This window comes from Magnolia sinica, chromosome 16, assembly GCF_029962835.1.
Source record: "Magnolia sinica isolate HGM2019 chromosome 16, MsV1, whole genome shotgun sequence".
Taxonomy (NCBI): domain Eukaryota; kingdom Viridiplantae; phylum Streptophyta; class Magnoliopsida; order Magnoliales; family Magnoliaceae; genus Magnolia; species Magnolia sinica.
The window spans coordinates 56,567,687-56,711,865 of NC_080588.1; the positions used below are offsets into that span (position 1 = coordinate 56,567,687).

The 144,179-nt window shown below is 39.2% G+C and overlaps 4 protein-coding genes and 2 non-coding genes across 8 annotated transcripts in view; 2 read left to right on the plus strand and 4 right to left on the minus strand.

Moving 5' to 3' along the window:
• Nucleotides 1-5,389: 5,389 nt before the first annotated feature.
• LOC131228571 (aspartic proteinase 36-like) lies at nt 5,390-24,761 on the plus strand. Its single transcript, XM_058224325.1, has 12 exons — nt 5,390-5,767; nt 5,856-5,976; nt 11,117-11,544; nt 11,649-11,805; nt 12,575-12,654; nt 12,766-12,862; nt 13,078-13,150; nt 15,706-15,912; nt 19,136-19,260; nt 19,446-19,547; nt 19,639-19,736; nt 24,081-24,761. The coding sequence occupies exons 1-12, from the start codon at nt 5,466-5,468 to the stop codon at nt 24,250-24,252; spliced, it is 1,962 nt and encodes a 653-aa protein (XP_058080308.1). The 5' UTR covers nt 5,390-5,465; the 3' UTR covers nt 24,253-24,761.
• A 14,777-nt stretch (nt 24,762-39,538) lies between these two features.
• Nucleotides 39,539-40,638, minus strand: LOC131228763 (peamaclein-like). The gene is made up of 2 exons (XM_058224629.1): nt 40,483-40,638; nt 39,539-39,946 (listed from the first exon to the last, which is right to left on the minus strand). Exons 1-2 carry the CDS (start codon nt 40,562-40,564, stop codon nt 39,762-39,764), a joined length of 267 nt encoding a protein of 88 aa, XP_058080612.1. The 5' UTR covers nt 40,565-40,638; the 3' UTR covers nt 39,539-39,761.
• A 15,553-nt stretch (nt 40,639-56,191) lies between these two features.
• LOC131228607 (protein DWD HYPERSENSITIVE TO UV-B 1) lies at nt 56,192-93,360 on the minus strand. 3 transcript variants are annotated; one of them, XM_058224380.1, is made up of 9 exons: nt 93,206-93,360; nt 90,166-90,232; nt 88,325-88,584; nt 82,587-83,991; nt 80,205-80,651; nt 79,633-79,827; nt 65,898-65,954; nt 56,932-56,994; nt 56,192-56,505 (listed from the first exon to the last, which is right to left on the minus strand). In XM_058224380.1, the coding sequence occupies exons 1-9, from the start codon at nt 93,235-93,237 to the stop codon at nt 56,422-56,424; spliced, it is 2,610 nt and encodes an 869-aa protein (XP_058080363.1). In that variant the 5' UTR covers nt 93,238-93,360; the 3' UTR covers nt 56,192-56,421. The 3 variants fall into 3 exon arrangements, with proteins under 3 accessions (XP_058080363.1, XP_058080365.1, XP_058080364.1); XM_058224382.1 differs by having other exon boundaries at nt 88,325-88,385; nt 93,206-93,274; XM_058224381.1 differs by lacking the exon at nt 90,166-90,232 and having other exon boundaries at nt 93,206-93,353.
• Nucleotides 93,361-114,993: 21,633 nt separating this feature from the next.
• Nucleotides 114,994-115,100, minus strand: LOC131229976 (small nucleolar RNA R71). The gene has a single exon (XR_009163708.1). It is a non-coding gene; the product is annotated as a small nucleolar RNA R71 (small nucleolar RNA).
• Nucleotides 115,101-134,514: 19,414 nt separating this feature from the next.
• LOC131228868 (uncharacterized) overlaps nt 134,515-144,179 on the minus strand; it is a 10,314-nt gene continuing 649 nt past the window's right edge. The window contains exon 2 of the mRNA XM_058224717.1: nt 134,515-134,847. Coding sequence (XP_058080700.1) covers nt 134,515-134,847 — 333 coding nt within the window. The remainder of the gene's footprint in view (nt 134,848-144,179) is intronic.
• LOC131230144 (small nucleolar RNA R71) lies at nt 142,252-142,358 on the plus strand. The gene has a single exon (XR_009163867.1). It is a non-coding gene; the product is annotated as a small nucleolar RNA R71 (small nucleolar RNA).

A 144,179-nucleotide genomic window follows, 5' to 3' on the forward strand; every position in this document is an offset into this window, starting at 1 on the left:
CTCTCTCTCTCTCTCTCTCTCTCTCTCTCTAACATGCAGTGGTTACCAAAGTTTAAAAACCTGAAAACTACTCCACTCCAGTCAGACTGTTTAGTAGACTCCTAAAAATGAGTTCATATCATTTATGCATTAGAGATCTTGCTATAATACAAAATTACAGTGATCAAGATATCTAATACACAATTACCATTAACTAAAATCATATACACATTTTTTAGGTGTCTACCAAACAAGGCCTAAGTATTAAAAAAACAGAAACAGAAATTAAACAATTTCATTGTAACTTGCTGGTTGGGACAGTGAAATAAGCAAAGGTTGTGATCTTGATTCCTACTCTTCCCTTTTTAGATTTAGTTAAAAATCCACTTAACAGGGTGAGTGGCTCAACCCAGTAACTGTGAGTAGCCTTGGATTGCATAAAGCTCTAGAGGCACAGCTCTAATTCTACCACCTAGATTGAATTCTATGGGCAACATCCTTTCCAAGAACCAAGTACTCTAGTTAGGAGTGATTAGAAATACTTGGTTATTACTATTGAGTATATTGGGAGAAGATATCCCTTCTCAACCACACATGGCAATATCGAAGTCAAAAGACATTTATACAGTTTCCTTTTGGTTTCAGTATATTCATGGATTCACACTGATCCATTGTTCAAAGGGTTCAAAGGCAAAAAACGAAGAAGCAGATCTCAATACAAACTCTCTCTGGACCGCAAAAGTGCTAGCTGGATAAACATTACATCTTTGATGATGATCAGGCTCCACAAAGCCTAAGAGAGCACTGATCCATCTATAGGGCCTATCAAATGGACAGCTGTGATTGATCGATTGACAGCCACTTTTAGGATTGATGGTGATTGATACCTTTACCAAACAGTACTTTACATGTACTGGATTCTCTATTTTCCTTCTTTTTTATAAACATAGCCCACATGAAATAACATACTTGTACCATTCATCAGGTGGGGCCATCCTGTTCTTGCCATTGCTCAAAAGTCAGGTTGGTCAATAAAATCAATTGACCCACATGTGTATAATGTATACAGATCATATAAGGGGCACGTTAATCAGGCCCACCTGATGAATGGACCAGATTTCTCACACCTGTGCATTCAATCCTCTACAAAATATTTCCATGCAGCTAGCCTGGCATTTCTCAGAAATAGGAAGCATCTCTGCATTTGTCATATGCGTTTCTATGCATCCATACGCGCGGTTACCTGAGCCATGGGGTGGGCCCATTATTGGATTGACGATGCCTTAATGTCCATCTCCCCTTCAGATGGGAGACATCTTTTGAGGGGCACCCCCCTCTGGACGGTTAGGATTTAGGCGTGTCCTGGCTCCTATCAATTTAATTGATAGTCATCGAATGTATGCTTAGAAAGCAAACCCTACCAATTTCATTCTTTGTTACTTTTTCTTTTTTTTTTTTTTCTATTCCCTATCCACAGTGGGGTCCACCATCTGGACGGCTAAGTATGTCTACCACCCATGCATGTTGATGTTTGTGCATGAATAATCGATGGTAGTGCAGAGTACTGTATAATATAGTCTCGAGCATTTTCTCTATTTGGCACAACAAATTCTAAATCTGGGGCCCGAGTTGTGATCTACATTTCATAGGGTCATCCTTCCTATAAGATGATCTTGATAGACTTATTTCGCCCTTGTAAAATGTGGACCATTCGTCCTAGTTGTCTATTTTTATTGGATGGTTTCGATGGTACTGATATGAGAGTCTTTGGGGCCCACCTCAACTGTGCATCAGTTATACCCGTCCATTGTATTCTGTCCCTCATACTCACCATAGAAACCAAATATAACGCCTCTCAAAAAAATATAGATGGCCCCAAAGTAAGAAGCCTAATTTTTATATTATCCTTTTCCTTTTTAAAAAAAAAAAAAAAATTTAATTTTAAAATTTATTATTATTATTATTACACACGCACACCCCACACACTCGCGCTAGTGGAATTTCACCACGTGGGTATTTGAACCCTTGACCGGGTGTTGAAACTCCTGAGAGTCTACCACCCGAGCAAGAGTAAAGGACCCTATTATCCTTTTATCATCTTAAAGTGCATTTGATACATATACATGGTGGGCCCACAAATGGTGGGGATGGTTTCATTAGTTGGATATCCCCTCCCAATGGTTCCTTATGTTGGAGCCAACTTAAATTCCATTGGGTTGCTTTTTTGCCCCATGAACTAACATGGAAGGCACTTCTAATGGACAGGGTAGATTTAATGCAATATCTTTTGGAAGAAATATACCACAATTTCATATAATTTATTTCACTCTTATTATAAATGAGTTTCCATTAAGAGGGTTGATTCAATTTAATTTTAATATCAGATTAATTTAACTGTTTTAAATAAATTAATACATAAAATTAAACATCTAACCATCAAATAACTTTATCACTAAAATAATAATCGTAAGCTTATCATCATCATCCACTAGAACACTCTGAATGTAAGTCTTAATCAATTTAGATCATGAATCTCAGGGTGTTTGGTTGCTGGTATTTTTATATATCTCAACTTAATATTTTTTTGATTTTTCTAAAATAAAAAATTAGTCTATATCTTTTAGTTGATCTTACATTTTTAGGAAATCAATTTCCTAAAGAATTTTACATCACTGAATGAAAAAATAAATAAATTTAAATAGAGTTTTAAGCTTTTCACATGTTTCCTATCCAACCTCTCAACTAAATAAAATTTAATCATTCTAAAAAGGATCCGGACTCGATTTAACATTGCCCAAGCAACATAAAACCTAGAATGAACCCCAACACAACTAAATAAGTTGTTATTTTATCATATGATAAACAAAATCAATTATAAACCTTGATTGGACACAATTTAAAGTATGGTATACATAATTTCAATCATAATTTTTATTTTCCATCTAAATTATGATTTTTGTACTGAAATGTTGTACATGGGCAGTCCAAGTCTTTGACCCAAGCATAAACTCACTCTAAGTTAGGTCAAGGCCATTTAGCTCGTGCCCTAACTAATCGAACAAGACCTAGAGTTTGGGTTAGGCTAGTCATGTAAGGATTGAGCCCAATCCAAGTTACATCCTGCCTGGCCAGCCTAGTGGATGTTCCATGCCCGAAAGATTAGCGGATCAAATGACCCTAACTAGAACAAGGCCCAAAAATGACGGTTGTCATTCTTCTTCTTCTTCTTCTAGATTAAACATGGTGGTCGTTCTTACCCGGATAGAGTGGTTAGGATTGTCCCATCGGTGGTTTTGATCATTGACTGTTCTCGGTGGGTCCCACAGCACAAGTGTGTGGATCTTGCAGGATAAGCCGTAGGCCATTAGCCTTCCTGTGGAAAAAAACAAGAGTCGAATAAACTGATTAAAAAAAACAATCAATGGATGTGAACTTTAACATGCAATCCCATCTTTTCCACCAAATTGTCGTGTCCCTAGAACATCTGGCCGCTGGAAAATATGGATGAAATCTCAAGATTACTAACCATGAAAAAAATACTGATCTACCTTTTAGGTGGTCCAAAAACCCTAATTTTTATCCAAACCATTGGTTGTATTTTTATTTTTCATAACATAGCTCAAAATTATCATAATGGCTTTATTTTCTTCTAAATTTATATTTGTAGTGTTTAGAAACTATTGAACGGTTCAGATACTTACATAAATGATCTATTGATGGAAAAAATGGGGGCTGTACATAAATATTAATATACAGAGTACGTGTAGAGGAAAAAAAATCCCTCTCAAAGACTAGCTATTAACATTGGCCGGCAACTACCGAGAGTAGAATCGCAATTCCAATTCTTTCCGCACGCGCTAACGTTCACTCATGGGAGGTCCCATCCACCAGATGGGCCCAGTAGAAATTTCAGATAGATCAAAAACATTCTGGCCGTCCGAAGGCCACATGTGCATTCAGAATGCAAAACGGATGGATAATTTGATTTTACCATCCATTTCTTAATTCATGGCCTAAATGATGAGAAGAATGATCTAAGTTTCTTGGATAATGTATATTCACTGGTGGTCCACCTTATTGACGGACTAGATTACGTAAAAATATCCACATCTACATATAAACAGAGAATATTTCTCAAATCCTTACTCTCGCGAGTGGCCATCGCATTGTTACAACCAACCAATGCGATTGCGTTAGTTGGGAGGCATAACGTGAAACCGAGGATGCTTTCCCTTCTGCGCGCTGGACGAGACAGGGGCATTCATCTCCCAGTAACAAACACGTTTGGATCCAGACCGTCCATCTAGTAGGTCCAATCAATGGATGGCAGAGAAGTTACAAGGCCCTGATGCATCATCCAATCTTGAAGCTCCAGTTCATGCAAGTGGGGCCCATGTTTAGATGATCAAAACCTTAACATGATTGATCTGACGGTAGATGTACAATCTATAAAAAATATCCCAAGTGAGACGATAATAACCCTTTGATCAGTGGCTTATAGGTTAACGGTTGCCTACTGGAGTATGAAAATCTTTTTAAATCTATGAATATTTCAAGACTATCCACCATCCGTGGTAGGGACCCGCTGTTTGACGGCTCGGATCATCTAACAGAGGCCCCAAATTTACCAACTGAACACTTGATGATGCTTCCAGAAGGAATGGACAGGGGCTCTGAAGGGCCACTGTGATGTATAGGTTTATCCACACCGTCCATCCATTTTTTCATATCATTTTAGGCTGCAAGGCAAAAAATAAAGAAGATCGAATACTCAGGTGGACCACACCACAGGAAGCGGAGGTGATAATAACACCCACAATTGAAACCTTCCTAGGGCCCATCATGATGTTTAATTGCCATCTAACCAACTCATAACGTCACATAGATATGGATGAAGTGGAAAACACAAATATCAGCTTGATCTAATACTTTTGTGGCCCCAAAAAATTTTAAACAGTAAGTTCTTAATCCTCATTGTGTGGTCCACTTGAGTCTTGGAACTGTCTCAATTTTAGGATTGTACCCTAAAATGATATCGAAAAATGGATGGACGGTGTGGATAAAACCCATATCTCACAGTGGCCCTTAAGAGCCCCTGTTCGTTACTAGTTGGGCACAGGCAGGGTAGTACCCAATCCGCGCCCTTCAGGATCATATGGTTTCTTTTCATACGAACGATATCCTCAAATTTACTGTGATGGCTCAGGACCGTCAATTCCTTAAAATGTGTTCATACAGGACAGACGGTATGAACTGCCACGATCCACCCCCTCTTTCCAACAAATACCGGGTAATGGACGACGAGCTCGTTTTTGGATCCAACGCGACGGATCAGAGTAACAGACCGGTCGAAAGTTGAGAGACGTCTGAGAGGGAAGGGCAGCGACTCATAAAAGTCTTTCTCTCGCTCTCTCCCTCTCTCTCTCTCTCTCTCTCTTTCTGTGCATTTTCCAGTCTACCAAAAACACCTCCTTCCAAAGCCTCCGATGCCCGATCCGTCGACCTCCGCACCATCATGGGTTCGTCGCCTCCCTTCCGGCCTTCTCCTCCTCTTTCTGTCTGTCCTCACCCACCATCCTTCTGGTATCTCCTCCTCACACCTACCCTCAGATCCCATCAATTTCGTCCGTCCATTGAGACCCTCCTCATCCATGATCCTACCCCTCACCCTCTCTTTCCCCAATTCATCCCAGCCGTCCATCGAAGGCAATTTTCGCCGCCAGCTGCAGAAAGAGCATCAAACTCCAGATGCCCGCATGCGACTCCACGATGATCTACTTACCAATGGGTATTCACGCTCTTCACTGATCCCTCTTTCTTGAAAATTTCTCCTGCTTTTTAAAAAAATTGAATTTTCCGTCTTTGATTCATTGCAGTTACTATACGACCCGGCTTTATATCGGGACCCCACCGCAGAAATTTGCTCTGATCGTCGATACAGGGAGTACGGTCACGTACGTTCCATGCTCCACCTGCGAGCAGTGTGGCAAGCATCAGGTATGTTACTGTTAAGATTTTTGATTGCTCTGATATTTTCTAAATGGTTAGGATTGTTTGATTATTGTGGTTTTTAATTATGACCTGTTTATGCTCGTCCTCGATGAATGAACGGTTCAGATCATCATATATGCCTGCTATGTCTACAGTATAAAACTTTGGACGTATTTGCTGTGGGGATTGCAATTGCGTAAATTTTTCAATGTTTTTCTTGTTTTGACAGTTGGGTTGATTGCTTTCATGGATTTTTTTTTTTTTTTAAAAAAAAAAAAAACCGGTTTTGCCGGAAGTAGACAAGGAAAAATTCAGGTATATTTGGAAGTAGCTCAGAAATTAGGGGTGGGCAGAATGCTTATATGCTGAATTGATATTTCATTTGTTTCGAGCAGTACCTGAAATGAACAGAGTAGTTTTCATGGTGAAAAGCGGAGGGCTGATAACTTGCTGATTTGGCTTTCTTGATCTGTTTGATCGAGTATAAGAACATAAAGGATGGGTTTGGTTTGTTGATGAAAATCAAATTGCCACCTTTGGCCTCTTTTCGCTTCTTAAAAATGGTGTAAGATTCGATTCATCTTGAGTTTTATTATTATTATTATTATTATTAATTTTGAGGTAGCAACTATAGATTCATTACCAGAACAGGAAGGTCAAATACAAAGCTAAACAAAGGAAAATGGAAAGCCTAAGATTCATCTTGAGTTCAACATGGTTAGCTTACAGAATTCCCTTAGGTAGTCAGCTTGGAGAAATTTTAAAGGAAAACCATTGTTTTGAGTGTGAAAAAGGCTATGAATATTTGTTTCTTTAGCAATTGAAGTGCATTGTGAGATTCTAGATCTTAGGAGAGTTGTTGTCATGCCGGCATCTTGAGGATATGCAAGATCATTTGCCAGGTGACTGGTGTCTTATGGATAGATGGGGGCAGAAATGGACTGAAAGCTTAAGCACGTATGTTAAGAAACCGAAATACCCTGCAGAAAGGTAGGTTTCATTTAGAAAGTGGGACTATTGTTTCCACCAGCAAGGCTATATCTGGTTGGCCATATGGAGGGAGGCTCTCTTTGGCAGACCTGATAAAAAATGAAAAGTAGAATGAAACCGTTGTTGGTAGCAACCCAATGTTGTTAAATGTGACCCGCATATTCGCACATGCGAATTACCATATGCATATCACATATGCCATTGCAGTGCATATGCGAATTCCCATATGCCATCATCGCATATGTGATTGTACTGCATATGCGATCACATATGCCAAATTTGCGAGGATATGCGATCGCATATGCGATGGCATACAACATATGCGATCGCATATCCGCCAACTGTTGGCACATTATTTTGTTTGTGTATTTTTGCAAAAAATCAAACTTTTGTAAGTAGTGTAACTTGTAACTATAAGTTTGTAAGTATATTGTTGAATGTAACTTAGTGTTAGTGTAACTAAGTTGTAAATTGTAACTTGTAAGTAGTGTTAGTGTTATAATGTATAAATAACAAACATTAAGATGTAACTTCAAAATTGTATTTGTACAATAAATAGCTTATTGATTGTTTTGTTACTTAACTATATTGTTGAATGTTGAATTTGATGTACTTCATTCATTTTTCTAATAAGTCACAAACTAATTTTATATATGTAAAATTACTATATTAGTTATCTATTGACTTAGGGAAGCTCCTCCTAAGTTCTTATATTTTTCTACATTTTTTTTTTTTCAATTTTTCTCCTTATATATTTTTTTTTCAAAATAAATAAATAAAAATTTGCGACTGCATATGCGATTGTGCGATCGCATATGCGCACAAGCATATATGATCGCATAGAACCACATATGCGGTTTGACAACATTGGGTAGCATGCTGGATGAACCAAGCACGCTAGTGACAGACTAAACAAGAATCACTAAGGAGATTCTTAGAACATGATCAAGTTCCTGGTCACAAAAGTGCAAAAGCTTGATGTCAATTGTTGATCACTAACTAAACGAACCCAATCAACATTAGAACATATTGAAGGAGATTCTTAGAACATGATCAAGTTCTTGGTGATGAAAGTGCAAAAGCTAGATGTCAATTATCAATCACTAACTAAATGATCCCAATCAACATTAGAGTATATGGGTGAATTAAGATAAAATTGCAGTGAATACCAAGGCCTAAGAAGCTTTTAAAATATCAAATAATCTAGCGAACAACTTTCATATGAGGGGCACGAGGAGCATGCATAAACTGGTTAACAACCCTACAACATAAGAAAATATTGGGACAAGTAATCATCCAGTAGTTTAGCTTACTTACCAACCTTTTGTCAGTGGCCAGGTCAGTAGGCTGTCACTAGGAGTTAACATATGATTAATTGCCATAAGGAAATAAAGTGGTTTAACATTTAAGAAACAGGTCTCACATAACAATTTAGGGTATACATACATCCCTCTCTTTGACCTTGCCACTTTAATACCCAAGAAATATCAGAGTGCAATCAAGTTCCTTTTAAAAAAAAAAAAATGGTTAATGAGAATATTTTATTAAGAGCAGAAATGAGAAAAGGAAAAAAAAAAAAAAAGGATTACGAGGGTTGAGGCCTTAGAAGGACCCCAAATGGGAAGAAAAGAGCCAAAAAAAAAAAAAAAAACCCTTAGGACCTCAACCAAAAAAAAAAAAAAAAAAACAAGAAAAACAATAAACAGGAAAACAATACTCAGCTTTGAACACTGTCTCTTTTGTTGATGAAGATTTTCACTAATATCCACAGAGCTCCAGTCTTCTCTAAACTATCTACCTTAGGATTTGCTTCCCTAGGGACTTGCTAAAAGAATAACCAACTGGTTTAAGTATAAGTTTGCCATTTACTCAATTAAGCATTCAAGATTCCGTGGATAGAATCTAGAGGTCATCCAAGCATTCACATTGGAGGAGCTGCCTTCAGAAATGGCCAGGAAAAGGCCGAGTTCTACCAAAATCTTGATAACTTGATGCAACTCTAAAGCCTCTCCATAATTGGATCAATTGACCCTGAGAATTCAAATAGAAGCAAACTGTTAGAACTGCACCAAGCCACCCACCCCAACATGGCCAAGATTCCTCAAAGAGCATCCTTCAAAATCGAAGCCTTCCAGTTACCAACACCTTTCTCCTTCTGCCATTTCGAATCACTTCATCTCAGTTGGAAGACGGTAACGACACAAAGAAAGCTTGGATTTTGATGTTGGATCCCACCTAGAACATTAACAAATTAAGATCAAGTTGGATGCCAAGCTCACCAGTTTGCTTCTGTTGCTGAAAATTCTATGATATCTCTCAGGCCAAATGGACCAGAGTATAGTTTGCACTACCATTCCCCACAGCAATCTTCCAATTGATCCCCAAGCATCGTCCATCCAACTATTTATCAGATCAAGCATAGTATTTGAAAGACCCACTGCATCTTAACCTTGGCTATGACGGCCTCCCAAACCTCCCTGGAATATACATAGTGAATTAGGAGATGGTTGATTGACTTCATCCGCACAACACATGCAACACATGTTACACATGTTAAGCAAATGCATTCATCTACTCCTCAGGTAATCCACTGTCTGCCTCTTATTAAGGCATTAATAAATAGACAAAGTGATGCAGGACATGGAAATTAAACATGATATGCCAAAAAAAAAAAAAATCAGGCTTAAGATCATACTAAATTAGAAACAATCACACAAAATTCCACATCCCACACAAAAATTCAAGCATTCAATCAAGGGGTATCTTATGCGGATCCAAGCCTACACATGCTAAGGCCGGATCAATCAAAATTATAGACCAAACAAGAATCAAAGAAGGGTAAATTCATCCACACATGCACAAAAATAATTCCCCAATCCAAGGGGTTCACAGATTTCAATTCGGGGAACCTTAAGGTTGAAGAAAGGGCATGAAATTGGAAATTTGAGTAATTTAGGGTTAGGGTTAGTGATTTTGGGTGAAAGAGGGGTGAAAAAGAGAAGAGAGACGAACTAGAGAAGTACTGCATGTGTGGACAGTAGCAATGGCCCAGACGCACATGCGTGTGATCCAGGTCACACGTGTGTGGGGCCCATTGTTCAGAAAAAGGCCACCTTGGCTCTGGTCGGCCAGGGGTGGACTCCAAAACCGCCAAATCTCAGCTCGATCCTATACACAGTTTGTGCGTGGTGCTCCGTCGAAGTTTCAGCCCTCCTGCAGGCTAGATTTTGGAAATCTGCTGTAATGGAAAAATGCCTACAAATATTGATGAATTTGCAGATGGAATGCTTGTAGGAGAAGAGAAATATGGATGGAAGAAGGTGGAAGCGAATCGGGATAGGTATGGCTTCGCACCACGGTAGTTAGCCCTTCGAGGAAGGGAGGGTTTCACACCCAATTGAATCTCTACAACTCAAAAATTTAGAGGAGCAGAAAAACGCATCAATTTTATTAATTTTCATTGAATTTAAAAAGACTACAAGGGGTGCCTATTTATAATAAAACCATATACTCCAAAACTCGCGCCATATTCGCAACCTATTACTTGGCGACGAAGTAATAAAAAATAGCAACAAATCAAAGCTATCTAAACTATCCATGATACTCCTAATAACAATAATAAGCAAAATCCAAAGTACTAAATTAATTCGAATAGTGGGCCATGATCATGAAAACCCATTGTGGGATTTACATGACTATCGAGTCCACTCCAACGAACCAAAACGCAGCCCTCCCTGGACGTCGTCATCGATCCAGATCGATGGTGGGGCCCTACTCCTTGCGTACGTGCGTAGTGGGGGTGTGCATGTGCGCGAGATGTCCCTATCGCGAAGCCGTAACATTCACTGGGATTACCAAGTTCCAAATTTTGTTGAAAGCTGAAGCCCTTGCTAAAACGTCACTCCATAACACTTGAATAGTTCTTAGTAGCATTCCACATGGTCACTTTAATCTGGTCGAAAGACGAGGGAACCTTGCATTGGTTACATTCTGTATCGAAGACATCTTGGTTTTCGACAAACTGAATCTCTCTTCTTCGTTTTTTTGTGTGTGTTCTAAAATTTATCAAATATGTTATTTTTGACTAAATGTTCTTGGTTTTAACCTACACTTTAACTTTCTCACTCACTGACTGCTCATTTATGTTGTTATCCAGGATCCAAGGTTTGATTTTGAAAAGTCGAGCACTTATCAACCAGTAAAATGCACGTTAGACTGCACTTGTGACAGGGATAATATGCAATGTACTTATGAGAGGCAGTACGCAGAAATGAGCTCTAGCAGTGGGGTGCTTGGTAATGATATTTTATCATTTGGCAAGGAAAGCGCATTGGAGCCCCAGCGAGCTGTTTTTGGTTGTGAAAATATCGAAACTGGCGATCTTTTCAGTCAACGTGCTGATGGCATAATGGGTCTTGGCCGTGGTCAGCTTAGCGTCATGGATCAACTTGTTGAGAAGGGTGTAATAAGTGACTCGTTTTCCTTATGTTATGGTGGAATGGGTGTTGGCGGGGGTGCGATGGTTCTTGGTGGAATTTCTCCTCCCCTTGATATGGTCTTTTCCCACTCTGACCCTGTCCGCAGGTACGATTTGATAATCATTTTTCCGAGATAGCATAGTTATGGATTCTGAAGCAATTACATTTGATACATCTGACACATTTACTCTAGTCTCGGGATGGCAACAGTCCATATTACAATATCGAGCTGAAGGAAATACATGTAGCTGGGAAGGCGTTGCCGTTGAACCCAAGTGTATTTGATAGCAGGCATGGAACTGTCCTGGATAGTGGTACAACGTACGCATACCTACCAGAACCGGCATTTGTAGCATTCAAGAATGCTGTAAGGCTTCTTTCCTTATACTTCCATTCTTTATTTCAACTATTGAGATCAAATCGACATGGCTGCTGTATTTATGTTTGCTTATTTCTTCACTTTAATCAAAGAAGAAAGGGCCATTCTTTAGTCTGAGATAATGGTGTGAAATAATCCTTATAAAAGCACACAGTAATTATATGATCCTCAAAATGAGAATATGTAGAATCAATGGGTTCTTAGTGTTGTACAAGCGGGGCTGCAGTTTGGCTTTCCAGACTGTTGATGTAATGGGCCCCACAATAGATGGATAATGGCTCAAAACTCTCCTTGATGGGAATATCCTAACCCTTTTGTTGATGGTCGCAAATAGATGTTGTTCCAGTTTCAGCTGAATTAAGGCCAAAGATGGGCCAAAGGACAATCAGGAAAAGATGGGGAATTTTTTGGGGGAATGGTTAATCCACCACACCAAAAATCTGTTCACTAATTGTTCATGTGATTTGAAATAGAAATGCCCATCTTTACTGCAATATAGTGAACTGCTTATGGTAGTCTCAACTAATCACAAACATATGAAACAGTTCATCAATGAAAGTTGTTAGCATAAAGAGGGAAAGTAGAAGGGTCGAGCCATTGTTCTTCTATTCTGCATGCTGCTTAATGATGCAGTTTCATTTATTATCTGTGAATTGTTCTGATGTTTCCTTGTTAGAATATCTATTCAGTTAGCTTCTGTTTTTAAAATGTACTGCCCAAGTAATCTTCTAGATGATGACTTTGCTTGCATGTACAGCTTGTGAAGAAACTTTCCCTCAAAAAGATCCGTGGTCCAGACCCAAATTACAATGATATCTGCTTTTCCGGTGCTGGAAGGTAATAATGATATTTAAAATAGGGGCTTAAACCTTGGCAACATTTATTACTAAATATTTCACTTCTTTGGAACTTTACTAATGGTTATATTTCTATCCAAAATGTATCCAGTGATGTCTCCCAACTGTCTAAGTCCTTTCCAGAGGTCAAATTGGTTTTTGGCAATGGGCAAAAGTTGTTGCTAGCTCCTGAAAACTACTTGTTTCGGGTAATGTGACTAAGACTGAAAGCTGACTAATTAAAACGAAAGAGAGCCATTGCTTGCTGTTAAAACTGGTTTTGGAAGGATTTGAGTTCTTTTTTTTTTTTTTTCTTTTTTTTTTCTTTTTTTGTAAATTACATTTCCTAGTTGCTTGTGTACTGGCACTTGACTTGCTATAGCTGATGTCTTTGTTTGTTTTGTCCCTTTGATTCTTTATGCAGCATTCAAAGGTTCATGGTGCTTACTGCCTTGGAATTTTTCAGAATGGAAAAGATCCAACAACTCTTTTGGGAGGTATATAGATGAATGCTGGATTCCTATTTATTTTAAACACAGATATTTCTGTCGATACCAGACATGAGTGTGTGGTGTTAGGTACAGTGAGTATAGCAAACTTCTCATGCTGAATCATCCATACAGTTATCGTCATCATCTAAGCCTTGTCCCAGCTAACTGTGGTTAGCTACATGAATCCTTCTTCGCCATTACACTCTATCAAGGGCCACATCCATACAGTTATATAATAAATAATATTGAATGATATAATTGCTCTATAGATACCATTTTCAAACAAGGCAAGGTATAAAAAGTTCTTTATAAATTAACATACACTAAAACTACATTTTGAAAATTGACAAATCTTCATTGGAAAACTCTTGCCTGACTACATGTAGCCTGTAGGTATGTGGGGTATATGACCATTAGCTCTCTAAGTGACATGTGTTGGGTGATGACGTCATAAGAGGACACAGAGGAACTCCTCCTGCCTATCCCCAGCTCGGCACAGGCTGGAGCTCTAAGGGGCCCACCGTGATGTATGGGTTTATCCACACCATCCATCCATTTTTCCATATCATATTAGGGTATTAGCCCAAAAATGAGACAGATCCAAGGCTCAAGTGGAAGACACAGTGGGGATTGAATGCCCACCATTAAAAACTTATTGTGAGCTGCAGAAGTTTTGGATCAAGCTGATTTTTTTGTTTTCCCTTCACCCAGGTCTATGTGACATATGAACAGGTTGGATGGCAAATAAACACCACAATGTGTCTTAGGAAGGTTTCAACAATGTGCATCATTATCACTGCTGCTTCTTGTGGTGTGGTCCCCTTGAGCCTTGGATTTGCCTCATTTTTGGGCTTATACACTAATACGATATTGCAAAATGGATGGATGGTGTGGATAAACCCATGCATCACAATGGGCCTCTTAGAGCCCCAGCCTGTGCCGAGCTCGGGACAGGCAGGGGCAGTACCCAATCCGCGTCTGTCATAAAGAACTAAAGGGGTAGGAAGATTCACTGACATGGATGCACGACTTGATATGAATGAAATCCACCTCATCATCAGGTGCGCTACCCCATGTTAGGCCTTGAACCTAGACATTACACTAATCCAAAACTCAAGTGAGCCTCAACATTGGAAACAATGTCATATCTGATAGAAAGTGCGGAAGTGTGAGCCCTCAAGATCTGACGGTCTACACGATATGGAACCTCCACAACGCTGAAGATGAACAGTCCAGATCCAGCGGCCCGCCTATTCACTACTGGAGCAGATGAGTCTAATCACTCCTCTAATTCTACGGTATAGATGGCCGGCTCACGATCTATGGTTTAGATTGTCCCAAGGACAAACTAAATGGACAAATTACTATGTACCACCATTCCTCCTTTTTACTCTCGTTATTTTCCATATCCTTAAACAAGAGAGCCTTATCCTATTTATAGGAAAGGATGAGAGTTTGGATGAGACCAGAAGTTATCTGGTCTTATCTCTATCTCCTCTTATTAAATCCAAATTCAAACTTGAATTTGAAATTCATTTGCTAACGGAAGAGGCCGGAAGAAGCCTAAACTCATGGGACCCACCCATTAGTGATTGCCCACTAGTGGGCCCCACTGGCCTATATCCAACAAAATCTGCCTAAAACCTTTAAATTCGTGCTATGTGGTCCACCTGATTTTCAGAATAGCTTGAATTTTGGCGAGTGCCTTCATCATGTTGAGAAGAGTCATGAGAATGGATTGGACGGATTATAAAACCATGGTGGGCCCATACACAACTAACGGTGGGCATCCCACCTTACTGTTCCTTATGGTGTGGCCTACCTGAGTTTTGGAACAACCCAGTTTCTGGGTTCTGAGGTGAACATGAGGCAGTGCACCTGATGGATGACATAGATCCCATGCACGCTCTACTCATGTGGTTCTCAGTTACTTGTAGGCACACCCCCGCATGACTATGCGTAGTCGGGCTAGTGGTTCATGTAGATCCCTTGACCTTGATGTTGAGGGACAACATCACTATCAATTAGAGAGGCTTGAGATTGACATAATTCATTAGAAGTGCATATATAAATATTACTTATGTGATACCAAGAAACAAATGATGTGTGTTTTTTTTCTTCCCCTTAATAGGTGTAAAGTTTGCTGACCAATGACACCCTCATGCTTCAAAACAAGTGAAACACCCATGGCACACATATACAATTTTCTGTTTAAAGGCCATACTCTTGTTGTATCCACGCTAAATCTGTGGCATATCCATGCCATCGTATCCAAGTGTCATAGGTGCCAGCACATATCCAGCATTTTAAAAGTAAATTGGCAGTCTCCTTGTTAAATAACTTGACTAAGTGTAGTATATCTCGTAAAATCCTTAGGCTAGGTATGTTGATATCTGGTCTAGTATTTGCTCCGGACTACGCTCTGCTGGCCCTGTAGCAACTAGCAAGTTCTCAATTTATAATAAATTAGTATCTTTTCCTGTCATGTTTAAATGCTCACTTCATGTGTAATTTATCGGCATCATTATGTTTTTATTAGTGATCATCTTCATCCTTAACAGGAATTGTTGTTCGCAATACTCTTGTAACTTATGATCGTGAGAATGAAAGGATTGGGTTCTGGAAAACCAACTGTTCTGAATTATGGGAGAGGCTGCATATCCCTGGAGCTCCTTCTCCGGCACCTTCAGTCTCCCATGTCAAGAATTCAACTATAACAGTGCCACCTGCATTGTCTCCGAGTGGACTGCCTGAAAATATAATTCCAGGTAATGCTGCAAGACTGCAAATGACCTTTATATTGTCTGACTAATTTGGAGCTTGTAACATGAATAAATCACATTAGAGGTCTCACTTGTTGAACTAGATACTTGTTGCCGTGGATGTACTTTGGTTGTCTAATTGCCAGATGACTTGCTCTACACACAATTATCAAGATATTTCTTTTCATGCTGTGGATGTTTCCAAACAGATTATTGTTTCATTCATTGACCAATCGAGACTATTTTGGTTCTTGATATGACTATGACTAGCATTGTTCAAGCATTCTAAAGCCTTTTTTTTTTTTTTGCATTGATATGTATTTAAAGCTATTTTAATTTGTAATTGTTAATAAGAATGTTTTATTGATTATGATGTGGCGTAGCATTTACTAGTCAATTTTATTGTGTAAATTCTCTTGTTAAAATTTTTTTGGTAGGTGTTCAGCTTTACAATATGATAGCATAATGCAAGTTTAGATTTCCTCACTTGAAAAGTTCTTGTTGCATTACTTGTGGGTTTGCTGATTTTAGAGAGTTTAAAATCAAAACCATAGAAATTTGAATGGAAAATATATGATTTTTTTTTTTATTTGAGCGGAAATTTTTTTTATTAGAAAAGCTGGAGGCAAAGAATACAAGAAAAGAAGAAAGAGAACACATGCTTTTAGGCCCCCATTAAATGGAAAATTATTATGTATGCGTTCTTTTTGTAATTTTTGGATACTTAAATTTGAAAATATGTGATGCAGGACAATTAACCACGTGCTCTAAAAGCTCGAACTGATAGAGCATGGCGAATCAATCCATTTATCTCATAGCTTGGGCCCCACATCACATGGGTTAGGACCTTAGCCGAACCCCTCTCACAGGCCCCACATCACATGGGTTAGGACCTTAGCCGAACCCCTCTCACAGGCCCCACTTCACATGGGTTCCCCCTCATACGAGCCACCCGCCTCACACTGCCCACCCCAAGTGTGCCCCTGCATCCTACAAGCAACCCCACTCGACTCGGTGTGAAAATGCCTTTGCATTAATGTGTATTTTAGTATCTCATGAAGTTTCATTGAAAAATTCCACTGTTTTTCCAATGTTTCCCCACATTTTTGGTTATCAACAATATTATCGGCGACATTGATATTGTTTCCTTATCCTCGGCTAGCGAAATTTATAGCGATACCAATACTTCGTGCACTAATCGACTATACCTCAAGTATGTCAATTCCCTTGGTGAAAATATTGGAAAAATCACCAAAAACTCCAAAAAATTCTGTTTTTATTTTTCCCTGAAATTTTTTTTCTTGCATTAATTTCTTGAGAAATTTTGACTACTCTTTTTCACTTGTTTACAGAGGAAATAGAATTTATGTGCAGAAATTGAGATTGAAACGTGCGGTACCGTAACCCAAATTGGTGATTTTTTATTTTTTAAATTTTTTTGAATTTGAACAATTTTTTTTTTTCTTGTTTAAATCCCTTGGAATTAGTGGGATGAAGTTCATAATCTATAAATTTGCATACTTTGCGTACTCCATCAAGAGTTTTGATCTTTGATTTTTGAATTTGGAGAAATTGGGGGAATTCGAAATTTTCTCCATTTAACTTGTAATTAGAGGTTGAAAAAAAAATATTGCATTAGAGTGCTTGGAGGCTTATATACAAATTAACGGAACATTTTAAAAATTAAAAAATATATTCTTAATTGAAAATGTTGAATTAATTAAGAATTTTTTTTTTTTTTGAAAACAATTTGGTTGGTGCGGTGCACACAACGTTTTAAATAGCGTGTAGTGCATAGCGTAGCATTTGGCCCTTTATTGCATGTAGCATAAGCTACATGATACTCAATATTTTTTAATTAAAATAATAGAAATCTGATCGACTCGAGAGTAGAGGTCTTCCTCTTCTTCTTCTTTTTCAAACACTGATTTATGTATGACATGTGTCCATAAATGGAAACGAAAGTAAAAGGTGCCTTAGATGCCCTACAGCTATTACATTAAAATCTGCAGTCCCAAAATCCCTCTAGCAGAGCTGTAATTGTGTTGTCTTTTATCGTTTTTATTTCCTTAATATAGCTAGTGCTTCCAGAGTAATACCAGACATGAGATGTGATTTTATTGTCTGAAGTTGTTCTATGAAATAGTTAATTACCTGTATTTTAAAATAAAATGTTAATTATTCTTTAGTTGTCCATGAAACCAATTTTGAATAGCTGGGAGAAGGCGATGACAACGATGATGAATTGTCTAATATTTATGTAACCACTTCTCTGATGCCAAAGTTTTGTGTGTCCAAATGCAATCTTTCGGTGTTTGCACCTGAATATGGCATAGTTTGTTTAAGCAATTACGCCTTGTTTGGGTTCAGGCCCATAGCTCCAAGGGAAGGTGCTGGTGTGCTTGGAGTTTTAGGGTATCAAGCTTGATCCCTCTTTAGCTTCCAAAAAAGAACTTGGATCTTGTCTCAGCCCAGCCATTTCGTACCGGAAAGAATTTGTTACAGGTTCCATAATAGACCATCCTTGTTCAGGTGTTTTCAAATCCATTTATACATTTTGGCCAAAATGTTTCCAACAGGAAGTACTGGGGATCTTTGTGGTTTTTGGTCATTTCTAGCAGTATCTTTCGACCCATTCAGTCTCATTCTAGGTAAATAAAAAAAATACGAAATACCCTCCGTAACTAAATGGAGATGCTAGCATTGTGTGGAACCCTGTTTTGAGAGAAAAGGGTGTCCTATGTTTATTTTCTTTCACATTTCTATTCAGATTTTCCATAATGGAACATGGAAACATTCCATCATAATGTGAAAATAATGAAATGCCTACCGAAACGAATTGACAAGTATAGATTAAGGATTTTTTAAATTTTTTTTTTTTTTGAGATGTCGATATTGAGAAATATGCACATAACCTGATTTAATTAGTCCCAGGACATTTGTTTATATATCCTGTGGATTCCATTATGCTTCCATTTTATACTTTTTTAAAAAAATAAGTCTCTCTCTCTCTCTCTCTCTCTCTCTCTCTCTCTCTCTCTCTCTCTCTCTCTAAATCTTCATAGTATCTTAAGCTGCTTTTTAGCCACACTCAGAAAACTTCTAAGAACTTCCTTGCACTTTGAAATCATTTTTCCATTTTTGTCTGCATAACATCAAGAGTTGTTATCTGAGGACATCTGTATGGATATGCATATGATGTTAATTCCACATTATCTTTGATTCACAGGCCAATTCAAAGTTGGGCTCATCACATTTGATATGTCCTTGAGTGTAAACTACTTAGACCTGGTGCCTCACATGACAAAACTCACAGATTACATTGCACGGGAATTAGAAGTTAATACATCTCAGGTGAGCCAAAACATATTCTGTTTTTGGGTGTCCCAGCTTCAGGTATCCATGTGTGGTAATTCTCTCTGGTTGATTTGGAACTGTTGTAGCAACATGTAGTTTAAAATGTCTACGTCTCATCTGACTCTTGCAAGAGAAAGTCCTTGCATACTTTATTCTGATGATAAGTTGATGAATGTTTCCAGGTCCATCTATTGAATGTTACTAGTGAAAGAAATGGCTCCCTCATTAGATGGGCTATATTTCCAGCGGAATCTTCTCATTACATTTCCAATACCACTGCAATGGTAACATTGTTTCCTAGCTTTTCCAATATACAGTGGGGCCTCTCTTATGTAAAGACTTCAAATTCTTTTAATGACTTTGTTATTTCTTCAGAGCATAATCTCCCGCTTAACTGAACACCGTGTGCACCTTCCTGATACCTTTGGGAGTTATCGGTTGGTCAAATGGAAACTTGAACCGCCAGTGAAAAGGTATAGTTTTCTTATCTTTTGGCTAAGTGGTTTCACTTTCTGTTCTCTTTGATACATTGACAATGAATTCACAATAGAATCTGGTTTGCTTTAGGGGTCTAACACCACAAATTCATCTTTGACTTCGGATTATTCTAGTTTACTTAGACAGTTAGACTATATGTTCCTTTAGCTTATTACTGGAAAAATGTTATTTCTTTTTAATCCTTTATGAGCAAACAAACTATTCTCTTTTAGTAAAAGCACTAAATGGGACACGGACATTTGATGTTGGTGTTAGTCCTGGTCGTAGAATGTCAGACACGTCTACATTTCAAATAACTTTTCTCTGGGGGCTGATTGAAGATCTAATGGAAGATCCTTGATCTTGACATGCATTCTGGACCAGATCAACAGTCACTTAGCTTTAGAGTTAAGAGTTCAACTAGTTTCCCTTTAGTATTTTAGTCACTTTTTTGGTGGGCAACTTTCAGACATCAAATGATGTCGAAATGACACAATCAGTCAGACTATCAGCTTACCCTTCTAACAAGCCCAAGATTATGCAATTCCACTGTCATTCAAGTTAGTTATGGTAGGGTTTTGAAAGGCATTTGAGGGGATTAAGGAATATTTTGGTCATTTTTACATTTTACTGAATTGTTTATATCGGAGGTATTGATGCCGCTTCGAATCCCCGCTTCAGACTCTCACTCCTGCTTCATATTTATTTACGCTTAATTACATTTTGAAAGAGATGCTTCCCTTCTGCACCCGAATTTGTTGCCACTTCGCTTCACACTTCGTGCAACTATAGGATCAACCCTTTCTTCATTGTTGAGATGCCTTTTGAGAGGAGGATATTCACTCTTCATAGGATTTTCCTTGCTGGACTCCCATCCCTGTTGTGATTGTCCTTAATCTTTGTATGATCCTAAATGGGTATCCTGATCACCACAACCGTCCTTCCCATCACCCCAAATCCTTACCCGTGTACTCGTGATTATTACAGAAGCCATATCTATCCCTCTTCTCACTATGAAAGACCAACAGAATATGTCCGTTACCCAGAAGAGACCTCTTGTAGTTAGAGACTATTCGGGAAATCAAACAAGTTCAGAATATGCAAGAGAAGATAAAGAAATTAAAGAAGAAATCAAAATATTTTGATTCCATCAAGGGAGATTACTGAAGCTTACTAGATCAACAGCATAAAAAGGCCACGATGAATCTCAATATGCTGTATCTGAAGATCCAAAAGAGTCTCCTAGTGACAATGTTACAATCTAAGATGATAATGCCAAGAATCCATCATGGGAGGAGTGCTTGATAAATCCATGGGAGATTCAATAAAGAAATTTGTTGATGGATCGACCAACATATTTAACAAAGGAATCCGAAGGTGACACAGTGGACAAGTCATACAACAGCGTGAAAGAGAAGTTGACTGAACGTGCAGTGCTCATATCAGTAAAACCGAAGGAGGTTGTTGAGGTTGAAATGGACTCGTTTGTATCATTCCAATGACGACCAGAGCAAGACGAACAACTTGTGGGAATAAGAGCAACGCAGTGAAGTCAGGAAGCCGACCAAGAGCAAGGAAAGATGCACAATTGAAGATCTAGCTTTTGTGGCCAAAACCTACTATTGCAGAAGAAGTGGAAGCTGGTGCCTTAGGATGTGGAGGATAGTGAAGAAGCAAAAGTGGAAGTGACATGATACATAATGCCATCCCATGCAAGCCATTTCCAGTTAGACACATTGGCCTCTATCATTAGCTTCTACTAAGGCCCACAAAGTACTGAGACAGGTGGATAGTGACAATGAGTTAGTTCTTGCTCTGAAATCAAGGACAAATTTTCTCAAAGTCGAGGGGAACTTGATGCATCCAGGTCACACAAGGCAATTGATTGAACATCAGGCCCGCGCGAAGGGTCCTGATCAAGAATCTAGACCATTCAACTGTCCAAATTGAAGATATGGACCGCTTTGAGGGTCTAGATTGATACAATGGAAGATCACTGAGCTTGATATGTGTTCTCGACCAGATCACCAGTTATATAGTTATTAGAGCTAAGAATTAGTTGAATAAGTTTCCTTTTAGTATTTTTGTTACTATTTTGGTGGGCCACTTTTCAGGTATCAAACGATGCTAGAATGACATAAACTTGGTCCATTTAAAAGACTATTGAGTTAGCTTTCAAACATTCCCGAGATTATACAATTTCGATATCATTTCATTAAATTATGACAAATTTTTGGAAGAGATGTATGATTGTGATAGGATTGAGGGATATTCTTGTCATTTTTAATTTGTTATTGAAATAGATGGTTAGGATTATATTAGTGTTTCTCTTACTTTGTACAAAAGGTGCGAATATGTAAATACATGATTTTTTTTTTTTCTTATAATGGTTATTCAAATAAGAAGTGTTATTTTCTTGGGTTATAGCTTGTCTTGCTTACAATAGAAGAGTGGAGGAATATCATGATACTAGGATACTGCTAATAGGCTGTTGGATATTAATCCATAGTCCTGAATCTTTATTTTCTGCTACATCCATGAGATTTTGTTGTTTGATCTTCAAGAAAAAGGTTATATATATGAGTTGAGATTCTCCCATTTCTATTCGTTTGCTTAGGGGCTTTTCCTATTGGTTACACTGCCATGTTTTGCCCATTGGTTTTTGGGTTGATATCATTGGTAAAGCCCCACTCCACTGGACAGAAACATTTTTTAACACACACCCACCCACACCCCACAGGCCCACACACTCATACACCCACCCACACTACATGGGCACTCAATCCCTGGTCTCAGTGTTGAAACAGAGTCTATCTACCACTGAGCCATGGAACCGGACCCACTACCAGACAGAAACATGTTCTGGTGGCTTTCAGGATTATTCTATTTGGTGAGAAAATTAACTTGCACACAAACACGTGTTATCTGTTAGTGTCAGACAAAAACATACTCAACACGATCCCTCTAGTTCAATACATTTGTAGGGGAGTTTTCAGATGAAAGAGATCATTAATTATCTTTAAAAAATAATACTGTACCAGTATAAGATAACTTCAATACTTTTGGTCATAGTCGATGAGGCCCTTGGTGTTTGAGGGGAGGTCATGGGTTCAAGCTACCATTAGGTAAGCATACTTTGGTGTTTGAGGGGACATCACTGATCAAGCTTCTGGTAGGTAAGCATGAACATCTATGGCTAAATATTTCATGTAAACATGTGTGGAGATGCTAACGATTGGGCAGATATCCTTGCGAAATCTTGTCTGTAGACCTATTGTTTGTATAGGGAACTTGCAATCTCGTCTTTGTAGGGGAGTTGCAGCACTCGTTCTGTGTGGGAGTCATTGTATTTTTCCAAATTTTCAATAATTTTTGATAGTCACCGAAGAAAAACAAAAAGGAACATGTAAGTCCTAACATAGCCCATAATTACTATAATGCCCCTGTAAATCTATTGACAAAAACTCCCTCTCAAGTTGGTGCCCGAGTATTTATCCTTTCCAGCTTGTTCAGGAGTCAGGACATCCAATAGTCAGCTTCTCTTGAGAGAGCCTTGGTAAAGAAGGTCGGCTATAGTTGGCCTTTAAATGCACAAAAGATCTGCCTATCTCATCCCAAATGCATGTGTCTCAAGAGAATTTTGGAATGATAAATTCAGAGCTACATTAGTTTGATTTTTTTGTTCTTCACAGGGCAGCCAAAGGTGCATGGAATTTTGTTTTTTTATGTTTATTTTTAATTTTCAATCTTATGTTTACCAAGTAGTTGGTAGCAATAAGAACATCCCATGGCTAACATTGTAGTATTGGTAGGGCAAAAGTGTATGGAATAGGACTGCGATGGATCTGACCCAAGTACTACCCAGAAACTTTCCAGGTTCAAATCGGGAAGATATGGTTGTCTGTGTTGAACTCGTTTGACCCAAAATCTTAACCGATGCCACCTGTGCTTTTTTCTTCTTTTCTTTTCTTATATATATATATATATATATATAAGAAAATATATAATTTTTTCTTTTCGGTACGAATACTTGGGGCACAGACTGTGTACCAGCATGCAAATATCTCCCACCATCTAAATATGATGGGCAGGAAGCAGAGCACATTTCAAATGGGATTTTTGAATATCCAATTTAGAAATATGTTTTGCACTCCAGGCCCTCATTTTCGGAGGGTATGAGTTTAAGTGTTCACCATATCTTGGTGCAAACAAAAACTTCCCCGTTTCATTATTAAAAAAACATTAAGATATTTTCACCAATATGTAAATGCAACAATCTAAGCACAAGTTCTTTCTTTTTTGTATACTTGGTTGTTCATGTAGTGGATATGGTATTGCAGGAGGTGGTGGCTGCAACGCTTTTTGGCAGTGGTGGTGGGAATTGCAGTAGTGGTGATACTCAGTTTTTCAACTTTTCTGGCATGGTACATTTGGAGACGCAGACAGCAAGAATTTGGGAGATACAAGCCCGTGGATGCTGTTGTGGGCGAGCAAGAGCTCCAGCAGCTCTAACACAGACCAAGTTTCTTCTATTGCATTATGGTGATTCGTTTTGCCATGATCATGCTGTGCAAAAGGCATCCAAATCAATGAAAATCTTCAGCAGAAGGGGTGGCCTGGTTGTGAAAGGAGATCTTTTCTGACGATCTCTACCGTACAAATTAACTCAGGGTGTGAGTTACAGGAGGTGCCACTTCTCCAGAGTGGCATATCAAGAAGCTTGCATTACAGTTTATAGCTCAGTGCAAAATGAGCCCTGCCCATCATGGCCAAATGAACGATTGTGGTCCTTCCTAATTTTCTTCAGATAGCATCGGGTTTTTTGGGTATCTGCTTGCTCGGACATGAAAATGTTGTATGGAAGGATTCACCTGACAGAATTGGAATTTTGTAGGCTGTGTTGTAGTATTATGGTGACAGACTGATCTGATGCATTCAATTATATGGGCCTTGATAATATGTATTGATACCCAGCTTGATTCTCTGATAATAAAGTAATGGCTTATAGTGATTGGGGTTAATCAGGTTAGTCAGCCTAACCACATATTTATAAAATTTAAAAAAAAAAAAAATGGGGTGTTGGATTGAATATGTGCAGGTTGAGTGGGAGAAGCCCCAGCAGCGAAGAAGAAAAGACATGCAAGTGCAGTCCATATGCTGGTGAAAAAAGCATCCGAAGGGCATGCTGAGTGGAGTCCTGTGGTCCATTTGGGTCAGCTGTTGGCTGGCTATGAACCCCGAAAAAAAAAAAAGCATGATCGGGTCATCCTGACTATATGATAAATGAACTTGTCTCAGAATGTAAGCCATAACTGATTTGTGGAGAGTACATTTCACGCCGAACGGTAAAGATTTAGGATTGTCCAAATATTGTGATTTTTCTAGAGGGCCCTCAAATCCTTGGAGATGGTTGGGCTCATCAACCATGCTGATAGAAATCGTAAACTAGATCAGGAATGAGAAAGAGCCATGTGATGATTAGTCAAATGCAGGTCTGAGGGGTTTCTTCAATCTTCATGTCAATCGTGTCAATGTGATGTATCTTTGCTGTTCTGGACCATTCATCGTGTTGGCCATTCATGAATATCCCCTGGCTGAAGAAGTTGGAGGCGGCTACTCAGTTAGCTATGCTGCAGCTTACCTCGAATATGGATTGTTGGTCATTCTTTTCCCAACGTCAAATTTTATCGGTGTGGCCCATCTAATCTGTGGACGAGCCTTATTATTTGGGTTGAGATGGAGTTTAGGTACTAATAAATTGAGCATGTATACCACAGTAACTTACACATAGGTGGACCAATGAGATGCCATCACGGGTCAGTAGTGTGCTCCTATTTATGGTAACAGAATTGTGTTCACACCTGAGGATATCTTCCCTTTAATGATATGCCTCCCATTATAAATGCAGTGTCACAGAATTGTACTCATGCCTTTAGAGGAAATGAAGCAAAGAATGACATGCAGTACTGATTCGTGTGGCATGTGACCAAAGAAGCATACGTAGTATGCCTATAAAAGACCCAAAGTGTGCCCATGTACTAATAAAAGATCCACCGATGTAAAGATCTTATCATAGATTTGGATATACTCAACAAGGCCAATTCTTCTAAAATGCGATATATTTTCAGAAATTTTCAAAATTCTTGCAGCAATTATGAAGATTCAAAGATTGGGTCAATATCTGTGCGGATGAGAACTAATAGATTACACCCCGATCCAAATCTAGCAAGATCGGTTCCACTAGTTCTATAAAATTTCACAGTCACAATATGGGATTTCTGAAAACGGCACATGATCCAATCAAATTCAATGAGACAAAGCCCTAAAAATGATTTCCGATATATGGAGATCATTGCAGCTACGCTAGCAATAAATCTAAAAACTGTTTCAGATTTACAGAGATCTATTGTAAGAAGAGCACATAAAAAGTTATGCTTACAAAGCATGCTGAACTAACAAGGAAACCCAATGAGGGTTTTGCCATATTCAAAAATTATAAAAGGAGAACGCGATGAAGAGTTCCAGGCCTACGTCAAATACAATTTATCCTCATAGTCTACATTTTTCTTTTCCTTTTATCTTAACTTAGTCTTAAATTAAATCGCTACTATCCAACGCCACTATTAAGTACGCTTAAGAATAAGATAAAATTTCACAACCTTTTGTTGTCAAATTCTGATCAACCAAATCCTTATTTGGAAGATCAAGCACCTTGATTACATCATGCTGATCATTTGCCTATATTGTCCATCTATACAAACAGTTCAAATATTTATCTTTTGTTTTATTCTCTAGTTTATTTGTTACTTTATCAATTGTAATGAGAATTAATATACAAATCAATAAAAATTGACATTATTTTTATCATCTTCTATTTTAATATGTTCATCTTCATTTCGTTAAGAAATATACTTTAGCTACAATTATTGTGAAGGAACAAGTCCCTAAGGCAAAAAAAATCCATCAGGAAAAATTAACTCCTACTCTTTTGCAAATCGCATGATTGCTAATACAATAGGTGGTTGAGAGGCAAACCCTTGAACAGTTTGTGGGACAAGATGATAGACAGATTTGAATCTTACCTGGCAAGATGGAAATGCAGATATCTATCATCAGATAGTCGTCTCACTCTCATTAAAGATGCTTTGTCAAATCTACCGCTATACTTCATGTCCCTCTTTAAGTGTCTAGCAGCAATCTTGGTTACTCTGGAAAGACTTAGACGAGACTTTCTATAGCACGGCAAGGAGGAAAAGAAGAAATTTCACCTGGTCGAGTGGAAAGTGGTTTGTCAAAACATCCAAGACGGAGGTGTTGGCATTAGAGACCTTCAAACAATGAACCGAGCCTTGCTAGGGAAGTGGATCTGGAGACTCGGATCGGAGAAGGGTCTCTATGGAATACATTAATCAAAGTTAATCAAATGTAAATACGATCGATCAACAGGTGGTTGGTGGACTAAGGACTCCACCTATTATAGGGCTTCTCCTCTATGGAGAGGAGTTCTCTCTCTTAAAAAGGAAGTTCTCAATGGTATTTCTTTCCGCAAAGGCAAAGGCGAGAACATCCATTTCTGGGAAGATCCTTGGGCTGGTGTAGTCCCTCTCAAAGAAGAATTCCCAAGTATCTATCGGCTTGCTCCGGATCAATCTATATCAGTTGCTGATTGCTACTCCTATCTTAGTAATGGTATTATCTGGAATCCTCCCTGCAGAAGGAATCTTCGGGATTGGGAAATAAAAGATTTCGCGGCTCTTATTGGTCGTATCAATACCTGTATCCTTACTCAAAGTTCGGTAGATAGCCTGTGCCAGAGACTGGACATAAAAGGATCTTTTTCGGTGAAGTCTTTATACAGTTTCATCGAAAAGAGAGCAGGAGATATTCATAAGCATTTGTTAGATAAAGTGTGGAAGTACAAAGTCCCTCCAAAGATAGCGTTCTTCGGCTGGTTGGTAGGGAAGGGTAAGTTCTTATAGTTGACAACTTGAGAAAAATGAGAATGATCCTTATGAATATTTGTCTCTCTTATATGACTGCTGAAGAATCGGTGGATCACCTCTTCATCCATTTCCCCTTTTTCTCCAAGGTCTGGTCAGCAGTCTTAAATTCCTCGGTGTTTCTTGGTCCTTTCCAAAGTCGACGGGCTGTCTATTAAAAGCTTGGCATGGTGTTGCTCATGGTATCCAAACAACTACAGTTTAGAGAATGACCATCCTAGCCTTGTAGTGGCCGGTATGGAAAGAACGAAATGGAAGGGTTTTTAATAATGTTTCTAATGTAGTGGGTTCGGTTATTAGTAGAGTTCATGGGTATATTATCGAATGGGCTTCCATTGTGGTGAATCTTAACCATTGTAATTTGCTTTTTTCTGAAGGAAAATTGGCCTCCTATCTCAGTGGCCTAATCTCCTCCTTTCTTTTTTAATGAATATGCCATTATCTCTCTCAAAAAAAAAAAGAAAAAAAAGAAGGTGGTTGAGAGGGTGGCTGAATCCTAAAGTTCAGTCTTAATCAATCCATCTAAGCATGGGGCATCAGCGTTCAATCAAATATTGAGTCGAGTACAGACTTTAGCACACCTACACTTTCTTAACCGTACACAAAATCTAAATATATACCATGCCAATACGTGTGACCTCATGTTTGATTGAATTGTGCAAACAGATGACTTGTAAACTGGCCGATTAGATTGGTGGACATAAATGAACGACTGAAATCAATAATATTCCCATCAATGATCCTATTCATCATTTTCCTTCATTTTAGTACGCCAGACATTTTGATCATTTATTAATTTCATTTTCTACTAGGAGTAAAAACGTACCAGGTGGCCCACCTGGCCCGGTGAGTCCGGCCCAGATGTGGATTGGTGTTAGATATCTTATCTCCTCCTACAGGTGGGCTTGGGCCTAAAATGGAAGGTGGGCTCACTTCATTTAAATTCGGGCCTACCCTAGTTAATGTGTATATATGTTCTATCCTACAAATATCGGTTCAAATCATTAGTTAGGGAACTCATGCATCTTTGTAGACTAATAATTTTCATTTTTCTAATGTCCATTTCTGTGCATGTGGACCATACTTAAAGGAAACAATACTGATTGAACGCCCACCGTTAAAACTTCTTGGGGACCACAAAAGTTTCGGATCAAGATGATATTTGTGTTTTCCCTTCATCTAGGTCTGTATAATTTTATTAACCGGTAGGATGGAAAATAAAACAACACGGTGGAAAAAAATATAAATACTTTACCATTTGGTAGAAAATGTAAAGATGAAATTGTTTTATTGTATACATATAAATTTGACAAAGAAATTAGTCATAGAGAGCTTGCTAAGATGATTATACTTTATGAATGTCATTTTTTTTTTCATGGTTGAACACAACACTTTTAAAAGTTTTGTTAGAAGTCTTTAACCTTGATTTAAGATGGTGACACGAAATACTATTAAGTCAGATGGCTTGAAAATATGTAAAATTGAAAAGCAAAAGCTCAATGAATTATTAAAAATAAATACCCATAGTATTAGTTTGACATGTGACATATTGACCTCAAATCAAACACTTAGTTACATGTATCTTGCGACCTATTTCATTGATACTGAGTGGCATTGATACAGATGGATACTTAATTTTTGTATGGTTCCAACACCACACACACCGAAAATAGTCTAATAGATTCCATAGTAATGTGTTTGTTGGATTGAAATGTAGAAAATACGTTGGCCACTATAACATTGGACAATTGGATCATAAATAATATCATGACTTTAAATGTTAGAGAGCATTATTCTATAAAATATATACTCCTTGGTGGTTGATTTTTTCACTTGTAACGTGGTGCTGGTAATCTTAACCTTATTGTACAAGATGATTTGAAAGAAATATAGGAAGTCATTTATAAAATGCATGAAAGTGTTAAGTTCCTTAAAACATCACAAGGAAGGTAGTAGAAGTATAATGAAGTTTTTCAACAAGGATTTCAATTTTATTTTTTTATTTTTAAAAAAAAAATGAGAGAAAAAGAAAGAGCCTATGCTTAGATGTACCAACAAGATGGAACTCTATGTATTATATGTTAGAGTTAGTTATAGAGTTCAAACAAGCATTTCTTCACCTCGAGTCTTGTGATTCAAATTATGAGGCGATATTGTATGGTGAGATACCATGGTTATGTGCGAAAGCTTATAGAAGCTATGGAATGAATGGATATGTCCTAAAGATGGGGTAATTGACACCAATTAAAATTTTACCAATTAAATCTAATTGTCTGCTTAAATAATTTACCAATTGAAAATAAGTGAAGCAAATAACACTAAGGCTTCCAAGCCAATAGTGGGTTGAATCACATAAACTATAATACAATTGCCAATGAAGCAATTAGTTTAGAAGAGATAATGAAGCTTGTGTGTGCTTCACAAGTTAGGTGCCTAGCATATAATATAATATAAGCATTCGATTGATTTAACTAATTAAACATATAAATAATAATAGAATGTACCCAATTCACAATCGCAAACACAAGTAATATAGTGATTGAGTTTCCCTATTCAACTATCAGCAGACGTACTCTCCTTGAGTGTACTGGTATTTACTATTGGAGGTTTTAAACTAAGTTCACCTCTAACCTTTATATCCTTACACAAGGACCTACCACGTACTCATTGATGCCGATGGCCTACGCAAGGGCTTACCACGTACACACCCATGTCGGTGGCCTATACAAGGACTTACCTAACGTACACACCTGTGTCTATGGCCTATGCAAGGACTTACCTTACGTACACTCTCATCAAAAGCTCTAACAAGAGATTTTAGTTGATTTTCTATTGGTTAACCAACAACCTTGGTCTTAGTCCAAGGAACTACGTTTACTCTTCCCGAAGGATCCCGCAAAAAGTAACATATGCACACCCATGTTTAGTGAATTCAGTCTTTTATAAGATTCTAAGTCCTACATAAGAACTGTTCACAACCCCAAGTTTAGGGTCGCGATGTAGTAATAACTCGGTGAAACCAAAGTCGAATCCACACGGAATGGGGAACACGATCTAGAACTAATCTAAGTCTAACTTTGTTGGTCTGAATTTTTAATCCAATGATTTAGAAAAATGTTTTGAAAATAAGAACGATAAAAAAACTAACGATTCAAGAATCCACATATAGCAATCTCAACATTTAATCTACTTAATTTAATGATAACTCAATTGGAATTGGAGTCATATCCTATCTGATCAGATGATAAATCAATTAAAACATAATATGAACTTTTCATTAATTTGATTCTCAAATATCCAATGTAGTGGTGGTAGGGGAATTCAATCATCCAACCATGTCTAGGAGACAATGGCGAACAACGACTTCTACACATCACATATGAAGGAGTATTATGGTGATTAGAAGAGATTCTATCATCCTACCATGCCTAGGAGACGATGGTGAACAACAAGATTTACCAATCCCACAATCTCAAAAGTCTATAAGATCGTATCAAAAGCCTTCACAGCATCTACTGTAATTTTAGTCACAATAAATTATACAAAACTGAAAATATATCTTAATTAAAACCAAAACTTCATAGAAGTTTAACATAAAATTGAATCAAAGTAAACTAAACATCAAAAGAACTATAGGTTTCATCCCTTAGCCTTAGCTAAGAGATTAGCCTAATAAGACTAACATCGTAGAAGAAAAACAAAAAGATATACTACAACCCGTGAAGAAATCGAATCGGAAGAATGTTGTCGGCACTCCACCTAGGCCTTCTCACCATTTTCAAACCCTATAAGATGCTTTGGAGCATTGTAGGAACTCCTATTTATAGTTGGGGAACTCAAACTTTCGCGCCGAGTTGGAAAAATTCAAAAACCGCCTCAAGTTTACGCACTCCACGCAGAATTCGCGTAATCTTAGGCTAGCCCTAAGCAGAGCTTCGGCTAGCCAACAGACACTCGGGCTAACCAAACCAACACTCGGGCTAGCCGAACTCCTGTAAATTTCAAAAGAACATATTGCTGGATTTTCAGCCGAACTTTCTTTGGCTGGTCGAATTCTTGGGCTAGCCAAACCAAAACTCGAGCTAGCCGACCAACACTTCAAATCTTGGATTCTCTTCATTCCTTACTTAGTTTCCTTGGATCTTTAGCATGTGACTTCTTCAATCTTAGTCTCTTATAATCCATTCATTGCCTTGATGATTCTTGAGCATCAAATCCATGCTTTTAGCATTCTTTTTAATCCAAGCTCTTAGATTCACCTTACAACACGGACATGTATAAAATATAACATTAAGCAATATCATGTTCATAAAATCAAGATATAAATAGGAAAAATATGCAATATTTGACACTCAACAAGAACTCATTAAGTTTTGTTTACTTACCATCAATCCTACACAATGAAAGAGAGTATGTACTCATACATGACAGTTACTTGTCTAATTGAGCCCCTTTGTCATGCCTTCTTGGGTTGCTTGATCAGTGCTCTCCCATGCTTCAATCAACTCCCTATTTTACTCCATCGGTCATTGATGCTGATGCTTGCCAATGTTTCAGCTCTAATATCAAATAACTTGCATGCAATGCTCCATTGAAGTGGCGAAGGTGATGAGAGTTGGGTTTAATCTCCTACAACTAAGGATTGAAGTTAATACCTAATAAGGATTCACTTAAATGGGTGTTCTACAGGATTTAGATAATGATATTTACTATTCGTTCAAGTCTACTATCTAGAATAAGGTGGAGATCAAGTTCATCTTCTTCATTTAGGTTGGAATCTTTTTCTAAGTGATATCATAGGAAAGATGACTTGGATTCGATAGATTTAGAAGAAATGAATGTGGGATATGAGTGTGAAATCTCCTAAGCTTCTATTGCACAAAAACTCTTCCTTTTTAGGGCCTGTTTGATTTTTCGGCTCAACTGTAATTACCATGTAAATGGGTAATAATTATTTACCTAGGCAATTACTGCATCTTTCCCAATGCAGATATGATAACTTACTTTTTGAACACTTAAATCGAAAAATTTACAAAATTAATGTGGGGCCCATCGTGATGTATGTGACTTATCCACACCGCGCATTTGTTATGCCAGCTAAATTTAGGGCATGACCAAAAAAATGAGGCAGATCCAAAGCTCAAGTGGACCACATCAAAGTAAACAATGAGAATTGAATGCCTACCGTTAAAAACTTCTTGGGGCCCTTAAAAGTTTAGAATCAAGTTAATATTTGTGTTTTCCCTTTATCCATGTCTGTGTGACCCTATGAATGGGTTAGATGATGAAAAAACCTTAACATGGGGCAGTGAAGGAAACAACTTTCAACGGTGAACGAATTAAGGCAATTGTTTCCTTTTGTATGGGCCATTTGAATATTGGATATACCTCATTTCTTGGGTCATACTTCAAAATGTTCTAATAAAATAGATGGATGGTGAGGATATATCATATACATTACGGTGGGGCCCATAAATTTAAGTCAAGGTAGAATTACTCTCACATTTTCAAACAAGATGAAAAAGTAATAATTACTTATTTACCATGATTTACCTGTATCATGAAAAATCAAACAGGCCCCTTACCCAAGAACCAAATGCCCTTTTATAAGAAACTGATGTACAGTGGATATAAAATATTTAGTTAGCGGCTCTATCAATTCGATCGATAGGCCCTTTGATGGAATCGAAGGTCATTCGATAGGATCGAATAGTCCGTTAATCCCATTGAGAAAATCTAAGAAATTATTTGTTGGGTTGTTGGACTGATTCTTTGATCGGATCGAGTGGTCCGTAGATTTCATAGAGTCACATTGATGGCATTAAGGATCACTCGTAAATTGTTATTTTGAGCATATGATTTTACAATACCTTTGCACATCCTCTAGCTTTACTTATTATATTCTAATTAAACTTTTATGGTTAAGGGATGATCGACAAGGTTTACTTATTACTGGTATGATCATCTAAAGGTTCAATTGTTGTTTTGGGTCAATGTTATAGTCATCAAAGCACCTCATATACATATTATTCACTCCCTTGATGCTTCAGTCTTCATGTGTCTTTGGTCTTCAGCTTCCAAGGACTCAATCGACTCCCTAATATATAGGCGCATGTGATTGACAAACAAGGTGCACAAATTAGTGCATTAATAATCTCTATCTTTATCAATTACGTAACAAAAACCTAACTTAGACAATATCATGGTTTATACTAATAACATACCAAAATAACTATAAATATTATATGTCAAATTACAAATAATTTACAACTCAATACAAATAAAACATGTAACCCTTGTATTACTTCCGTATAATTGCTCCCCCTATCGTCATCAATCTCTTAAATAAATAGATCTTGCAAAACAGAATTCACTTATTTTGGTGGGACTTGATCTTTCTTTCCTTTTTTGTTAGTATTTGATAAAGAATTAATTCCAAGAATATATTATTCCAAGAATATATTAAGAAACACGTAATATGAAACAATTCTATAAGTCATGCATATTACTATAAGCACATACTAAAAAAGGATTAAAATGTGCATATAAACATTAATTACATGAAGCATATTAATTAAGGTTATTTAAGAGATATACTAATCGAATTAGGAATGTCCCATGATAGTCTACTAATAAACATATGATATTAAAATCAAGCAACTTTAGAGCTAAGTTATCACTACGTAATGAGACTAAAAATTATCCAATATACCAATGAAGCACAAGATGAGGCTAAATCCTCTGATTTTACTATAAGCTCACATTAATGAGACTAGAATCCTCATATTTACTATTAAAGCCCATATAGACCTTCTAGGGTCACCTATCTAAGTTTCTATAGTTTTTCAATTCTCTAAGGAGAAAAATAATGGTGGAAGCCCTTAAAACACATAATTAAAGTCTTCATCACTAAATAAGTCTCTTGAATTAAATTTGGACTCCTTCATATCATCTCATGTTGCCACCATGGCCTTGCCTTGAATCGTACTTTAATAGCACAATCGGTGACAATATGTTCACAACCCTCATAATTGTAATATTGGATTTGCTTAGGTTGTTTAACAAATTTACCTCTACAATTCTCAATCGTCTTGTCCCTCTTGTCATAACTCTTTCATTTATTTAATTTGAGGAATTTCTTGAATTTTCTCTTAAAATCATCATTTTCATTCTTATCATCACTATTATTATCAGATTCAACAATCTTATGCCCATGTGAAAGCTTATGAGATATTTTAAGAACGGATAGTTTCTTTACTCTAGAAAGAGTCTTAAAGTGTAATTCTTAAGTTTGTAGAGAACCTAAGAGTACTTCTTCTACTTACATGTCATCTATATTCTCATACTTTTCAATAAAGGTGACCTTGGAGTTAAATCTTCAATAAGGGACGTAAGTCTTTTCTTACATATATGGTCATCCGAGATTTTCTCTGATAGGTCATGTATGGAGTTACAAATATCATTAATTTTAAAATAAAACTCCATAAAAGTTTTAAACTCTTATATTCTTATGTTTTTGAATTTGGTCATTAAGAGATAAAATTTCGATCTCTTTATTATGTTAGTTCCCTCGTGGGTGACTTCCAATATATCACACACTTCCTTACCCATTTCACATGCACAAATATGTTAAAATTCATTAGAAAAAACCACACAGTAAATAGCATTGAGAACTTTGACATCATAGGTGTATTGTGTCCTCTCATCAACACTCCAGTTGGATTTATCTTTAGGAGTGCTAATGGTTCTACCATCAACCACGACTTATTTACGTGCATATTTCATTCTTGTTTGACAATTGCTCAAACCATGTGGCCAATAAAAGTGGAGGTAGCTGAGTATATTCATCAGGATCCATTAATTCTTACATGAGGCCGTTAATAGATCCACTAGTTTCCTATGAACGTATTTATAACAGAGATCTAATAAATTAGAGACTCATATGGTAATTCTATCATGCCTGATACTTGAAAGGTTTTAAACAACTTTACAATGATTTTCAATTATTGAAGTTTTATTTTTAATTGTTAGAAAAAAAATGATTACACTTGATGATTATTTGATGGTCCACCACTTGACTGACATGGATGTGAAGACTTTGATAGATGGTTATGATAGTAAAAAAAATTATATCATATGTACATGCATGGATAAGACATGTTACAACTTTTATTTGGATATAAAGGATACATAAACATATAAAATGACATAGTACCATGATTGATAGACGACTTAATCCTTAAAATTTTCCTTATAATTAAGATCCTATTTACCACTGAAATTCTAAATCCTTCTTATAATTAAGATCTTATTCCAGCGGAAATAGAACTCTTCATTGAAAGCTTGGAAACACCCCTAGCATGACCTAGATAGAGAAAGTATGAGAGAATTTTATCTCTTCTCTTCTTCCCCATCCACCTTCCATGAGTGCATGTGGGGTCATGTCGCCTCAGCTCTGCCCTACTCTAAGGAGTGACGTGGGGCTTTCGCCATTTCTTCATATGAGATAGATAAGGGAGAGGCCTTTTATGATGGAAGACCCACAACAACATTATTCAAAAATCTCCATAATGTGAACAATCTAAATCATTTATGTATGGATTTAAATTTCACAAATTTAAGGTTATAAAAATTAAAAGATTCTAGAGTTTATATTAAAAGGCTGAATTTTTTTAAATAATACACTTGATTGAATGCACTTAGGGTTCCTGTTTTAGGTAAGCATGTATCATTTAATGAGCTGGAGAACAATCATTAGTAAGAATGCAACTACACAAGTTGAAAATACAAGGCATAGTCCAAATCGTTCAAATCATGGACCCAAGGTAAGATACGACATATACCTAATGTCAGCTTACTGTGACAACCAAAAACAGATTAGCTAAAAGGAGACAGTTGTTATAAGTTCGATGTCCAAAGAGAGGATTAGATCTTACACTGGAGTGGGTGTTTCTCTAACTGTGAGGCCCACCTCGAGGCATATCTACTTTCCCTATTATTTTTTCTGACTCATTTTAAGGCACAGTAGAAAAATAAATGAACCCAAATCTCAAATAGACTGTACTATTGGAGATGGTCATTGAATGCCCAACATTTAAAAAAGAAAAATATAGGACCCACCATAAAGTTTTTATTTTTTTTGCCATCTAACCTGTTGATAAGGTCATAGAGACTCGGATGAATCCCGAAAATACAAACATCAGCTTAATATTAAGCTTTCGTTGCCTCAAGAAATTTTTAACGGTGGACATTCAATCCCTACTTTGTGGTCCACTTGAGATTTAGATACGCTTCATTTCTTACCCATACCCTGCAGTGAACTAGAAAAATTGATGAAAGGCATGGATATGAGAGCCATGGTCAGGAAGCTGGACAACACCTGATCCACTCCTGATGTCCAAGAGATGACACGGTAGAACTCTCTGTCCACAGCACACGTGGCAGAGTGCATCAACCGTATCCGTCCATCTACAGTAATCTGTCATAGATGGGAGTGGATTAGGTGTTTCATTCATGTGCATAAATTGTTAGCGCAGGCCCATCAACTTTCACAGGTAGACTACATACTCGACCTAATCATCTCCTACTATGGATGGACCGTATGTTTCCAAAATTACAAATATTAGACAAAATCATATCCTTAGTCTTTCTTCTCTTTAACCCCAATAAATATTAACCATTGATCTTTGTTACTTCCATTGTTGTAGGCCACTCATCACATGATAGGATCATCATGTGGAGGTGTTTTTGTAACAATTTTCCATCCAAACCAAAGGAAACTAAAGAATTATCGTTTAAGCATAACCTTTTGCCCTATCACAAAAAAGGAGGCCCAGTTCTTAGACCGCTTGGATTGCCACATTGTTTGCAAAAGTGTTCAGTGACGACGTACATGAGTATGGATTTTCATAGTCCGCCAGAGTATCGCTGTTTTCCAATAATAATACTGGCACATTTCACGTGCACGAGCAGAGGAAGTGGGCGCGGATTAGATACTGACAAGGTTAGTAGCCAAATCGCGACCCAAGTGACATTACCAAGCTCTGTGTACCCCACCATGATGAATACATTGTATCCATGCCGTCCAACCATTTGTAGAGATTGTTTTATGGCATTACAAAGAGAATTAGATAGATCTAAATTTCAAGCGGACCCCACCATAGAAAATAGCTGGGACAGTGACATCCACCATTCAAAACTTCTTAGGGGCTACAGTAGTTTTTTTATTTTTTGGTTAGCTTGTTAGTACACACCCATGTCAGTTCACACACTCCATGTTAGCCACCCCCACTAAGGATCGATACCAAGACCTCAAGTGTTGAAACGAGGCATCTCCACTCAGTCTGCCAGTTGAGCTATGGATCTTGGTGCAAAATGACAACTGCTTTGGTATTCCATCGTTTCCTTTTAACTTGTCTTTTAACGATTTCATCGATCCTGGGCTTTAGTAGTTTCTAATCAAGCTAATATTTTTGTTTTCACTCTGTGACTGCTCCCACGGTTTTCTGTGGTGGGTCCCGTTGAAATTTAGACCTATCTCAATCTCTTTGTAATGTCATAGAACCATCTCTACAACTGATTGGATGGTATGAATACAACACATGCATTATGGTGGCTCCACAGAGCTTGGTGATGTCACTTCAGTAGCTATTTGGGTGCTAACCTTGACAGTATCCAATCCACGCCCAGAGGAAGTCGCCAACACCGGAAACGAATTAGCTGCACCCCCTGCCACCAGCCAATGGCTGGTGTTCGGTGCTATGTGGGCCCCATCATGATGTATGTTTTTCATCCATTCCGTCTATCTATTTTTATAGATATTTTATAGTATTACACAAAAAAATGAGATATATAAAAATCTCAAGTGGACCACATTACAGTAAACAGTGCGAATGAACTTCAACCATTAAAAACTTTTTCGGGGCCATAAAAGTATTGGATCAATCTGATCTTTGTTTTTTCCTTCATCTGGGTCTTTATGACCTAATCAACCGATTGGATGTCAGATAAACAGTACATTGAGCCTTAGGAGAATTTAAATTATGGATATCCAATCACTATTGTTTTTCTGTAGTGTGGTCCACCACAGATTTATATCCCTTTTATTTCTAGGATAAAGCCCTAAAATGATCTTTAAAAATGGATGAACAGAATGGATGAAATATATACACCATGGCGAGGCCCACAAAGAACCGACCAGCAGCCCCGGGCTCGTGTCAGGGGGAGTAGCCAATCCGTCCCCCTCAACACCACAACTGTACGACGTTTCGAACTCCTGCCAGTGTGGGACATTGAATGTGCATCCCACACCATTTATAATGACTCATCATTTTACGTGGTATACTTTAGAATAGATCGAGACCGTCCAATTCGTTGGCCCAAATTGTGGGTGAAACAGATCACATCTATCTTCTAATCATCCGACTGATGGCTATCAGATGGATCCTTGATAGAATATGGTTTGCAATTCAAATTCAACATCTAACATCAAAAGATCCAGCCGTCACACCCAGATCCACAGCTCGACTGGCAGACTGAGTGGAGATAACTTGGTATCGATCCCTAGTGGGGTGGCTAACACGGAGTGTGTATACGGACATGGGTGTGTACTACCAGGCTAACCACAAAAAAAAAAAAAGATCCAGACGTCCAATCAATGACCCAATTAATTAACAATCACGATCTGAACTAACACATGCATATGGCGGATCCCAGAGTCGTGTGGCTGATGAGTCACCACAGTTTAAGAAATTAAGTAAAACTCACAACTTAGATTATGAAATTTGAAGTAGGTATTTTATAATAATAATTAATAAAGAAAATTCCCATGCAAAAGCATGCACCCTTACAATGCTAAAAAACATACATAAACCAAACATAAAAACCCCTGAAATCTCTTATTTTCAGACCCCAATGCTTCATTTCTTCTATTGTAAACATTAGAACACCAACTTTTTGATAGACCCCACCATTAATATCAATAAATAGAGTAGCACAACCAACTAGGAAGTGGACCCCATCTCAAGGGCACTTGGGCTTGCCCTTGGAATTTAGCTTGTCCCTGTAACAAGGGCACTCGTCCTTGTTTCCATAAGTCCCTGAAGGAACGCATTTGCACTCCTCACAGCAAAGCCCACAATACTTCAAGCAACGGTCGTGTACTGAAGCTTTGGAGCACCTTGTGGCACATTTGGAGTCACAAAAAGCTGAAAAAGTGGGCCATCATATCAATAACTAGAACACAAATATTAATTGATTTAAAAAAAAAAAAAAAACCAAGATGAAAAATATGAAAAATTATGAAAAAAGAGAAAATGATTTCCATAAATATAGTGAAAATACACAAATAAAAAGGTTCTCAAGCCTAATCGCTTGGACCATGATAATTTCCAACCTATCATGTGTGTATTACATCCAACCTATCCAGTAGGTTGGCCCCATTATGAGGATCATCTTCTACGTAGTAAACCTGCATCTACTCATCAAGTGGACCACAATTGTATTTGTTATTTATTGGCGGCTATACATGATATTTTATGGTGTGGCTCACCTGATGAGTAAATGGGACTGATTTTTGTGTAAGGTGATCCTCATGGTGGGGATAATCTATTTCAGGGATCGGATGTAGCATGAACATGACAGGTTTGAAGTTATCAGCTAGGTGGAAATGAGACCTTCTCTAGTTAAAAAGAACACCCAAAAGAGAAGATGTAGAATGGGGTGTGTAGGGGAGCTCTTTTACCTGAGCCAGCCATGGTAGATTGAATGTAAGAGAAGCTGAGGAGGAGGAAAAGAAAGAGCAATGGAGTGGACAGCTTTGCCATCTTTTAAGTGTACCAAAAAAAACAACTGGAGAGAGAGAGAGAGAGAGAGAGAGAGAGAGAGAGAGAGAGAGAGAGAGAGAGAGAGAGAGAGAGGGATGTGGAATTTGGAGTGTTTGGAAGGTTATTTATATAGGGAGGTGAGTGAAAATGGACAGGAATCCTCTATGAAGGCAACTCGGATTGCATAGTGTAGAACACAGCACTGAGGTACCTACTGTATATATATGTGGAAAAGCTCTGTGACCACACGATGATGTATATGTTATATCCACGTCGTCCATTCATTTTTACAGATCATTTTACGGTATGAGTCCAAAAATGAGGCAGATACAAAGCTTAAGTGGACCACACCACAGGAAGCAGAGTGAATGATGTTGCCCACAATTGAAAATTTCATAGGGCCCGCCATGATGTTTATTTCCCATCCAACTTGTTGATAAGGTCACACAGAAATGGATGAAGGGAAAACAAAAATATCATTTTGATCCAAAACTTTCGTGGCCCACAAAAAGTTTTCAATCCTCACTATATCTTGTGGTGTGGTCCACTTGAGTTTTGGGTCTTACTCATTTTTGGGTTCATGCTCTAAAATGATCTTTAAAAATGGATGGACGGCGTGGATAAAATACATAAATCTTGTTAGGTCCCACATAGCTTTTCGACGTAGACACACTACCAAGATCGCTGCTGTCTTCTACACTACGCAATCTGAGTTCAAAACAGACATTGTCGGCGTCCGGTCCACCGATAGTGTGCGAATATGCGCTGGTACATGCAAGCGTGAGCGAGTGAACCAAGCGTGTGAATTAGAAACTAGTGCATGCCTAGCTTTTTGTGTGGCATCAGGTGCGTGTGTTTGGCATTCTCCTACTCCCTCGTATGAAATGGATGGTGGGCATGACGGCACACGTGCTAACTTGTGCCGACGTGTATGGAATCTGACCCATTCATTAGGCAGGGACACTATGACAACGTCCTGGTCCGAGAGTAGCATTTACATTTTGCCTACACGATAAGTAAGCTGGCCTTATCTTTACTTCTAAGGGATGGCCACTGTAAGAACTACTTTACGAATACACACGATCCTGCACACGTGTGTTCCGTTGACAAGTTTCCCAATAAGCCTCCCCTACGGGAGCGGATCAGGTGTTACTCAGGTAACACGTTAGTAGGCGTTGTCCTGTCTGTGGGGCCCACTTTGATGTATTTTTTGTATATCCACTCCGTCCATCTGATTTTTCAGATCATTTTAGAGAACAGTTCTAAAAATTAATCAAATCCAAATCTAAAGTGGACCACATGATAGGGATTAAATTTTCACCATTAAAACTTTCTCGGGGCCACATAAGTTTTCGATCAAGCTGATATTTGTATTTACCCTTCATCCATGTCTGAGTGACATTATAAACATGTTGGATGGAAAATAAAATTATGGTGGGCCCTAAAAAGGTTTCAATGGTAAGTGTCATTATCCCCACTATTTCCTATAGTGTGGTCCACTTGAGATTTGAATTTTCTTTATTTTTTAGAAAATAAACTAAAATGGGCTATAAAAACAGATGGACGGTGTGGATATACAATACATACATCAAAGTGGGCCCCACAGTCAGGTCAATACCCAATAAATTGCTACCCGGGTAACACCGATCCGCAGCCTCCTCTTACCCGGGACGCGGTTTCTCACGAAGTGGAGAAAGCAAGTGGATGTTTCGTACATTGCATTGTTAAAGGTTGTAGAGATTTCGAGGCGTTTTTTTGTGGTAATTTTCTTGAGAAACGCTTCCAGAGAAATCGAGGCTGGTACTGGTGTAGACGCTTTTTGATACTCCAGCTTGCAGATTCTGACCCAAGTTTGACAGCTACCCTACACGTGGCATATACGCCTCGAAATAAAGTGCCCAGATCTTGGGATAAAGTTAACTGGCCAGTTGTTGAAGTTCTAATGGACGGTTAATATGAAATAACGTCAATGGTCAGGATATAACAAATAATTACGGTACAATTTGGGGTTGTAACCCATCGAGAGTGAGACCCACCATTTGGACGGATTGGATTTAGGTAAGTAAGTGGAATTTATGGGAATGGCTGAGTGTGGTACTCTACAAACAAATATGTCAAATAATTTTTAATATTCTATCACACGGATATAAGTGTTAGTGGATGAATTTTATTAGCAATTTGCAGCTGTAGATGAAGGTGCATTGAACACAAGGGCCTAACTAATGACAGATTGGCATGAGTAAGCAGGGAAAACACTGTATCTTAGCTTTCATAAAATAAGGGTGGGCCTCTCATCAGGAGGGCCGCACATGTACCTTTAAGTAGGGACTTGGATTTGGTAGTGATTCCTCCGGTACTGATATCACAGTACTGGTCAGAGCTGAAAGTGATGTGGGCCCACCACTGTGTGTGTATTTTATCCACGTTGTTCATCCATTTTGGATCATTGTTGCCGTGCATGAGTCCAAAAATAAGATAGATCCACATTTTGGATCATTGTTGTAGAGCATGAGTCTAAAAATAAGATGGATCCAAATCTTAGGTGAACTACACCACGGGAGCACACCACAAGAGAAATAGTAATGATTGAGTACCCACCCTTAAAAAAAAAAATTTTGAGGCCTATTGTAATATTCATTTGCCATCTAACCTATTAATTAGGCTGAAATGATGAAGTTACACATCACACGTGTGAAATAATATAAAATGTTTTTTGAGAGTTTGAGCTAAAGCTAGGCATCAAGTCGGGTCGGACCGTGTTAGGGTTGACTCGACTTAATTCGGTTTTGAAATAGACTTGACCCGAACTCGATTCGACTCGATACTGAGTCCAGCATGCTTGACTCTACCCGAGTTCGGTCTAACCTAGACTAATCTGGACTGAGTCTGATCCGATCAGAAGTACTGAGTCAGGTTGAGTTGGCACCGAGTTGGATTGAGAGATAAGAGAGGGAGGGGGTGGAGAAGAGAGAGAGGAGGGTGATGGTGGTGGGTGGTTGCTAGGCCTAGAAGAGGAAGAGAATGAGGTGGTTGCTGGGCTTGGAAGAGGAAGAGGAAGAGGAAGAGGAGGGAGGGAGGGAGTGGAGTGGAGAGGAGAGAGAGGAGGAGGAGGAGGAGGAGGAGGAGGGTGATGGTGGTGGGTGGTGGCCGGCCTTGGAAGAGGAGGAAGAGAGAGGGAGGGAGGGAGAGAGAGAGGTTGGGATCGGGTCAGGTTGGGTTAGAGAGTCGGGTCGAGTCGGATTTCAGATCAAGTCAAGTCTAACAGATCGAGTTTCGGGTCAAGCCAAATCAAGTTAATGGGCAACTCGAACTCGACTCGATTTGAGTTCAGATTGGGCGAAGCTTACTCGGTTCGATTCGACTCACCCATTCGGCTCGAGTTGATTCAGATCAGACTAAGTCAGACAAGTCGAGTTAGCCGGATCGGGTCGTCCCATGCCTACCTCTAGCTTTTAAAGCAATTGATTATTTAAGATGATGGGCATTAGGGAAACTGATTAGGTACTTACATTAGCAAGTGGTCGGTGCTCTGTGGGCCCCACCATGATGTATGTGTTTCATCCATGTCGTCCACCCATTCTTCTAGATCGTTTTATTGTATGAGCCAATAAAAAATGAGGTTGATTCAAATCTCAAGTGGACCGCATAGTGTTGATTAAACACCCACCATTAAAAATTTCTCAGGGCCACAAAAGTTTTGGATCAAGCTGATATATATTTTTCCCTTAATCCAAGTCCGTATGACCTAATCAATAGGTTAGATGTCAAATAACCATTATAGTGGGCCCTAGGAGGTTTTTAATGGTGGACATTCAATCACTTCTAATTTCCCATGGTGTGGTCCACCTGAGATTTCGATATACCTCATTTTTTGGATAAAGCCCTAAAATTATCTTTTAAAATAGATGGACAGCATGAATGAAGCACATACATCATGGGGTTCCATATAGCACTGACCGGTAGTCACCTGGCTGGTGGCAGTGTCACTAGCCGAACCGCGTCCCATTTAGCGCAAGTGTCCAGATTAGCTACTCGTGGGAGTCTTTCACACCCGTACATTTCAAAAGTCATCCCCACCCAAGCTTAATAAGGTCCACGTAGTGTGGTAAATGTAAAATCACTATTAATTCACTAAATTCATGTGCTCGGAGCCAAGAAATTTACCACTGTAGATGCCACCTTTTATCCAGCAGTTATTTTGAAGCAAAACAAACTTAACTTACACTTAGACCTTTACGTACGGACACTCATTTTGAGGATAAAAATACTCATGCTTTTTAAGTAAGTTGGTGACAAGGAATTAGCGGCCCTCCATGGCTACGAATTATAACAATAGCCATAGGTACCATAGCCGATCTGACAGCCGACCTCGACAGTGTGACAGGACATTGAATCAGGGTCGGCCGGTTCAGTAGGATGTGGCCCACCTGCGATGATGGTGGGTGTGGATCAAACAGGCTATTCAGATTATTCAAACTCTGAGAGTTTCAACAACAGAATCAGTGGCCCCATATGTACGGAGGAAGTGATCATGGAAGAGAGATGATGAGCTTGCCTTTCATTGATTTCCTTGGAGCTGGGGCCACGTAGAGATAGGGAGGTGTTTTCCATTCAAGTTTTCCTTGAGTCCTCGCATGTACATGTATTCCAAAAAAAAAAAAAAATGAAATGAAAAAGTAGAAAAAGAAAGGACAAAATGGGGAAAAGGTTTTTGAAATTGCTAGAGCGTTCGTCCTCATGAGGTCCACATGATGAATGGTGGGATGATGTATAAAACTACAGTCCACCCCACACAGTATCTGGAAAGTTTCCGTAGTGTGTATCCCCATTCTCATTGTTCCCAATGACGTGGCCATGTGAATGGTAGATCTGGCTAAATTTAGGCCCCTAAGGTTAATACCTGAGGGACCATATGATGGACGGAGTGGATTTCACATACACAACACGGTGGGCCCCACAGAGATCGGGTATTGTAGCGGCTGGCTACGACACCTGTCGTGCAGGGTTGCAGTCCCTGCCTCAAAGGCTGAGAAGACTTGGAAGCGTTGTTGGCAGGAAGATTCTTACTCCTGTACGTTACGAAAGATGAACATCGATGCTCTGGCGGATTATAATAATTCATACACATGCACATGCGAATTCTACACGTGTAACTAAATTGTACCGTCCAACTCGCGATCTCTACGCTAGGTAGGTCATAAACGGATGGATACGTTGAACTTTATTAACTGGAGGATTCGGCAGTTCAAATTGAGAAACGATTATTCATTGAACGGATGGTAAGATCGTGAGTCCTATGGACGCGGTTTGGCTGCTGACCCAACACTAGCCAGCTAGTTGGTGTCAAGTTTCTGTGGGCCCCACCATGATGTATATATTTTATCCACGCCATCCATCCATTATTTCAGCACATTTTATGGCCAGGGCTAAAAAATTAGACAGATCCAAATCTCAAGTGTACTACACTACAGGAAAATAGTGTTGATTGAACTTTCACCGTTAAAAACTTCCCAAAGCCCACTCTAATATATATATATTTGCCATCCAACCTCTTGATAAGGTCACACAGACCAGGATGAAGGGAAAACACAAATATCAGCTTGATCCAAAATCTGTACGACCCTTGAGAAGTTTTCAACGGTAATCATTCAATCCCCATTGTTTCCTGTAGTGTGGTCCACTTGAGGTTTGGATCTATCTCAATTTTGGGTTCACCCCATAAAATGAACTGAGAAAATCGATGTACGGAATGGATAAAACACATACATCATAGTGGGGCCCATAGAGATTTGATACCAGCTAGATGGCTGATGTTGAGTGACCAGCCAAACCGCATCCCAGTCCTGTGGAGCTGATTCTAACTTCTAAATCGGTATATGATACGGTAGAATTATAAGAACCGTAATACAGTAGAGCCATCTCTTCACAAGACACGTGGCAGGGTGACGTGCCGATCAGGTCCACTCATACACTCGCAACAAGAGTGAATTTTATTCATTACTTTTTCCATGGTTTATTCCACTGCATGTTTCACCTCATTATTGTTTTTGTTTTACACCGTCTCTTTAATGGCTATGGCCACAGATCAAGTGGATGGAATTGTCTAATAGCAGTGATTGGACATAAACCATCCATATGAGTCTTCATAGGAGCAGACATGATTTTTACATCACCCAGCCACCTGTCCTATGACAGATGGTTCTATCATGTCACTGATTCAAAGGCCCCACTTTTGAAAGGAAACAGTGGACGACTCGGATTGCACAGTGCAGTACTTAGCACCGACGTTGTCCGTACCATGTGCTGTTGGAAAAACTTTGTGGCCCCACCCTGATGTATTTGTAATTTCATCCCTGCCGTTTACATATTTTTCCGGCTCATTTTATGGCTTGAGTTTGAAAATGAAGAAAAATTAAATTTTAGGAAGACCACACCATAGGAAATAATGGTGATTGAACACTCACCATTACAAAATTTCTAGGGCCCACCGGATCCAACCTGTTGATAAGGTCATACAAATCTGAAGCAAGGAAAAATACAAATATAAGCTTGATACGAAACTTTCGTGGCTTCCATCTTTGTAGAGTAGTTCAAACAAGCTAGGCCTATGTTTCATAAGCTAGACCATTGATCTAATGGTGTCCCACCATCAATGGAGCATGACTCAAAAGTCTTCACGATAATACAATCTTAACGATTGAGTAGATATGGTAGACTTGTCCAACTCTTTCAAACTCAGCTTAACCCAAATCAGGTGGGTGAATCAACATGTAGATATCACCCTATTTGAACTCCATCCGAGTTGAGTCTGACTCATTCGTTAGCTCGAGTTGACTTCACCTGAAATTCGAATCGATATGACTCTACTCAATCCGAAACTTGACACAACTCAAGTTTCGTTAGAGCCTATTTGGATATGCTTTTTAAGATATCTTGTATCGTGTTAGAAGTTATAATTTGATGTTTACTATATTTGGATTGGAGTGAATAGGAGTTGAATCCATGCTTGCAAATACAAACTCTAACCAAATGTTAGAACTAACGGTAAAGTATTATCAGTGAGTTCTATTACCGTCAATATTTCGTATTCATTATGCTGTGTTCGGCAGTGGATGAAAGTTTGAAATTTGTATGATTACAAGATATTTGGTATCTATGCAGTGTGAGATCGGGACTGTTCATTTAGTACATTTTAATGTGAAAATCATCTGGGTTAGAAATCAGAGAGTTTCATACGTCAAACAAGCCACCCAACCCAATTAAGATTGTATAATATGCAAACATAATACGTCTTATTCAAACATTGATCTGTATAACGTATTGTATATTATGCCAAACAATACCTCCTATCCAAACATTAATTAGTATCTGATTGATTTCAATGTATTCTGAAAACCGTCCAGTGTATACATAAACAGTACCCAAATACAATACAAGACAATACTACACGCGAATCCAAACGGGCCCTTAGTGTGTGTACACACACACACACACTCTCGAGTAAGGTACTTGATCCAACCTCTCTTCCTCCATCTACCTCTCTTGAGCTTGACAATCACCCACCGCCACCGCCGGGTCACCTTCCTCTCTACACTTTCTCGTCTCCCTCGTCTCTCACAAAAGAATTTTGAGAGAGAGAGAGAGAGAGAGAGTGAGAGAGATCAACTGGACCGATTCAACTCCTGTGACTGCGTTGAACTCGAACTGAATTAATTCAGACCAATCTCAAACTTAGATTAAGTCAGGCTTGCTTGAGTTGGTACTGAGCTTAGTCGAGCTCAGGTCAAGTTTATTTCAAAACTGAGTTATGTCGGGTCAGCCCTAACTTGCTTCAACTCGACTCAATCCCAGCTCTAGCAAACCAACCGTCAACTTCTTCTACAGTGCTGGCCAATAGATCAACCGTCTCGATTATCTACGTGTATAATTTGTTTTTGTTTTTTTTTTTCAAAGACCAAGCATCGTATTATTCTACATGTGTGCAACGTCTACAATGTCCTGATGGATGCGTATCAACCATAACACTCGACCAGGGTATAAATAGGTCCATACCATAATCTTGTGGCGTTTATATCAACATAGTGGACACTTGGCGTCGATTTTGGGGAAACTAAGGTGTTGTGGTACAGCCAAAAGGGACCGAAAGGCTCTTTGTGCCCCATATTTAGGGAGGATTTAGAAGTCCAGTTTGTCACTTCACCTACTGTTTGCTGACGCATTTCCCACATGTGAGACCGATGGTCACGTGATCCGCACCGTTGATCCGTCAGCTCTCATCCTCTAGAAACATCTCACCTTGAACAATCTCAGCCCTTCTATCGGTGACCAACAAACGGAGGGTAAAAAATAAGTGTGATTGAAAACTCTCAAGTACAGATTGGAACACCTACCATTGAAATCTTATTTGGCCCACCTTACTTTTGCATGGGGCAGATATTTGGTTATCCCTTCATTAAGATGAGATTCACATTGTAAATGGGTTGGATGGCGTATAAAAAAGACAGGTGGACCATAGTAAAGTTTCAGTGGTAAGCATCCGTATCCCCACTTTTCCATGTGGTGTGGCCCACTTGAGTTTTTAATCATCCTGATTATTGGGTTCAAGTCTCATGAGCTCTTGCCCGGGTGGTAGACTCTCAGGAGTGTGTGGGGTGTGTGTGCGTGTGTTTTTTTTTTTTTTTTTTTTTTTTTTTTAAAAGTCCCATGAGCTGGCTCAAATAATGGACGGAGTGGATGTCACACACACAAGGGCGGGCCCGGGGAATAGGGCGCATGGTTGGCTGATGTAGACCGTCTGATCCGATGGATCCCTGTGATGGGGAATGCCCAAAAAAAAAACCCATATTTTGGAAGATCGTAACCTTCGATCTATGTGGACCACTGCCTTATTATACTCTTAATTATTTATTATAGTCTGTGATCAAACGGTTAGGATCTTCCAAGTGGCAGATTTTGTAGGCATGCAGCAACCATGTGGGTCCCATCAGATATGCGGTCTGGATCACCGGACAATGTGACCTATGACGAATTATCCTGATTCGTCCATTCATTAAGAAAAAAGAAAAAAGGCATATTGGAAAGCAATACCTGAAACTGAAACTTTGGGCGGAGTCAAGCTCCTGGGCTGTCAAGCACCTACAAAGAGATTCGACCACCTGTACTTAGTGGGTGGGCCCCACACTAAAAAAGGTGCCAGAATGATCAGCTTTCCTATGAAAGGCAACTTAATAAATGTGGACAGTTGTCATGTGAGGCTAACAAATATACAAGACTGTGGGCGCATGCTTATTAGACAGTGGTGTGGTGATGTGTTGCGCGCTGTGGGGCCCACTTTGATGTAGATGTTTTATATCAACGCCGTCCATCTGTTTTGCCAGCTCAGCTTAACTTAGGGTATGAACCTTAAAAGTAAAGCAGATCCCAAGCTCAAGTGGGCCATACCGTAGGAAACAGTGGGGTAGTGACACCACCGTTTAAATTTTCCAAAGGCCCACCGTAATATTTATTTGCCATCCAACCTGTTGATAAGGTCACACAGACCTGGATCGATGGAAAAATACAAATATCAGCTTGATTCAAAACTTTTGAGCCCCCCATGAAGTTTTAATGGTTGAAATTCAATCGCCACTGTTTCCTGTGGTGTGGTCCACTTGAGCTTCTGATCTACCTCATTTTTTGTTTCATGGCTTACAATGAGATTGGGAAAACAGATGGACAGTGTGGATATAAAACACGTTCACCGTGGTGGGTCCCACAGCGCCCAACACATCACCACACCACCAGATCGGCGGCCTCACCAGCTCCAAAGTTGGGGGGTTCCACATTCAAAATAGAGTGATGATGTGGTAAAGCTCTGCTTACGGCAAGTTTACCACTCGTTAGCTCCCACTTGGGACCCGTGTCAGATCCAGAGAGCTCATGAAGTGGGCCACGCAGTGTAGATACCCTACAACTAATCTGAGGCTTGGTCATCTCATCTGGAAAACCATTCATGGGCATAAAGAAAATGGACGGTTAAGATTTGACCAATTGTCTGCATTCAACGTACATGTGGTCCTGGGGAACCGACAAGCTGGTGCCCACCCTCATGAACGGCTTGGAATTTACGGTTGATAACTTCACTACTCGGAAAGATCAACGGATCTCATTGGTTTCATCTTGGGGTGAGTAAAAGCGACATTTGTCCGGACTTTAAAAACAGAAATAAATACATGAAAGATAGGGAGGTTCCTCTAATTTCGCAGACAAGAGAACGGTTTTGCAAAGTCGGGTGGGGTGTTGATCAGACGGATACATGCTGATATTTTAATGATTGCATTGGTTTATTATATTTTCATATATATCTTTTTTTTATATCTATAATTTTATTAATTATATACATGTAATTATTTATCATAAAGAATTTTATTTATTCTAAACAAACAAGCTAAAATATAGGACTACTCATTTAAAAGTCATCTTTTATAGCACATAATTTATTTGAGAGAGAGAAATCCTGCATTTCTCGTTAGCTTGAGTCATCGGAAATGATGTAGACCAATGAGACCTGACAGCACCGAAATTTTTCATGTCATTAACACATACGATCCACACTAAATTATAATTTATAAGTAATGACCGACCCAAGTTTTATGGGACTGGTGTTTGTATAGCCCAAGCCCAAGATCAGACTCAATACATCCTGCCCATGCCCAACCCAATGCGGGGTCAGTCACAGGTCGGTCGGGTTCAACCCGCCCAACTTTCAACGCTACCTATTCCAAATTCACCTACTCCATGTTGACACGTGGGATTCAGATCACCATCTAGACAACCACCTGGTGAACGGTGGACCCCACTAAACATTACATGTGCCACTAAATCACTCTTGTGGATGGATTACGTCCAAACACGGTATGGCCCACCTTCAGCGACCAAACTTCCAAATGAGAAATACATGTTTTAAACTGTTTTGGGGGAACAGGAAATCTAAGCTGGAGGACCAGATGAAGGGTCTAGATCGGTGGTTGGATGATTTGAGTGTCTGCTAAGATTTCATTGGTAAAATATTTCTATCCTGGGAACTTCCTATCAGTCAAATAAGATTTTGGGGCCATATCAATTCCAAATGATCATCAAATGAATGGTCAGGATCACTGGAGTTGGAGTCCTTTGCATCTCATGTTTTATTTGAGTTCATTTTCTCACCACTTCAGATCATCACCATGTGTTGCCCCATCTAGCCCAGATGTAGAGATGCTATGATGATCGAACCGTCCATTTTATGTGTGCCATACCATACAGGCTGATGATGATTTAGGCCATCGATACGGTGGATTGAATGTGGATCGTTAAATAAAAATATTCAACGGTTCACATTCAACTCTACAAATCAATGGTCAGGTTCATCCTTTCCTCATGACTATTAGCTCATAGGCAATTTAAAATACTTCCTAGAGGATGGACAGTTCCGATCTTCCGACCATCTCTGCGTGTGGACCACATGCAACGCATGCTATTGATATAACTATGGTGTTCACCATAACCATATGATTTTGCTTATTGAAGTCGCTTCAGCCATCCATTCCATGGACAGTTATGATTGTTTAACCTATATGATTTCACCGCATGCTCCATTTACAATGAGCATCATGATTTCAAAGGTCTGGATCGCTGATGCCAAGTGTACGGTGGATGATTCACCACCATTCTAAATATTGTAACCAACTATCACTGTGGGCCAATCCAAAGGTGAATGAAGATCTATATCAAACGGTCCAAAATGAGAGGCCTGGTGTGAATTGGCTGTAACAGGAAAATCAAAACGAAAGGTTGATCGCAACCATCCAATTAGTTACCATCAAATTAACAGTTAGAAATTCAAATGTCAATGGTCTAAATTTAACTTACAAATTTCCATTCATTGGAAGTTTACATTATCCAATCAATTTGATTTTCTTGGTTGTATCCCATCTATGATGGGTCCCACAATTTGAAAGGTTTAGATTGATGTGAAGCGTTTAGTGGCTTTTAGTGGCATATTTGAATGGTTGAAATTAGCTTATTCTTGAATTTGAATTTCATTAATATGCATCTTTGTGAAATTAAAAGTTCATTAATTAGCAAATTTATTTTTTGGAGTTTTTCTTATCAAAATCATGATTTTTTAGATTTGTTATTTGATTGAGTCAATCAAATTTACATTTTAGGAAAGAGGTGCTGAGACCTTTGAAATCAATTAGGATTTAATTATTTAAACCATCCAATTAATGGTCAACAAAATCAACGATCGAAATCAAATGTAACATAAAATAGTCTAATAATGAATCTAAACATTGCTCATGCGCCCCAACTTTGATGCCATAATTCTAAATACCTAATCAATAATTAGGAAAATAGATGGTCCACATCGACTGTAATAAAGAAATGTTCGATCATTGTTCTTGACTATCCATCACATGAGGCCACCTCTGATTGTCCCTCTAAAACTACTCCAATATATTATCCTAGCCATCCAATCAATGTGTAGGAAAGTAATGATCCTTATTTGTTATGCTAGAAGAGGTCTTATCTCCTTTTTTTTTCTTTTTTTCTTTTTTTCTTTTTTTACACACGCACACACAACCCCACACACTCACCCGAGCAGGATCCCAAGAGAGAGAGAGAGAGAGAGAGAGAGAGAGAGAGGGAGAGAGAGGATCCCAGAAGAGGTCTTATCTGTGATTTGGACCGTCGGATAAGTGAGCCCACCTTGTTTTGTCCACCCCTCTTTTTTTTAAAAAATCACTTTGATTCGATAATTGGAACCATATGATCAATGGTCATGAAATTGACGATCGATGTGTATTATATCATGGAAACTGCTAACCACTGTTAATCTTGTGGGCCCACATTTGAATCCCCCATCACTCTTATACATGATTTTGACCATCTATCATGTGGGACCCATCATTGATTGATGCCACTTTGATCATATTATTCTAACAATCTGGCCATTGACTAAGAAAATGGAAGACCCATATTGATCATAGTTGGGCACTGGACATGTCGACCCGGCAAACTCGACTGGTCCAACCTGTTCAGACCCGACTCGATCCGACACGAGTGGGTGAGTCAATCCGAACCAAGTAGACTTTGTTCGATCTGAACTCAAACCAAGCCGGGTTCGGGTTACTCATTAACTCGACTCGACCGGAAATCCAACTTGGTACTGACTTATATATATATATATATATATATATATATATATATATATATATATATATATATATATATATATATATATATATATGAAATTAAAAAAACTCATGTTTAATGTTTCATGGAGAGTCCTCGAATTAGTCTAGGGCAGACCCGAACTGAGATCAGGTCAGGAATGTTGGACTCAGTACCAAGTCGGATCGAGTTCGGGTCACATCTATTTCAAAACCGAATCAAGTCAGGTCACCCTAACTCGGTCCAACTCGACTCGATGCCCAGCTCTAATTACAGTGGAGCGCTTTGATCATTGATGTAGACCACCATTCTGGTGAGACCACCTTTGTTGTTCCTGCCTCTTAAGAGTCACTTTAATTGAATTATCCCAACCATACAATCACTGGTTACGAAGATGGATAATCCATATAGATTACAATAGAGGTGGTGTTGTTGATCTGGACCATCCATGAATAAGGTCCACCATTGATTCCCATCTCTCTAGAGAATCACTTTAATAATGATCCTAACCATTGATAGGAAATGCATGGTCCATATTTATAATACTAGTAAACGTCCTAGGAAATGTACCATCCATGATCTGGACCCTCCATGTGCAAGCCACCTTTACTACGGTTAGATTTGTTTCAAGTCCAAGTTGAAAGTAATGTAGCTACAATCTGGACTATACTCCCTCAAATGACAAACATGAAAGCTAAACTGATTATTGCAATCCAATTCAATCATGCATCCAAACAAAGCCATATTCCATATGACAAGCACAGACGAAAAAGGACTTGGGACTTCCACCAACTATACATATAAAATCCAGGGTTAGATAGGACACCTACTACTTATTGGGGATACTTGGGACAGATTCTTCTCCCACCTACCAACCATGCATGGTAGAGAAGAAATGCAGAGCTTGGATTTTCAGGTGCATTTACTATGAGCTATTTCCATCATACACATCTCTGACCCTATGGTGATCAAAACTTTCCACCCTTAGAACACAATAAAGTATGGGCCAGGGCCCAAAATCAATCAGATATTATTCTAATTTCTGGGCCATCCATTCGCTGCGGGACCCATCATTGGGCAGCCCTCTGTGATCAGTCTGCGTAAAAATCAAGCAGTTTTTAAAATGTGCTGGGCCAACATGTGCCAAACCTGCGCACATATGGAAAACCGTAGCTGGGTATAAAAAGTGGGCCCTGCATATTGATCAGGCTGCTCTACTCATCAGGCAGGCCGAACATTTAGATGGCGTCTATTTCTTTTCCCAAACCATCCATTGCTTTTGCAGGGATGGACCATCAATGAAGAAAAGCTATACACAGTTTAGATGTCCCACACAGGCTGGCATGCTTGTTATGTGCAAAGGTGAATGTGATTGTGGGCCCAGCAGATCTTTACCACGACACCCAGGTACGAATCGATTCTGAAAATGTGATGAGCTGTCTTCAAGGATTTGAATCTGCTTTAATACGGCGGACCCCGCCCCACCGCAGTTGTTCGGTCATTTCAGTGATGAATATAACAATCTTGGGCAAATCCAACAAATCTGATAGTGATAGTTATGTAGTTCTACTAAGCTCTATAACAGGGTTTAAAACAGTAGATGTCGGCTACGAAACTGCAATTTCTTGATTTTTATTTTTTATTTTTATTCATGGAAGAAATATCACAAACCTCAGCAAGGATTTTCTTAAGATACACCAAAAACAAATAACAAATCTTCTTCTTTTTCCTACAGTTGAAGAAACACTTGATCCAAATAGAAAATTAACAAAATTAGAATTTTTCTAGTCCTAAAAGAGTTGTAAATTTCTTAATTTTGGAATGCTAAAACTAAGGGTGCGTTTGGTTGCACCAAATATCATGAAAGTTCATGATACTTGGTTCCAAATTATACTGAAATACCATGATATTTTGTCACAACCTGACATACCCCAAGTAAAATAGTGACTTCCTACTCAAGTCCCATATGCAACTCCTATAAATCGTACAGCCCAGATGTAGCCTATCTCAAATCAACCTCACTATTACCCGAATGGCCCCACAGACCAAGAAGCGTCGAAACAGTCAGCCAAATGAATAACCAGGCAGCTCTGCCTGGACCACAGGTCAGTATCAAGGTCCAGCCCATCAGGTTGGCATCTTGAAGGAATTCCCATGGGAGACCCCACACTCAACAAAATGCTCCATCAAAGGGATTCGACGTATCAGCATATAAATCCACCATCATTGATGGTTGTTGTTGTTCGTAAGGACCAGCTATCATTGGCTAATCACCAAGGCGGGGTTCACATGGGTCACGAACACGATCAAAGTCTAGTTAGAGCTCAATGCCAGTCAGATCAGTTGTATATAATAGACTGGCAACCGTTTATATTCCCTATGGGGTACAAATACAGAGGCAATATTGTGGCTATACGTAACAAGCATACCCCATGACATTAATTACAAACCAATATATTCAACGACAACAACGGATTGTGAGTCAGATTCGCCAGTCAGCAATTCAATACTACACAGCATGTATCACTACCGCAATATTAATCCGAAACTATTAATGATGATGGCGGAGACAATTTACTACCTGATACAAATATCTTTGATTTCCTTTGAAACAACATGAGAAATGTACAAAAACCATAAAAACATATAGAGATCAAAATCAGTCAACCTCCCTTGCCATAGGAAGGATGCCAATTGGGGCCATAAGAGTTGTATTCAGCATAATCACCAGATGCTAGCAAGTTGACCTGCCAAAGAGTATCAGAAACTAAGGGCGTGTTTGGATGCCCCTTAGAGCGGATGGATGCTTTTCAGCCCGGATCATGGGTCCTATGTTTCAGGTCTGACTTGAAACATCGTCTTCCATTTGGGGTGAGAAAAGCAGAAAACTGAAAGCCTTATGCAACAGGAAATGATGCAATAAGCCATGGTGTACTACAATGTGGTAAGCCACCAATCACATTATGCCATATGAGATCTTAAAAGCACTTCTAGGAAAACAGTCTGGGAGAAAAGGAATGACTTTATCTGCCACTTGCCGCTCACTGATTGGTGGCTTAACCACATTGTGGTGCAAACATTGGCAGGACATAATTTGAGGTATATCAAATGAGCTCTAATGGCTATGATGAAAACATTGAAAACAAGATGAAGAAATGATCGACAGGAGATACCTTTATGATCTCAGACTTTGAACTGGGGCGCAGATATGCTGCTAGAACACTCATATGGAAATCCTGAATCAAAATCGAAAACAGAAATCATTTCAAACCATGTCTACACAAAAATGATGTGAGCATACATACAATAATACTACATACTTCCTCAAGACTAAAAGGATTACCAAGGATGAAAGAGAAGATGGTGTGTTAGGATGCTCAACAACACTGAATTGCAAGAGTTCAATTAAATATTAATAGAAAAAATTTATTAAAATGAAGGTGGGTTCACAATGATGACCAACCCCACGTAGGGATTCCCATGTTTATTGAGTTTACAGTGATGACCAACACCGCCTAGGACATTCCCACTTTTATTGAATGGGTTATTGCAATCCACTTCAATTAAGCATCCAAATGCAGCTTTAACTAACTGCCATTATCATTCTATGTAGATCTTGGGTCTGATTGCAAAAGTTTGCTAAGCTCCACACATGTGGAGGTCTGCCATGCACAAGCATGCGTGCCAAGATGGCACACATGTGCAAGATCAGAGCGTTCCGTGACGTAATCCACACTAACTAGATCTCCTGGTTAAAAAATAGGACGCATTGCACCTTGGGTGGACCACAAGAAGGAAAACAGTTGGGAGGGGGGCACTCACCCTTGGCTGCACTAGGCTCACCTGTGTTGTAAAATGGCCCAGTAAAATGGCCTATTAACTTCATCCAGGCCAGATTTAGCAAATTAATAAATTGGCGTCATATACACAACACGGCAGATTATATGATTTTTGGGCCCCTGGCATGAAAAGACCAGGCACACCTGATGGTCAGGTTGGATTTCATACACGCATCATGGTGGGCCCCACACTACTTGACCCTATGTTAACGTATGCTCATGCACATGCACACATAGGTTCACTTGCATGCACACACATGATACCATTTAGTCCTAGCCGACCCAAAATAGCTCGGGCAAGGTGATGATTATGATGATGAAACACTAAGAAATGTATTCAGATTTCCGTTCTTTGAATGGTGGTGGATATATTCAGATTATGTGGCAATAAACAGAAATATGTTCAGATTTTGTGTTTCAATTAATCCATTCTCAGTCAAAATGACATAAGCGCAAAAGAAACATAGCCATTTAAGCATAGAGTTGTTGAGGTGTAAACCACCATGACATCTCATATTTTCATGTCAAACAAGAAGTATTCATGGTGGATTTAATGTGGAACCTTTTGCAGTAGCCAGCACCCAACAAGAAAATCAAACAAAATGACTTTTACAAACAACTCAGAGACAATCAAAAGGTAGAAAAATAGTTTGATGTAACTAGGACTACTTAACTGATGCAGGGAAGAGTCAGATCACTTAATTGATGCAGGGAAGACTACCTTAGTGGTACCTTCGGGGCTCCCCAAGCCAAACCGAAAAGAGAAAAAAAAAAAAAGTTCCTTACAATCTTTTGTCATGGTAAGTTTCCTTAAAAACATTGGTCCACACAAAGCAAAAAAAGGATAGTGTTGTAGCCTAATTGGACATCTTCACACAGAATGTCTAGTCAAAGATGAAAGCTGACATATGGAGATGTTGGAAATACCTGTTCTTCCAGGGATAACAACAGAGAGTGAGTTTTCCTCAAGGGACGGAGAGGTGAAGAGTGAGAAGTCAATAGGTACGATTTTCCAGGCAGCAGGCAGACAAAAAAAGATAGGATGTAAAGGACCATTTCGGTGTTGTGGCAAAGGTGACATTGGTCATAAAGAATGTGACTGGTCCACTTCATAGGACCCACAGTAAAAGCATGTATTCTCAAGTGGAACCCCTCATGGAGAGCTATCTTCACTTTGGTACTATGAAACCATTGGACATGGTACACAAGATTATCTAAGGTAAGATGTTCTGACTTATGGCCCAGTATGAATTATTTTCCTTTTTTCTTTTCCTGACTGGCTGATCCAGTACAAATGCTTCATATGTTATTATGGAGAATATTTAAATGTGGTGCATAAGTAGGTCACCTTTGATTATGTGGACCATTGATAGGTGTCCAGCGTGGATTGTACATAGCCCAATATCCCGATCAATGATCGGGCATTCAAATAACAGGCTGCAAATTAGACAGTAAGGCCATCTTTACCCTTACCATCCATTTTTCACACTCTTATACATATGGATGTCGCTGTTCAATCATTGTTAGTATTTTGGTCGCATGCAGTCTACAGAGTGCCCCACCTATCGGCGGTGTTTCTTGATCGCAGGTAGACCCGCTTCGGCCAGCTTAACACGAAATTTAGGAATAAATGTCTGACGATGTCTTTTCCCATTTTCTTAGTAGCTCCGCTTAGTGCTTAAGATTCCATGAACAACATGTAATGGGCTTAAGATGTTGGAAAGGCCTTAAGAGAGAATAGAATATGAAGAACAAGGACAAAATCTCAGCAGACAACCTTGTTTTTTTTTTCCTTGATGGATTACAAAACTGTTGCAAGACATGAAAATTAAATATGATATGCAAGATTTCAGGCTTTAGATCATACTAATTTAAAAACAATCACAAAAAATTCCACGTCCCACATAAAAGTCAAGTATTCAACAAGGGGAATCTATGCGGGTCAAAGCCTACACATGTTAGGGCCGAATCAATTAAAAATTATATACTAAACAATGCTCAACGGAGAGTAAATTCATGCACACATGCAAAGGATTACTTCCCAATCCAAGGGATTCACATGTTTTAAATTGGAAAAACCTAGGGTTTGCAAAAGTAGAATGAAACTTGGGATTTAGGATTATCTAGGGTTAGGGTTAGGAAAATAAGGCGAGAGAGGAGTGAAATAGAAGAGAGAAACGAACCCAAGATGATCCACACATGTGGACAGCGGCCTGGGCCTAACGCACGTGCGTGGGATCCTGCCCGCACGTGTGTGGGGCCCACGAATCTGAAATCAGCCAGCTAAGTGCTAGTCGGCCAGGGAAAGTCCACCTTCACGCTGATCGGATGTCTGGTTTGTGCACAGTGCTCCGCCGAAGTTTCGGCCCTCCTGCAAGGCCAGATTTTAAAAATCTGTTGTAGGGGAAAGATTGACTAACGTGGCTATAGGAGATGAGGAATATGGATGGTAGGAGATGGGGGCGATTTGGAATGGATGTGGCTTCGCACCACAGTAGTTAGCCATTCGAAGAAATGAGGGTTTCATACCCAATTAGGCTTCACAACTCGGAGAGGAGCAGGAAAACGCGAAAATTTTATTCAATCTTCAATGAGAAAAAAGACTACAGGGGGTGCCTATCTATAATAAAATCTTATACCGTAAAACTCGCGCCATGTGCGCACCTTATTAGTTAGAGACGAAGTAATCAAATTTAACAATTAATCAAAGCAATCTAAACCGTCCATGATATTCCTAATAATAATAATAAGCAAAACTCAAAGTACTAGATCATTTGGAATAGTAAGTCACAATCATGAGAACCTATGATGGGATTCACATGACGATCAGGTTCACTCCAAGGAACCAAAACGCGGTCTTCTAACTAGGAGGTCCTCTCTAGGCTTCGTCATCGATCCAGATCGATGGTGGGGCCCTCCTTGCGTACGTGTGTAGAGGGGGGGACGTGCATGTGCCCGAGATGTCCCCATCAATTCTCTCCAACTGCGAAGGTTTCGCCACTGGCGAAACAAAATTCCCGAACCGCTCCGAGATATCAGGATCAAGTCTCTGAAGCTCTTCCTCAGCGAGTCACGTACTGTCTGAAGCTGGGCGTGACTTCCACTTGACCAAGAACTTTTGAAATCCGTCATCCGACGTCGATACTATCTGATGGTCCAGAATATCCTCTATCTCCTCTCTGGATGTGGGAAGAGTAGGTATGGGAGGTAGAGGTTAGGAAGATGGGTCGGGAGGGAGTCATGGATCAAGGAAAAGGTTTGGGGAATCAGGATGGTTAGATGAAAGGCCGGACAATGTATCAATGGTCCCTGAAATGCAACTAGATCCTCCATATTGAATGTGAAACTAATTCCCATGGAATGTATATCTACCACATACGCATTGAGACCCTTTCGTTTTATAATTGTGAATGGTCAAGCGCTACCGCGTGTAATTTACAAACGACTCCCTGAGGTTACCGCTCTGTCCTGATGCGGACCATTATAGAGTCCCCTACATTGAATTCCTTGAATCGTTTATATTAGTCTGCAGAAATTTTGTAATGTTCATTACTAGTAGTAATCTTTTGCCTGATTTCTTGATGCAATAAGTGAATGTGATGCGCAAAAGACTTTGCTGACTCTAATGGCCTATGGGACGGTAACATAGGGACAAGATCAATAAGTTTCCTAGGTTTATAACCAGTAACGACTTCAAAAGGACATGGACCTATGGACCTATCGACAAAATATTAAACGCAAACTCGAGTATAGGTAGTACGGTGTCCCATGTCTTAGTGTGTTGTATATCCCTCATAGGGGGAAACTCATCTGGTAGATCATCACGAAAGACATCACGAAACTCATCCACTACCGGAATGGCGTCAATGGGTAACTTTACACTAGCCTCTAGTACACTCTCTAACCACAAGGCCGTACATGTTGTACCACTCAAAAAAGTGGTCCAAGTCTGCCAACGAATCTTGAAAAACTTTAGAGTCAAAGTGGCCATCAAACGTGGGGGCATCTACTCTAACTCCTTTGAGAAGTTGCGCGTCAAGGTCATAGCAGTCTTGATGTACCTCATGGGGTAGGTGCACGAGTGTGCGCCCATAACCGATTCTTTGGCCTACATTCCTTGGTCTATCCTCCTGACCACCTGCCTGTGATTGGGCATCTTCCCCAATGGTGGGGTTTGCCCTGGCAGAGGTCTCTAGTTGGGTAATGCGCACATCAAGCTGTTCAAAGCATTGGTCAATACATTGTTCCAGGTGCTTACCCAAAGAATCAAACTGCTGGGTCATTTTATTCATTGACTCTTGCAATTGCTCCATGTTAAGTGTAGAGTGCAAGCCAAAACCACGACTCGTACGTGTGGGCATACAACTACTAACTCAACTTAAAGACCCTCTACACAACTATATGCGTCTAAATGGGACTAAATGATCTTATAGGACTCTATATGAAGGAAACTACGCAACGCTCCTAAAATTCCAGCAACATAACTATTCAAACAGTTTGTTAACAGAAAATTCAGCAATGAAAACTGGAGAATTTCTGACAACAGAAAATTCAGCAGTCTATGTTATGAATGAAGGGTCCTAAACAACCCTATATGATGAAATTTAATGCAATGCATTCCCCTATCAGAACCCTAAGCTCTCTGATACCAAATTTGATGCAGGACATGAAAATTAAATATGATATGCAAGATTTCAGGCTTTAGATCACACTAATTTTAAAACAATCACAAAAGATTCCACATCCCACATAAAAGTCAAGTATTCAACAAGGGGAATCTATGCGGGTCCAAGCCTACACATGTTAGGGCAGGATCAATTAAAAATTATAGACCAAACAATGCTCAAAGGAGAGTAAATTCATCCACACATATAAGGATTACTTCTCAATCCAAGGGATTCACGTGTTTTAAATTGGGAAAACCTAGGGTTTGCAAAAGTGGAATAGGACTTGAGATTTAGGATTATCTAGGGTTAGGGTTAAGGAAATAAGGCGAGAGAGGAGTGAGATAAAAGAGAGAAACAAACCCAAGATGATCCACACATATGGGCAGCGGCCCAGGCCTAACGCACGTGCATGGGATCTTGCCCACACATGTGTGGGGCCCACGAATCTCAAATCAGCCAGCTAGATGTTGGTTGGCCAGGGGAGGTCCACCTTCACGTCAAGTTTCACACCGATCAAATGTCTGGTTTGTGCACGGTGCTCCGCCGAAGTTTCAGCCCTCCTGTGGGGCCAGATTCTGGAAATCTGCTTTGGGGGAAAGATTAGCTACAAACGTGGGTGAATTTGATGAGGGGATGGTTGTAGGAGATGAGGAATATAGATGGTAGGAGATGGAGGCGACTTGGGATGAATGTGGCTTTGTACCATGGTAGTTAGCCCTTCAAAGAAGGGAGGGTTTTGCACCCAATCAGACTTCACAACTCAGATATGAGCAGGAAAACGTAGAAATTTTATTCAATCTTCAATGAGGAAAAAAAAAAAAAAGACTACAAGGGGTGCCTATTTATAATAAAATCATATACCCCAAAACTCGTGCCATGTGCGCACTCTATTACTTGGAGACGAAGTAATCAAAAATAACAACTAATCAAAGCAATCTAAACTGTCCATGATATTCCTAATAACAATAATAAGCAAAACTCAAAGTACTAGATCATTTGAAATAGTGGGCCATGATCATGAGAACCCATGGTGGGATTCACATGACGATCAGGTTCACTCCAAGGAATCAAAACGCAATCCTCTAACTAGGGGGTCCTCCCTGGACGTCGCCATTGATCGATGGTGGGGCCTTCCTCCTCCTTGCGTACGTGGGGGGGGGTGCATGTGCGCAAGATGTCCCCATCAAAAATTTTCATTGTTGCACAAAGAAGGAAAACACAGACATTTGATCTTCTAAAAAATTTCCACCCCTAACATCTGTGTCAACCTCACATGTCAAGAAAGTTGACTTTGCTATTAGGAATGTTATAGTATATATGGGCCTTTTTAGCCAAAGATGTAGATGGAGGGCTCTTTTTCTGGGTGGCGTCCCTTTTCTTTTTCTTTTTTTATTTTACACATGCACACACACCCCACACACTCACGCTGGTGGAAATTCACCACCTATGGGTACTCAAACCCTTGACCGGGAGTTGAAACTCCTGAGAGTCTACCACCCGGGCAAGTGTAAGGACCCTTAATAAAGCATCATACTCACTTTTTGAAAGATGGACCACGTCCCCAGCTAGTTGAACCATAGGTGACTTCGCCAATGGAGGCATTTCGCCAATAGTACTTAAAAAGTTTTTACATCTATAGTAGCTGAATTAGTAGAATGGCCTTGAGATGGTCTACCATGAAGTACCCGGCAATAATCATTTGTATGGCCATATCAATCACAATGAGTACACAAACAGTCTGCACCACAAACACGACCAATACCATGCCCACACTCAAAACCTACATCTTGATCTCCTCATCTAGTAGCAACATTATCAAAATTTCTAAACCCAGTCGCAAGAGTAGATTTCTCAACCACAGCAGGTCCCAGAGCTGCACGACGCCTCTCATCTCTTCAAAGCAAATCATAAACACTATTTGGGGAAGTTGGAGTAAGTGAACCAATAATTTGAGCTCGGCAGGTTCAAAATAAGAACTAAGACCCACTAACAACTCAAACATCCTCTTTTTTCTCAATACCCCATCACTAACAACTCAAATACCCCTAGACTCCAATACCATGTAAAGTAGAAATGTTTTGAAAGAAAGGAAAGACCAATGGGGTTAGACATCCAACCCTATTATATTTATAAGGCAAAATATGTAAATTACATAAAATACCCCTATGTAAAAGGGAAATTTTGAAAACAGGAAGGAAAAAAAAAAAACTAAGAAACAACATAAAACTAATAGGCCGTCTGGTTTGAAACAAGAATATGAACCAGCGTCTGTGCAAATCCTGGGTGGTAAAGATGTTCCATCATTAAATGAAGTCTATGCTCATCGTCAGCATGTATTCCTTGGTTCTAATGTCAAGCCCAATAGAACCAATTACAGATATGAACTAGTGTTGTCTACTGAACGAGGAGGTCATGGTAGACAAGGTAATTAACGTGGTAAGGTGCTTGTATTTTGGCAGGGGTCAAGGTAGAGATCATGGGTCGCAGAAGTGTACTCATTGTGCTAACTAATCAAATGGTAGAGAAGTGTTAGGATATCCATGGGAAACTAGCCTGGGCTAATCAGGCCTCTTATTCGGAAGACAGCAGCAGATCTTGTCTGATTTGTTCACCACTCAATCATCACGGCTTCTAGAGATGTGATTATGCTTACTAAGGATGAGTAAGCCAGGTAATTGAAGACTCAACCTACTTCTAGTGCCTCTTCTTCCTTTATGGCTACATTTATAAACTCAGGTATAACTTGCTTAGCTTCTCAATCTTTGGTTCTGTGGTTCATTGATTCGAAAGCATCTAATCATCTGATAGGTGCGTCAAATGTCTTTTCTTTCATCTATTCACCTTTGTTGAGTTCATTTGTTACTTCGACAGATGGTACCCCATCCAAAGTATGCAGAGTGGCCCCAAATTAGTCCCTCACTTTCATTGTCTTCTATTCTTTGTCCCCTAAATTCTCCTTTAGCCTTATGTTAGCAAGTAAACTCACTAAATCTCTTAACTGTTCTTTAACCTTTTATCATTTCACTTTTTGTTTTTCAGGATCTAAAGACAGAAGAGGATTGGTGGAGGGCATGAACATGGTGGCCTTAACTATTTTGATTGTGAGCCAGTCAAAGCAGCAACCCAGGCAAGTATCTCTCCTCACCATTTGCACTATCGTCTTAGCCATCCATCTTTGAAAAGTCTCAAGAGTATCGTAGCGTCATTATCTAGTGTGTCAAAATTAGAAAGTGAGATGCGTGAGTTGAGTAAACACCATAGGTCTTTTTTCCCCACATTTAGAAAAGCATAGTAGAGTTCCATTTGCTTTAGTGCATCGGGATGTATGGGGTCTTGTCTGAATCTTTAGTATATTCGAGTATAATAATTTTGTTGCTTTCTTGATGATATCTCTCAAATGACTTGGCTTTATTGAATGAAAGATCAATCTGAGTTATTTTCTATTTTTAAGATGTTTCATATGGAAGTGTAGAATCAATTTAGTTTCAATTTAAATTGAAGCACGCACGCGCGCGTACACACATATGCACACACGGTTCAAGGTACATAGGAAAAACAATAATTCGGGGCAAAAAAATCAAGATAATTTATGCTTGGGATTAAAATACTCAAGATCAAAGTAAAATATCTCACCCTAAATGGATCACCCCTCAAAGATTGCACAAACAGAGAATTTTTTGAGCCCCGACCCTGCAAAGGAACCATCACTGATTCCATTAGTCATGGACAAGACTAGAAAGCACCATAGTTACTGAAAAATATCACGAAAATATTAACCTCCTTCAACAATACAAATTTACAGCACCTAATTAATATTATTTGCTTCAATTAAAATGAAACATTGTCTTATATGCATATCAAAACCTTAATGTGAATAATTTCAACAAAACATTGGACAATAATCTTGCGAACATGCCAATAGAAAAAGAAATTTGCAAAAGATCTCCAGGACGTTGACTTCAACTCTTAGGCATAACTTAAATATTCTCCTTAAAAACTCAACAGTAATAGATGTATAGAAATTCTGATCAATATAAGCTAGAGGAAAAGCATATTTGGCTCCATTTTAAAGGCCTCATAATTGCACTCACATCAAATTTCATGGACCACAGTTCTAAAACTCGGTGAATCTGAGCCAACTTGACTCTACGGGATTTTGAGCTGAGTCACTAAGAAATTCACTGACAGGGGAGACTCAGTTGTGACTTGCCAAGACTTGTGGAGTCGGCTCATCAAATTGGTTGACTTGACGCGACTTAAACCGAGCAAGTCATCAAGTAAAATAAATTTTTAACACCCCCTCCAAAAATAAAAATAAAAATAAAATGGGTGACAGGATTTGAATGACCAACCTCACAGTCAAGGCACGCACATGTTTACCAGCCTGCCATACACTGGTTTTGCGAAATCGAAGCCGTTATTTTACATTCATACTATTCTACACCTGTTACTAATCTAAACACTTCTCAGTTTAATTATTAAATATCAAGTCAATTCAAGCTGAATCTTCAGGTCAACCCAACCCAGCTGAACATCAAATCAAGTTTCAGGTTTCTGAACTATATCATCAACTCATGAACTTCGTTTTTTCAATGTTAAGAGGAGCATAACCTAGAAAGCCATGCTGAAATTGTCACCCTCTCAAATATAGGGGTTTTTGGGATTCACGGAGCAAGGTGAATCCAGTCAGCTAAAGATGATATTGAAACCTCTATCCACATAAACTAGAATTCTTCCAATTCCTCTTTCTTTTCTATCTCTGAAGTCTGAACCTATTCTCTCTCTGAGGTTAGTTTCTGTTGCAATCTTAAGAAAATTGGGTTTGGATGACTCCGAGGATTGAAAAGGAAGTCCTATACAAGCTGGATATTAAAAATAAATATTAAAAAAAAAAAAAAAACAACCCGAACTCCAACAAACTGATGTTGGCAAAAGAGTTTCCATATTGTCAAATCCTGTAGGGATCCGAGGCAATCACCTTCTGGGAGGCATAATTTTTTGCCCAATATCAGTTTTCTGCCTTCTTTAGCTGGTGTAGTTGTTCTTTCCAAAATCTAGAAGAGAATAGTTACATTTGTGAGATTTTGGTGTTTCAGGGCACAAACCAAGGATATAGGTTTTATGGTGAAAATTATGACTAACTTTTGAGTATTTTTTAGGTTTTTTAGGGTATTCAGTATTAACAATCGGTGTTGATAGAGTTAACAGTTGATATATTCTTCCTTTATTCATACCTATAAAAAGGTGGGAGAAGATAAACAAAGACAGCTTTAATATCGTCTTCTTATCAAAATTTGTTCTTCCCGACCTCTCCCCCTCCATTCATTGAAGTTGTGTTGTTACAATGTATTTGATTTTTGTGGTTGCCTTGGAGGAGGCTTTACCTGGGTTTCTCTAATAAAACCTAGGCACACAACAATTTCTTAAAATCATTGTTTCATTAACAACTGATATTGCTACATCTGGTAATTTTGCCTTCCATCGGTTTATTTCTTAAAATAGATTGTTTCATTAACAACTGATTTTGCTACATCCGGTAATTTTGCCTTTCATCTCGACTACGAGGTGTTTCTCAAGCTATTCTTTGATGCAGGACATGGAAAATTAAATATGATATGCGAGATTTCAGGCTTAGATCCTACCAATTCAGAAACAATCACACAAATTCCACGTCCCACATGAAAATCCAAACATTCAATTAAAGGGGAATCTATGCGGGTCCAAGCCGACACAGGCTAGGACTGGACCAATAAAATTATAAACCAAACAATGTCAAAGGGAAATAAAATCAACTCCTCATGCATAAAAATCAGTCCCTAATCCAAGGGATTCCCTAATTTCAATTCAAGGAACCCTAAGGTGATAAAAAGGGGGAAAATCAATTAGGGATCATGTAATATAGGGTTAGGATTCATGAAAAAATGACTATGAGAGGATAAAGAGGATAAAAACCTGAGCCAAAAGATGATCCCACGTGTGGACAACAACAATGGTCCAGATGGACGTGTGTGTGATCCCGGCCGCACGTGTGTGGGGCCCACTATTCAGAAAAAGGCCACCTTGGCCCTGGTCGGCCAGGGATGGACTCCAAAACCTCCAAATTTCAGCTCGATCCGATGTACGGTTTGTGCGTAGTGCTCCGCCGAAGTTTCAGCTCGCCTACGGGCCGAAATCTGATGCAACAAAAAGGACAAATTCGAAGTACGGATGGTGGGGGAAGATGGAAAAAAAGATGATGGAAGATGGGGGTGAATTGGGATCGATGTGGCTTCGCACCACGGTAGTTAGCCCTTCGAAAAGGGAGGGCTTCACACCCACTTTTGAATTCTTCCACAACTCACGAAGAGAGCAGAAAAATAAAGCAGGAATTTTTTTATTAACTTCAATGAATGAAAAGAACTACAAGGGGTGCCTATTTATAGGGAGAACCCTATACCCAAAACTCGCACCATGTGCGACACCTATTACTTGGCGATGAAGTAAACTAAAATAAAAACCAAATAAGGAAATCTAAAGCGTTCACAATGTTCTAAATAATAACAATAAGCAAAACCTAAAATATAAAACCAATCCGATCAGTGGGCCACGATCATGAGATCCCATGGTGGGCTTTTCTTGACTATCGGGCCACTTTTCTGAACCAAAACTTGTCTCCTAGCTAGGAGGCCCTCCCTGGACGTCGTCATCGAGCTAGATCGATGGTGGGGTCCTCCTTCTGCGTACGTACGTGCGTAGGGGGGGTAGCGTGAGTGCGCGTGATGTCCCCATCATTCTTCCAAAACGGTTAGCCTTAATGACAAACTCCAAAGTTGCTAACGAGCAAGGAACTGGATGAGGAAGCGTAGACAAAGATAAGCTCAGATTTACACATTGTGGACATTTAAATGACTACAATTGGGTTCTCCATCCTAACCTTTGCTCAAAAAAACCAAGGCTTCCACTAATTTGAGCACTACCTAAAGAATTCCCCATATCTAATGACCGAGACCCACAAGACCAAACCATCAGTGAACTATAAACAAATAGCTACTCTACAGGCCTCCATTTCAACTGCTAACTAGACAGGACAGTCTGGTACTTCTGCATCTGTGAATCACATTTCTCAGACATCCTGGATCATTGATTCAGGGGCATTTGGTCACATGAAAAGGTACGAACAATGAATATACTTCCTACACTACTATTTTTAGTAATATTAGATTGACCAATGGTTCTTTTTTCTAAAGCACTTGGGAAGGGAACCTTTCACCTCTGATTCCATGTCTATTTCATCTGTAATTCATGTTCCTTCATTTCCATCGAATCTTCTCTCTATAAGCTTTCTGACCAAGCAACTAAATTGTTGTGTCATCTTTTACCCATCATATTGTGTTATTCAAGATTTGGCAATGAAAAAGATGATTGGTGGTGGTCTTGAAGATAAAAAGGACTTTATCTTCTAAACCAAGAAGGTTCTAGGTCTACTCATGTTTATGATTCTAACATAGAGAATAAGGATCGGGTGACTCTTTGGCGTACTCGTCTGGGTCATTTATCTTTATAATTGTTGTGCAGGATGCCTTGATTCTGCCAAAGTTGTTGTACAGAGATGTTCAGGTTGCATTTTTGGTTCGACCGAAAATTGGAGAATTCTCAGGTTGCTCGTTGTGAAGTTTTGGTTGATTTCAGTTTGATCAAAATTCCAGTCGGTTTGATTCGATCCGACCAGATCTATTATGCAGAGTTGAACAAATCGGGTTATTTAAAGCCTAATCTGGGATTAGGGCTCGATATTATCATACTTGCGAGTTTTCTCTCTAAGGGTAAGGGTTTTTGCGAGGTGAGAGGGGTTTCCAATACTTGTAAGGGCTTGGGAAGGATTTCTCAAGGGGTTGTGCATCACAAGGGAAGATCAGGTACATCCGTAATCGAAGAAGGTGAGTCTGTAAACTCTAAGGTTTTGATTATAGTGAATCTCTGTTGCTTTGTGCCATAATTTTTTCCCGCAAGGGTTTTCCATGTAAATATCGTTGTGTTATGTGGTTGATTGCTTTATTGTTTGGTTATTGTGCTTTATTCAATTGTTCTATCTTCATTATACATTCTTCTGCAAAGCACGCAGATTGACGATGAAATTAGATTCGAATTTCTAATACCTAGGGTTGATTTGGGTTTGTTGGGGGTCTGAATATCAACAAAGTGATATCAAAGCATCAGGTTTAAGACATTTGGGAATTCAACGAAGATGTCGGGGTCAAAATTCGATATATAAAAATTCGATGGGAAGAACGATTTTAGTTCGTGGCAACGGAAGGTAAAGGATATTCTAGTCTCACAAGGGTTGAGCAAGGCATTATTGGAGACGAAACCAGAGAAGAAATCTGATGATGACTAGAGTGATCTCGGGGAGAAAGCTATGAGCATCATATGTTTATGTCTATCGGATGAAGTCATGTACAAAGTCCTGGATGAGGAATTTCCCCAAGAGATGTGGAAAAAGCTAAAGACCTATACATGTTGAAGTCCCTCACGAATAAGTTGTTTGTGAAGAAACAACAATTTGGGCTGCATATGAAGGAATGATCGGATCTCCTGGAACACATGAACTTGTTTACAAAGCTATGTAGTGAATTATTAAGGCTTAGAGAACCAGTCGATGAAGAAGACAAAACAGTGCTAATTCTAGCATCGCTTCCCACATTGTACGACCATCTCGCCACTACTTTGCTGTATGAGAAGAATATTGTGAAGCTAGAAAACATCATCGCGGCTCTTGTTTCTAACGAGGTGAGAAAGAAGCTGAGCAATGAGGACTCTCGGATAGAAGGGCTAGTCGCGAAAGGGGGTCAGAGACGTGGGCAATCCATGTAGCGATCTTGGTCAAACAGAAAGAAGGAGTCTAGATCAAAATCAAAGACAAAGGATGGATGCTTCTACTGTGGCATTAAGGGGCACTTCAAGAGAGACTGTCAGAAACAAAAGGATGACTTGGAAAGCTAAGGAAAATGGAACACAGGTGAATCAATGAGTGCAGCGGAAGAGAACTCAGAAGGAGACCTCTTGGTCTCTTCAGGCACGAGTCATCTCTCAAAACTTGGATACTTGATTCAGGATGTTCATATCACATGTGCCCGGATAGGACTTGGTTCGATTCCTACAAGTCCTATGATGGTGAAAGTGTTCCGAGGGGTATGACGTATCATGCAAGGCCATCGAAATAGGGACTATCAAGGTAAGGATGTTTGACGGAGTCGTACGGACTCTACGTGATGTCAGGCATGTCCTAGATCTGAAGAAAAAAATTAATATCCTTGGGAGTTTTAGATATGAACAATTGCACATTCACCGCAACAAACAATGTAATCAAAGTCACCAAAGGTGCAATGGTGTTGATGAAGGGGCATAAGGTTAGAAATATGTACACGTTGGATGGGAGCACGGTTATGGGTGAGGCTACTACCACCTCACATGCAAAATCGGGCACAGATGATACTAATATGTGGCATATGCAACCAGGGCATATAAGCAAGAGGGGCATGATGGAACTCCACAAACGGAAACTATTAAAGGGAGTTAAGGTGTGCAATGTGGATTTCTATGAGCATTGCGTATATAGGAAGCAGTGCAAGGTAAAGTTCAAGACTACTACACACCAACAGCGGAGTGCTCGACTATATTCATTTCGATGTTTGGGGGCTGGTGATAATACCATCTAAGGGACAGGCACGATACTTTATGACCTTCATAGACTATTACTTGAGAAATGTTTGGGTACTTCTTGAAACACAAGTCTAAGGTATTCGTCAGGTTCAAGCAATGGTAGGCGAAGGTAGAGAAGTATATCGGGAGACAAGTGTCTCAGGTCAAATAATGGTACGGAGTACAGAGAAGCAGGATTCATGGAATTTTGCAAGGAACAAGGCATCATAAGGCACTTTTCAACTCCAGAAACCCCACGACAAAACAGGGTGGCAGAGAGGATGAATAGAGCTCTATTGGAGAGGGCAAGAAGTATGTGGTTACATGCGGGGCTGCCTACGAGCTTCTGGACTGAAGCGATGAACATGGCATGCCACATTATAAATCGGTCACCATCTACAATGTTAGACTCCAAGGTTGCAAAGGAAGTATGGACGACAAGGACATCGATTACTCAGGATTGAGGATCTTCGGGTGTCCAACATACATCCACGTGCAGAGAGGACAAAGGTTGAAGTTGGATCCAAAGTCTATAAAGTGTATCTTTGTTGGCTATGAGAAAGGTGTCAAGTGCTACAAGCTTTGGGATCTAGTTTCACATAAGGTGATCATTAGCAGAGATGTTATCTTCGATGAGGCATTAATGGTGAAGGCCAACAAGGAAGCTACAGAGAAGTGAGAGAAACATGGTGTGACCGAGAAATTGTCAGTGCATGTGCAGCCAATATAGCCAGTTACTAAAAGAGAAATTCAGCAGGTGTAAGAAACTGAGCAAAATAATCAGCAAGATATACAAGAATGTATGGCAAAGAACACGGAGAAAAGAACCATTAGAGCTCCGGTTTGATACAGGTTCAAGAACATGGCCTCTTTTGTATTATTCACAGGGAGTGGACATTCATCCACTTTTCAAGAGCCAAAATCTGGAAAGAATGGCAACAAGTGGATGACTGAATGTCGGCTATGGTAGAGGAGATGGAATCTCTATATGGGAATTAGACATGTGAGTTGGTGGAACTTCCAAAAGGTCAGCGGGCTATAGAATGTAAATGTGTCTACAGGAAAAAGGAAGCATTCACAGAAAAAGAGGGCGAAGAGTACAACGCAAGGCTCATAGCAAAGGGGTTCTCACAGAGGGAATTAGTATATTATAATGAGGTTTTCTCCTGTCGTAAAACATACATCAATCAGGGTACTACTAGCGATGATAGCAGAATCCAATTTGGAATTAGAGCAGCTCGATGTGAATATGGCATTCCTTCATGGGAACTCGAAGTCATCTACATAAGGCAACCTAAAGAATTCGAGGAGCTTAGTAAGAGAGGCCACGTGTATGGGCTGAAGAAGTCCTTGTATGGGCATAAGCAGTCATCGAGACAGTGGTACAAGCGGTTCGATTCCTACGTGATGGAGATTGGGTATATCAAACGTGAGTACGATTATTGCTGTGATTACATGGTACTTGAGGATGGGTCCCATATTCTATCAATGTTTTACGTAAATGATATGTTGATTGCTTTAAAGGACAAGAAAGAGATACTCTTGCTTAAGTCTCTGTTAAGCAAAGAGTTTGACATAAAGAATCTAGGCACTGTGAAAAAGATCCTAGGCACGAAGATACACAGCGACAGAGTCTAGAAAGATGTGGCTTTTTCCGAAAGGTTATGTGTAGAAGGTACTAGAGAGGTTCCACGTGGAAGGTGCTAAGCCAGTTAGCACACCTCTAGCAGGTCATTTCAAGTTGTCAGCCAGATCGTGTCCAAGTATAGAAGAGGAGATTTCAGAAATGTCACGGGTGTTGTACACGAGTGCAGTGGGGAGTCTCATGTATGTAATGGTTTACACAGGGTCAAATATCTCACATGCAATCAATGTAGTTAGCAGGTATATGGCGAATCCATAGAAGGAGCGTTGGAATGTTGTTAAGTAGATTTTCAGGTATCTCAAGGGCATAGTTGATATTGGAATCATGTTCGGAGGACACGGAGCTTCAAGTAGAGTTGTAGGCCATGTGGATTTGGATTACGCATATGATCTGGACAACAGGAGGTCCACTACGGGATATGTTTTCACATTAACAGGCGGACCGGTATGTTAGAAATCTATGATAGCGTTGTTAAAAACAGAGTCGGAATACATGGTTGTGACGGAGGCGTCAAATGAGGCATTGTGATTGAAAGGTCTGATAAGAGAACTTGCGTTGAAGCAATAGGCGATTCAATTGCACTGCGATAATTAGAGTATTATCCATTCGGTGATGAATCGGGTGTATCACATGCAAACCATGCACATCGACGTGAGGTTCCACAAGATACGGGAGCTCATTACTTCAGGGGAGATTCATACAAATGAGAATGCCATGAACATGTTAACAAAGCCGGTGACCACAGACAAGTTCAAGCATTGCTTGGGCTTTATCAATCTCACTAGCCATTAATGAGATTGGGCACCCTTGCATAAGGGTGCGGATGGAGTTGCGTTCTAGATGGAGAATGTAGGAAGTGGTCTACGCTAAAGGTAGAGGTTACATGGGAGGTCTTCTAGGTGACTTGGCAGAATGCAAGTCAAGGTGGAGATTCTTGTGCAGGATGCTTTGATTTTGCCAAATCTGTTGTACAGAGAAGATCAGTTCCACCGAAGCCATTTTCAATTCGATCAAAAATTGGATAATTCTGAAGTTGCTCGTTGTAAAGTTTTGGTCGATTTCGGTGCGACCGAAAATTGGGGAATTCTCAAGCTGCTCATTGTGAAGTTTTGGTCGATTTCGGTTCGACTGAAATTCCGTCAGTCCGATTCGGTCCGACCGAAGGTTATGTTCGATCCGACCGGATCTATTACACAGAGTTGCGCAAATCGGGCTATTTAAAGCCTAATCCGGGATTTGGGCATGGTATTATCATACTTACAAGTTTCCTATCTAAGGGCAAGGGTCTTCGCGAGGTGCGAGAGGTTTCCAATATTTATAGGGGCTTGGGAAGGGTTTCTCAAGGTGTTGTGCATTGCAAGGGGAGGTCGGATACATTTGTAATCGAAGAAGGTGAGTCTGTAAACTCTAAGGTTTTTATTATAGTAGATCTCGATCACTTTGTGCTGTGATTTTTTCCCACAAGGGTTTTCCACGTAAATATCGTTGTGTTTTGTGGTTGATTGCTTTATTGTTTGATTATTATGTTTTATTCAATTGTTCTATCTTCGTTATATGTGCTTCAACAGAGTGCGCAGATTGAAGGTGGTATTAGATCCAAATTTCTAGTACTTAGGGTTTAACTGGGTTTATTGAGGGGTCTGAGTCTTAACAAAAATCATTGTCTTTTGTTTCCTAAAAAATTCAATAAAAGTAATACTTTTACAATGTGAAACTTGTCAGTTATCTAAGCATTATGGAACTACTTTTCATTTAAGTAATACAAAGACAACATCCATTTCACTTCATCCATTTGGCTGTATAAGATCCTGCTCCACTAGACTTTGTCTTTGAATTCAAATATTTCCTATCATTTATTGACTCACAATATACCTTGGTTTATCTTCTAAAAAGTTGTGAGAAAGTCTCATTGATTATCAAAATGTTTCATAAAAAATCCTTTAAAAAATGGATGTTTCATCAAATGGTTTCTAACCAATGCAACACCAAAATTTAAACATTTTAATATGACAATGCCCACGAATATTTACACCATGATTTACAAAAATATTTCGTAGATCATGGATTATAATCTCAATCCTCCCATCCTTATAACAAAACGGTGTGGTTAAACATAAAAACCTGCACTTACTAAAAGTCACCTAGTCTTTATTGCTAAGCATGTCCATACCAAAGGCATATTAGGGTGAAGCCATTCTTCTTGCTATATATATAATCAATTGGACTCCGTCCGACGTTCTTAAAAGTAACTACCCATTACAAGTCCTGTAACCTCATAGTCCCTATTTGTTATGCCACCAAAAGTGTTTAGATGCACTTGCTTTGCTCACATTCTTAGAACATCTTACAACAAGTTTTAGACCACAATCTATAAAACGTGTTCTTGGAGTACTCGGATTCTAAAAAGGGGTACAAATGTCACTGCCCTATTAATCAGAAAGGCTATATTTCTAGAGATATCACATTATATATATGTGTGTGTGCGCGCGCCCTTATTTCAATTCACAAGGCAGCATACATATTGCACCTCTTCCCCTCCCCATCATAAACGAGTCCCATGTTGAAAAAGTACCAAGTCCCACTCCAACCAATGATATCTAGGACTATTCTTTGAGAAAGAGAATTCTTCCCAAACATCACCACTCTTCAAAGTTGGTGCCAAAACCAGCAGGTGTCCTAATTGCTCTTCGCAAGGGAATTTGGTTGCCCACACATCACTCCATTGGTAACTATGTTTCATATAAATGCCCCTCTCCTTCATCAATCATACCTTGTATCTATTTATATCTTTTGTGTCTATCCCTACCAAGATTGCAGATGCCTTGAGTGACCCTAAATGGAAAGCATCCATGGTAGAGGAGATGTTTGCCCTTGGAAAAACAACATACTTGTGATTTGGTCACTCTGCCACTAGGCAAACACGTGGTCGGGTGCAAATGGGTGCTTACGGTTAAACACAAAGCCGATGGCACCATTGATAGATACAAAGCACAACTAGTTGTTAAGGGCTTCACGCAGAAGTACGGCGAGGATTATAATGAAACCTTTAGTTTGGTAGCCAAATTAAACTCAATTTGCATCCTCTTGTCCATTGGTGTAAACTATAAATTGGCCCCTACATCAACTAGATGTCAAAAATGTGTTTCTATATGGTAATCTTTTTGAAGAAATTTATAAGGCTCCTCCTGGTTTTTGGCCTAACGGGGAGATTGACAAGGGCACTGTCTTTGAAAAACTCTGTGGTTTCAAACAGCCGCCTCCTGCCTGGCTTAAAAAGCTTGGCAACAGAATTTTAAACAGTAGATTTAAAATAAGTACCTTTGATCATTATGTATTTGTCAAGCATATGGATAGCAACATGACGATTCTTATCATATATGTTGATGATATTATTCTCACTAGCACAAATACAATTGACATAGACATTGTTAAGAAATTCTTAGGGCCTGTTTGGTCCGCGGGATTAAATGGTATGGAATTGCATTAGATGGAATTAACACCATTATTGCACAATGATTGCATGCCTGGAAATACCATGGTATTTTGACCATCCAATCCCCATGTTTGGGATCAAATTCTTGCTCTGGAAAAATAATGTATTAAGCAAAACCCGTGTCTGGTGGACCATGGAATTATAATTAACGAACAAGATTCACAATCGATGCCGATCACTTGTACACATATATAACTTGAATGTCACGTGTAAAGGACACATGGATGAACGGCATGGATGCAACACATGTACCAATGTGGGCCCCACAGATGTAGTGGATTTCAAAATCCAGCAAAAATCCCCCATGGGACCAAATGCAATTCCATCCCACCTAAGCCCACATACCAAATAGGCCCTTAGCATCACAATTTGAAATGAAGGATCTAGGATTGAGGAAGTACATTCTTGGAATTGAAGTAGCTCAAAGCGTGCAAATTTCTTATCTCAATGTAAATATGTTCTAAATCGTTTTTCTGAGACTAGCTTACTTGGTGCTCGACCCGTTGATACACCTATTGAAATAGACCACGAGTTGCATGAGAAACAATTAGATGAAATCGAGAACCCGAGCATGTATCGTCAACTAGTGTGTCACTTAATTTATTCGGTTTTACTCATCCAAATATCTCATGTTGTTGCCATTGTAAGTTAATTCACGCAACAACCTCATTGCCATCACCTCAAAGCAATCTATCGAATTCAATGTTATTTGAAATGTGCACTTGATCGTGATCTTCTTTATTCAAATCATGGACACTTGAAAATTAGTAGATTTTGTGATGTTGATTGAGTTGGTTCTTCCTCCAATCAACACTCTACTACAGAATATTGCACCTTTGCAGGGGAAATCTAGCTATGTGGGAAAGCAAGAAGCAATCCATTGTTGTGCACTCCTCTGCCGAAGCCAAATATCATGCAATGGCTCATACAGTTCGTTACTATTGGTGAAGGCCATCCTTCGGGATATGAGATTTATGGCATCTTCATCAATTCCTTTATATTGTGATAATTAGGCAACCGTACACAATGCACCTAACTTGGTCTTCCATGAAAGCACAAAGTACATTGAAGTAGTCTACCACTCATTCGGAAAAAATTAGCCGCCAAGCTTCTGCACACACCCTTTGTTTGCTTAGAAGATTAGTTAGCAGATGTTTTCATCAATGCCACATCCACAGTGGCACATCAATACCATTTATGTCAAGCGGAGCATGAATGATAGCTATGCACCAACTTTAGGAGTGTTAGTGTACATAATTTGGGTACACCTATGGTACACCATACCAGATAATGTACATAGGCTTAGGTGCACCTGCAGTGCACCATTCTTGGTTTTTATTTGGTTTTGTATAATCATGATTAGGAGACAGCTAATGAGCCTTATCTTTTGTAAATATTCTCTTTAAATAGACACAAAAAGGGGAGAAGGAAAATAACATAAACTCTCCTTTCTTCCATACGTTTTTCTCCCTCTTCTTTCTTCTTCTTTTAATTTTCATAATTAATCCTTTTGATATTTCTTTATAAAACCCTGAAATTTGAGAAAATTCTCCTGCATAAATACTTGTCTGGAATTTCTCACATTCATCACAAGGAACATAGCTTATCATCCAGTAAAGAACCTTGAGATTGAATGAGAAGTCCAGGATCTACAGCAACTGAAAAGCCAAGTATCTGCAGCTAGTCGTCCATTTAAAAGTGTGGCAGGTTGGCAACACAAGGCTCAGCTTCTATCAGCAAAAAGCCTTGCAACAGGTTAGATTTTATCCATTAAAACTCCTCCTTTTTCTCTCCCCAGTCCCCACATTGCCCATACCTGTTTCTTCACCCTCCCTGTGTGCATGCCCTCACCCTCTCCCGATCTCTCTCCCTTGCTCTCTCGATGTGCGATGCATGTACCATGACACCTAGTAGGCAATAAGGTCACTAGCGATGAAAATTTAAAAAGTTGATCCAAGGGGTCTAGCATTATTAATGGGTCTAATTTAGTGGCTTCTGATGACACACATCACTATATGCAAGTTTAATTTGTTGAGGTATCTGTTAAATCATTTGCAGAAATGAAATTCAAGGCTCCCCACAGTACATGCATAAACAACAGAAAATGTGTAATAGTTATTCTAGACAGACAATATGGCCACATTTTTACTTAAATGTACCCATTAAATATCGTTAAACTAGAACCCAAACACAACAATGCCGCAACATTGTAATGTTACAAACCTAATAACTAGCACTAATTAAATATCAAATTGTCAGGTTCTTCTTCTTCTTCTTCTTTTGAGAATTGTCTTAATCTATGTTTTAAAGAATTAGAAATTTGAAGACTACACATAGGAAGAGAGCAATGTGCACGTGAAACAGTTCATCAATTGTTTGAAAAAGTGGGACTATTTAGAAACTCAGCCCCTTTCTAATTCATTAGAACTTGGAATTTGTTTCTATTTTATGAATTGAAACATCTTTCTTTTCGCAGTCAGAATTCATTTCATGCATTATATTGCATAGAGGATGAAACGAATGGTTGAAACTGCATTGAAGAATCAAATTACCTCCAAAGAAATATCCCGAAGACGCCTCCCAGTTTTAGCACAGCAGATACGAACAACATTTTCCTCACAACTCCCACTGATAATATAGTCCCTCCCATTCATGTAATATGAACGTGTATAATTCTGAGCACTCCCAGTTGAAGCAATATTGAATTTCATGTGAAGCCTTCCATCCACAGCCAAAAGCTGATTAACCTGCATCATTTTACCTATCAGACTCTGCAAACAAATGGACTCAGAAGCACGATATATAGGGCTGTCAATGGGCTTGATCCAGGCCAGACTGACATCGACAGAAGTCTGTACTGCATATTTATTGGGCCCCAAATTAGGCCTCAAATTCAGGCACAAGCCAGGCTCATGAAAGTAACAAATGGGCATTAACTCAGGCTAGGATGGACCTCATTACGAATAACTGACAAACCCAACCCCTCAGGCACAGTTATCTATCGGGCCTTGTCACTCGTGTGGGTTCAAGCATAGCTTGGGCAAATGCCTAACGGTCCCTCCAGACCAACCCTGGTTCATTGACAGCCCAAATAGGATGATTCGAGATTGATTTGCAGAAGAACCTCATTGTCTACAGCTGACGAGAGCAGATAATGGTCATCAGGAGAAAAGCAAACCATCACATTTCCTCTTGAGCTGGAAGCTGTATAACAAGGTCGCAATGGTCCTTGCCTCAAGTCCCACATCTTGATATCCTGATCAAAAGACGAAGTAGCAAACATGGAGGGGGAGTGGTGGGCGAACTTGACAACGTTGATATGTTCTCGATGCAAATTTTTGAAGACCTGTAAGCGCCTTCCACTGCCTATGTCATATAAAGCCACATGTTTTGAATACCCACTTGCAAGAAACCATTCATCCGTTGAATTGACATGAACAGATGTCAATTGCTCGAAGTCATCAAAGTTAAACAAAGCAGCAGCTGTACTGCAGAATCTATCAGTAATTGTTGATGGCATTTGACAGATATCATACAATTGCAGCGAACCATTGTCGGAGCCAGCAATGAGCTGATGTTCCACAAGAAAACCAAAATATGAGCATAAATTACCATATCACGAACTATCCAGAAAAAGAAATGTCCCAATCAATTCCGATCTTGATTTCTTCTGGAAAACTTATTCCATCGTTCGTAATGATGGGACATGTTTTTCGAAAAGAATTCAAGACTGGGAACTGGGGAACAGGAAGGGCCTTGGGCATTTGGAATTGTCAATGGATTCACAGCTAACATATGCCAAGCCGCTCCTTGGGTAGGTTCCACTGTATAGATGCCCTGGCCTGAACATCTGATCACTCCATTATTGGAAGGACCACACCTGTACAACATAAATGGACGGTTGAAAGGGTTGATCAGCAGTCCACATCAAGATACAAGTGGAACCCACCATACGAGCATAACAGGCTAACTTTCCTGCAAGGACATCTATATTGTTTGGAAGTGCGTGTGGGCTAAGAAAATCCTCACAACCTACTTGCGTTAGGTTAAGTTTCTAAAACTTTTAGAAGTCTATTTAAAGTGAAGATGAACCATACATTGCTCTGGCTAAGAGATTCAACAGTGCGCTTTTGTTTTTAGATTGTGAAGTGGAGCCCATGTTTTAAGTGATCTAAAATGTTGATATCATTGGACTCACCATTGATGGCCCATGCCCCAAAATTAAACCAACCTGGAGCCTGGAAGGTCATAGCAGTAGAATATTTGGCATTTAATGGTTGAATGGAACCGTTGCTGTGTTTCTTTCTTGGACACTATTTAAAGGTTCAAATTTTTTCTATCTGGGAGATCTTTAATGCGGGTACCTTTCATACTACCATAAACGGTTTGGAACATAGACAAATATGCCCCAGTTGTATAGACTAGTAATCTCGACAGTAATGTTTTTCTTGGCTGGAGCACTGTATAATAACTCATGTAAATTACGGATTCTGTAGTCTCTGTCTATATCCATCAATAAAGGAGAGAGGTCTGCAATCTCAATCCAAACTATCCCATCAATTGCATACAGATGAATGGTTAAAAATAGGAATGAGCTACAGTCAGGTAAACAAACAAAAACACTGTGGATTGTCCACTAAATATGATTTTTTGGCCTATAGCCCTTCCATGGTCAGTCCCACTCCTATGAATTGCTTTGATATGGTCAATGCAGCTACAACTGGTACAATTCTAATGAAATCCTATAGAAATTCCCACTAGAGAGATTGAAGAGGGGATCACAACTGTGCCAACATGGTAGATGACTACATGATTTGGACCATTCAACAAGTGGGGCTTAGCATGAATATAACCTATCGCAAAGTAGGTCAGCTCCTCCTCCAATGGGTAACTCCTCTTCTTTCTTTCTTTCTTTCTTTCTTTTCTTTTTCTTCCTTTTTACCTTTTTTTTTGTTGAAAATTTTCAAATATATTCTAATGGGTAGCCAACACCTTAAAGGTGCCCATAAATGGTCCAAAATGGGTATGGGTATGGATATGGCCATGGTTATAGTACCCATTGGCAGGTATGGGTATGAGTACCCCTATGCCCAACCCAATAACACTCTTAACCATAGACATTTTCTTTTCCCTGGGCACTTCAACAACTCTCGTAGGCCAACGAGGTCCCACCCAGTACCACCCCTCAGCCCAGCTATTTACAAGCACGCCCCATTGGGCGAGCAAGCTAAATCATGGACACACGGTTGTGCAAAGCACAAAGCACCCACACACATGAAAAGTCGTGCTCAAGTAGATGGTTCCACAAAATAGCAGGGCACTCACTGATACGTGATTACCAACACAAGTCACATCAGCACAGTCAAGCCCACACTATCCACAAAGGGGAATTGTGAACGATTTGATGTCTAGGACAAGCAGCGTTAGATGAGCCCACTGGAACCATCTAAAATAACAAACACAAAAAATCTAATTTAATGCAGGTTCATAATCTAATATCACATACCTTGGATGGATAACTTTTAAGCCAACTGAGTCCTAAAATACTGTGCAATGCTCCTACAGATGGGAGATAACCAACAAGTTTCCCACTTTCATGGTTGATAACAACTAGTTCCCCATCCAAAGTCCCAAAAACCATGAGACAAGGATTAGATGGATGATATTCGAATTGCCGTGGACGAAAATTCTTAGTTTCTTCCCTCGAAATGCTTCTGAGCTTAGATATTGGATGTAAGAGTGGCCAAGCAGAAGAACCAACTTTGGCAGCAGAAATTGACCTAGAGAAGGAATACTGGCTCTTTCCGGAGGAATATGACTGCTTCAGTTTGGGAGATCTCCACAACCCAATGCCGGTTCCCGTTTCACGTTTCTGCAAAATATGAACAATGCTCTCTTTGTTTTGTTTGTTGTATGGCAAAAGTTCGTAATCTTGTGAAACAATGACTTTTGCCTTCTCCCGCTCCTCATTTTTAATGGGCAAATTATCTAGTACTTTCAAATGGGGCAATGAAGCTACCATATATTCTCTGTAATGTTTCTCAAAGCAAATTGGTGACGGATGATGTGAAATAAACTTTTTTACCACTACTTCCGAGGACCCCTCAGTACTTGCATTTGTAGAAGAACCATCTTTATCATAAGACAATACTGGGCTGGCCGGAATCTTATTCCCGAAGGGAAAATGACTACAAAATTCATCCATGTTTACATAGCCATCTAAACCCGTCATGTCCAAATCATCAAAGATGCCTGTCTGATGACTATCGCGTGAGAATCCTGGTCCATTGTTGTTGGAGTGAATGAACTCCGAAGGAGAATTAGATAATGCTTCCACCCAATTACCTGCTCCTCGGTGATGGATTGAAAAATCCAACTCACTTTCATCTGATGATTCCTCAGTAGTGCTTTGAACCAAGTCGTTATTTGCAAGTGAATCATCATCAGAAAATGGGTCATTGAATGAATCCTCCATGCCTGAGTATTGAAAAATCGGCAATAACAAATCTTGAGTAGCAATAGAAGTTGGTGCAGCATAAGAATATAACTGAGGATGACCTGAACCAATCTTTTCATATATAAAAGAGTTGGGTTTACTGTCGGATGACGTGGGACATGGCCTGGTATCCTCACAACACAAACAATTTTGAAACCGGAGTTCTGCCAAAGAAGGGAGTTTTGATAGGGCAGCACTTGTTGTCCAAAGATTGGTGACTCGTGTTTCACACAGAGAAAGCCGAACCAGATTGGGCATACAACTAAAGCAACCTTCCCGGAAACTGGTCAGTGAAATACTGAAATCGAGATTTAGGGTGTGTAACTGCATGAATTTCCCGGACATGTCGAGCTTTCTGATATGGGAGGACCGCAAGTTTAAGACCTGGCACGTCAAGCCTCTTTGGAAAAGATCCCTAAGAGTACAAACAAAGTTGTAATTAGAAAGCAACACCCAAATCAATTAAATAAGCCAGGTTAAAATACCTCCTATTTTACCAGATGTATAATTAGCCAATATTGATAGAGAAATCATATGATCATTGACTGAAGGATGTGAACGTTATCAGGGGCTTTTTGGGTGCGCAAAAAGCTTACTTTAAGAAAAAGATCTCTTGAACACGGAGATCAACATGATGTATTTGAATGTGTTGATAGATGCATCCATGGATGTTGAGATTTTGTGTTTGGATAATGCCTCCTAAGAGTTGTTGTTATTATTATTATTATTATTATTATTATTATTCCTGAAAGTGTACCACTGGAGCATATATTGAATAGGTGAGCTATAGCACATGCAAACATGACACACGTGCACGAGATTCAGGCACTATAATAAGTGGGTCCTCAACTGCAAACATGGTTTATCCTAAAACATGGGATAAATATAGACAGGTTGCTTTTTCTTTTTTCTTTTTCTTTTTTTTTTTTCCTTCTTTTCTTTTTCTTTTTTTTTTTCCCTTCTTCTCTTTTTTTCTTTTTCTTTTCTTCTTCTTTTTTTTTTTTTTTTTTTGGTGAGAATGCACAAAATTTTATTAGGAAAGGGAAAAATGCCAAAGAGCAAAACAAGAAAGGACCGAATAGCGATCAGCCCTCTTGTAACTCAGCCCCAAGAAAACAAATAACAAGTATAAAAATAAAATAACCCTTGCAACCCACCAAGAGAAAGCACCATTCCATGGATTACGAAAAAAAAAAAAAAAAAACAGCTCATTACTTAGTATCTCTAAATACAATTGAATCCCAGTCCCCAAATAACAATGTCATGGATAACCCCCTACATTCTGCCTTTGAAGAGCCCACTCAAAGGTCATTGAGGAAACCGAATTAATTAGAGATCCAATCTGTAAACCAGTTAAAGATTTTAGAATACAAATCTCTCTACAACCACACATTATAACATAAGGAAGCATTTGAAAAATCACCAAGCCTTGGGATTGAAAATAGACCCATTTAAGACCTGAGAAATCTAGAATAGGTCAAAGAAATAAGTCGACACAGCACAGACTATCTGCGAATATATCAATAGATGGCTAACAGGTTCCTCATCCTTTATGGACATGAGGCACACATATAGGAGTGCTAACGGTCAGGATTTTATTTGCAGTTGTGACCCAGGTGAAGACTTGAACCCTGGGGGGAATTGGAGCTTTCCATATATTGGTGCACAGATAAGGGAGCTCGCCGATCTCATAATAAGCCTTGAAAAAGGATTAAGAAGGGAAATTTCTGTTAGAAGACCACTTCCAAACCTTCGTATCCTCTCCTGTTGACACTAACCTCGTAAAGCATGCCCGCCCTTGGTTTGTCATCTGTTGTGGAGTACAACTGAAGTAAGCATGCAGTGTAGAAAGCATCATTGTATTGGAAGCCTTTGTGCATGGACAGCTACATTCCAGCCTCTCCCTTGGTTCGAATTTGTAGACAGCTGTCTCCAAATGAAAGGCCTCATTCATGGACAATGACATAGCAAAAGGCAAAAATGCTCTCTCTTGGGCATGGATGTCCATGTCTTAACTGGAACTTTCCACATATCCAAATGCCCCTTAGCAACCTCACGTTCTCAATATGTCATAGTTAGGCCCACTGTTTCATGATCTAGATTGTTGGTATGATGGGCCTAACTAGGGTTGGACCAAGCTTCCCAGATTGGAAGATACTAGCCATCCAATCTATGGTATTTGTTCAATTGAAGGTGGACCACAGCCATATTAAATTCTTAAGCATCTACTTTCGGTTCAAAGGTAGAAGGGTAGCATTTATTCCATCACGAAAATTTTGGAGCATGGTCCTATAGAGAGTGGGTATTTTGTATGTATGTGCTTTTGGGTTTGTGCACGAAAACCCCCGCTCTCTCTCTCTCTCTCTCGAATTAAAGCGGAACTTTCGAATTAATCAAAGCTACAAGAGCCTGCTGACATTAGCAACCGTACGGCTGACATCAACACTGAACAATCTGTACTGTCTGTTTTTTTTTTTTTTTTTACCAAGAAGAACATGGTTTAAAGTGTCTCGATTTTGGAAGATTTATGGTGATTTTTGTAGATTTTTTAGAGCTCATTTGAGATATTGTTGAGTCACTTTTCTCATCAGACAAAAAAAAAAAAAAAAAACACTTCATTTTTGTGTAATTTTGCTCAAATTGGTGGAGATTTCTTTGAATCTTCTTCACATGGTGGATCAGTTTTACCCTATATGACTATCCGAAGTGGTATTTTTCATTGAGGGAGAGATTTGGATGAGTTGTGAAGCCAAAGGTGGTCCGGTTGGGCCGTTTTGGGGGTTCTTGGGGTTTTGAACATACACCAGAACTTCCGGTGTATGTCTAAGTTGATGTTCTTGGTGTGTGTGATGTATTCACACCTGATTCAAGTCTATTTCCAATGCTCGACTCAGTTTTCCAGTTCTAAGACTGTTTTTGGAACACCGAGCCCTCATCTGGAATTCGGATTTGTGTGAATCTATAACTCTTGTATTGAGTGTGCCTCATTTGAGTTGTTTTTTACTGAGTTTCTTCTTCATGGACTCTTATGGAGGACAAAATCACTCTTGGATCCGGTGTGGGATCTTCAAAATCAAATCCTTTGTTGATTACCATAGTTAAGTTGAACGGTAACAATTACCTACAATGGACTCAATCCATGAAGTTGTTTTTAGGGGGTTGAGACAAATTTTCCTCCATATTGGATGAACTTCCAGATCCTTTAGATGGGAATTTCAAGACCTGGACCAAAAAGAACTACCAAGTCATAGCTTGGCTACTTAATAGTGTGGACTCCATTGTGAGCAATTATGTCATGTTCCTGACCTCGGCCAAAAGGATTTGGGACACCCTCCAGAGTTTTTAAGTTAATCTTTGATATTGGCAAGTTTCAACAAAATTCAAGATCCCTAAAGGAGTATTTTTCAGCCCTTTGAGGTTTGTGGGATGAGGTAGATCTCTATCAACCCCTTCCCTCCTACTATAGAAGGGTTTATGATCGTGCATGGAAGCAATGTGAAGACACTCGAAGCATGCAATTCCTCTCGGGCCTTAACTCAAAGTATCAAGTGTTTGGGAACAGATTATAGTTATGGATCCCCTTCCTTCTCTATCCGCTATCTATGCCATGTCACGTGTGTCATACAGTCACTGCCTCATCCATCTCTACTTTTATCCCTCGTGATCATTTTGCATATGCAGTTACAGACCGTCCCTCCTTTAACCATGGATTTAGAGCTCCAACGTGGGGTACATGGGGACGTGGTCCCGATTCTAGGCCCAGTAACCAAGGTAGGGGCCGTGAAAGTGAGTGTGGTGGTCACGGTAGTTGTGGTCACAGTGGATAAGGACATGGTCATGATGGACCCTGCACCCGTACACATTGTGGGGGGCAAAAATCACATGGTCAATCGATGTTGGGACCTTATTGGACATCCTTCCTGGGCTGATACATCCTTAGCTAGTACTGCCTTGGGTGATTTTGAGAAGTGTTCACAGATGATTGCTCTTGAGAAGCCTTCTTCAAGTGACTTTGTTCTCTTGTCGCATGAGGCCTATGAGGCTGCAATGTGACTCTATGTTTGTGATGCTCCTAATACTTCCAAAGCCGCTGCAGCCCAGTCAGGTACTACCCTCCATATGTCTTCCCCTTCATCTTCCTAGGTCATTGACTCTGGCAGTGTTCGAAATATCGGTATCGCATTACGTATCGCACCCTGGGGATACGGATACGTATCGGTTATCACATGGGATATATCGGTTGCATCGCGTAATGTATTGATGTTGTTGGAAACATGGGGAAACATGGGGAAATTGGTCGAATTTTTCAATGAAACTTCAATGATTGTTAAAAAAGACATCAATACACACTTATAAATCAAAACATTACAAAAAATAAGTGTATATAATAGGTTTTCTTTGTATGGGGTCATAATATATGCGTTGTCTAACTGAATTGATGCAAGTCTATTCAAAGTCTATTCATATAATTTATAAATATAAGAAGACGTGTGGAATACAAGCAATACATTCAAAAGCAAAAGAAGAATCACTAGATTAGCATGCATACATGTTTAAAGAAAAAAATCTATGAGGTTCATATTCAAATATACAAAGAAGGGGTTGGTGAAAGACCAAGATCAACAAATGAAACCCAAACTGGACTGAATGAGCAAAAGAAAATTTTAAGCAGAATAAACAGCTGGAACAACAGTTCAGATTGCATCCAGTGAGTTTGAATTGGGCATGATTACGAATTTTCCACATACCGCAAGAAGTCTTTCCCAAATGACAAACCCTGGAGATCAACAACTCGAAGCTTCTGATTGACTGCACGAATCAGAGACACCACAGATTCTCCATTAAACAATATGCAAGGAGGCGACCCATGAAGCATGTCAACAGCATCGATCTCGGATGAATCGATTGCTGAGAGCATATCTAAAAGTGGAAGAAAATCAGCATCATTAAGCTGGTCCAGATATATCTCCAGGATACAAAGCTCAAGACGAGATTTTCCAAGTTTAGCCTGAACAATAGAGACATATATAATCATTACAAATTTAGTTCATGGTATCTTCAAGAAAATGACATAAGACAATGAACCATAATCAAAGAGATCTTTACATATTTTTGATGTTTTTCTTAAGAAACTGAAGGTAAAGTGATGGAAACAAGTCAGCTAAAAATGTCTCCATTAGAAGATCAGATTTTCCACAACAATTATTAAGACAGATTAAATCATATTCAAGATCTAAAGCACGTACCAGTTATGTCATAACTTTAAAAGGAAATGTTGGTGACTTGGAAGTTATCCATTTAAGGATTGAGGAGTCTTAAAAATCATACTATGATATTGGGCTAGACAACAATGTGCATTTGCCATTAGTGGAATGAATCTCATGGATTGCATGAATTGCGGCCATTTTGGGAGCATTCGAGTGCTACTATTCATCACAATTTAATTTTAACTTTTTCCTCAATTGTCTTGAGAGAAATGATGTCAAATGGTTAGGTAAATGCATTAGTGAGATGAATCTTACAAATTGCAAGAATTTTGGCCTATTTTGGGGACATTCAAGTGGTCCCAAATCAGCCCAATACTATTCATCAGAATTTAATTTTTAATTTTTTTTCCTCTAATTTCTTGAGGGAAATAGTGTCAAATAATTCTGTTTTGGTCTATTATGGTCGTTTCAGGCCCCATTTCAGTTTGGCGACTCACGGTCCCAACCGAAATTAATACCACTCAGTCAAAACCAAGTTTGCATCAGATGATAATTTGAACCATGTTCCTAACTAGACATGCTTTATCAGACCAAATGAGGTCCCTTAAAATATTTCAAGCAACAAGTATTACAATCTTGGATTCAAAATCATGTTGTTTCCAGTGATTTATTTTGACACCAAATTGATGAAAGACTCATGAACTATATCAACATAAAGTTTCCTTATATAAAACCATAAAACTCTTAATTGTTTATAAGAGTACATTATATATCATTGTCAAATCCCATCAACACCATAGGCTGAAGAAAAGGGGATCATATAAAGCCCCAAGATGTTGGGCTGTCATATGTTGCTCTATCATTAACTAGTGTTAACTCCATTCACCCGCAATATGGAGAAAATATATTCATGTTGGTGTTCTGTAGTGTGAGAATTGCATGCAGATGATAAGTCCTAATAATGTTTTAAGCAAGGTTTGAAAGGGATGTATTATGTAATGTATTGTTCAAACCAATACCATTATGTATCATCCTGTATGGCCCCTTATCGAGCTCTTTTAGGCCGATGAAAGGCCGATACACCCGTATTGATGCATATGTTATAAGGTATTTGGTTCTTGCGTGCATTTGACTGTTTCCAATATTATTCATGGGCCAAATATCCATAAAACAGAAAGTGTTCGAGCTCAATTTTATAATAATAATAATTAATGATGATAAAACATCAACAGATATCCTAGAAGATTAAAGGCAAGTGTATAATGTTGCATGAATCTTTTTGTAGTTTGCATTTCATGAATGATGGTCAGAATTGAGATGGAAGTTTTATAACAAAAAATAAAGGAAAACCGTTGAAACAATGACCAGTTCTGCGAAACAACCTTCGAGAAACCTGACAAAAGAGAAGAGTTGGGTAGCACTTCCTGCCTCTTGCAAGAATCGAGATACCTATTAACACAACCAAAACAAAAGTGATGTGAACAAGTTCTGAACAGTAATCAACATTGGGGAGGTAATCTAGACCAAAAGTGATACGAATATAAGGTGAGTATTAAACCGATAAGAAGATTAAATACCATCATTTCTCATTTTCTAAACATTTTGAAAACCGCTAGCCAAGAAAATCTGGCATGCAATGTTGGAAAGTGAAGAATTGAAGATACATTGAGAATGGGGAAGCAAGCAAACTGTAGTCGACTGGCGTACAACGGTACGAGTAACCGAAACTATGATCAATCACTAGTAGAAATGGCATGTGCAATGCCCTTGGAGAGAGGAAGCATTTTGCAAGAGAGTGGAGAGAGGCATTGAGAACCAATTGTAAAAAGATATTCTGTTAAGAATATGATGGTTGATGCTCATGCATTTAGAACTTGTCCATGTGGGATATTGAGTTTTATCCATCCAAATTGGACAACCCGCTGCAAATGGGTAATCACTCAAAAAGCATATTCTCTGAGCAATCCCAACCTAGACCGCCCCATTTTAAACCTGTGTCATGTCACGGTATCAGCCATTATGGCTGATATGCCCGTATATGCTCGTAACGTAACTGTTTTTAAACACCTTGGTTCATAGCGTAGGCCGAGCTACCAATGACACTTGCATATTCAATCTAGTATATTGCAATTGAACCATCATATCTACATTTCTTTTTAATATCCATTTACAACCTAAAGTTTTTAGCCCATGAGGTAGATCCACTAATTTCCACATGTTATTAGTCCTACTGAAGTTTATTTCATTAGTGACTGGCTAACTGCTTCTTTATAAACGATAACATCATGGGAGGACATAGCCTCCTCAAATGTCATGGAATCACTTTCCAATTGGGCTAGAAAGATGCGAAAACCAGGACCATAATCCTTGACCATTCTTGGTCGTTTACTTTTACTAATTTCAGGTTCAAATCAAGTTCTTCTGAGTCTACAAGACTTAAGCTAGAATGCTCATTTCTTTTTCTAGAAGAGAAACCCCCACTAGAATAACCCCCACCATTCTTTAATTTGTAAGGGAAAGTGTTTTCAAAGAAATTTGCATCTCTAGATTCAATTATGCTATTTTCTCCAACGTCTGGGAATTTATATCTTTGCTATGAGAAGCATAACCTACAAGTTCACATCTAGTAGTTCTAGCACCTAATTTGGGTCTTTTAGGATCTGTTAGTCTAACGTGTGTAAGACAATCCCAAGCCCAAAAATAACTAATGTTAGGTTTTCTACCTTTCCATAATTTATATGGTATTATCTTAGATTTAGTTGTAGCCTTGTAGGTACTCAATTTAGAATATAATATGCAGAATAAAGGATTTCTCCCCAAAAACTAAAAGGCAAATTATAACTTAGCAACATTGCATTCACTATATAAATTAAGGATCTTTTCTTCTTTTTTTTCATTTTGTTATCCTATTTTGTTGAGGTGAATAAGGAGCAATAACTAGATGGATTATCCCATTAGATTCACAGAAATTATCAGTCCTTTGAATTATATTCTCACCTCTATCATTTCTAAGGATACTGATTTTCATATTCAATTGGCTTTCCACTTCACTTGTGAAAATTATAAATTTGGAAAGTGCTTTGTCCTTTGATTTTATATATATATATATATATATATATATAAAACCCAAGAAACCCAAGAAAAGGTTCTTCCACATGTTAGGAACATAAAGGACATTTTCCAAGGTAATGATCTTCCCAGACGCGAGCGCTAATTGAACTTTTTCACATCTGATTATATTCGCAATCACAGCATTCCTCATTTGAACCTTTCTTCCAGAAGTAACCTCCTTGTAGCATTCAAATCAAGCACGATTGTAATACATGTGTGTGCTAGCACCCGTGTCGATTCACCAACCATCGCACGGTTCAACATGAACCATGTTAACCTCCGTGACCATAGCCACAATTTCAGGTTATTCGATCATATTTGTTTAAGGTGCAGGTGTTGACTTCTTTTTGCGTTTATAGCAATCTCTTGCAAAATGACCCAATTTTTCATAAATAAAGCAAGCATTTATAGCAATCTCTTGCAAAAGGACCCAATTTTCCATAAATAAAGCAACCATGTGATTTATTCTAGTCCTTTTGCTTGGGCTCGTGTTTCTTTTGAACTGATTGTTTTGGTTCAGCTTCAAGTTATTGGGTTTTTATCTATGTTACTTTTGATTGTGTTTCACATTTTGTCTTCCATCTTATATCTTTGAGTATCACTTCTTCCTCAATCCAAAGAGGATTGATTTATTCTGCGTGAATGGGCCAGAGCATAATATAACATATTTCACAAGAACCTATTGTGAGCAAAGGTTTATAAACTACTTCACAACTTGTCTTCCTATCCAACGTGTGGACTAAAGTATCACACGAAAAGACAAAAAAACAAAACATAGCTTCCCCCTCTCTTTATAATATTTCCTTTGTACTTTTGAAATACCTCTAACACCAAATGGGGAAGCCCCGAAATGCATCGAACAATCATCTACTAGAATCATTCAAGTAAATTAGGATAACCCATCAAACCAAAAGATATTCCACAGTCACAGTACGTTAGTCCCACCAAATAATCCAATCGTGGATCAGATTCTTCTCTTCTAGAATCCCATTAAAGCATAGAATTTTCAACAAAACAGAACTCAAAACCACACCATCAGCTCCAATTCTTCAGAAACTCATCCATCCCACTACAAACAGCAATCTCGAAGCGGAAAAACTACAAAACTTTGATGAAACTGGCATTTCCTCAAAAACCCATTTCCCAAAACTCACCCACGTGAACGAATTCATATCATGGAGCAAGAAAACCATATTGAAAAAATTAAAAACATAGGAAGGTTGTGTGCAAACATACATACAAGGAAAACAAAAGAAAATGAACAGAATGGTAGAACGAAAAAGACTATATACGAGAGAGATGCCTGTGTACCTTGCTTCTAAGCTAAAGAGATCGAGAGCCATGGCATTTGCTCTTCTTCTTTATTTTTTCTTTTTCTTTTTTCCAAAAATCACTCTCGACTTTCACGTCTTATATAAGAACACGGCCTTCTCATCTCTCACGCTCAGGGAGGGTTTTTTGTCCAGATGGCGTGCTTGTTGGACGAGCCTATATAACCCCGAAGTCACGTTTTTTATATTTTAGAGGACGAAAATGCTGGACAATTAGGCCCTGTTTGGCCGGCTGGATTAGATGGGCTTAGGTGGGATGGAATTGCATCTGGTCGTCTGCCAGTTCCACTCCATGTTTGGGAGGAGTGGAAAAGCTTAGAAGTGGGCTAGATGGAATCGTATCAGGTCCCGTGCTAATATCACTCAATGTTAGCAAGTTGTGTAGGTCCCACCATGATGTGTGGCCTATATCCACACCGTCCATCCATTTTTCAAGATCATTTTATAGCATGGGCCAAAAAATCAGGTAGATCCAAATCTCAAGTGGACCCCATCATAAAAAGCAATGGGGAATGAATACTTACCGTTGAAAACTTCTTTGGGGCCACACCAGTTTTGGATCTGCTTCATTTTTAGGCTCATGCCATAAAATGAGGTTACAAAACAAATGAACAGTTTAGATATAACACATGTGTATTATTGTCAATAGTTTCAAATGATGGTAGGTATATCCTTTCAATACGCCACCGTATTACAAACAAAAAGGGTAATTAAGCTTATCCCATGGTAACAGGGAACAGTCCCTGCCATGGGTAATAATGATGTTTTTTGAATCCCATCCCACCTAATACCGTGGGATCGGTCCGGCCAAACAGGCCCTTACTATCTTAAGGCGTGCTCTCAAAAAGAAAAATGGCCACTTAGAAACGGGCGCGGGCAAGAAAATAAATAAACTTGGCTCATCATTTGCTGATTTGAATCCTTCATTTTAATCCAATAGTCGTAAATCGGTAATAGAGTGTTTTTTTGTCATTTTCTTTTTGAAATTCTTTATAGCCAAAACAACACCAATGTTGTGCATTATTTCTGATATATTTTTTATGTATGGTTTGTTTGTTATGAGTTTTATCCTCAAATTTAAATTAAAGACATTGAATCAAAACCCCTTAAACATGAACATTTTAAATTTACTTCGCGATAATTTAACAAGGCTTATATAAAATGTTGATGGGTTTAAAATGTGGAGCCCTTCAGCACAATGGTCATTTGGCTGTATTCTTTTTTCTTTTTCTTTTTTTTTTTTTGAGGGGAAAGAAATATAGTGTTTTTTGGTTCATTTCATCTTTATTTATTCTTTCTTACTTGTTAATTTCATTTATATTTGTTTTTTTATTTTTTTATATGGTTAATGGGAGTTTGTGAAAGAGAAGAGAGTGAAATACTACTGTCATTGGTAAATTTTTATAATAGAATAATGTTATAATTGATGAATTTTATAATTTAAAAAAATTGTTGTAATGAATTAATTTTGTGATGGAATAATGTTACAATGGATGCATACGATAAACATTAGAATGGATAAATGTTATAGTAGATGATAATTGTAATTGATGAATGATGATATGAAAGTATGTTGTAATTAATGAATGTTGTATTGTGGATCATCAATATTTTACTTGGATCACTCGTATTCATCGTAGATTACCAATATTTTCACCGTAGATTGTTGATATTCATTATAGATTGGTGATATGTCCACCATGAATTGCATATATTCACCGTAGACTATCAATCTGATAAAAATGGCTATGACTCCGTTGTTACGTGTTTGATTTTGTTGATAGTATACTCGTTGGAAAGGTAAAATGAGCCTTTAATGATTTTTGAATAATCTCATCTAGATATCATTTTATTGCTCAAAACTAAGCCTAAAGTCAAAATCACTGTGAATCATTGATATTCATTGTGGGCCATTGATATGACAAAAACAACCACAATCCCTCGTTACTTATCCAATTTGAATGACACTGAGCTCTTGGAAAGGTAATTTGATAAAATTTTAAATTGATTTAGAATAATATCGTTTGGACACCATTCAATTGCCTAAAAGTGGGTCCAAATTTTATCAAGATCACTATGGATCGCTAATATTTACTATATACCGTCGATTTGATGAAAACAACAATGACTCCCTCGTTATATGTCATATTCGAGAAATCTTATGCTCATTGAAAAGATATTTTAATGAAATAAAAAAACGAATTTAAAATCATATTATTTTAATACCATTTGATTTATCAAAAGTGAGTAAAAAGTTCATCAAGATCAATATAGATCGTTGATATTAATTGTGGGCCATCGATCTGACGAAAATGGCCATAAATATATCGTTACATGTCCGATTTAGCTGATATTGTGCTCATTGAAAATTTAATTTGATGAACTCTCAAATAACTTTGGAATAATCTCATTTAGACACCATTTATGTCAGATTTTCTATTATTGTATTTCTTTTATTTATTTATTTTACAGGGATATTGTGCAAATATATAAGGAGATTAGCAACCCTATTCTTGGCTATACATACATATTGTACAATCACGAATATAATCTTTCTAATTTGTCTCTTAATTGACAACTCATTGATTGATCTGACAACTCACGCCAACACCCCTCTTTAAGTGGAAGCATCCAAATCTTCAATGCGCAACTTGTTTAGTAAGTTGTAGAAATCCTTGCTTAATACGACCTTCATAATAATATCCGTCAGTTGGTTTTCGGACTTCACGAATGGAAACCGAATTATTTTAGCTTCGAGATTTTTTTTAATAAAGTGTCTATCAATCTCCACGTGTTTGATACGATCATGTTTAATCGAATTGTAAACAATGGCAATAGCTGCCTTGTTATAAAAAAAAATGTCTATCTTGGATGTAGGAGCAAACCCAATTTCAATTAGAAGTCTTTTGAGCCACAGGAGTTCACAACGTCCTTTAGCCATTCCACGGAACTCTACTTCAGCACTTGATAATGCTACTACATTTTGTTTCTTACTTCTACATGTAACAAGATTCCCTCCAACAAACATGAAGTAGCTTGAGGTTGATCTTCTGTCTGTGGCATTCTTCGCCCAATATGCGTCTGTATAACTATTAACTCTGAGATGGTTGTTTTTCGAAAATATAAGCCCCTTTCCCGAAGAGGATAAGTATCGTAAAACCTGGATCATCGCCTCCATATGATCCTTACTAGGTTGATGCATGAATTGACTTACTGCACTCACTGCATAGGTAATATCTAGACGGGTATGGGAAAGACAAATAAGTTTACCAACTAATCTCTAATACCTTCCTTTGTCCGTTGGCATTTGGCTTCGATATTCTCCGAGCTTGTGGTTCTGAATGATTGGAGTGTCTGTTGGCTTACAATCCAACATTTCAACCTTACATAATACGTCTAATATATATTTTCATTAAGAAATAAATATACATTGCCTTAATCTAGCAACCTCTATTCCTAGAAAATATTTAAGCCCTCTTAGATTTTTCATCTCGAACTCCATCGTCAATTGTTTCTGGAGCTTAGAGATTTCCTCATTACCATCCCCTGTAATGATCATATCATTGACATATACAATAAAAATTGTTACCTTGCCCCGTTGGTACTTCATAAATAATGTATGATCTGAATTACTTTGGTGGAACCATACTTTTTCATTGCTAGACTGAACCTCATAAACCATGCTCGAGGTGATTGTTTTAATCCATACAGTGCTCGCTGCAATTTGCACACAACTTCAACTTTCGAATACGCTATGTAGCCTGGAGGAGTATTCATGTGGACTTCCTCCTTAAAGTCACCACGGAGAAATGCGTTCTTTACATCAAACTGGTGCAATGGCTGGTTCAAGTTGACTGCGAGAGATAACAAGGCCCTGGCTGTATTTAACTTAGCTACCGACTAAAAAGTTTATTGATAATCTACACTATATGTCTGAGTGTATCCCTTTGCGACTAGCCTTGCCTTGTATCATTATATAGATCCATCTGCCTTGTGTTTAACAGAGAAGACCCATTTACACCCGACTATTTTTTTTCCTTTAGGCAATGGAACTAAGGTCTATGTTTGATTCTTTAGTAGTGCTCCCATTTATTCATCTATTGTCTGTGTCCACTTGAGATCAACTAAAGCTTCTTGAACTGTAGTGAGAATATGACATGCGGACAACTCGTGTGAGAATGTCTTTAGAGGTTTAAGTAGCTTTTCAGTGGAAACATAGTTGGCAATTGGATACATCGATCTTCTTTCCTCAATGTCTGGAGAGTATCTGTTTGGTTGCTTGCCACGGTTATGCTTGAAAGGTAAGGTATACCGAGTGGACGTATCTTTGTTATTTATAAATGAGGGTGTAGTGAAATTACTTACTTCAAGAATATTCTCAGGAGATTGGTCTGCAAGCATTGAGAGATGGGAGGATTTGGGTTATTCTCCTGATGATGTGAGCTTAGTTGTCAAAGGCCCTCTATATTCAGAGGATATGTCAGGCCCTGAAGATGTCTTTGTTGATTCCTCACCAATTATTGGTTTGCCATTCCGATCTTCAAGCCAGTCAAAACTAAGCCAATTTAACTCTTCATCTAGTGTCTCTCCCTGAAGAGAAGAAGTGGATGTCGAAGAAGGATAAAACGGTTCGGACTCCAGAAAGGTGACATCCATAGTCACATAGGTACGCTGGGTAGCAGGATCATAACATCGACAACCTTTTTGATGCGTAGCCCAAGAAGAGGCACCGAAGGGCACATGGGTCAAGTTTGGTGCGCTGGTTCTTAAGGAGGTGCACATACGACAAACACTCAAATATGCGAGGAGGGAGCATTAGGGCCGTAGGTAGAGAGATGGAGGCTGAGAGAGACTGTAATGGGGTCTTAAAATTTAATATTTTAGAAGGAAGGCGGTTGATTAAATGTACGGCAGTGGTAATAACATCGAGTCAATGTTGTGTGGGGACACGAGCTCCTAGAAGGAGAGCCCGAGCAGTCTCAAGAATATGCCGATTCTTTCGTTCAATGACTCCATTTTGCTGAGGGGTCTGACGACATGAGGTCTTGTAAATAAGACCATGTTGTTGAAAATAGGAATGAAAGTGGTGATTAACATATTCAGCACCATTGTTAGAGCGGAGAATCCGAATCTGAGTAGAAAATTGGGTTTGAACCATAATATAAAATGACTAAAAGATACTAAACACTTCATCCTTATGTTTCATCAAATATAGCGAGGTCATCCGAGTGCAATTATCAACAAATATCATAAACTACCTTACACCGGATATAATAGATAAAGGAGAGGGTCCCCATACATCAGAGTGAACTAAAGCAAAATGTGTATCACTTTTATTCATACTTAATGGATAAATAGCACGATGACTTCTAGCTAAATTGCAAATATTATAGTGAAATTCAGAAGTCTCCACATTGGAGAATAGATCGGGAAATAAATGTCATAAGTACCCAAATGACGAATGTCCCAAACGACGATGCCACGACCAAATCTATCAAGCCTTGGAATCAAGTGTAGAAGACATGTAATGCGCACGACCCAAACTTAAATCTTTCATGTAGTATAATCCCCCCCTCCCCCCTTTAGTACCATGCCCAATTATCTCATTGGTGAGAATATCCCGAAGAATAAGACAAAAATCGAAAAACATTAGCACCACACAATTTAGATCTGTAGTAACTTGGCTAGCAGATAATAGTTTGTGAGATAAAGAGGGAACAAACAGAGTGTTGGGTAAATGAAGAGAGAGAGAGAGATAGGGTTACAGATCTGGCCCCTGTGACAGGTGAGGTCACTCCATTAGTATTCGAAATGCTGGTGCGCCTTGGAAGTGAGTGATGGGAGAAATCCGTGGGATCAAACATCATATGATCCATGGCCCCAGAGTCGAGGAGCCAATAACTACTATCAACATCGTGGCGATGGCTAAGAAAGGCATGACAGAGGTTACCTGGATCCACAGGAGAGAAATCCAATTTAGGTGAGGCAGTAGGCGGGATGAGAGAGAGATAAGGTCCCGCACCTTCAGCCGTACCGTCTCATTTTTTTCTAGCTTGAAGCTCATGCCACCAATTGAGGTACCCATGCAACTGGAAGCAGTTTTCACGTTTATGCTTCGTATTGCCACAATGAGAGCATTTAAGACCATCGGATGATGCACGGGCCTTAGAGGAAGATTTCCCACTATGCCTATAAGCCGATCCAGATAGCCCAAGCTTTAGGCCTTTCGAAGCAAACACCACCCCTTAGAGGTGGTTCATGGTCGTCGGCGTTCATCACCACCTGACGAAGAGCCTCCCTTCGGACATGAGCATATGCTTGCTCCACGATGGGAAACGGGTGCGTCTGCAATACATCGTTGCAAATATTGTCCAACCTGTCATCAAGATCATCCAATAATACATAGACCCAATCTTTTTGGAGAAGATTATTATAACGTTAAATATTGGTAGGGCACTCCATCGGATTGAGACGTCGAAAATCAATCTCATGCCAGAGACCTTGCAAATCGGTGTAGTATTTTTTCAAGGAGCCACCCGCTTGGTGGAGACGTGAGACGCAGCGCCAGAGATTATAGACTTGAGAGGTATCGCCACCATCAAAATGCGTGGTAACAACTGAATCCCAAACCATTTTGGCCATGTGAAATCAAATAAAATTGCCGGTTAATACCAGATCCATGGAGTTAATCAGTCATCATTTGACAATGACGTTGTCAGTGCGCCATTTGCAGAAGGACAGATCGGTCAGAGATGGCGGAGGTAACTCGCCATTGATGTAGCCCAACTTTTCGTTGTCAGAGATGTATATCTTGACAACTTGTGACCATAAAGCATAGTTGGAACCATTCAACTTAATGCCGATCGGGACAGCCACATGTTCAGAAAGCAGGGTCGGAGCATAAGCTTTGGACAGAGCTTCAACCATTTTTGTAGTGAATATTTCAAAGAGGAACATATTATGGTCGATAGAAGAGTCATTGGACTTCGTTGGGGTTTCGGTGTCTCCTATATGTGAAGGTGGCGGCGGAAGGAGGCTATGAACTAGGGTTAGACGTGAATTAAGAGTCATAAATCGACTAGCTCTGATATCATGCCAGATTTTTTATTATTGTATTTTTATTTTTTATTTTTACAGAGATATTGTACAAATATATAAGGAGATTAACAATCCTATTCTTGGCTATACATAAATATTGTACAATCATGAATATAATCTTTCTAATTCATCTCTTAATTGACAATTCATTGATTGATTTAACAACTCACGCTAACAATTTATTGCTGAAAAGTAGGCCCAATATTCATCAAGAACATTGTAGAACGTTGATATTCAATGTGAGCCATCGACCTGACGAAAACATCCATAACTTCCTCGTTACATGTCCAATTTATGTGATCATATACTTGTTGGAAATGTGATTCGATGAACTATCAAATGAATTTAAAATCATCTCATTTGGATACTATTTATTCATCCGAAATGAGTCTGAAGTTCATCATTCACTGTGAATCACTTATGGATAGTCAAATGGTGTCGAAATAATATGATTATAAAATTACTTGGAATTTCATCAAATTACATTTTCAATAAGTATAAGATCACCTAAATCAAATATGTAACTAAAGATTTATGGATGTTTTCGTTAGATCGATAACCCATAATGAATATCAGCAATCCATGGTGATTTTGATGAACTTTGGTTCACTTTTGGGTAATGAAATGGTGTTCAAATGACATGATTCTAAATCCATTTGAAATTTCATCAAATTACCTTTCCAATAAAAATAAAAACACCCAAATTGAATATGTAACGAGAGAGTTATGGTCGTTTTCGTTAGATCAATGGCTCATAGTGAATATCCGCAATCCATAATAGAAATATCAATAGTCCACAGTGAATATCAACAGTCCACAGTGAATATTGACAATTTATACTGATCCATTACAACATATTTTGATCTCAACATTCTTTCATTACAGAAAATCATCTATTACAACATTCATTCATTCCAATATTCACCACATTGATCCATTAATATTTTTCTATTGCAAATTTCACACATTACAATATTCTTTTATTACAAAATTCATTTATTATAACATCATTTCATTGTAAAATTTCATCTATTACAATATTCTTCCACATCCTTTACCCTTTCGTAAACTTATACAATAAAAAAAACTAAAAAACAACTATATAAAACCATGGAAAAAAAAAAGGGAAATGAATATAGCAAAAAAAAAAACAAACACAATCTTCCCATCTTGTGAAAAAGTCAAGGAAAAATGAAATAACCAAATGCCTCTCATGCAGAAGGACTCCATGTTTTAAATATATCAACATCTTATGCGGGCCCACTGAATTGTTTTTAAGCAAATTCATCCCGTCCACATATAGGTGATTTTAATTTTATGTCGTTAGCTCGAGTTTGAGGGCAAAACTCATCATAAATAAACTGTACAGGAAAAAATATTTAAAAAATAATGCATAGTGTTAGTGTTGTTGTGGGTCACAAATAACTTCTAACATTAAATATTTAAAAAATAATGCATAGTGTTAGTGTTGTTGTGGGTCACAAATAACTTCAAACATAAAACTAAAAAAAATAATTTCGTTGATTCACGATTGTCCAATTAAAATGAACCAATTCGATTAGCCAATGAGTAAACTGTGTTTTGGTTTTAAGTGGAGCCCATGTTCATTTTAAAATGACATTTTTCTTTCAAGATGAAAGCCCGCGGTACGAAGTCAGCTCCCTTAGAGGACATTTTAGTCATCTTAAAAATGAAAAAATAAATTCAGGGTTGTTTTAGTCAATGACTTGGTTCATTGACCAAGTCATGGTACAGGGCCAGCTAGTCCAAAAACTCTCTCACTGGTTGCCTCTACGGCGACTGAGAATCCAGTGTGTGTGGTCGCTCTCTGGGGCCCACAAGATGAGTATTACAATGATCGGAACTGTCCATGTTGTGTAATCTATGATTTAGGATCCACAGTAAGAAATTTAATTTGAGCGATAACCTTGATATGAACCCGGAACAATGAAAATAATAGTTTTAATGTCTCGGACTCAAATATAAAAATCAGAGGCTAGGATCATCCATGAAGCGAGGATATGGTCTAATAGATTATTTATGGTGCTAAAGAGAATATGGACGGTTCAAATGGTAGTACCATCTCAGAATGTGGGCCCCGGTGGATGGGAACACACGCTAGATTCTAAGTCGCGACAGACGCAAAACCAAGTCAGGAAGGACTATGATTGCGTCCAAAGGCTCAGCTAATCTGTAGTTTGACGAGGAGTGTTGGCTGACGTGGCGTGATTATCCTTGCTGAATATATTAGATCAACGGTTTCGATCACAGAACTATGAGTTCCACCTGCGCTGAATAGTGAATAATTCGTCTCAGCACGCTATACCGAGGAAACTGAAAAATGGACGTGTAAAAGCATTAGGCCACGAATCTATGCAAGTGGGGCCCACCTTCCAGTGATCCAGACTGTTGATCTTTTTTACCCAACGGCAGAAGGGCCACTCGTTGAATTTCCATTTCCAGGACATTCCCATCCATCGAATCAGTTCTTCAAGTGGTTGGGAAAAAGACCATGTATTTGTACAGTACACATGCGTTGTACAATTCTTACAGTAGGAACCATTTTTTCAGTAATCCAGACCATTGGTCTGCTTTTTCCACCTTGGTTAAAATGTTCCTCAAAATTTTCATTGACAGAACAATCTTAACCTTACGATTTTTGGCCTGAAGATAGACGGTTAAGAAAATAAAACAGCGGTAGAATATCGGTCTTTGATATCTTCCTATCTGGAGTTTTTCTTGGAAATCCTGAAATCATGTTAGGACCACATGCTAATGGTCTGGATTAAATAAATATTTTCCACATTTGTCAGAAATGAAAACCATGTACTCGTTCCAAAGAGACATATTCAACTCAGTTAGGCAGTGACCCGCCTGCACGTGGTCGGTGAGGTCGGTACTGGTACTGTGTCACCACGATGATGTATTTGTTTAATCCACGCCGTTCATTAATTTTTCAAGTTCATATTAGAATATCATGCCAAAAATGAGATAGATCCAAATGTCAAGTGGACTACAGTAATGATTTAACGCGTACCGTTAAAAACTTCTTGTAGTATGGTCCACCTGAGACTCAGATCTGACTCATTACTGATAGGGGTCACTATCGAATCTGAGTCCATCATGTCCCACCTCTTGATCAACGGTATGGATGGCTGAAACATGGGCCCCACTTCCACGCACTCAAGGGCAGAGGATACAGTTCATATCCTTGGCCGGTGGTTGGATACTTCCTCGAAGGATAAGATAAGCACCAAGACGTCTTATATGTAAAAAAAAAATGGTCGTTTTGCTTGCAAGTCACGTACCCTTCAACACGCGCCTCTAGTCGTAGACCATGCGTGTGGAGAACCCAACTTCGGTGGGCCCCACCAACCGTGCAGATCAGCCGTCCAAAACATATGCCGGTCAATCAGGTGATATACACGTGTGGGAAAACAACTTGGACGGCCCACAAGGTCTTGTGATTCTTCTTGGATTGTCAGCTGCTTTGAAAGATGAACACGTTTAAGAGATGTCCTAAACTGTGGGTCCCACTTTATACATGGCTGTGATGTTCTACGAACTTCCCAATTTAGCACGTGTATTCGCGTGTAAGCTCGCGTGCGTAGGAGTGCACGTGGGGCTAGAAAACAACGGAAATGATATCACGTGATTTCGATTGTGGTGTGAGATTCCACACGTGCCTGAAAAGGGGTTCCCCGGCCTTTCGCACCGACAGTGATGAAACTTGATGGGACACGAATTCGGTAGTGACACCTTCAGTGCCGAGCTCGGTACTGGAAAAAAGCTCTGTGGGCCCACCATGATTTATATGTTTTATCCAAGCGGTTAATTCATTTTTCGGGTTCAATTTAAAGCATGACCCTAGAAATGAGATGGATCCAAATATTGAGTGGACCACACCACAGGAAACAATGGTGATTGAACGAGCAACGTTAAAAATTATTGGGGTCAGAAGAGTTTTGGATCAAACTGATGTTTGTGTTTTTTCCCTTCATAGGTATGTGTAACCTTATCACCAGGTTGGATGGCAAATAAACATTAGTGGGCACTAGGAAGATTTTGATGGTGGACTTTCAATTACCGCTGTTTCGTGTGATTTAGTACATCTGATGTTTGTATCTAGCTCATTTTTAGGCTCGGACTCTAAACTGATCTGTAAAAATGATTGGACGGAGTGGATAAGACAAATTTATCACTGTGGGGCTCACATAGTTTTTCCAGGACCCACCAGAGCGAGCACGGTACTGAAGGGGTCACTACCGAGTCCATCTTGGTGCTATCCATAGTAGAAAGTATGACTATTTTGGTTCCTCCCATGATACTTATAATACTGTGTGGCACACGCAGGGAGAGAACCTGCCTTGTCAACTAGAGGTGGGCAGGGAGTCGAGTCGGACCGGATTGGGTCCAACTCGACTCAATTCAAAATTTCCAAGTAACTCTTGTTTCGATTTGGGACCAAGTTTGGGGTTAGCCGACTCAATCCGATCCAATGCACTATTGGCTTGACCTGAATCGAGTCCAACTCGGTTAGAAAAATTGAGTCGGATCAAGAGGGCACAAAAACATCTAGAAACCATAACCCATAAAATCAAATTTGTTCCAATCGATCGAACAAAGTAAAAATTGTCTAATAAGTTTATCATCTAAATTCAAATTTCGACCAATCGATCAACCTAATCAACTAGTCAATCGATGGATGGGATCAGTTTGCTGGAGTGACCTTGATCGATCGAATTGTGCTTAAATTTGTTGATGTCCAAACTTCTTCAAATCCATTTTTGATAGGCATGTGCTTGCTCCACGTCCTACATCTTCCAGTCTTAAAACCATATGCCCACTAAGGGTGGCATTGGGTTGGATCAGTTAGAACCCACCTCAAAAGTGAGTCCACCTAGTTCACATGCAGGCCAACTTGCCTCATTGCCGGCCCTAATTTTGATAATCTAGACTATTATCTATTAAGGGGCTGTGGGATGTCATGGATTTGAGTGAATCCAAAAGTCATGAATTCAAAAGCATTTGAAATTCATTTTTGGTGTGTTTTAAAATCACTTCCTTTTGTTGTGATTTAGAATTAATTGCCTTTCAGGCTCCCTTTAATGAGAGGAGAGTTACAAGTAACAAAGTATCGCTAGACTACTAATCCATTATACATATGTCATGTTGTTGATACTCAAAATAATTAAATTTTTAGTGACATCACTAAAATTACATTAATAAAACTATGTGAACAATCTAAACAGTGGCCATGTAAATTATCAGTTAAAAAACATTAGTGAGTCGCTCGTTTGCAATCCTATTCTTGTGTCTTACCCAAGGCTCAAAATTTCATCATTTTTTTTATACCAAAGTATGCGTTTCAATATCCTGTCAAATATGGCATATCTAAACTAATTTGGAATACTAAAGTTTAACAATAAAATTCAAATTCTTGTCAGCATTCTCATGTGCATTCATTTGGAATGCAAGCTGTGAAACACAACTGAAAATTTTGAAATCACCTTTATTTGTGATTTGGATTCCAATGAATTCCAAATACAAGCTCCCAAATAAACCCTAAGATACAACATGGCAAGTAGGAAAATCATAAACTTACAGTTAATGGCCCACAACACCAATTGTTAAGTAGACGGTTCATATTAAAAGTTAAATGATAAAAGTGTAAAAATATTCCAATACAAGAGCTTTATTATTGAGTATCCTCCATTTATAGTTGGGCCCATTATGTAAATGGTTTGGATCACACAACATGACCCCGGATCTGACAGTTGGCCATCTGAAGAGGAATGGAGGGTAAGTGGTCTAGTCTAAATTATGAGATCAAGGCCCAATTCCAGGGCCCATCCCAGCTGTATGGAGATAGGGATTGGTGGGTCCACCATTACTGAATCAGATGGGTTGGCTGGTCCCACTCCTTTATATAGATGCAAAGTTAGGTCAACCCAACTATTTATTGGGCCTAAGCTCATGTCGGGTCGAGCCCACAAGGTAAGGGACATACAAAATGTGGCTTAAAATGCGGCTGGATTGGGCCTGGACCGAGCAAGCCCAGACCATTTGCATGTTTGTAAGGTTCAGGTACCCATCGGGTCTTTGGATCTTGATTGAGTTGGTATCAGGAAAACGAAGAGCATTTACATGGTTGGGCCCACCCCACTTCATAGTCACATACCTTGTACCTTACAAATTTGTCCTTCTAATCCTTTGATTAGACAATGTATCTTGAATGTAGACCATTCATTTCTTTCCTCTTAAACATTTATTTCTTTTTTCATGTGTGGCCCACTTGATTAATGGATTGGTTAGAAACATTCAAGTGTGGTTGGTGGATTTGTGATCCTGATCGCTGCTCTTTGGGCCCGCACTGCCAATCGTCCATGGCCCAAAAAATCAAACCTTTCAATTTGGGCCTGAAAAAAGATAGTGAAGAAGACAAAATGCAACAATTCATATTCTTCATCATCTAAGCCTTGTACCAATTTATTAAGGTCAGCAAAACAGTGTTTCAGATTCAACTAAGTAAATGGCAAACATGGGTAGCTTCCATCTTCAAATCTGGGAGATTTTCAGGGCTTGCTCCATATGCAGTGGGTCCTACTGGCCCATTGATCACTTAAACATGGGTACACTCGTACAGATTGGAGAACCCAAATCTAATAGAAAAATTTGGGTGGTGGGTCGTCAAACAATTTCCAGAGAAATTTATGTCTAGAATAGGTCTGGCGACGAGCTTTGGTTGGTTTATGCCCGGATTTTCAACTAGGGCTGGGCATACCGTTCTGGGCGTACCCAAAATTCATTTTTCCTGGCCAAGACTGGGGCCCACATCCAGCATTGGCATACAGAATAATAGGACATGCGACCCGAGGCCTTGCACAATATAAGTAGGAGAACCTGGGCTGGGTAAGCGCCAAACCCAGGCCCAGAACTAGCCCTAGCACAGCCGTTCTCTCCTAAGCCCTATCCCTAATTTGGCTAAAATGATCTTCGCCTTGGCCCTAATTGGGCTTAAAAAGATTTTCCGTAGCCCTAAAATGATCAAAGGTTTAAAATAGTCCAATCTAAATATTTTGTAAGATATTCCGCCATCCACAACAAGTCCCATTTATAAATCATATAAATGGTCTTGATCATGAACCCGAATCTAAGAATGCCTTTGAACTACACATGTACGTTGAATGAGACCTACTTGGAAATGCATTTAAACCATTTCTTCTTTTTACACAATGGTGGCCCAGTTGGTAACAAGAGCATGGCAGGATGGGTCATTCAGGCCCTTGACTGACTTGGCTCAGCCCGGTCCTCAGGCTAAGTTTAGGGACCCAAGCCCTGGCCTACAAGGCCAGCCCACTCAGTCTACGGCGGGCCGACACATTGCCACTCCATAGGGAAAAGATTTGGAACATTACTCATTTTTCACCAGAAACTTGAACGTTGTGATTTTCCTGTAAATGGGACCCTTTTGGCATGGTCCATCCATGTTGAATTACAACCAACCAGTGTCTGGATTCTCATAACATGGGCTCCACTTGTTAAAATTGAGGATGGTTGTGAATGCTATGATTCACATCAAGATGAATTTTCAAAACATAAAATGAGTATAGGTGAAGTAGGGCTTGTCAAGCCCAAGCCCAATAGGTTTTAGTTGGGCTAAAAGATCAGGCCCAAACAGCCCATTTAGTAATCAGACCTTCGATTCAAGCTCATCTCGACCGTTAAGATCATAAACAGTTCTGTTTTTCATGCCTTAATAAAATTTATAATAGAGTTCACTGCAATTTATGATAAATTAGTGCAGTCAACTGCTCTATGGATGGGATGCAAATGAGGCTCCCATATGTACACGTGACATATCCTTCATCCTAACCGTCAACTTCTATGTCTGACAGCTTGTGTGCTTCGGTTAGAAATTACTATTCATCCATCTAGACCATTGGCATACTGGGCCTTTGTGGATGGAGCATGCCCATAGATCTCTTAGATTGGACATTGAGGATACTGTTTTTAGGCTATTTTTAGTTGAATGTGTATTATTGTACTCTCTAATTAATTAATTGAAGGATAGAAAAGATTAGATTGTACCATCAAGGAGGCTTTAGGGCCATGGTCTATCTATGATGGACCAACATATCAATAGCTTAAATCATCAAGCCATGGGCCACATCCATCCATGATATGGGCAACTATTATTATGACTCTAGGTACTAGTATGGTCCTCTTAATGAGTAGATTGGTCTTATTATTATTATTATTATATATATATGTATATTTTTTATAGAATCTGTAAATAGATTTTTGATTTGTAATTAGTCTTGTAATTGATTAGATTTTATAATAATTTTTTAAATTAAGGTTATTCTATTTTAGGCACATTACCATCTTTTTAAGAGAGCTCAATTTTCAATGAAATACACAAATAAATTCACTCTTTTATATAGTATTATAGCAATCCTATTCGGTGATTTAATATTCTTGTTGGAACCTAGCCGTTCTCATCCATTCCTCTGTTCTGGCAGCCCTTTCGCTGCCCAAACACTAATACATTATATATATATATATATATCATCCATCCCTCTGTTCTGGCAGCCCTTTCGTTGCCCAAACACTAATACATTATATATATATATATATATATATATATATCATCCATCCCTCTGTTCTGGCAGCCCTTTCGTTGCCCAAACACTAATACATTATATATATATATGGTCGTGCATCATCACACCCTACTGCTCATCCGGACAAGTACAGCAACAGGTACCCCTGCCTCAGCCAGTGCTCAAACCCTACTAGAAATTCCTACCCAAAATTCCTGCCATTCCTTTATTACTTCACCAAACCCATCTCAATTAATCGTTCCAGTAATTTACTTCATCTTGGAGCTAACTAAGAGAGGCCATACATTGAACTCGGGTATTTGGACATGAATGCTGTTGATTGAGTGCCTTTAACCGTAGTGCGGAGAAGACCTAATTTAGTTTGACTAGTGTCCCTTTGGTTCGACCGAATTAGTGGCTGAATTCTCATGTTACATGGTATTCACTTTTGCATGGTTTTGGTTTGACTAAATGGATGTGAGTCAGTTCTTGTCGGTTTGACCGATGAAACGTGTATAAGTTTGAGTAAGTGCGGGTGTTGTTTCTAATCATGTATGGGAGTGTATAAATACCATCCTAACTATGATTAATGTTAAATAGAACGGTGGCTTTTAGAGCTTAGCATGAACATTCAAGGGTTTTGAAAGGAAATCTAAGGGTTCTATTATAAGTTGTTCCATCTATTGTAACCTTATTCTTATTATAGTAGATTGATCATCGCTTTGTGCCGTAGTTTTTTCCCCAGGGGTTTTCCACATAAAAACTCGTGTGTTCTCTGTTTGCTTGGACTTTTCATCTTCTATTGCTTGTTTGATTTAATTTGAGGTTACTTCCACGCCCAAAAAGTGATATCAGATATTAAGGTTGGGGTATTAGTTTGAATATGGAAACATAACATCGAGGGGATCGAATTTGAAGTTCGAGTCAAAGAAATTTATAAGCAAAAAAAACTTTGAACTATGGAGGTTGAAGATGAAATCCCTTCTAGTTTAATAAGGGCTATAGCATGCACTCATTGGGAAAGCGCATCGTCCAGAATCTATAAAGGAAGCAGATTGGCATGAACTTGATCAGATGGTATTAATACAATCCAATTGTGCTTGGCCGATGAAGTCCTATACAATATCATCAATGAGACGACTATCACAGGTTTATGGGCAAAGTTAGAGAGCATCTACATGACGAAGTTGCTCACCAATCGTTTATATATGAAGAGATAGTTTTACACTCCGAAGATGACGGAAGGGTCGGATTCCTCTGAGCTCATTAATGTCTTTAACAAGTTAGTTTACAAGTTGACAATCATGGAGGTGAAGATCGATGAAGAAAATAAAACCCTTATTTTGTTGACATCTCTTTCGGAGTCCTATGAGTATCTGGTTGATACTCTGTGTTAGGGGTTTATGGAAGATGGTCGTCATACTTTTTTATATTCATTGATGACTTCTCTAGGAAGGTTAATGTTTATATTCTAAAGTATAAATCTGATTTTTTCTTCACTTTCAAGACCCGGAAGGCAATGGTTGAAAATTAAAAAAGGTATAAGTGAAAATTTTGAGGACAGATAATGACAATGAATTCGCTTAAAAGGAATTTAATCAATACCGCAAGAGTGAGGGGATAGTGAGGCACAACACAGTAAGGCATACACCAAAGAAAAATGGTATGGTTGAATGTTTGAACCTAATTCTTTTGGAAAGGGCCCGGAGTATGTTGAGTAATTCTGGGTTGGGCAAGCAGTTATGGGTTAAAGTCATTTTTACAACTTGCAATTTGATAAATCGATCTCACTCTACAATTATTGATTGCAAAATTTTAAAAGAAATATGGAGTGGTCAGGTAATTGATTACTCGAGTCTGTAGATATTTGTCAGCTATGGTGATGGGGTGAAAGGTTGTATGACCAAGTTTCATAAAAAAAATCATATTTAGCCGGACTTCATGTTTAATGAAGGTTTCTTGTTTCGAAAGGATGAACACACAAAAATGAAAAAAATTAATTATTCGTGTTGAAACAGATAATGGTAAAACACTTGAAGAACTTGAGCTGTAGGTAGAGGGACAGGAAGAGGTGAAGTAGTCACATGTCAAGAGAAATCTACCAAGGGATCGTAGGTTACCGTTGAGATACATGGGTGACTAAACGTTACATTTGTTCTCATTATAAATGAGGGGGATTCGTCTACTTTTCAGGAAACATTAGAAGACAAAGATGTAAAGAGTGGATAGTTGCGATACATGATGAGATGAATTTTTTGTACAAAAATAAAACGTGGGAGCTGATGGAGTTGCCTGTTGAGCAGAAAACAATCAGTTGCAAATAAATTTATTAGAAAAAATTGGATAGTTATAATGATAGATTAATAGCAAATAGTTATACTTAGAAGGAAGGTGTCAACTTCAGTGAGATGTTGCACCAATGGTAAAGTAAGTATCTATCAGATTTATATTGGCTTTGGTTGCCTAATACAATATGAAATTAAAATAGTTAGATGTAAAGATTGAGTTTTTATATGGCGAAATAGAATAGTAGATTTACATGAAAAAACCTGAAGGGTATGAGTGTGTTGAGGGTCAAATATTGCATATTAGACCCCAGTTATTACTTGGATATACAAACATAATACCGTTTAATGACTGATTTAATCGTGTTTGTAATGCAGGGTGTGTTTAAGAGCCTGGACTGAAAAAGGGTGGTAAATGCATGGATTTGACGCTTCAAAAGCACCAAGGCAAGGAACGGACTCTAGAAGACCAAGAGCGACGGAATTATACACCAGGGGTCCGCGAAAATCGAGAAACTGAAGCTCAAGTGGCCTGAAAGTTAAGCAGAATGCAAGATCACAGCGTTCCCACCATCCGTTCAGTTCGAAACTTTATACGCGGCCTGAGGACCATAAATGAACCGTACACGTAAAATTTCAGCTCTTGGATCACTGTAAAAGTGGCCCAACGGACAGATCAGCCCACAAATCACTGATCTGGGGCCCACCTGATCTATGGATACACCTCATCTTCGATCTCAATGCCTCGAATCATGTGAAGAACCAGATGGACGGAGTAGATTTCTCACAAACATCTCTGTGGGACCCATACAGGGAGTGCATGTACACGTTACGCAAGTGCACCGGACGCACACCAGAAATACAAACCTCGGTCAGCAAGCGCTGACCGAGCTCTCCCTCTCCAACTCAATTCCTTCCCTACGAACGCAACAGAGCTTGCGGCTCTTTCTTGTGGGCCACCTCCATGATTCAATGGACTGATCCGGACCGTCCATCAGAAGCCCTTGCCCCCTATCATCCTCGCCTAGATGGCGGAACTTCAAGAAACATCGGAGGCCGGCTGTTGATCGTCCAAACGGCAAACGGACGGAGGAATGAAATCGTTCATGTCCACGAATAAGCTGATCCAAAAATGGTCATGTCCGACCTATTTTTTGTGACTAAGCTAATAGACGAGTTGGATTTCTCAAATAACGACGATCAGGGGCCCCACCATCCGAACAGCGCAGGTGCGTTACGCGTCCTGTTTACGCAGTCCGGAGGAATCCAGAAATTTCGGACAGCTGTGGCCCATCATCCTCGATCGGATGAACGATCTGAACCGATCATCATGTAGGTCTGCCCGAAAACCCCCAGAGGACGTTGTCCTTTTGGAAAGAAAGCAAAGAAGATGAAGCACGGAGACGCCGCATTCATGACTACGTGAGGCATTGTCGCAGCAGAGGGCGTGCAAAGTCCGATTCCAGCAGGGTTTCTCTCCAGAAAAAGCCTCCGTCTGCACTGCCCTGGAGATATAAAACAGAGAGAGAGAGAAAAGAAAAGGGGAGTTCACATCAGGGAGAGAGGAAGGAAGAGAAACGGAGAGAGGAAGGCTGGACGTGGCTGCTGGCAGCGTGTGGAGGTGCTCGTTTTGGAGGATTGAAAGAAGACAGGGAGCGCTGGAGCAGGGCTGCTGGACGTGGGAGCTGACCTGGTTCTCCTTCTTCCTCTTCTTCTTCTTCTTCTTCTTCTTCTTCTTCTTCTTCTTCTTTTTAATTGGAATTTAGCCCATTCATGTGTGGCTAAACCTCTTAGCTAGGGCTAAGAGGTGAAGCCTGTAGCGAGATGGGAGAGTCTATTCTATGCGTTTAATTTTCTGAACTGAATTTGATTTTAAGTTGATTATTAAAGGAATATTTTCTCAGTCTTTAATGGTCTGTTGTGACTGAAATTATAATGGGTTTGTAATGGCTTTGAATATATTTTTTTCTCTTTTAATGTTTATGACGTCAGGAGCCCCTGTTGTTCACCATCGTCTCCTGGGCATGGTTGGATGATAGTACCCTTCCTAACCTTCATGGCATGTTGATTGGTTGGTAATTAGTTTAATTCTTTTGTTAACTGTCTCCTGGGCATGATGTGGTGATGGAATCCATTCTAATTCATATACCTTTCATCTCTTTAAAATTATAACAGAAGAAGTTCAGTTTAATTTTCATGATTTTTGAAGCAGGCATAAGATCTCCCTGATCTCTACAAGTGGATCCTCTGAATCCCTAGTTTCCTTCCTCTGAATTCCTTAAAGTTTTAGATAATTATTCCACAATTATTCCTTAAATTCTATTTGGTTTAGATCACATCTTAGTCTAGTTCTAGTTTTACTTGGTTTCAGATAACGTACAGGCATCAGTCCCTGTGGATTCGACCTCGGTCTTACCGAGTTTATTACTACATCACAACCCTGCACTTGGGGTGTGAACAAGTTTTTGGCGCCGTTGCCGGGGACTGACGGTTACGATTCTCTGAAATTAATTGGTTTTAGGATTAGTTTAATATTAGGATTTTACTAACCTTAGTTTTTTATTTATTTTTATTTGAGTTCAAAACTAACTTGTTTCCTGTTTTATAGGATCTTGACATAAGTTTCTCAATTGGTAATTCCTTCCTAATCTCTCTACTTTTTCCTATTTTTAGAATTAGGGTTTAAATTTTAGAAATTTTCTAATTCTACTATCCTCCCTTCTGTAGGAAATAGTTTATTTTTAGAAATTAGGTTATTTCTTTCCCTTTTTAGAAATTAATTTTCTATTTTTATTTTAGTAACTTTCTAATTCTAACTCTCTTAGAATCTAATTTGTTTCCTAATTATTTTTAGAATTTTTGTTTAGAAACTAACCTTCCTATTTTGTAGGCCTTTAAGATAGAAATCTCTAATTCGGTACACTCCTCTACTTTCTATTCTTCAGTTCTCTTTTAGTATTCTACTTTCTAGTTTAGGTCTTTCCTAATTTATTTTAGAAGTTTCCACTTTCTTTTAGAAATCAATTTACTGCTACATTTTTTTTAAAGGATTGTTCTTCTCCTTTTTAGAATCTAACTTATTTTTGTTTTATTTTGCAGGTCCTTAACTTAGGGGCTTCAATTTGGTAATTTCTTTCCAAACTCTCCCTCTCTTTCTTTTTAGATTTTCTTTTCCTTTCTTAGGATTAGGCTTTAAATTTGATTGAGGGCTGCGAGTGTTTCATGCCCAAGTGGGCCCGTGACGACACTCGACGTCTCTTGACTGAAGGAGGATTAGTTGAGGGGTTGACTATCCATCGCAGGACTAGACACCGCTCAAAATCCCCTGAGTTAATTGAAGTTATGGCTGAAGACCAACCTCCTCTACTTACACCTAGGGTGGAGGATATCCAAGATGAGAATGAGGTGCAACAGGCACCCCGCCTCGTACTTTACGAGATTATCTACAACCGGCGGGAGTGAGTACGCCCTCATGCATGATTTTCCCTGAAAATACAGGACAAATGGACATCAAGCCAGGAGTTATCCAACTCCTTCCCAAATTCCATGGACTTGAATCAGAAAGTCCTTATTTACATTTGAAAGAGTTCGATGAGATTATGACTACTTTATGTTTTCCTAATGTATCTGAGGATACAATTAGGCTGAAACTCTTTCCTTTTTCCTTAAAAGAGAAAGCTAAGACGTGGTTACATTCACTGCGTCCTAGATCCATTGGCACATGGAACGACATGCAGAGGGAATTCATAAAAAAATTCTTCCCACATCATAAAAAGATTACCCTTAGAAAAGCAATCATGAACTTTGCCCAAAAGGAAGATGAAACATTCTTCCAATGTTGGGAAAGGTTCAAAGATTTGGTCAGTTCATGCCCACAACACAGATTTGAAACGTGGCGCATTACAAATTTTTTCTATGATGGACTGACATCTTCCATGCGCCAAATGGTTGAGACAATGTGTAATGGAGAGTTCATCAACAAAGATGTTGACAAGGTATGGGATTACCTCGATAGTCTCGCTGAAAAAACACAATCATGGGACTATTACCCAATGACGAACACCACGTCTAGGCCGACTCAATTAAAGGAGAAAGGTGGATTATATCTCTTGAAAGAAGAGGATGATCTCAAGTGTAAAGTGACTACGCTCATAAGGAAAGTTGAGGCCATGGAAGGAAAGAAGGATAAGGTCAATGAAATTGTTTGCGGCATCTGTGATTGCAACATTCACACAACTGAAAACTGTCCTACAATACCTGCCTTTCGAGGAGTGTTGAATGAACAAGCCAATGCCGTAAATAACTATCAAAGACCTTTTACTGGACCTAACTCCAATACATACAATCCTGGCTGGAAAAATCATCCAAACTTTAGTTGGAGGAATGGATAAACGGCTACCCCTCCAGGTTTCTTCAATCAAAATCCAAATCAAGTGAAACCTCAAGAGGAACCAGTTCAAAATTCCATACAAGAGCTGGCTCAGGCAATGTGGGGAATCACAGATTTTATACAAAAGATAGATTTTCGTATGACGGTTATAGAAAAGGGGATGCTTCCTGCACAACCTCTCCCCAATCCTAAACCACAGTACGAGATTAATGATCCCAGCTCTTCAAATCAGATGGGGCACGCTAAATCCATCACCACTCTTAGGAGTGGAAAGATCATTGATAAAACTCTTCCGGTTAGGCCCGAAAAGCCTCAAGAACCAGAAGAGGACAAAAATGATGGATCTAGTGACGCCCCACAAAAATTAGAACCGGAACTTCTAGAGAAGCTAGTTGCTCCGTTCCCCCAACGGTTGGTTTCACCAAAACCTCTCTCTAACTCTCAGGATATCCTAGAGGTGTTGAAACAAGTGAAAGTCAACATTCCTCTACTTGATGTCGTTAAACAGATACCTTCATATGCCAAATTCCTGAAAGACTTATGCACGACCAAACGACGGAAAATTATTCAAAAGAAAATCTTCTTGACTGAGAAAGTGAGTGCCATCCTGAAGCAAGACGTGCCGCAGAAATTCAAGGATCCCGGTAGCCCAACCATATCATGTGTAATCGGGAACCATCGAATTGATCACGCACTTCTTGACTTAGGAGCGAGCGTCAATCTGATTCCCTACTCGGTATACAAACAGTTAGGTTTGGGTGAATTAAAACACACCCTAACCACACTACAACTTGTTGATCACTCTGTTCGTGTATCAAGAGGGATAATTGAGGATGTGTTAGTCCAGGTCGATAGATTTTACTACCCTGTAGATTTTATCATCCTGGACACCGAACCCATCAATAACATGAGCACTCAGATTCCCGTCATTCTTGGTCGCCCATTCCTTGCCACGTCAAATGCAATTATCAATTGCAGGAATGGTGTCATGACTATGTCTTTTGGAAATTTGACATTGGAGTCAAACATTTTTTTCAATAACAGCAGCAACTCAGAGGATGATGACGATTTCCACGACATTAACATGATTGACTCTTTCGTGGAAGATACGACATCGCTGACCTTATCCTCTGACCATCTGGAGACATGCCTGGCCCACTCCCATGATTTTGATGATGACATGATTAGGGAGACGTGTGCCTTGCTTGATACTGCACCGGTACTTGGAGGCCACGATTTGAAGAATTGCCACAAACCGATGTAGTGCCTCTACCGTCTAACCTCAAGCCGCCGAAGCTTGACCTAAAACCTTTGCCCTCTGATTTGAAATATGCCTACTTAGGTCAAGATGAGACATACCCGGTGGTGATCTCTGCCCACCTGGAGAAAGAACAGGAGAGTATGCTCATATCTACTCTCATTGAGCATAAAGGAGCCCTGGGATGGACGATAGCGGACCTCAAGGGAAGCGATCCCTCGATTTGTACTCACCGCATATATCTTGAGGATAATGCAAAAATCGCTCGGCAACCACAACGTAGACTAAATCCAAACATGAAAGAAGTGGTTAAAGTCGAGGTTCTCAAACTATTGGACGTGGGTATTATATACCCTATATCTGATAGTCAATGGGTGAGTCCAACTCAAGTGGTCCCTAAGAAGTCCGGAATCACCATCGTAGCCAATGCTAATAATGAACTCGTGCCAACTAGAGTCACTACTGGTTGGAGAATGTGCATTGACTACAGGAAATTGAATACCATCACGAGGAAAGACCACTTTCCTTTACCATTCATTGATCAGATCCTGGAAAGGTTAGCTGGCCATTCTTATTACAGTTTCCTTGACGGGTATTCGGGCTACAACCAAATAGAGATAGCTCCTGAAGACCAGGAAAAGACCACATTTACATGTCCCTACGACATCTTTGCCTATCGAAGGATGCCATTCGGACTATGTAATGCCCCTGCCACCTTTCAGCGATGCATGCTTAGTATCTTTTCTGATATGGTAGGGCAATATCTAGAGGTCTTCATGGACGACTTCTCTGTTTATGGTCCATCTTTCAGCAAATGCTTGGAAAGTCTTAAATGTGTGCTGAAAAGATGTGAAGAAAAGAACTTGGTACTTAATTGGGAGAAGTGCCATTTCATGGTTTAGAAGGGAATTGTCCTTGGGCATATCATCTCGTCCAAAGGAATCGAGGTAGATAAGGCAAAAATCGATCTTATCTCTAACCTACCTCCACCCGAGAACATCAGAGACGTGCGATCCTTCTTAGGACACGCAAGATTTTACAGGCGATTCATAAAGGACTTTAGTCTCCTCTCTCATCCTTTATGAATCTTCTTCAAAAGGATGCTCCATACGAGTGGACTGAGCAATGCCAGGAAGCTTTCACCAAGCTTAAGGGCACGTTAACCACTGCACCTATCATGCAGCCACCTGGCTGGAGCCTTCCTTTTGAGCTTATGTGCGACGCTTCTGATTATGCTCTTGGGGCGGTCCTAGGCCAGAGAAAAGATAAGAGGCGCTACGTCATTCATTACGCGAGTAGGACTCTAAATCCTGCCCAAGTGAACTACTCGACTACGGAAAAGGAACTCTTAACCGTAGTGTTCGCCTTGGATAAATTTAGGTCCTACCTGATTGGATCCAAGATCATTATCTACACAGATCATGCGGCACTTAAGTATCTTCTTTTGAAGTATGATTCTAAGCCCCGTTTGATACGATGGATCCTGTTACTCCAAGAATTTGATTTGGAAATTAAAGATAAAAAGGGAGTAGAGAACGTAGTGGCCGATCACCTTTCTTGCCTTAATACCTCTGAGTCCCTTGAGATGACTCATATCAATGACATGTTCCCTGATGAACAACTGTTCAGAGTCTCCCATTCACCTTGGTTTGCTGATATTGCTAATTATCTTGCTACAGGTGCCATACCGACACAGTGGACCGCGCAAGATAAGAAAAAATTCTTCACCGAGGTGCGCAACTTTTTCTGGGATGATCCTTACTTATTTAAATATTGCCCAGACCAAATTCTAAGGAGATGTGCACCAGACGATGAGCATCAGAGCGTCATCTCCTTCTGTCACTCACAGGCCTGTGGTGGTCACTTTTCTGCTAAAAAGACCACGGCCAAGATTCTGCAATGTGGCTTTTACTGGCCCATTATGTTTAGGGACACTCATGAGTTTTGCAAAGCTTGTGAGCGTTGTCAGAAATTGGGAGCATTGTCCTATCGAAATATGATGCCTTTGAATCCCATCTTTATCATTGAAGCATTTGATTGCTAGGGCATCGATTTCATGGGACCATTCCCCCAATCGTTTGGAAATCTGTACATTTTGCTCGCCGTGGATTATGTCACTAAATGTGTCGAAGCGATTCCGTGTCGAAAGAATGACCATCGCACGGTCATTAAATTCCTAAAAGAAAACATCCTTTCTCGATTTGGAACGCCTCGAGCCATCATTAGTGATGGGGGCTCACATTTTTGTAATAGACCATTCGAGAACTTAATGAAAAAATACGGTATCTCTCATAAGGTGAGCACCCCATACCATCCACAGACAAGTGGACAAGCTGAGATTTCTAATAGGGAGATCAAACACATTTTGGAGAAAACGGTTAACCCAGATCGTAATGATTGGTCAATCCGACTGACCGATGCCTTATGGGCATACCGTACTGCCTTTAAAACCCCTATTGGAATGTCTCCCTTTAGACTTGTCTATGGGAAAGCTTGTCACTTGCCTGTGGAGCTGGAACATAAAGCGTACTGGGCGATCAAAAATCTGAATTTCAATCTGGACAACGCTGGCTCGCTACGCAAACTTCAATTGAATGAACTTGAGGAAATCCGGAATGATGCGTACGATAATTCGAGAATTTACAAGGACAAGATGAAAGCATTTCATGACCAACACATTTTGTAAAAATCATTCACGCCTGGTCAGAAGGTCCTTTTATACAATTCTTGATTACATCTCTTTCCGGGTAAGCTTCGATCTCGTTGGACCGGCCCTTACATTGTTGTCACTGTTTTTCCGCATGGGGCCGTTGAGATAAGAGATCCCGACAATGGCAAGGAGTTTAAAGTCAATGGACATCGATTGAAACCATTTGTTGAGAAATTTGATTCAGAGGACATGTCCATGCCTCTGACTGATCCTGTTTACCAGGATTGATCTCCTAGTCTGATGGAGGTATAGGTAGGTTTATCGCTTTCATAGGACTAGAGCTGTTGCTTTATTTGTCTGGCTGAAGACGGTAAACTTAGCGCTCCTGGGAGGCAACCCAGCTCATCACTTCATTTTGTTTTTATCATTAGTTAGTTCAATGTTTGTGGGTAACATTACTGCAAACCCTCACGAGACTACAACTCGTCCACTAGGGGTAACCTAGGGGTTTAAAGGCTTGTTGCATACGCTAAATGCAATCGAGAGCACCTACGAAAGTGGTATAGGTAGGATTTTTTATTATTATTTTATTTTACTTCTGATTGGTTTCTCTCTTGTACTGACCTCCTTTGACGTAATTAGCTATGGAAAGCCTCTTGATTCTTTCATCCAGGTACTATCTTTCCATCACTCCTCTTATATTTTCGTTGTCCCATGTGCATTGCATGCCTATTTCTTTTACATTGAGGACAATGTAGATCTTAGGTTGGGGGTGGGAGATTAGGTTTCCTAATCAGTGTTTTCTTGGTCTTGAGCAAAAGTTGTGAAAATTTTTAATTTTTCAGGATTTCTAATGAATTCGAAGTGATTTTGACGACCATCTAGGGAACTTAGAATTTCAAGATACGTGATGTTGGTACTTTATGACTCTTGGATTCAACTATTTGTTAAATTTCACAGCTAAGTTTGAATTATTAATTCAGAATTAGAAGATTGTACACTTTGATTGAGTTATGATCTTACATGTCACATCTCGCTTACACGTTAAGGTTTCATTCGATATTGAAGGATTAATTTGGTGATCACTAAGCTTGAAAGGAACCAACTTGAGAAATTAAAAAGATTGGGCGAATGGTTTTCACCATAGGTTTGCTCCCTACAAGAGAAGGTTTGATTCCCCAAGGTTGACATTCATAAACTTTTTGGCGAATGGTTTTCACCATAGGTCTGCTCCCTATAGGTGTAGATTCGATTCTCCTCCTTGGCTGTACTTTTAAACAAGTTGACATAGTGTGAAAAAAAAAATCAAAAGCTGAAGGAATAAAAAGATGATCTGTGAGGCAAGTTTTGGTTATCATGAATCTTCTTATTGGTTACCAATGATATCCTGAATTAGAGAAGTGAATTTTAATAATGTTAAGCCGAGATTACACGATACATCCAGGGAACTCAATATTTAGAATCATGCTAATTAATGGATTAATATTTCAGGAGAAAGAAATGCCAACATTTATGAATCTTAGTTTTTTTAATTCAAGTATCTGAACTGTTTTTCATAAATCTCTTGGGTTTGTAGAAATTGTCTTGTAATTCTCAATTTATTTTTTCGCATACCTTGCTCGGGACTAGCAAGATGCTGGTTGGGGGTTGTGTTGAGGGTCAAATATTGCATATTAGACCCCAGTTATTACTTGGATCTACAAACATAATACCGTTTAATGGCTGATTTAATCGTGTTTGTAATGCAGGGTGTGTTTAAGAGCCTGGACTGAAAAAAGGTGGTAAATGCATGGATTTGACGCTCCAGAAGCACCAAGGCAAGGAACGGACTCTAGAAGACCAGGAGTGACGGAATTATACACCAGGGGTCCGCGAAAATCGAGAAACTGAAGCTCAAGTGGCCTGAAAGTTAAGCAGAATGCAAGATCACAGCGTTCCCACCATCCGTTCAGCTCGAAACTTTATACGTGGCCTGAGGACCATAAATGAACCGTACACGTAAAATTTCAGCTCTTGGATCACTGTAAAAGTGGCCCAACGGACAGATCAGCCCACAAATCACTGATCTGGGGCCCACCTGATCTATGGATACACCTCATCTTCGGTCTCAATGCCTCGAATCATGTGAAGACCAGATGGACGGAGTAGATTTCTCACAAACATCTCTGTGGGACCCATACAGGGAGTGCATGTACACGTTACGCAAGTGCACCGGACGCACACCAGAAATACAAACCTCGGTCAGCAAGCGTTGACCAAGCTCTCCCTCTCCAACTCAATTCCTTCCCTGCGAACGCAACAGAGCTTGCGGCTCTTTCTTGTGGGCCACCTCCATGATTCAATGGACTGATCCGGACCATCCATCAGAAGCCCTTGCCCCCTATCATCCTCGCCTAGATGGCGGAACTTCAAGAAACATCGGAGGCCGGCTGTTGATCGTCCAAACGGCAGACGGACGGAGGAATGAAATCGTTCATGGCCACGAATAAGCTGATCCAAAAATGGTTATGTCCGACCTATTTTTCGTGACTAAGCTAATGGACGAGTTGGATTTCTCAAATAACGACGATCAGGGGCCCCACCATCCGAACAGCGCAGGTGCGTTACGCGTCCTGTTTACGCAGTCCGGAGGAATCCAAAAATTTTGGACAGCTGTGGCCCATCATCCTCGATCGGATGAACGATCTGAACCGATCATCATGTAGGTCTGCCCGAAAACCCCCAGAGGACGTTGTCCTTTTGGAAAGAAAGCAAAGAAGATGAAGCGCGGAGACGCCGCATTCATGACTATGTGAGGCATTGTCGCAGCAGAGGGCGTGCAAAGTCCGATTCCAGCAGGGTTTCTCTCCAGAAAAAGCCTCCGTCTGCACTGCCCTGGAGATATAAAACAGAGAGAGAGAGAAAAGAAAAGGGGAGTTCACATCAGGGAGAGAGGAAGGAAGAGAAACGGAGAGAGGAAGGCTGGACGTGGCTGGAGGCAGCGTGTAAGGCTGGACGTGGCTGCTGGCAGCGTGTGGAGGTGCTCGTTTTGGAGGATTGAAAGAAGACAGGGAGCGCTGGAGCAGGGCTGCTGGACGTGGGAGCTGACCCGGTTCTCCTTCTTCCTCTTCTTCTTCTTCTTCTTCTTCTTCTTCTTCTTCTTTTTAATTGGAATTTAGCCCATTCATGTGTGGCTAAACCTCTTAGCTAGGGCTAAGAGGTGAAGCCTGTAGCGAGATGGGAGAGTCTATTCTATGCGTTTAATTTTCTGAACTGAATTTGATTTTAAGTTGATTATTAAAAGAATATTTTCTCAGTCTTTAATGGTCTGTTGTGACTGAAATTACAATGGGTTTGTAATGGCTTTGAATATTTCTTTTTCTCTTTTAATGTTTATGACGTCAGGAGGCCCTGTTGTTCACCATCGTCTCCTGGGCATGGTTGGATGATAGTACCCTTCCTAACCTTCATGGCATGTTGATTGGTTGGTAATTAGTTTAATTCTTTTGTTAACTTTGTTTCCTGGGTATGGTGTGGTGATGGAATCCATTCTAATTCATATACCTTTCATGTCTTTAAAATTATAACAGAAGAAGTTCAGTTTAATTTTCATGATTTTTGAAGCAGGCATAAGATCTCCCTGATCTCTACAAGTGGATCCTCTGAATCCTTAGTTTCCTTCCTCTGAATTCCTTAAAGTTTTAGATAATTATTCCACAATTATTTCTTAAATTCTATTTGGTTTAGATCACATCTTAGTCTAGTTCTAGTTCTAGTTCTACTTGGTTTCAGATAACGTACAGGCATCAGTCCCTGTGGATTCGACCTCGGTCTTACCGAGTTTATTACTACATCACAACCCTGCACTTGGGGTGTGAACAGAGTGCAGGGAAATGAGAATTTAATTTATAAATTAAAGAGACCGTCATATAGCCTGAAACAGCCGCGTAGGTAATGGTATAAGAAATTTGATTATTTCATATTGAGTCAGCGTTTTATCAGAAGTGAATTCGATCATTATATCTATTTCAGATCACTAAGTGACAGGGAATTCATCATTCTAATGTTATATGTTGATGATATGCTTCTCGCTAGCCACAACATGTGTGAAATCAACATATTAAATGCTCAATTATCCATGACATTTGAGATAAAAGATCTGGGGGTTGCAAAGAATATTCTTGGCATCATATACATAAAGATAGGTAAAAGAGGAGGTTATGGTTGTTTGGACTGAAAAATGCAAAACTGGTTAACACTCCCCATGCTGCTCACTTTCAACTTTCTTCGGAGTTATGTCCTACACTAAATGAAGAAAAATGGTATATGTCTCATGTGCCCTACTCGAACGTGGTTGACAGTCTTATGTATACCATTATTTGTATAAGACCATATATTTCACATGCTCTTGGTATTGTAAGTGTCAAACCACGACAAGAAACATTGGAAAACAGTAAAATGGTCACTTCGATACATATAAGGTACAATGGACCATGTCTTGGTTTAAAAAAATTATGAGCAGAAACTCATAGGCTATGTGAATGCAGATTATGCAGGGAATGTGGATAATAGAAGTCGACTTCCGATTACTCATTTGTGTTAGCAGGTTGAGTTATTAGTTGGATGTTGAAGTTTCAGTCAGTGGTTGAATTTTTCAAAACCGAAGCTGAATACATGACAGTGATAGAAACATTCAAGTAAGGTGTTTGGTTAAAAATGATGATGAATGAGTTAGGGCTTCAAAAGAAAGTCGTGCTTGTGTATTGTAACAACGAGAATACAATCAATTTGGCAAAGAACTCGGTGTATCACTCCTGGACTAAACACATTAATGTTCGTCATCACTTTATCCGGCATATGCTAAAGGAAGGAGATGCCACTTTAGAGAAGATACACACTAATGAGAATCAGACTAATATGCTTACGAAGGTTATTCTTTTAGAGAAGTTCAAATTTTGCTTGACTTCTTTGGGCTTGTCAAAGAAGAAATGAAGACAAAGTGTGCATGAAGTGATGATAACGTTCTTTTGAAGATGATTAGAGATGACAGTAGCAACTTGGAGCAGTGGAGTTGAAGGATTAAAGCCATGCACGGTGGAGATTGTTGATTGAGTGCCTTTAATCTTAATGTAAATAAGACTTAATTCGGTCTTTGGTTTGACTGAAGTAGTGAGTGAATTCTTAGATTGCACGTTGTCTACTTTTATACGTTTTTCGGTTTGATCAGATGGATGTGAGTAAGTTCCTGTCGGTCTAACCGAAGGTCCCATCGGTCCAACCGACGGAACGTGTGTAAGTTTGAGTAAGTACGGGTATTGTTTCTAATCCTATACGGGAGTGTATAAATAACCCCCTAATTGCGATTAAGGTTAAGTATAATGATGACTTTAGAGCTTAGCACAAATATTCAAGGGTTTTGAAGGGAAAGTTGGGGTTTATATTGTAAGTTGTTCCATCTCTTGTAACCTTCTTCTGATTATAGTAGATTGATCGTTGCTTTGTGCCATGGTTTTTTCCTGCAAGGATTTTTCATGTAAAAACTCATGTGTTCTTTGTGTTTGCTTATATTTTTTCATTTTTTATTTCTTGTTTGATTTGATCTGAGGTTATTTTTACGCCCAATAAAAGTAATCCTATCAAGGGCTCTCAGGAGGGTCAGATATGACTTGGCCTGGTAACTTGACATAGCGTACCTCCCGGTCTATATAGGCCTACGATTAGGAGAGTTGAGGTTCGATGCTACACTCGATACTAAGTTATAATCTCTTCTTGATTGTCATAATAAAGAACATGACTAATAATCAAAAGTCATTATTCAATGTACTTGAGCGTTTGAGTCACACAAAGTTGGCAGATTGTTTTCAAAAAGCAAAAAACCTTTAAAAGTTCTCAGCCCATTCGAGGGTGCTTGTTGAAAGCTACCATTATGATCTTTGGTGGTTATACCAGTGATCTCACAATTGCAGGATACCTATTTGCCAAGAAAGCCACATGGTTTGTATGAATGTCTGGTTTGCATGAAAATCTGGTTTGCTTTACACCGCATTGGTGTTAAAACAAAGTGCCTCATCGTTGCAACAAGCATACAGCGGGGCGACTCATTAGTCTCGATCATTACCAATAATAATCACACTCACTAGATTCAAGTATCTTACCATCATTCTTGCCCATCATAGATGTGCCATACAGGTGGGTGATGAGAGGGCCGATTAGTTGGTTCGATTTCTTCTCCTAACAGTATTGAATAGAAAATGCTAAACAAAGTCGCATTCTTATAAAACCCGCTTGATTTAGATTGGAAAAATTATATGGATTTTATGAACATGTGCTATGCTACTCTATTAAAGTGTTTCAATATTTATCAAATCTGTTCTTATCTAACATTATCATGGAATTGTTCAGCAAATGTCATGCCCTCACAATTCGTAACAAATAAAATTTCAGAAAGGAAACATCCACACATCACAAAAATGGGGCTAACTATGATGTTTCACAGTAAAGTTGCATCTCGACTATGTGTAGAAGCCTTTCATACAACTATCTATGTAATCAACCGATTATTAACTCTAGTTCTTCAAAAAATTTCACTATTTCATGTACTTTTTGGACTGACACCAAATTATGGTTTTCTTCAGGTGTTTGGTTGTTTGTGATACCCGAATTTTTAGTTATGCATCACGACATTTGAGTCGTGTAGGGCATTTTTGTGCTTGGGTACCAGTTTCCACTAGTCTATTAGATTTAAAAAAGTGGTCAAGTGGATAATTGATTTGTCTCCGTTAACCAAACTACTAAAACATTTAGGGTCAAACTTATATGAACTATGATGGATCATTCAATGGTCTGGGTCTAATGGATTCTTTTTGTCTCTTTCAACTCCTCATCGTTCCATCAAAACTCCATCTCTAACTCAGTCAAGAAGTAATTAAATCCTCTATACCCCTCATACACTTCTTCTCAATTAGTTCATATATAAAGAATCCTTCTTTTTGTAGGAGTAAGAGAATACTATGACGGTTCCGTTCCTTTATATATTTATCTCATTTGAGATTCAACAATTCCCAAGTTTCTTGTTGATATGATCAAATAAGAAAAAATGATCATTTCTTTTTCATACTCTTTGATAACATAAATGTTGGAAATGGACTTCTAATGTGGAAGCAAAAAAGTCTATGACGTTGAAATGGACCCCGATATATAAGATCAAATCGGAAATAACATTTGTTTCATACTACTATCTTGGTATATAATTTCATTAGGAAAATACTCCACTTTTCACATAATTATACCAAGTCGTACCTAATGGTGAATATTTTTTATTTTGACCCAAGTCAGTCCTCTCACATAAGATGACCATACTCATTATTAGATATTAATGGCTATAGGTCTGTATTAAAACTTATGATGGTCATGTTATAATAAACTATTGAAATCAATGGACCATAATTCTCCCTTGGTCAATGACCATTGTGTCCAATCTCGAGTTTTCAAGGATAATTAAAGGACTCACTCCTCTACTTAACCCATAGTCATGTATGTTTAAGATAATACAACATATTAACAAAGGTATATTAATCTATCCCATTATGACCCTTGTCATCATAATCTACCATTGGAATTATCATTGTCATATCTACATGACCAATGGAATTGGCTCACATTAATTTTTCAAGGTACAAGTAGAACAAGTTCCTCTACAGAAGTCTAATATCACTTCATAAGACATTGAATTAATGAGATTCTTTGGCTCGGCTTACTTCTCTATGCTATTAAATCTCTACTACATTTCACTATATTGTGATAACCAGGTTATCATTTATATCGTCGCTAATCCTGTGTTTCATGAACGCACTAACATACTAAGTGACATAAGGATGAACGTGATGAGGTCGATCATCATTTTCCTTAAGGGGATAACTACTCCGAATCCACGGAGCTTCTCTGAACTCCTCATAGAGACTTACCAAATCCACGGAGCTTCTTCGGACTACTCACAGAGACTTCTCGAATCCACGAGGGAAAAGAAGGAAAATAGAAATAAATTCTAGAAATATGTAAATTGATTGATAATTGAAATAAATGAGTCTACAACCCTTTAAATAGGGATACCAAGCATTGGAAGAAGTTTCGGAATTAAACTACAACTAAAACTCCCTAAAATTTGTAACTTACCATAAATAGTAAATTTACTATTTACAGCAAGTGTCTTTTGTGGCTTAACCACATTATTCTCCTAATTTTTCTAAACACTCTTAATGTTGGACACAACTCCTAAAGCTCAAAGGTTGAAGAGTTATAATCAAACTAAAACTTACTATAAATTGTAAAAATGGAAATAAAATGAAATTTCGACCGCCGATCTAATGGAATCTCACAAATTTGGCATGTGCAACCCGGCTATGGTTGGCTAAAGTAGCTTCTCCTACCCTAAAATCATATATAGTATGTTAAGTAACTCATTCTGATTTGCAAGATACGCCTATTGTAAGGTTCCGATGGTCTAGATCACCTCTCCCTCCGGTCAGGCCTTCTCCAATTCATCTTGGACATGAAAGTGTCCACCACCCGCTCTACATCACTATGGCGGAATATCACTTTGTTTGAGAGAAGTTAGTTGCTTGGATTTTCGTACACCTCATCTACCATCCAAGGACTAGCTGGTTGATGTTTACTAAAGTCATTTCTGATATTTGTCTTTCTAAAATTATGTCCATGCAAGTATGACAAACATCCATAATTCACCTTCAGCGAGTGTCAGTGTGTACTGGTGTCGTGCTTCAACGCAACCCAGCTCATCTACTAAGCAATTCTAGGTGGTGACTAGGAAAAGTTAAAGAAAGAAAATATAGTAGAGCTGTTTCTCTGCATTAAATGTGGTAAGACGCCCTATCAGTGAGGGTTGCTTGTCTAGTGGGCCTATTACCGACGACTCATATTTTAAAAAGGACACTTTCTAGACAATGCAATCTATCACATTTATTCAATTTCTTGTACTGAATGTTTGACTAGGTGAACATTTTTGTTTTATCTTTCTATTGTTGCTTCAAAGACACTAATTAGTTTTTCTAGGATCATCCTATGGCTATGGATATTTTGAACAGATTACCATCCATAAGAGGCCCAACAAGATGGACGGTCTTTAGCAAGTGGATGCCAATTGCCTGTGACCCTGGCCATGGAGAGTTCCTGTAGGTAGAAGATATATGGGGCTCAGATCAATATCCATAATAAATCCACTCCATTCATTAGTTTTGCAAGCTCAAATTAGGAGATGAGTTAAAAAATGAGGTAGATACAAAGTTCAATTGGGACACATGGCAGGAACTGATAGGGATGGAAATGCATACAGTTGAAACCTTCCTGGAATATTGGACAGTGATGTTTATATATACCATCCAAACCGTTCAAAAGGTTATTCCTACTAAGATGAAAATGAAAACCCAAATATCATCCTGATCTAATACTTGTATGGCCCACGAAAATGTCACTGGTTGGCATTCAATCCCCACCGTTTCCTGTGGCGTGCCCCAATTGAGCTTTGGATCTGACTCATTTAGGACTCATGTCCCAACATCAGTTAGTGAAACTGACGGACAAGGTGGTGCCACGTGGACACTGTGCTGGGCCCCACACAACTTCCACCTATAGCAAGGGGGGACACAGGGCCATTCGCGTCTGGGGAGAGAGATCCACACCATAGACCTGACTACTGGAGGGCATTCATGGTTATCCTCGTGCATGGCCACCGACATATTGCGTTATATCTATTTATGTTAGGGGTACTTTTAGCCGAGAAAATTTATTTCCATGTGGCTACGTAGTTTTATAGTATTTTTCAGTTGTCCACATTCCCTTTTTGACGTAGCTACTATTTTTTCAAAATAACTGTAAAGTACATACATGAAGATCATGTTGGCGTTAGCTGCCTGTTGTGGCACGTGCGGGAATCCCCATAATTCATTTAGTGGGGCTAGGTCTAGGTTGGGTTGGGCCCACATCATGCTCATTGACAGCCTATGCAGCATGGTTTAAAAACCTTGGCTAGATATATTTCACCAAGACCCAGTCAAATCATGAATCGGTCAAAAATCAATTTAAAGAAAAAAAAGAAGTTTAAAATCAGGTTAGGTTTAGGTTGAGCAAATTCAAGTTAGGTTTGGTTAGGTTGAGAATGGATCCTTACTCTTGCTCGGGTGGTAGACTCTCAGGAGTTTCAACACCCGGTCTAGGGTTCGAGTATCCATAAGCGGTGAAATTCCACTAGCGTGAGTGTGTGGGAGTGTGTGTACAAAAAAGAAAAAAGAAAAAAAATGGTTAGGTTGAGAATAATCACATGTACTTCTGCCAGTTTGAATCAAAGTTTAGGGTTTGTATATAAAGAGATTTTAGTTAGATTCAGATCGGCTAACTTGCATTCGGGTGGGTTGGGTGCTCTCGAGATCATGTTAGGCTCCCGTTAAACCTCAACCATGATTCTAAAATTCAGTTGGTGGACTAGAAACTCGGAGTAGTCAGCTCAAATTGATGAGATTTCAAGCCGTGTCTCATAGAAACTTGCTGATTGGCATGAGTTGATATGGTCTTGAAAAGACTCATTGAATTGGCTCAAAAACTCAGCAAGCTTGATGCAGGGATGAATGTGATGAGATCGATCACTGTCTTCCTCGAGGATAACTACTCCAAATTCATGGAGCTTCTTTGGACTCCTCACAGAGACTTCTCAAATCCATGAGAATAAAAACAAGGAAAATAGAAAACAAATTCTATAAAATTCATAATTTGATTGATGAATGAAATAAATGAGTTCGTAACCCTTTAAATAGGGATATTAAGCCATGGGAGAAGTTTCAGAATCAAGCTACAACTAAAACTCTTAGAAATCGTGACTTAATATAAATAGTAAACTCATTATTTATAGATGACCATGATGTCTACTAGTGAGCATGGTTTTCGGCCAAAAATAGTAAGTGTCCGATTTTGGCTGAACCATGATATTCTCCTAATTATTCTAAGCACTTTTCATGTTGGGCGCAACTCCTAAAACCCAACGAATGAAGAGTTATACTGAAACTAAAACTTATTAAAAATAGTAAAAACGAAAATAAAACTGGATTTCAACCATCCATCTGATGGTATTTCACAAATTCGGCAGGGATAACCTGGCATAGCCAAGTTGGGTGGCTAAAGTAGCTTGTCCTACCCCAAAATCATATATGATATGTCTGATGGCTCATTCTAGTTTGAGAACTATGTCTGTTTTAAGTTTTGACGGTCTGAATCACCTTTGCTTCTGATTGGACCTTTTCTGATCTATCTTGGCTATGAAACTATCCGCAACCCGTCCGCACAACTTGATTGAATCACTGGTGCGGTCAGTTGGTTTTTGTTTAAAAACTTAAAAAATGCTCGATGCAAGAATTCAAAGACGTGACCATCCTAAAAAAAGGCAGAACAAAACACTGCTGCTATAGCATGGAGTTGTGTTGTCTTCAGTATTTTTATTCATTTATCAATCTCCAACAAATTTTAAACGCCTTATGTTATAAATTTTAATTATTAAAATATGGATTCAAGCCAATTGAAGACTTGGTTGATTCTTTAAGTTGATGTAACTCAGCTAAACATCGAGTCAGGTTGAGTTGAGTTTTTACGTTTTTGAACTATGGCCTCAACCCAAACCCACCCAATCAAGTTTCACACCTTTAATAATCAACTTAACACAACTCAACATTTTTATATATTACAGTACTTTCTATATATTAAATATGTTGATATAGGACCATTAGTTAATTGGATCACATTTGTAAGGACTGGTTGAAACTATGACAGGATTATCCTAAACTCAGTCTTCTGGTGAACTAAGTAAAAAAGAGTACTCAAACCTATTAAATATGTTGACATAGGACCATTTGAGTGATGCTGAAAATTCAGGCATGGGCTTGAACTTGGGCCCAGAAAACCTGTAGCCCATCTCAGTCCATTCTTTTTTGGGCCAACCAAGGGCAATGCAAGCAAGTTTTAAAGCATGGTCAATACGTTGGAGAAGGGCAATACTGGACTCATCGGTTGTGAATAGAAGAGTACTTGTCTCCATGCCCACAACCACTTTGGTATGTACAACTGATATCATTGTTGTTATATCCACGTGAATAATGGGTTGGGTTCATATTAATTTTTTAGGTCGCGATTACAGTATGTTCCTCTGTTGAAGTTGAGTATCACTTTATGAGACATTAGATTAGTGAGATTCTTTGGCTTTGCTTGCTTTTCTTTACTCTTAGCTTCTCCACTACATCTCTAGTGATGTTATACTATGATAACCACTCTAGATAGAATCACTAATCTTGTGATCCATAAATGTACTAATTATATATTGTGGACCGTCACCTTATTCAAAAAAGGTTGGTTGCTAAGATTTTCTATATGCCATATCAATCATCTAAGGATCAACTACCCAGTGTGTTTACCAAAGCTATTTCTAATTGTTGGTTCTAAAATACAGAAATATAGCAAAAAATTCAAAATATCAAATTAGTAATAATAAAAGAAGAATATGAAAAGCTGAGGCACATTATAGTCGTTGTCTTAAAGACAAATTTGTTTTCATAGGAAGATGATCCCTGATCTACTGGGTATCAGCAAATTTGCCCCTAAGATCCATGACTGATCATTGAAGGTTGTATCTGATTAATATGATAGATGTCCCTCACATATCATGGTGGGGCCCACATAGCCCGATCTCATTTCTACCCCCCCTCCCCCTCCCCCTCTCTCTCTCTCTCTCTCTCTCTCTCTCTCTCTCTCTATATATATATATATATATATATATATATATATATATATATATATATATATATAGTACTGGTCTCCTGAGCACCAGACCATAAATAAGCTAGGACTGTGATATGTATGTAAAATCCACTCTGGACATCAGATGTAGTATCCCGCGTTAGGCATAGGGTCCAAAAATCCGCACTATTCATGATTCAGGTGGTCTCCTCCTTGATCTATTTTCCAAACAAACACATAGCGTTAAGCTAGTTCACTGATTGTGTAGTGAGGCACTCACCACCCTTTACATGTTTTTATCCACGCTGTTCATCTATTTTTCAAATCATTTTAGGTTTGAGACCAAAATTGAAGTATATCTAAAGTTCAAGTGGACCACCCCACAGGAGACAATGGGAATTGAATGACTACAATCGAAAACTTCTTGGGGTCTATAGAAGTATTGATTGTGTTTTTCATTTATCCAGTTCCATGTGACCTTATTAACAGGTTAGATGAGAAATAAACAACAGTGTGGGCCCTAGAAAGGTTTCAACCGCGGACTCATTATCCTCGTTGCCTTCTTTGGTATGGTCCACTTGAGCTTTGGATATCCTTCAATTTTGGGTTCATGTCCTAAAATGTGCTGAAAAATGGATAGACGGTGTTGATAAATCACATATATCAAGATGGCCCCATAGAATCTTCACATCACATGGTGAAAAGTTCGTCGAGCCTCACTGCAGTAGGCTTCCTATCTTGTTACTAAATATAAGTTAAATTTTTTGCCAGGTGGTGTGGGGCCACTGTCATGTATTTCCAAAATCCCCCCCACTATCAGGTGAATGACTTAAATTTAGGTTTAGAGCAGAATAACCGGCCCGAAATATGATCCTAGCGGTCCACAGTATTAAAAATAGTGTATAAAATGGCAATTACCCTCCAAACTATTTTCCTTTAGTATGGCCCACCTATATAATGGATGTGGCTGAGTTTTGGGCTCGTGCCCTAAATTTTAGTGTGGCATCTATTGGTTTGGATGGATGGAAAATAAACATTACGATGGGCCTAGGAAGTGTTTAATGGATGGAGTTCAATCACCACCGTTTCCTGTGGTGTGGTACTCGTAAAATATGGATCTGGTTCATTTTTTAGGCAATGCGCTGAAATGAGCCAGCAAAATGGACGGTTGGGGTGGAAATTTAACACATATCAAGGTGGGTCAACGTTTATGGCTAAATTGAACTGGACTACTAAACAAAAGCATTGATATTTTTGGCCAGTTGTTTTGAAAACGTGACTTTATCCTCCAACGGATGACAACCACACTTAGGATCACCTAATTTCCTTTGAATGGCCAAACTAAATCTCAGTTGAAGCTAAATTTTGGACTTGTACGGTTAAAATGGAGCAACTCATTTGGTGATCGAATTAGATTTCACTTAAACATCACTGTTGTTCACTCCCCAAGTATAGGGTTGTAATGTAGTAATAAACTCGGTAAGACCGAGGTCGAATCCACAGGGACTGATACCTGTACGTTATCTGAAACCAAGTAGAACTAGAACTAGACTAAGATGTAATCTAAACCAAATAGAATTTAAGAAATAATTGTGGAATAATTATCTAAAACTTTAAGGAATTCAGAGGAAGGAAACTAGGGATTCAGAGGATCCACTTGTAGAGATCAGGGAGATCTTATGCCTGCATCAAAAATCATGGAAATCAACTAGACTTTCTTTGATATAGTTTTCAAGAGATGACAGGTATATGAATTAGAATGGATTCTATCACCAAACCATGCCCAGGAGACAAAGTAAACAACAGAATTAAACTAATTACCAACCAACCAACAATGTATGAAGATCAGGAAGGGTATTGTCATCCTACCATGCCCATGGGACAATGATGAACAACAAGGCTTCCTGGCGTCATAAACATCAAAAGGGGAAAAAGAAATACTCAAAATCATTGCAAATCCATTGTAAATTCAGTCACAACAAACCCTTAAAAATAACTGAAAATATTCTTTTAATAACCAACTATATCAAATTCAGTTTAGAAATTTAAATTAAAGGCATAAAGTAGGTTCTCCCATCTCGCTACAGGCTTTACCTCTTAGCCCTAGCTAAGAGGTTTAGCCACACATGATATGGGCTAAGTCTTAAAAGAATAATAGAATTATAAAGGAAAAGAAGAAGAAAAAAGAAAAAACCAGAATCGAGCACCCCTTGCAATCGTCCAAGCCCTGCTCCTCACGTTCCCGTTCCAGCCTCCAAGTCTTCTCTTTTTCTCTCCCTGACGTGCAGCAGCATCCAAGCCACGTTCCCTGCCTCAGCTTTTTCCGAAGTCTGCTCCCGTGCTTCCCGTTTCTTCCTTTCTTCTCCTTTTTTTTTTTCTTCTTTTCCCACGCTGATCTCCTCCAAACGCTCCCTCTCACTTTTCTTCCTTTCTTCCTTTTCTTCCTTACGTTCAAAACCCAAGACCGAGCACACCCCGATCCCTGACGTCCAACTCCTCTTTATAGCAAAAAAAACAGTCGGTCGGTGAGAACTTCCGCCCCCGAGAAGCAGTGGAGATGGCATCTTCTGTACGCACAGCAGGTGCGAACGTTTACGCATCAACAACACTCGAACGTGCGCTGGTGCTTCATAGGGCCCAAAGTTGCCGTCGATGGACAAATCTACTCCATCCATTGGATGCGGCTCGAAAATCTAGTTATATATGTTGATTTTGGCTCCGACTTGGAGTGGCCCGCAGATTTTTTTCTTGGTGACGTCTTCCGGGCATTTGAACGGTTAATAACCAAGCGCCATTGTCTATCTCAAATCTGTCACCTAGGCGTGAATGAGATGGAATGAGGGACTCTTTTGGACGGTCTGGATCAAACATTCGACGTACGGTTGTGGCCAACAGAATTCATCCGCAGGCTCTGTTGCAAAACAGAGCCTGCGTCATTAGCGCTGTGATGGCTGGTGGGTCCGGATTTCCCTCAGAAGGAAAAATCCAGTCCGCTCATTGCGTTCCTCTCGAAAAACTAGCTGAAAAAGGGTGTTTTTGTATGTCTTTTGGCTCCGCCCATTGAAGCTTTTCTTTCACCGCCCATCTTGCGTTTGATCGCTATGATCTTTCAATTACTTGCATGATGCCAAAAGGTCCTCTAGGTGAGGTTAATACCCCACTTATTTACACAATGGACGGTCCAGATTGACGATTTGGATGATGAATGGGCCCCACAGAGAGGAACCGGCGGTCGGCAGCGTTACGCTGTTGCGTAATTAAAGAAATTTGAGTTTGAGTCGGTCAGCGCCTGCTGACCGACTTATTTTTGATGGTCGTCCGGTGCACTTGTGCACCTTGCACGTGCACTGCATGTGTGGGTCCCATGGTGATGTTTGTAAGAAATCTGCTCCATCCATCTATTTTGACACGTAGTTTAAGGCGTTGAGACCAAAATTGGAGTATATCCAGATATCAGGCGGGGCCCACATAATGATTAAAGGGGCTGATCTGTCCGTTGGGCCACTTCCACAGTGATCCAGGAGCTGAAATTTTACGTGTACGGTTTATTTATAGTCCTTAGGCCACGTATGAAGTTTCGAACTGATCAAATGGTGGGAACCCTATGATCTTGCATTCTGGACACTTTTCAGGCCACTTGAGCTTCAATTCCTTGATTTTCTTGGGTCCCTGATGTGTAATTCTGTTGATCTTGGGTCTCTGGAGTCCGTCCCACGCTTTGGTGTCATTAGAGCGTTAAGTCCATGCTTTAAGCACCCTTTTCGGTCCAGGCTCGTACATACACTCTGCATTATAAACACGATTAATCAGGCCATTAAGCAGTATCATGCGTGTAAATCTATGCAATAAATGGGTCTGATATGCAATATTTGACCCTCAACACAACCCCCAACCAGCATTTTGCTAGTCCCGAGCAAAATATGCGAAAAATAAGTTGAGAATTACAGAACAATTTATAAACTCGAGTGATTTTTGCAGAGTAATCCAGATATGAGAATTTTTAGATTCATGACTGTTGGATATTACTTTCTCCTAGACTCCAGCACACGGTAAACTTCATAATCAAGTTCAAAGTATTATTCCATTAATTAGAAAAAATCTAACCATTGAGATCTATGAATGTATAGTCTAATCTCGACTTGTCAATATTAAGATTCACCTCGATATTTAAGGATATCATTGGTAACAACTAAGAGAATTTACGATAACTCAACTTGGCTTACACATTATCTTTTTATTCTTTTACTTTTTTTTTGATTTTTTTCATTAGAAGTAACGCCAAGAAGAGGGATCAGATCCTCACCTATAGGGAGAAACCCTAAGGTAAAGACTGTACACCCAACTTTTTCACATATCATTCATGGGGAATTAAATCTACACCTATAGGGAGCAAACTTATGGTGTAGACCATTCGCCCAATCCTTTCAATTTTTCAAGTTGGTTCCTTTCATGTTTAGTGATTACCAAGTTAATCTTTCAATATCAAACTGAAACCTTATTATGCACGTGAGATGTGTCCTGCGAATTCATGTCTCAATCAATGTTTACAATTTCTAGTAATGGATTAACGATTCAAACTTAGCTGTGAAATTTAATAAAATAGATAACTGAATCTAAGAGTCATAAATTACCAACTTCACTTATCTTGTAATTTTAAATCCAAAATGGTTATCAAAATCACTTCAAATTCAACAAAATGTCAGAATTTTTTTTTTTTTTTTTTTTTTAAATTTTCATAACTTTTGTACAAGTCCAAGAAAATGCTGATTAGGTGACCTAATCTCCCACCCCCAACCTAAAATCTACATTGTCCTCAATGTAAAAGAAATAAGCATGCGATGCACATGGGACAAAAAGTAAATGAGAAGTGATGGAAAGATAATACCTGGATGAAAGAATCAAGAGGCTTTTCAAAGATTTCTACGTAAGAGCGGTCAGCACAAGAGAGAAACCAACAGAAGTAAAATAAAATCAAAAATACAATCCTACCTATACCACTTTCGTAGGTGCTCTCGATTGCATTTAGCGTATGCAACAAGCCTTTAAACCCCTAGGTTACCCCTAGTGGACGAGTTGTAGTCTCGTGAGGGTTTGCATCAATGTTACCCACAAACATTGAACTAACTAATGATAAAAATGAAATGAAATGAAGAGCTGGGTTGCCTCCCAGGAGCGCTAAGTTTACTGTCTTCAGCCAGACAAATAAAGCAACTACCCTAGTCCTAAGAAAACAGGAAACCTACCTATACCTCTATCAGACTAGGAGATCAATCCTGGTAAACAGGATCAGTCAGAGGTATGGACATGTCCTCTGAATCAAATTTCTCGACAAATGGTTTTAATCGATGGCCATTGACTTTAAACTCCTTGCTATTGTCGGGATCTCTTATCTCAACGGCCTCATGAGGAAAAACAGTAACAACAAAGTAAGGGCCGGTCCAACGAGATCGAAGCTTACCCGGAAAGAGATGTAATCGAGAATTGTACAAAAGGACCTTCTGACCAGGCGTGAATGATTTTCGCAAAATGTGTTGGTCATGAAATGCTTTCATCTTGTCCTTGTAAATTCTCGAATTATCGTACGCATCATTCCGGATTTCCTCCAATTCATTCAATTGAAGTTTGCGTAGCGAGCCAGCGTTGTCCAGATTGAAATTAAGATTTTTGATCGCCCAGTACGCTTTATGTTCCAACTCCACAGGCAAGTGACAAGCCTTCCCATAGACAAGTCTAAAGGGAGACATTCCAATAGGAGTTTTAAATGTAGTACGGTATGCCCATAAGGCATCGGTCAATCGGATTGACCAATCCTTACGATCTGGGTTAACCATTTTCTCCAAAATGTGTTTGATCTCCCTATTGGAAATCTCAGCTTGTCCACTTGTCTGTGGATGGTATGGGGTGCTCACCTTATAAGAGATACCGTATTTCTTCATTAAGCTCTCGAATGGTCTATTACAAAAGTGTGAGCCCCCATCACTAATGATGGCTCGAGGCGTTCCGAATCGAGAAAGGATGTTTTCTTTTAGGAATTTAATGACCGTACGATGGTCATTCTTTCGACACGGAATCGCTTCGACCCATTTAGTGACATAATCCACGGCGAGCAAAATATACAGATTTCCAAACGATTGGGGAAATGGTCCCATGAAATCGATGCCCCAGCAATCAAATGCTTCAATGATAAGGATGGGATTCAAAGGCATCATATTTTGACGGGACAATGCTCCCAATTTCTGACAACGCTCACAAGCTTTGCAAAACTCATGAGTGTCCCTAAACATAGTGGGCCAAAAAAGCCACACCGCAGAATCTTAGCCGTGGTCTTTTTAGCGGAAAAGTGACCACCACAGCCTCGAGTGACAGAAGGAGATGACGCTCGGATGTTTCGTCGTACACATCTCCTTAGAATTTGGTCCGGCAATATTTAAATAAATAAGGATCATCCTGAAAAAGTTGCGCACCTCGGTGAAGAATTTCTTCTTATCTTGCGCATCCACCGTGTCGGTATGGCACCTGTAGCAAGATAATTAGCAATATCAGCGAACCAAGGTGAATGGGAGACTCTGAACAGTTGTTCATCAGGGAACATGTCATTGATATGGGTCGCCTCAAGGGAATCAGAGGTATTAAGGCGAGAAAGGTGATCGGCCACTACGTTCTCTACTCCCTTTTTATCTTTAATTTCCAAATCAAATTCTTGGAGTAGAAGGATCCATCGTATCAAACGGGGCTTAGAATCATTCTTAGAAAGAAGATACTTAAGTGCCGCATGATCTGTGTAGATAATGATCTTGGATCCGATCAAATAGGACCTAAATTTGTCCAAGGCGAACACTACAGCTAAGAGTTCCTTTTCCGTAGTCGAGTAGTTCACCTGGGCAGAATTTAAAGTTCTACTTGCGTAATGAATGACATAGGGCCGCTTATCTTTTCTCTGGCCTAGAACCGCCCCAAGAGCATAATCAGAGGCGTCGCACATAAGCTCAAAAGGAAGGTTCCAGTCGGGTGGCTGCATAATAGGTGCAATGGTTAACGTGCTCTTAAGCTTAGTGAAAGCTTCCTGGCACTGCTCAGTCCACTCGTACGGAGCATCCTTTTGAAGAAGATTACATAAAGGACGAGAGAGAAGACTAAAGTCCTTTATGAATCGCCTGTAAAATCCTGCGTGTCCTAAGAAGGATCGCACGTCTCTAATGTTCTTGGGTGGAGGTAGGTTAGAGATAAGATCGATTTTTGCCTTATCTACCTCGATTCCTTTGGACGAGATGATATGCCCAAGGATAATTCCCTTCTGAACCATGAAATGACACTTCTCCCAATTAAGTACCAAGTTCTTCTCTTCACATCTTTTCAGCACACATTTAAGACTTTCCAAGCACTTGCTGAAAGATGGACCATAAACAGAGAAGTCGTCCATGAAGACCTCTAGATATTGCCCTACCATATCAGAAAAGATACTAAGCATACATCGCTGAAAAGTGGCAGGGGCATTACATAGTCCGAATGGCATCCTTCGATAGGCAAAGGTGCCATAGGGACATGTAAATGTGGTCTTTTCCTGGTCTTCAGGGGCTATCTCTATCTGGTTGTAGCCCGAATACCCGTCAAGGAAACTGTAATAGGAATGACCAGCTAACCTTTCCAGGATCTGATCAATGAATGGTAAAGGAAAGTGGTCTTTCCTCGTGACGGTATTCAACTTCCTGTAGTCAATGCACATTCTCCAACCAGTAGTGACTCTAGTTGGCACGAGTTCATTATTAGCATTGGCTACGATAGTGATTCCGAACTTCTTAGGGACCACTTGAGTTGGACTCACCCATTGACTATCAGATATAGGGTATATAATACCCACATCTAATAGTTTAAGAACCTCGGCTTTAACCACTTCCTTCATGTTTAGATTTAGTCTACGTTGTGGTTGCCGAGCGATTTTTGCATTATCCTCAAGATATATGCGGTGAGTACAAATCGAGGGATCGATTCCCTTGAGGTCCGCTATCGTCCATCCCAGGGCTCCTTTATGCTCAATGAGAGTAGATATGAGCATACTCTCCTATTCTTTCTCCAGGTGGGCAGAGATCACCACCGGGTATGTCTCATCTTGACCTAAATAGGCATATTTCAAATCAGAGGGCAAAGGTTTTAGGTCAAGCTTCGGCGGCTTGAGATTAGACGGTAGAGGCACTACATCAGTTTGTGGTAATTCTTCAAATTGTGGCCTCCATCGGTTAACTTCAAGTACCGGTGTAGTATCAAGCAAGGCGCACGTCTCCCTAATCATGTCATCATCAAAATCATGGGAGTGGGCCAGGCACGTCTCTAGATGGTCGGAAGATAAGGTCAGAGGTGTCGTATCTTCCACGAAAGAGTTAATCATGTTAATGTCGTAGAAATCGTCATCATCCTCTGAGTTGCTGCCATTATTGAAAAAAATATTTGACTCCAATGTCAAATTTCCAAAAGACATAGTCATGATACCATTCCTGCAATTGATAATTGCATTTGACGTGGCAAGGAATGAGCGACCAAGAATGACAGGAATCTGAGTGCTCATGTTATTGATGAGTTCAGTGTCCAGGATGATAAAGTCTACAGGGTAGTAAAATCTATCAACTTGGACCAACACATCCTCAATTATCCCCCTTGGTACACGAACAGAGCGATCAGCAAGTTGTAGTGTGGTTAGGGTGGGTTTTAATTCACCCAAACCTAACTGTTTGTATACCGAGTAGGGAATCAGATTGACGCTCGCTCCTAAGTCAAGAAGTGCGTGATCAATTCGATGGTTCCCGATTACACATGATATGGTTGGGCTACCGGGATCCTTGAATTTCTGCGGCACGTCTTGCTTCAGGATGGCACTCACTTTCTCAGTCAAGAAGATTTTCTTTTGAATAATTTTCCGTCGCTTGGTCGTGCATAAGTCTTTTAGGAATTTGGCATATGAAGGTATCTGTTTAACGACATCAAGTAGAGGAATGTTGACTTTCACTTGTTTCAACACCTCTAGGATATCCTGAGAATTAGAGAGAGGTTTTGGTGAAACCAACCGTTGAGGGAATGGAGCAACTGGCTTCTCTAGAAGTTCCGGTTCTACTTTTTGTGGGGCATCACTGGATCCATCATTGTTGTCCTCTTCTGGTTCTTGAGGCTTTTCGGGCCTATCCGCAAGAGTTTTATCAATGATCTTCCCACTCCTAAGAGTGGTGATGGATTTAGCATGCCCCATCTGATTTGAAGAGCTGGGATCATTATTCTCGTACTGCGGTTTAGGATTGGGGAGAGGTTGTGCAGGAAGCATCCCCTTTTCTATAACCGTCATACGAGAATCTATCTTTTGCATAAATTCTGTGATTCCTCGCATTGCCTGAGCCAGCTCTTGTATGGGATTTTGAACCGGTTCCTCTTGAGGTTTCACTTGATTTGGATTTTGATTGAAGAAACCTGGAGGAGTCGCCGTTTGTCCATTTCTCCAACTGAAGTTTAGATGATTTTTCCAGCCAGGATTGTATGTGTTGGAGTTAGGTCCAGTAAAAGGTTTTTGATAATTATTTACGGCATTGGCTTGTTCATTCAACACTCCTCGAAAGGCAGGTATTGTAGGACAGTTTTCAGTTGTGTGAATGTTGCAATCACAGATGCCGCAAACAATTTCATTGACCTTATCCTTCTTTCCTTCCATGGCCTCAACTTTCCTTATGAGCGTAGTCACTTTACACTTGAGATCATCCTCTTCTTTCAAGAGATATAATCCACCTTTTTCCTTTAATTGAGTCGGCCTAGACGTGGTGTTCGCCATTGGGTAATAGTCCCATGATTGTGTTTTTTCAGCGAGACTATCGAGGTAATCCCATACCTCGTCAACATCTTTGTTAATGAATTCTCCATTACACATTGTCTCGACCATTTGGCGCATGGAAGATGTTAGTCCATCATAGAAAAAATTTGTAATGCGCCACGTTTCAAATCCGTGTTGTGGGCATGAGCTGACCAAATCTTTAAACCTTTCCCAACATTGGAAGAATGTTTCATCTTCCTTTTGGGCAAAGTTCATGATCACTTTTCTGAGGGTAATCGTTTTATGATGTGGGAAGAATTTTTTTATGAATTCCCTCTGCATGTCGTTCCATGTGCCAATGGATCTAGGACGCAGTGAATGTAACCACGTCTTAGCTTTCTCTTTTAAGGAAAAGGGAAAGAGTTTCAGCCTAATTGTATCCTCAGATACATTAGGAAAACATAATGTAGCTATAATCTCATCGAACTCTTTCAAATGTAAATATGGACTCTCTGATTCAAGTCCATGAAATTTGGGAAGGAGTTGGATAACTCCTGGCTTGATGTCCATTTGTCCTGTGTTTTCAGGAAAAATCATGCATGAGGGCATACTCACTCCCGCCGGTTGTAGATAATCTCGTAGAGTACGAGGCGGGGGTGCCTGTTGCACCTCATTCTCATCTTGGGTATCCTCCACCCTGGGTGGGAGTAGAGGAGGTTGGTCTTCAGCCATAACTTCAGTTAACTCAGGGGATTTCGAGCGGTGTCTAGTCCTGCGATGGATAGTCAACCCCTCAACCAATCCTCCTTCAGTCAAGAGACGTCGAGTGTCGTCACGGGCCCACTTGGGCATGAAACACTCGCAGCCCTCAATTAAATTCAAAGTCTAATCCTAAGAAAGGAAAAGAAAATCTAAAAAGAAAGAGAGGGAGAGTTGGAAAGAAATTACCAAATTGAAGCCCTAAGTTAAAAACCTGCAAAATAAAACAAAAATAAGTTAGATTCTAAAAAGAGAAGAATGATCCTTTAAAAGAAAAATAACAGTAAATTAATTCCTAAAAGAAGGTATTCTTAAAAGGAAGTGAAAATTTCTAAAATAAATTAGAAAAGTCCTAAACTAGAAAGTAAATTACTAAAAGAGAATTGAAAAATAGAAAGTAGGGAAGGAGCTTACCGAATTAGAGATTTCTATCTTAAAGGCCTACAAAATAGGAAGGTTAGTTTCTAAACAAAAATTCTAAAAATAATTTAGGAAACAATTTAGATTTTAAAAGAGTTAAAAATAGAAAGTTACTAAAATAAACTATTGAAAGTTAATTTCTAAAAAGGGAAAGAAATAACCTAATTTCTAAAAATAAACTATTTCCTACAGAAGGGAAGATACTAGAATAAAAAAATTTCTAAAATTTAAAACCTTAATTCTAAAAATAGGAAAAAGTAGAGAGATTAGGAATGAATTACCAATTGAGAAACTTATGTCAAGATCCTATAAAACAGGAAACAAGTTAGTTTTGAACTCAATTAAAAATAAATAAATAAAACTAAGGTTAGTAAAATCCTAATCTTAAACTAATCCTAAAACCAATTAATTTCAGAAAAACGTAGCCGTCCAGTCCCAGGCAACGGCGCCAAAAACTTGTTCACTCCCCAAGTATAGGGTTGTGATGTAGTAATAAACTCGGTAAGACCGAGGTCGAATCCACAGGGACTGATACCTGTACGTTATCTGAAACCAAGTAGAACTAGAACTAGACTAAGATGTAATCTAAACCAAATAGAATTTAAGAAATAATTGTGAAATAATTATCTAAAACTTTAAGGAATTCAGAGGAAGGAAACTAGGGATTCAGAGGATCCACTTGTAGAGATCAGGGAGATCTTATGCCTGCATCAAAAATCATGGAAATCAACTAGACTTTCTTTGATATAGTTTTCAAGAGATGACAGGTATATGAATTAGAATGGATTCTATCACCAAACCATGCCCAGGAGACAAAGTAAACAACAGAATTAAACTAATTACCAACCAACCAACAATGTATGAAGATCAGGAAGGGTATTGTCATCCTACCATGCCCATGGGACAATGATGAACAACAAGGCTTCCTGGCGTCAT

Excerpts from the sequence above, each read along its gene's own strand:
- LOC131228571 (XM_058224325.1), top strand. The coding sequence starts at position 5,466 with ATGCCCGATCCGTCGACCTCCGCACCATCATGGGTTCGTCGCCTCCCT. Across the intron at positions 12,655-12,765 it reads TGCTTTTCCGGTGCTGGAAG|TGATGTCTCCCAACTGTCTA; the intron begins GTAATAATGATA and ends AAATGTATCCAG. Across the intron at positions 19,548-19,638 it reads TTTCCAATACCACTGCAATG|AGCATAATCTCCCGCTTAAC; the intron begins GTAACATTGTTT and ends TTATTTCTTCAG.
- LOC131228763 (XM_058224629.1), bottom strand. The coding sequence starts at position 40,564 with ATGGCAAAGCTGTCCACTCCATTGCTCTTTCTTTTCCTCCTCCTCAGC. Across the intron at positions 39,947-40,482 it reads ATCTACCATGGCTGGCTCAG|CTTTTTGTGACTCCAAATGT; the intron begins GTAAAAGAGCTC and ends CCACTTTTTCAG.
- LOC131228607 (XM_058224380.1), bottom strand. The coding sequence starts at position 93,237 with ATGGCTCTCGATCTCTTTAGCTTAGAAGCAAG. Across the intron at positions 83,992-88,324 it reads TTTGGGAAAGACTTCTTGCG|GGATCTTTTCCAAAGAGGCT; the intron begins GTATGTGGAAAA and ends TTGTACTCTTAG. Across the intron at positions 56,506-56,931 it reads CAAAGTCTGAGATCATAAAG|GTCAACTTGCTAGCATCTGG; the intron begins GTATCTCCTGTC and ends ACTCTTTGGCAG.